Consider the following 144,179-nt stretch of genomic DNA (forward strand, 5'->3'; position numbering starts at 1 on the left):
CAAATTTGGTCTGCAATATGACCACATGTCACGAAATTATTGGCCACGAAATTCGCTATCAGTGGTAGCGAATTATGACACGTGGTAGTCGGATAAAAAATACTATTCGCGTGGCATTTAGGTAAAAAATTTGACAAAACGTGACATTTTGGTTACTGTTGGCGTGTCATCAACGTTAGCTTGGGAACCAAGAATTTAGGAACACATTTAGAAAGAAAATAAATAAATGAAATGGAATTATTTTGTGTATATATACGATGACTATCCTATCTTTGTCCTAAATCACTAAGTAACATAATTAGAAACCATGAATTTAGTAACGTATTTAGGAAAATAAATATAAATTAGAATTATTTTGTGTATATAGTCATATAGATTGATAGGCCTATCATGCATCATCACTAAGTACTATAAACTGCATCCTGATATTTATTACTTAACGATAGCTGCTGACTGTAATGGATGAAAGCAAAAGCATTGCCTTGTGTAGAAATAGGACAAGACTTATCCAAATATAGATAAGATTGAATGTCTTCGATCTCATCCTCCAATCTAATAGACCTATTGGTGGGGATAATTGTTTAAAACGTGTTATTAGCTTAATTAAAGTAATTTATGCATTTTGTGTAAAAAGAACTGAAAGAAGCCAAACTACACATAACTAGTATTTCCTACAAAATGCATGCTCTTTTCCTTTTCATAAAAAGTGGAACAAAGTGTTTAGTACTATTTGGAATTGGGAGGGTGCTCCAAGAACTTAAAAGTAACATGATCAGGGCCTCTTTCCCACCAAAAGAAGCATAAAATCTGTTGTTATAAACAGTGAAGCTCATTACTCAAACTCTATTTAACGCAATATTGCCTTTCATGTTCGGTTAGTTTGGTTAATTGGACACATGGTCCTTCGTGGCATTGTCTTTTGAATCAATGTAAAAAGACATTTAAACCAAAAAAAATAAAAATGCACAGCGTTTCAACTTTCACACAACAAAACAAAACAAGAGTTCCAGGTAATAAACAGGTCACTTGAGTTTGCTGTAAGCAAATAATTTAGCCTAGGAGCTTCAAAACTTAGATGACAAGCCTATTCAAAGCCATGTTAGTTGAACCAAAAGTGTACGCACCATGCCAATTGGGTCTAACCACTTTCACATCTTTTTTTTTTGTCTCAAACAACCTTAGCCAAAAGAGGACCAGCGGATTCTAGCCAAGTACATGATATGTTTACCTAACTACAGAAAAAAGAGGGATTATGGAGAAAAAAACTTCCAATGATGTTAAAGAATTAGGATATCTCACATATGGTATAGTGGAATTAATGACATCAGATTAGTACAATGATTAAAAAATTGATAAGCTAAGTAAGGTCATATAAGCATAGAGTAATGACAGATGCATCTTAACAAATTGCAATAAAATAATGGTACAATCAATAAATATATGATCACAAGAATATGAAATATAAATTTATTCTTAATGACAACGACTAAGGTTGCTTAGTTGTTTTTTTAAGGAGATTGATGGAAATGTATTTCTGCTTGAAAAGGGAGTGGGTGACTGGTGAGACATCACATTATGAGATATAGACCCTTGTCGCTCTTTATAACCCATAATTGATGATTCTGTTCATATTTTATGGCTAATACTAACTAATGAATGACGACAATTTCAAAGCTCCACCGTATTTTAAAATTGAAATAAGTTATTAATGTGTCTATCTTTTTTCGTGTATATTTTAATTATTTTTTTCTTATATTATTATATAAGAATTTTAAGAGGAGAAAAAAAATAAAAGTTAATTAAAATTCTAATCTAACGTATTATAGATGAGTAAGAACACAAAAAAAAAAGACATAATATCATATTATTTAAAATTAAAAAAAAATAAAAGTTTATGATGTGCATGCACACATTTTAGAGTGGAAGAAAACACATTATAAACACTTTTTTAACCACGAATCCCTGTTGACCCCCTTGAACAATACTGCCATTTAAAATAAATTCCCACCAATTTATTATGTATGACACCATGAATCTCTGATGCTTTCAATTTAATAACGTGGCAACTGGCAAACATCAATCATCATTATGTTCTCTACCTGATTGCCGTGTAGAACTGGATCTCCCAGATTTTTAGAATAATATTTAATAACTTACCTAAAGTATTTGGTAATAAATCTCAATAATATTTAACAACTTACTTCATTTGAGATTTTATAAGGCCCTTTAAGTCACACAAATATAGTAGGGAAATATTATTCTCTTTTTATATAAGTTAACTTCTCTCCTACTCTTTTATTTTGATTTTCACACCTCACTTTTTTTTTCTTTTTTTTTTCTAATAATGATGAAACTGAAGCTCATCTATTTTCTCTCTTTTACGTAAAATAATTATCTTATGTAAAAGGAGAATAATAAAACCCTACGTCTCAAACAAAAACTACTGTTATTGCAAATACAGACCACTTAATGAATTTTCTTTTGCAACAGTGTTATACAAAGTATATCAGAAAGAAACATTTTTTTAAAATGGTGGAACGATTGGAAATCAAGTTGAAATGAAACTGTCTCATAAATTGATAAAAATAACCCAAACCCACAATTGAGTATTAAATTAGATGAACTGGGTTAATTATAAATTTAATCCAATCCAAACTCACACTAAATTTGGTTTGCATTACACATTAAAAAGGCAATTATTGAGTTGATGATTGATGGATAAGAATTGGTATTAATTCTTCTTCATTTGCCCCACACATCCTGCACATTTTAGTGACCACTATTGTGTTGGTTACGAAATCCAATGACCAGTGATGGGGCAATGGCTAAGCTACAATGCCACAAAGTGTATGTGGCAAACTCATCCTTTACAAGCTTGTTTCCTGTGATTGTGAGATGTGCTTGCTATATTCTCAGCTAAAGCTTCCATCCATTTCGCTTTTCACCCCAAAATATTGGTTTGCCTAAAGCTCGAGTCCTTATTTGGTCATGTAACTCAAATTGGATATAAAATTTTATCCAGTCATATATTTTTTAATTATGTACTACGAGTAGTATATAATTATAATATTAAAATTATTTTTCTAACTATGTATTACGAGTAATAAATAATTATAATATTGAAGTTATTTTTTTAACTATGTACTGAATAATACATATTTATAATATTAGTATCGTTTTGTAATTTGTTCTTTAATATTATAACTATATATTATATGTAATATATAATTAAAAAATAAATTTTAATATTATAACTATGTATTACCCATAATATATAGTTAAAAAACAATTTTAATATTTTAACTATATTATTTATAATACAATAGTTAAAAAATATGTGAGTGAATAAAATCTCATATCAAGTGACATGTCATCCACTTAACCCTTTTAGTAAACGATTACTTCAAAGAAAGAAAAATTGTTTTAAAAGTTTTTTAAAAAAACTTATATTAAATTTTTTTTCTTGAATTTAAATTGATTCAAACGCATAATAAAATAGGAATTTTCCATGCTGGCATAAGGTCCACCTATCATTGCTTATGTGTCAATCTCATCTTGGAAGAATATTTTTAGTAGTTCTATCTATTTTACTTCTTTATTTTATGAGAAGGATTTTATTTACAAATTTTTTATTTATAATTATAGTGCATCTTGTCGATAAGATATTTTTGAGTGAAATCTTACAAGTAAAACATAATATAGTTTCTAAGTTTTTTTAAAAAAAGTTTGTCAATATAACACTCCTTTTCTTTTATTTATATTTCTAACTATATCTCTAAAAAAAATTCACATTTAGAAAATATTATCCTCCTAATTATGTTGGTGTGTATGCGAAATATATATATATTTTTTTTTGAAACTGTATGAGAAATATTTTGAATGGTACTGTCGCATCATTGATTGAGTGTGATGGTCCAATAAAAATGCTTCATTTTTTGTAATAGATGGACGAAATAGGAAGAAAAAAAACAAAGAAATCCATGTGTAAATTTTTAAATGAAAGTTGTGTGTACAAATGTTGTACAAAAAATGCTCTCGAAATAATATCCTCGTGATACGTCCCTCACTTTTTTTCTCAGTTGCTTTGCTGATGTGCTAGCCCTCTTTTCTGATTTTTGATAAGTACAGTCTGGTACTTTCATTCTCATCCTTTTTTATAATTATTCATTTCCAAGTTATCCCAAAAATATAAAGTGTCAACATGGCACTCACCTTCAATCATTACTTTCGCAGTATAATATGTAAGTGAACGATTCTTCGGAAAACAAATAAAAGGTGGAAGGACGAACATGGTCCACTCCTAGTTGTTTAATGTTTGGTTCTTTTATTTTATTTTATTTTATTTTCTTTTGGTTATCTTAAAAACTCTCTCTCTTTTTATTTTCTCTATAAACTTGCAATTTTTCAGACAGGACAAGATGCGAGATACTTGGGCGTTTGGTTCCAAGTTTTTCAACAGAAGCCTATGCAAATGAAGTATAGTTTTTAGAAACACATTTGTTTCAATAGATTTTTACCAAATTTCCATCCATGTTATTTGCATGGATTTTTTAACTTTTGACGAGAAAGAAAGCTTTTCGCACTATTTAGAAAGCGAATGTGAGGGTGGTTTTTTTTTTTGGAAAACTCGGGAAATGCACTGTTCACACACTTTTTGGACTCCCATTATACCCTCATCGATGATAAGATATTTTTTTCTTTCTACAGTCACTAGCTGGCATTGGGCGCTGCACTTTAGAATAAGGGTATACGGTCCACTGTTTGTTTGTTTAGGATGAAGGTATCGGGGATAAAATTGTGATTTTATATCATTTACCTATTTATATTTTTTCCAAAACCAAACATAGATTTTCAAAATTTTCATATATTTTCCCTGTGAAATTTTATCCAACTAAACAATTTTGTTTTACATTTTTCTATCTATCTCACTTTCTTACCATTTTCCTATCAATTCTATTTTCCTAGTATTCAAAAAATTTCTCCTTAACCAAACGTAATCTTTTATATCAAAATTAATTTGAAGGCTCTAGAGATTAGAACAGAGGGAAAATAGATAACGCTTATGTGGTAAGGGCCCATCAGAGGCATGTTCTTATCTAATAAATTATAGTGATTATTATTGAGAGTGAGATATTTTTTGAAGTATTTTTTCTGTTAGGTACATAACTTTTTTTGTTGACAATTGTTTTTTTTTATATTTTAACTTTTTAATGTCTATTCACCCTTGTTTTTATATATATATTTTTCTCGATAAATAAATATGTTTATACGATTCCCAAGTTTACTTTATTTACTTTATTTCGATTTTCTAATCAATTCCTTTGCATATTTTTTATTTACTTGCTTAGCTAACTAATATATTTTTATGAATAAGATCCTTTATATATTTTTATATATTAAATAAGAGTGTACTCTCTTAAAAGTAGTTTAATCTCTTAATTTAATCTCCCTTAAAAATGGTATATACCATTTTTAACTTCTCTTCTTTCAAATTCAAACTCAATATATTTTAAATAAATTATGCATATATTTTCTTTATAATTCTGAATATTATTTCTTTTAATCTACATTTTTATATTTAATTTTGATTCATTATACATTTCTTTCTTATTATTTTTTCTTTTTTCTTTTAATTTATATTTTAACTTAAATTAAAAAATACCAAAAAAAGTATGTTATACTTCTTAATATATATATGACATATTATTCTTACACCAGTATAAAAATAAAAAGTCTTAATTCGATTTTGACCATTTATTTGTTTACGTCTAATGATTTACATATTTAATATATCAAAATAGTTAGATATAAGTAAGATCAACGATCAAAATCAATGTAATTTATATTGATGTAAAATAATTCTAACCGTATATATAAATAAGTAGAAAATGAAGACATATATTCTTATAAGCAGTATATATGAATGCAAAAACAATATCAAAAAACAAAAACATGTAAAGCAAAGACCGAGAAGGGGAAAACAAGTGTATTAGATGAGAGCACTGTCTTTTTTGAAGGAAAAAAAATGGAAAAAAACCATTTTTCTGTTCATCGTAAAAAGAAAAGTAAAGAAAAATAAAGTTATTCATACAGTGAGTAATAGTATAATAAATAAATAAATTTTTCTCTTAAAAATTATGTTTATAACCTTTTTTTATAAAAAAAATTTACAAAATTTATCGATGAATCAAAATTGAATAGTAATTACAAAATGACATTCAACGAAAGCTATTAATTCAATTTTGATCTAACAAAAAAAATGATTGTAAGAGGTTGTAAGGAAAAAAAAATATAAGCATAACCTACCTCATTTTTTCAAATAGTTTTAAATTTTATAATTATAATTTATTTCTTTTTTATTTAAATTCAGTGGTTTCTATTTAAATATTTCTTGATTGAATTTAAATGAACCTATTATGCAGTTATTATTGCTGTGGAATTGGTATTATTCTAAATGCAAAAGTTCTATTACTTACCGAGAACTGTTACTTTCTGAGCTACCAATAATTGCTTTTGTTTTCTTTAACCATGCCAATGGAAATTTTATTGAATAAATTATGGAAAATAATTATCTCATTTATCTCATGCAACAGAGATAAAATAGTGGAGTTTACTATTTTTTTTTCTTTTTTTAAAAAAATTATGGACTCCACAATTTTATCTCTGTTGCAAAAAAAATAGTAGACCCTACAATTTTATCTCTGTTGCATGAAATAATTATTTCATGCAAGATAAGATTAAATTAATTGATCCCATGGACTATCAGCAATGGTCTATTAACAGGGAAAACAGGGGGATGGAATATAAAAAACAGGATATATTCTGGTGGAGATAAAGGACACGATAAACCACCAAAAAAAAGGACATGATATAGGGTCCAGTAATCTATTCCATTACTTCTCTTTGCATATTGTTCTTTCTTTTTGTTGTGTTTTTTTATTATTATTCTTAACATCCTTTTTTTCCTCTTTCTTTATTTAGAAGGAGAAGATGATGCCGAGTTGGGTTGTGCCAACTTGTAACCCAAATGGGGGCATCCAAGAAGGAGGAGATGATTCCTCGACTTCATGATTAATATTGGAAAATGCTCATGAGTATATTTTACCAAGTAGAAATCAGGTCTGTTCATATTAAATGTATCATTATATTGTAACATCATTCAAATTAGAAAACAGTCTGCTTTCAAGGCAACATTTTTTAGTCTAATTATCAATCCAAAATTAAAATTTTAAACAATATAAAAACAAATAAAATAAGAGAAGACAATGATCAAACAAGGTACTTGTTCAGAACTATTTATATTTGGGCTAATCATGTAATCTTCCTTTATACAAATAAGTTAGAGCAGTTTTAATTCATACATCTTTACTAAAACAAAATAGGGTATATTTGCAAGACACTCCGACGCTATAATCAAACAAGGTACTTGTTCCCAACTATTTATATTTGGACTAATCACGTGATTTTCCTCTACACAAATAAGTTAGAGCATCTTTAACCCGTACATCTTCACTAGAACAAAGTAGGGTATACTTGCAAGACACTCAAACGCTCAAGTCAAATTTGGTTCAAGCAGATTTATTCATGTAGAAGAAGCTGTGTACCTTGTGATTAACACAATGGCGGAGCTACGTCGGAGCTGGGTGATTTCTTGACCCTGACTTATTTTCGAAAACTAGCCACGTGACTAAATCACCGTAGCTAATTTATAGGATAGAATTTAGTGTTTGGCTCTGGCTAAGTTCGCTGGCTTTACCACTAGGTTAACACATATATATTCATAGTGAAGAGATCACCAGCTTCATACAAAAACGTGGAGAGACGAGCAGCTTTGTTATTTGCAAATGGTGAGGTAGTAAGATGTCTTCATTTGTTCTCGTGGATCGCTTGGGATAAAATTTTGCTATAGGTTCTTAGTGATGAAGAAATTTGCTATAACACCCTTTGTTGACTTGTGGTCTTCTCTTCCTGATTAAGATTTTGAATGTCGGCCTTGTATTTATTATATTATTATTTCGGAGAAGATTATATTTACAAATTTTTTTGTTTACAAATTCTTACAAACTACACTATCTTCTCCCGGGAGAACACTAGTTTCACTATGTTCTCCCGGGAAAAGATAGTGTAATTTGTAAAAATTTGTCAAAAAAATTTGTAAACAGATTCTTCTCCTATTATTTCAGGGCTAAAACCAAAAGTACTCATGGATAGAAGCCTACTATGCTTGAGATTACTTATAAAATGATACAATTGAAGAGAGTGAAAATGAGAGAATTAGAGGGAAAATAAGTGAAAGTGAAACTTACTATATTTCCTAAATTATGAATCTCAATCCAAAATAATAATTAAAAAAAAGGCTAAGTGCAATTCGGCCATTACATTGCTCTGAAAAATCCTTATTAATAATCTACTTCCCTTAACAGCCTTATTCGATCTGCAAAATCCCTTAAAATTATTCTCTGAAATGAGTTCTTTCAATGCAGAACCATAGATAGAATTCCGCAACTTTTCAAATTTATTATAATCACCCCCAATTCTCATTCTATTCAATCTTTTACATTTAATGTTGGATCCTATGGTTTTCAATTCTGGTTTACACACTCATCTCGTCCCTTTGACTTTGAAGACAATTACGAGCTCAGCTGTTTTCAAACTAATTGTAAACAGTTATTATAATATTTATTAGACTAATAGTTTATTCCTTCATCATTTTCAAAATTCAACAATGGAAATTATAAATAAAACACATACATCTTCTCAGAAAAAATGTCTAGATTACAAACACCCCATGTACCAAATTCCTGTTTTTGTAAGCATTGTTGGTGACAAAATTGGATGTCATCAATTAATGTACGACGTGCGTAGCATGTGCTGTCAAATTCGTAATTATGTTACCGCCAATTGACATATGGTACGGATATGTTACTTTCATTAATTAAGCTTACAAATTGAGTTTTTGTAGTGAACTATATTAAGGTCACTATCGTTGAGGGGAGAGATAAATGAGCTGGCTTTGTATTATGGTCAATAATATGGGAGCAAAAGGCTAAGTTAGGGTCCCCGTTTGGTAATAAGGAGCTAGAGTCCCAACTAATCATCAACTATATATATGTAGATGGCTATTGAGATAAAAAGTTAATAGGTTGAAGAAGTTTAGTTATTATTATCTTAAACTTGAAGAGAAAAACTTATAACGGTTCTAGTGTTACCATGAAAGGGATGCACCAACAAAAGACACCAACAAAAGAATAAGGATTAGTGGAGGACAGAGCATCTAATCAAATACTTTATTTTTATCAAGTTGCTTTGACTTTTGATACATATGCATGGTCCCATGCGATAAACTAATTAATTGATAGAGGGGGCTTATATTATATGTGTTGATTTTCTTTTTCAAGTTATTTTGTTTACCAATGCTTCACTTTCATAATTTGAAATTCAAGAAAAAGCATGAAGAACATGGAAATGTTTGGCGTTAGTCAAGTACATTTCATCGTTCGATTTCTGATTTAACTAAATCAGGTGGTTTTGTTCGCCTATCTTTCCTGCCTCTTATTGAGCTATAATGCTTAGACTTTATTGGAATTTCGTGACATTCAGTTATTGGGCATTCAGGGATTCACCAGTTTTGCAGTATTGGGAACTTTGTTATTTTCTTGCAGGATTGTGTATATGCGTTCCTGACTTGTTTTGTTATGAATTAAGTTTACCTTATACCTTATGATGGTCCATTTTATGCAATCACGCAAGGAATAAATTTATATCAATATAAGTTAAAATTATTCTTATATAATTAAATAGTTTTCTTTAAAAAGTTAAATAAAATGATTTTTTTTTTTCCATATATTTGGTTTCATATTTTTTTTATTTTTTTTTTGTATAAAATATTTGGTTTCAGATTTCATCGTTGGAATATATGTTAAACTTTTGTTATCATTTATACAACAAAAAATTAAGAGAATAATGTTTCTTGTGTTGACATAAAAATATTGGGGCTCATATTTTTATTTTTTTTATTTTTTCACATGATCCCACATGAACCTTACACACTTTAATATGTGTGCTGGATATAAAATTATCTTATATAAAAAATATTAGTCCCAAAATTTAATATTTGTTATGCGAGAAAGGTCAATTTTAAAGAAACACGTGAAAGGGATAAATGTGGTTTACTAACTTATAAGGCCACACTACCTAATATATTAGGCGAGTTATTAAGACTTAACCGTATGAAATTGCCTTCGAATGAGGGTGGTACGCTACGCAAGAAAGCGACATCGTTCACGGGCACTTATCCGTGACAATTGCATCATTTTCAATTAAGGACGTGATAATGATCAGTGCTCTTTAATTCTCGTCATTGTCAAAGTCCAAAGTTTTAATCTCCTTCACATTTTAGTATAAAATATGACTCGTACCTTCCCCAAAAATGGGACCTAGACAAAATAAAAATAAAAATAACGTTCTCCTAAAATAAAGCAGAAATATTTTTTTCTTAAAATATAAATGTTTCGTGCTTATTTTTTATTATCTTATTATACGAAGTATTTATGCATCATTATCACATTCTCCCACACGACTGTGAATTACAGATAAGGAACCGTATCCACTCTGTATTAAATAAGATAAGATAAATTAATATAATATATTATAATTTTATTCGTTATTTTATGTGAGTATTATATTGTATAAATTAGAATTCGTTATTTTATGTGAGTATTATATTGTATAAATTAGAGAATAAGTGTTGATCGAATTTCGATGTATAAAAATTTATACGAGTATTTTTTTTGTTATCATAAGTACCCCAATAGTCCTAACTAGAGGTGGCAAAGCAGACTGGTCCATCCCGTCCCGCCATTGAAGGTGGGCTAGATATCTTAGCCCGCCCTGTCCCGTTTGGGCGGGCGGGAGCGGACTGCCCGCCAAGCCCGTCACATTTTACACTAAAAATTTAAAAAGATAAAAAAAAATCAGCCCGGGCGGACTAACAGGCTTAGCGGCCAGCGAATTTAGAAAACTCAGCCCGTCCCGCCCCGTTTGACGGGCGGGACGAGCCGGCCCGACGGACTCGACCCATTTTGCCAGCTCTAGTCGTAACTGCCTTTGTACAACTGTACTTTTTCCATCACTCCTACTACCAATCAAAATGGTTACCAAAGCGGCAGGGCGTGGCCTCACAAAGACACAAACAACTCCATTCATTTTATTTTTCTCTTTAAAATAAGACATATTGTTATATTCTTATAACCGTTGCCCCATGTCATAAAGTATGAAATGGAAAGGATATAATAAAATTTAATATATTTAAATATTTTTCTTATTTTAAAAATAATTGTATAATAATTTTATTAATTCGTGCATGATATTTTTTTAGCATTATGAATTTATGGCAAATTGAATTAGAATAATTTTTTTAATACCTATATAAAAATATATACAATTCAAAAATTAAACTAAATTTTAATACTTATATATTAAACCATAGATAATAACAAGAATTAGTACATATGACATATATAAATATAAGTTTTAAACTACTGTGAGGTTCGAGGTTCATGCAGGACCCTCTAAGTTTATCTGGAACTATTAAACCTAAATGTTTATTATATTTTGTTAATATTTGTTTGTAAACTTATTTATTGAACATATATAGAAATCATGAGTTTTTATTTCTTATACTTACAAAAAAGAAAATTTTGGTAAACTATACTTACAAAATTTTACTTCTCTACAAATTAGTACAACATAAAAAATTAAGTAAATATTATTTTTATAAAAATAATAATTATGTTATCATATTTAATGTTTCAGTGTATAACTAAATGTAAGATAATATTATCTTCTATATACAATATTTCAAATAACATTATATGAAATATACATTATGTAATATTGAAATTTGTTCGTACCTTATAATACGATCAAATTTTCTAATATTAAACTTTACTCTCATTCCATGCATACAATCTAACAATTGGTACAACAATCTCAATGGAAATGTACCAAAAACATGGTTTCTAAATTACGTACTCAAAACTCCTTCAGAAAATTCACCTGACAAAACTATTTTATTTGGTCTTTCCAGGGCAGACATTTATTCTTTGGTTTCTCACGCTAAAAGCAACCGAACCTTATTATATGTTCCAATTTATTAGTAAAAGGATAGCTACCAATTTTTTAGTCAGAGTCCAACTTGCACATAAAATGGTGGTCCAATCATATCTTCATATTTTTCTTTTTCCTAGAAGATAGCTTGAGTTTAACTGTGCTCACGTTTTATTGCAGGAACTCAGAACTTTTTTGAAAAAGGGTAAATGTAATTTGAATGATCTTTCTTTCATTACTTCTCCTTAATTATATCTATAATCAATATACATGTTAATCCTCATTGAACTGAACTGAAAAATATGTTACTTCTTTCAGTTTTTTCTCACGATTTTTGCATTTAATAGATTAAAAATTTATTCTTCTAATTATGGTCAAGTATTAAAAGTAAGAACTCCTCTCAATATTTTTTGTTCACATACATAAATCTGAAAATTAAACCTAAAATTATATAAACAAATAATTTAAACTTTATTAACAAAAACACGAGGCCGTAAAGCATTTCATTTATGTTGGAAATATTTGTTATTGTTGGGTCCTTTGCTCAGGAATAACAGATATAATCATATTCTAAGGGTGTATTTGATACGCTGATTTTATTTGGATGTCAGGAAAATTAATATTGGAAAAAAAAAAAAGTTGTGTTTGGCATCAAAAAAATAACTAGTTTCCCGAGTAAAATATTATCTGATTTTTTGTTTTTACGTGACAAATCCTGTACGGCATGCAATCCATGTTGTCCATCGATAGTGTGGAATATGTTGTTGTCAGAGGAAGTAAAAAATGAAGCACGAAAAAATGGACCAAAATAACCTTCTTGGTTGTACCATTTTGAACAACTCTTTTTGAATGAAAACAGGAAACTGAGGTTATTTTTGTAAAATAACCGTATATTCCTACTATTATTTTACAATCAACTAAATAATAACTCAGAAAATTTAATCAAATAATTTCAAAAAAAAATTAGTCAACCAAACACTTTTTTATTACTTACCCGATAAAAAAAATTTCTCACGTACTTTGCAATAATATTTTCTTTCCAGTAAAAAAAAATTTATCATATACCAAACGGTCTTAAAAAATAAGAAAAGGGTGAGATTCGTCAAGTCTCTTTATTTAACTTGTTATTTTTTACGTAAATTAAATCATCAATCTATATAACCTTCCTACCTAAAAAAATGAGTTATTACAAATTAAAATAAGAATATTCTATCAGTCAATTAGAACTTAGAATTATTTAAAAAAAAAGAGCTTTTCTATTTTCATTATCAAATAAACAAAACAAAATCTGGTGTCACTGTAAGGAATGTGGGTATAAAATTAGGGAAAAGATTTTTACATAGGAGAATTCTTTTCTCTTACATTTTTGAGCAGTATTTTTATTATTATTTTATTTATTTAATAGATGCAAGCTCGATATAAAATATATCTATAATATGAAAAAAATTCTTCTACTCAACGATAAAATTGAAATCCATAAAATTATTAAACAATGTGGATATTAAAAAAAAAAAAATTAGAAAAGTGCAGTGGTGCGATTTTCAAAATGTGAAAATTTGGTGTCACTTCACCATAAGACTGTGGATGCGGTTCACGAATCCCGATGAATGTGTAATTTACAAAATCTGTCCCTATTAACACTATGGCGGGCAGCACCTTCAACTTTTAATTTTGGAAACATTTCAGTTGGATTGGTTTGCGATGGGTTTATCTTAGTCTTAAATATTTTTTTAAATTATAATTTAGATGGGGTTAAATACGGATATTTCACGAGGTTCAAAATAAGTCTTTCAATTTCTTTAAAAAAAATTAGGAGAAATTGCAATTCTCACGACCACAAAATTGCAATTTCTCAATATAAGTTAAAAAATTTAAATTTGAATTACCAATTTAAATTGTAACCTAAATCTAACCCAAGAATATAGAATCTATATTTTATAATTCCAGACGGCCTAATTAACTTCACATAAGGTTAGATCTAGAGCACTCATAAGATTAATATTACTAGAAAAATAGTATACTCTTATATTATTAATAATCTAAATTATGAAAATTTATTTTTTTTAATAGATATGTGATATTTTACAGGTATAAATCATAGTAGTAACTTATAAGCGTAGTTTGCTTAAAAGGTATAATGTAAATATGCTTTAGCTAGGTTTGGGAATTTGTCTACACTTTTTTTCTTTTTGAATCGCTAACTGACAATTCTCACATGCAATGCCAATAAGAATTTTAGGCTTAAGCTATATTTGTTTGTCTTTTACGTCATTCGAATATAAATTCAGAAAAAGTTTGCATGATATAGCAACATACTACAAGTTACAATTAAAACCAAAGAGAGTGAAGAAACATGACTATATTTGAGAATTTGACATAAACTATTTTAAATTTGTTAACATATTAGCTATGTTGAGTTTTAGCATTACAAGCCCCTTCAACTAGATAGGAAAGTTATCAAATAAGATACTTGGTTAGCTAGGTACATTTAAAACCTATGATGAATTTAAATGCTTTGATTGTTAAGCTGCTGGGCAGGTCTACAGGTGTCTCGTTCATGAAGAAAAATATCGAGGAGCTATGGGGAAGGAAAGGAAAAGTGAACGTCACAGATATTGGGAATGAGTTTTATGTGGTTCAATTTAGTGATGATGAAGACATGGAATTTGCTCTAAGTGGAGGCCCTTGGGTTGTCCTAGGTCCTTATCTGTCCTTACGTAAGTGTGAACCTGGCTTCAGGCCTAATGCTGAGGGCATATCAAAGATAGCAGCTTGGATCCGCCTTCCTAATATTCCATTGGAATTTTATGATGAAGTTTTCTTTCGTAGGGTGGGTAACTGGATAGGGAAGTTAATAAAGATTGATAGGACTACAAACCTTCATGCTAGGGGTCGCTTTGCAAGGATCTGTGTTGAACTAGATTTGGCTAAACCTTTAAAAGGAGAGTATGTTCTTGAGGGAGTTTTGAAGCATATATAATATGAAGGTCTAGGGCTCATTTGTTTCAACTGTGGAAAGTATGGCCATAGCAAGGATTGTTGTTCTGAGATTGTTCAAGAACAGATCGTGGTGAATGAATCTCATCCTTCTGGGGATGGTGAAGCTGATAAAGTTGAAGATAACCGGAACGGTCTTGGCCCTTGGATGGTGGTTAATCGCCAACGCCGCCCTAGAAGCCAAGCTGCTACCCAAGATGGCAGAACGCCGATGACTTCGAGAAGAATCACTCAACATGATTTCGGGGAGAATACTGCGCAATCAAAGCAGTTATCAGTGCAATCATATCAGCCTGTTTTAAATGCAGTAAATACAAAATCACGTTATGACAGTTTAATGGTGATTGGGGATTTGAATCAAGCTGAGCTGGAAGTGATTAATGAGGAGCCTAATCATGGGCATAATCCTAGCGTAATTAATGACCAAAAATCAAGGGGAATTGAGGGAGCCATCAGCGTAGAAAATAATGGCATCATTAATAGTGGTTTAAAAGGTTTTAATCGAAAAGATGCCTCGAGTCATTCTAGCATTGAATTGGAAGAACATGCAGATAGGTACATCCTTGTTGGGGGACCCTCAAATGATAGGGTAGCCTCTAAACATGTTCCTATGCCTTCAAAAAAGAGGATTTGGCCAATAATATAGGGCTACGTCAGAAAGCTATTGCTAAAATTCAGAACCAGCATTTGACTACCCCTATGTTACTTGTAGATAGGCAAGTTGTGTTGCCTCCTGTTCAAAATACAGCAATGGAAGTGGATCAGAACGTGGGGGACCAAAGTGGGAGTGATAATGGTTTAAAATATCCTAAAGCTCCGGATCCTAATAGGACTTTGGTCACTACCCATTCGGATGCGTCTATTTTATCGCATCACATGGAGGTTGATAAAGGAGGTATAAATGAAGATAGTGTTGAGATTGTTAAGGGGTCAGCAGGGTACCAGGAACCTGCAACCCTTATGGTTGATTGATGTCTTTGCTGGCTTGGAATTGTCGCGGGGCGGCAAAGAAAAGGTTTTTGGGAACCTTAACTAGTATGATCCGAAAACACAGAATAGATTTGACTGCTATTTTTGAACCTAGAATAACTGGTGCGAAAGCTCAAAAGATTATTAAAAGAACAGGGTATAACAACTGTATTGTGGAAGAAGCTCAAGGTTTCATGGGAGGGATCTGGGTTTTGTGGAACAAGGAGTTCTGTAATGTTACGATTTTGGAAAAGAACATGCAAATGGTTCATTTGAAAGTTTGTTTCTTCGATAATGTTGCGTTCTTATGCACATTTATTTACGCCAATCCTAGAGAAGAGGTGAGACGTAGCCTTTGTCAGGATCTTCGTCGGATTGTTGATTCTATGAATGAGCCCTGGCTTATCACCGGTGATTTTAATGAAATCGCTTCCCCTTTTGAGAAACGTGGAGGTGCCCCGGTAGATTTATATAAATGTAACAGATTTGCTTCCTTGCTTACGGATCTGAAGATGATTGATTTGAATAGTTCCGGTTCGAGATTTACTTGGCGTGGTCCTCGTTTCCTGAATATGGATAGAGTTTTCAAACGGTTAGATCGTGCTTGCAGTAACGATTTATGGAGGGTTACATTTGAGGAGGGTCATGTTAGAGCCCTTCCTAGGTTAAACAGTGACTATAACCCCCTTCTTATATCCTTGTCTTCTTCAAAAGATGAGTGGAAGGATCGTCCTTTCCGTTTCCATTCCTTTTGGCAGGACCAAATATCCTGTTCAATCAATTTTTAAAGGACAATTGGCACGTGCATGGGAACATTGCTGATTGTTTGAAGGTTCTTACCCTTTGCATTAAGGAGTGGAATGAGAAGGTGTTTGGGAATATTAAGCATAGGAAGAATAAGTTGATGAGAAGACTTGAAGGTATTCAAAGAGCCATTTCTGAGCACAATAAAGATTATCTGGAGAAAGTGGAGTGCAAGATCAAAGCTGAACTTGAGGAGGTCCTTGATCAAGAGGAGTTATTATGGTATGAAAAATCTCGAACTCAGTGGATTAATCAAGGTGACAGAAACACGAGATACTATCATACAAAGACTATTATCAGAAGGAAAAGAGGTAGAATCGTGGAACTCAAGGATGATAATGGAAGTTGGATTCGTGAAGAGGAAGGCCTGGTTAAGATGATCCGCGATTTTTATATTAATCTTTTCAAAGATGAAAGCTGTCATCGTGAGTGGATCAATACTAGATGGCCTATTGTTCCTGAGGAAGTCATGGATAAATTAAGGGTGAGTGTTACTAAGAAGGAAGTTAAAAAAGCTTTTTTCACAATGAAAGGCTCAAAAGCCCCAGGGGAGGATGGGTACATAGCTGCTTTTTATCAAAAGAACTGGAATCTGGTAGGTGATCAAGTCTGGAATTCTTTCCTAGCTTATTTGGAAAACCCGCAAACCATTGTTGATATTAATGGTACGATTATTACCCCTATCCCAAAGGTTAACAAGCCTACATTGGTTTCTCAATTCAGGCCAATTTCCTTGTGCAATGTGATTAACAAAGGCATGAGTAAAGTTATAGTGGGTAGATTGAAGGAAGTAATGGAAGCTTTGGTTTCTGATAACCAAACCAGCTTTGTCCCAAACAGAAACTTGCAGAATAACATTATTGCAGCTAAAGAGATTGTCCATTCGATGACAAAGTTTAAAGGTAAGATGGGTACTATGGCCATTAAAATTGATTTAGAGAAAGCCTATGATAAGCTGAATTGGTCGTTTATTCGTAAGGTTATCTCTGAAATACAGCTTCCGTCTTGGATGGTTGAATTCATTATGGCGTCTATCACAACTAACAGTTTCAAAGTGCTTGTGAATGGGGGCTTGTCTGAAACTATTATTCCTGAACGTAGAATTCGACAGGGTGATCCATTATCCCCATACATCTTTGTCTTATGTGTTGAAAAGTTATCTCATCTTATTGCTCAAAGGGTTAGCAGTGGTGTGTGGAAACCGATCAGAGTGTGTAGAGGTGGTCCAGCAGTCTCCCATCTCATGTTTGCAGATGATATTGTCCTTTTCTCTGAAGCTTCGGTGCAGCAAATGCAGGTAATAATGGAGTGTTTAGATCTTTTTTGTAGAATGTCTGGTCAAAGTATAAGTGTTCATAAGTCTACCATTTATTTCTCTTCCAATACATCTGATGCAACTGCAAATGCAATTTATGCGCTCTCTGGGTTCAAAAGAGTCAGTAGCATTGGTAAATATCTAGGCTCTTTTATCAGGCAAGGGCGAAATTTGAAATCAAATTATGCTGATCTAATGGATCGGGTTCGTAAGAAACTTGATGGATGGAAGCATCAAAGTTTATCTTTTGCGGGGAGAGTCACTTTGGCTAAATCAGCGATTGGTGCTATTTCCTCTTTTCATATGCAGAATGGTCTTCTTCCCACTTCTGTGTGTGATGAGATTGAACAGCTTCAACGGAACTTCATTTGGGGTATTAATAAAGCTCATTTAGTGGCTTGGGACACAATGTATAAGCCGAAGGAAATGGGAGGTCTTGGTATTATCAGATTGCGTACTCAAAATGAGGCTTATATTCATAAGTTGGCTTGGAAAATCTTAACTGACAAGGAGGAACTTTGGGTTAAGATTTTGAGAGCCAAGTATGGCAGAGGTAAAGATTTGAGGCGTGAGATAAGCTCTAAGCCTTATGATTCTAAACTTTGGCGGGACCTTTCTAAATGTTGGAACAGTTTTTTGGCCGGTCTTCGATGGGAGGTGGGTGATGGAGAGACTATTAAATTCTGGGCGGATAATTGGTTGAATCTGGATGATAATCTTTGTAATTTAGCTCCTAATCACATTCCTGATCTGGAATTGCATAGAACCATTGCTGAGATCTTTCAGCATGATACCTGGGATGTTCGATATTTGAAGCAATTCTTAAATGATGAGCTAATCTCTAAAGTGTTTTGCGTTCCTGTTGCTTTGGAAGATAATACTGAGGATAAGTTAGTCTGGTGTCAGAATCATGTGTCCTCTTCCTTAGTTAAGGTTGCCTACTTGAACTTGATGAATTTTCAACATGCTCAAAGGAATGTTCCCTGGAAGAAGATTTGGGACTGGAAGGGTCCAGAAAGAATCAAGACTATGATGTGGCTGGCTTTTCTTAATAAGCTTCCCGTTAGGAGTCGTACATGCAAATGGAATGAGGGTCCTAATTTTTGCATTAACTGTCCAAACAGTGAAGAAACTCTTATTCATGTCCTTAGAGATTGTTCTCAAGCCAAAAGATTGTGGATAGATTGGTTTGGTAGAAGGGTCCCCAACAATTTCTTCACATTAGACCTACAGCCTTGGCTCATCAAAAATGTGAGTAAGGGTTGGAATTATCAAATTCATGTTGATTGGAGAGATGTTTTCTATACTACTTGCTGGAATCTTTGGAATTGGCGTAATCATCAGATTCATGATGATAGTTTCCGAAGGCCAAGCAATGATAAGCGTGTCATTTCTGATTTTATTGCGCATTTAATTGAAGCTAGAGGTAAGAATAGAAGCATTCTTGGCAGGTTCCCTAATGCCCATCAGCCTACTAAATGGTGTCGTCCTGAACCTGGTCGGTTGAAGATTAACACAGATGGTGCTTCTTCCTTATCTAGGCAGCATGCTAGCTGTGGAGGCCTTGCTAGAGATCACAATGGTGCTTTTCTGGGTGGTTTCTCTTTCAGATTAGGTTTCTGTAATCCTCTTGATGCAGAACTCTGGGGTATCCTCAAAGGCTTAGAGCTGGCCTGGGGTACTGGTGCTAGGAGAGTGGAGTTGGAATGTGACTCAGAAATTGCTCTTAACACTATCCAAGAAGGGAGCAATAATCACAGAAACTCTCAGGTTGTTTCCCGTATTCACAAATGGCTTGCTGAAGATTGGGATGTTCGTTGGGTCCACACTTTTCGAGAAAATAACAGATGTGCTCACTGGTTTGCTTCTAGGCATTTTGAGGATGATAATAATCTTATTGTTTATCATTCTCCTCCTTCTCCTTTGTTAGAGCTCCTTCTTCAGGATGCTTCTGTAGATCTTTTAAGTTCTCGCGTCGTGTAATTTTTGTTTTGTTTGGAGCTTTTGCCCCTCTTTAAAAAAAAAAAAAAAAAAAAAAACCTATGATGAATTATTGGGCACTAAACGAAACAATTCCTTGCAAGATATGTATCCTTAGATCTCGTCACTTCAATGAGTTGTTTGTATGTACTTTACTCACCTCTTGTAGGTACTCCATATAATATTCGATTCCTTTTATCCTATTTTTCCTTTATAATATTTTCAACAATTTACATTTTTTATTTGTTTTTGTGGGGTAATTGATCAAATAGTTCCACAGCATCCGGATGTTTCATGTTGATCTGTATGGGAAGTTTCCCACACAAATTAAAAATACTTCAATAATTGCCAAGAATCAAGGTTTCTTGGATTTAGTCTGTAAAGTTTATGTATTCCTTTAGAAGAAGCAAATCTTATCCATTTTCATATGGCACCTTTTTTTTTATTATGAACAACAATAACATTATATTCTTAACATTTAGATTTTTTTTTTTTGAGTAATTTACACTCCCCTGCCTTCTATTTTGAGAGGCTTAAATTATGTTGCTCTCCTCACTACTTTACAAAATTACACTCTCCTTTTTTATAAATAAAATTGTTACACTTTAGTTCATTTTAATATAAATGAATCACTCAAGACTCAAGTGATATTGAAGAAGTATAAAATTTGATTTTTAGGAATATTTCCCCCCTTTTTATGACTTTTAGTGTCTCCAGCTAATTTTGAACACCTTGTCATTAATTTTAAGACTTTTGAATATGAAATGAAGACCTAAAACCATCATTTCATTTTCTAAAATTCAAAGATTATAGTCACTAATGATGTTGAAAGTGACATAGAGAGAAAAACTGTCTTTTATAAAAATTACATTAAAATAAATTAAAATGTAACATATATTATCTTTCTGAGAGAAAAATTTACTTTTTCAAAAATAAAAAAACGTGACATTATAATTTTAACATTTTCGAATGTAATTTACTTTTTTGTTTTCTAAAATGTGGGAGGATCCACCTACCACCAAAAAAGTTTATAACTTTTACAACTAATTTAATAACCGTTGATTTTCGTCAATCTAACGGTTATAAATTAATAACATTTATTGTGTCACATTTATTAATTCTCAACAAATTATAACCGTTAGATTGACGAAAATCAACGGTGATTAAATTAGTTGTAAGAGTTGTGAACTTTTTTGGTGGTAAGTGGATCCGTTCCCTCCTAAAATATCCTCACACTTTCTTGGTATAAATTGTAAGACCAATATTTATTTAGAGTATTAAGACTCGTTCTTTTCATAAATACTTTATACCAACATTCCTTAACCATTAAGCACAAGCCAACAACTATCACTTCTTGTGTGTCTTTGAAAAGTAAGTAATGGAAACCCACTCAAATATTGATGGAAGGTGAGACGTCAAAGACGCCTTATAATTTATGTCTAAATCTAAACATATGCATCAAATATGATATGCATGGCTTTAATTAACGTTAGGATTTTATTTGATACTTTGATTTTTAGTTAGTTGTTGACGAACATGAAAAAAAGAAGGGAAGTGAGGTTGCCACTTGCCAAGTTGGTGTTAGCAATCATGCATATGTAACCTTCTGGGTTTCTTTGCTTTGTAATTGGACTTGGAAGTTGTAACGGAAATCCATTCAGATAATGCTTTTACCTCACAAAGCATCTCAGTTGTTGTTTTCCTTTCTCTCTTTCTCTTTATCCTTCCGCAAAGTAAACCCATCAATCCCTTTTTGATTTCTGAAAATGAAAGGTTTCTTATAGGACTAAGGTTACCTTTGATAGAATATACTGATGTTTCTGGAAGTTTTAAGCAATAAGGATTTGAAAAATGATGTCATATACTTGAGATATAAAAAATTAAAAATTATTTTGCCAACAAAATGGACATAGTTGACTAAGAATTTGTTCCATATCCCATAAGGACATGAATTCAAATCTCATTATTCGATGTGAGGACTTTGTTAGTACGTGATATGTAATTTCTTCTGAAAATCTTCAAAGAGGTTGAATGGTTTTTCCTGATTCTAGTAAAAAATCGGTGTCTAACTTCACTTAAACTTTTTTATTTCAAAATAATAATAATAATAATAATTTTTAAAATTATTACTACTTATAATATGATTTATTTATTGCAATAATTAAGGATTTGTATAAATAATATATTCAGACAATTTGCAAACATGTTATAAAAGAATTTTATTATTATTATCGTGTATTCATTTGGGTTTAATGGTAAAATAAATTAAGTATGGCAGTTGAACTTAATATCGTGAAGAGTTATGAACGCCAACAATAAAAAAAGTGAAAACTTTAGATAAGAAATTAATATGTTTACTAACTCCCAACCAAATCTTGGGTGCAAATATGATATCACATAAATGTCCAATTCTGCCGTCATTGGCTTTAAAATACCGTAAGCAGTGAAATAAATGAGAAACCTATAAAAACTGTTTTAGCTTTAGCTTTAGCTTTGTTTAGATTAATTTATTTTAATAATTTTCAAAATAATGTTAACCGCAAATATTCTTTTATTCAATGAACTTTCATACTTTTCTTTTTTGGTGATTTGCTTCTTATGTGAATGAAACCAGCGAGTCAAAAAAATATTGAATAACTAACATATAGGTTTTTCATTTTCGTTGTGTCTTCAGTTTCAGCCACGCGCGTGGAAATAAAATTGCAATTTTATAAAGGGCAAGCCGACAACATCGGAATTGGGTGAAAAATCTTTTTGTCGTTTCTCGTTTTGTTTAAGAAATCACGAAAAACGCGTTTTCAGAAATCCGCCAATTTCCTATTTTTTTTAAGGAAAAATTATTTTTCTTTTAAAGTATAACTATTTAAATTAAATTAATTATTTCTTATTTAATATTTAAATTAAAAAAATTAATTTTCTTTCATCATAATTTTTATTGTCTAACTATTTTTTTAATTATAAATATTTTTTTTTTTGAGGTTACAAGAAATTGAACACAACACCCTACACTACACACACTCCTAACACACACACCCCACACCACTAGGCTAACCCTAGTGGTAATTATAAATATTATAAATTGACTAAAATAACACTTCTATATTATTTAAAATGATTAATAGTAACGTTTTTTTTATACCAGTTAAGTTAACTGAAATCCTTAATAAATTTTTTTGACATTAATAATAAATGATGACAGTAAATCTGTTTTTTTAATTCATATAATAAAAAAATATTTGTAATTTTAAATAACATAAAGTTATGTTATATTAACAGAGAAATATACGTAAAATAATATTTTTTATTTAAAAATTAAATTAAAAAAAACCATCCATCTTCTCTCTAATGATTTTCATTTTTTTTGTGTATCTCTCTTTTAAAATGGCATAATTTATATCATTTAAAATGACAAATATCAAACTCTTCATATAATTATAAACATTTAGTCGTAAATTATAATAAACGAGAATAAATTTAAAATAATCTAAAAATTTTCAAATAAAATTTTTAAAAAATGAGAAAAAAATAAAAAATGTTTTAATCAGTTAATAGGATAATCATTTATTAATAAATTATAAATACAAATAAATTTTAATTACACGATGAACGAAATATATGTGACTAAACTCAACAATTAAAAAAAATTAGTTTACCAAAAAAAAGAGAGTTTTTTTTTAGAATTTCTCTATTAATTCATTAATTATCCAATTAATCTGATTGGAGAGAAGGATACAAAAGCTTTCAACACATGTACATACCCAAAATTGAAACTTGATTGAATAATAATTTCTTTTATTAAATAATAGGGAATATTACTCTTATTTTATATAAGATATCTTCTCTCATGTTCTTTCACTTCGATTTTCATATCCCACCTTTTTCTTTTTTTCTTGTAATGATGGGACCTACCTATTTTTTCTCTATAACATAAGATAATTATCTTATGTTAAATGAGACTAATAAAACTCTGAAATAATATAGATAAAACAAAAAATAAAAAAGGCAAAAAAAAGTTAGATATGGATTTCTTTGTATGGAGCAAGGACAATGCGTGGGTCCCAAAGTCCCATGAAAATGGGACCCATTCTCTTTCCAAGACCATTCACTGCTCACTCCTCAGCGTTTATAAAAACAGCTGCAAAGCACCTTCATTTTGCAATAAGAACGAACCTTCATTCACATAAAGTAATCTCCAAAAAGAAGAAAAGAAGAAAAAAAACACTCTGTTTCATTCCAAGCTCTCATTTTTTATGTTTCCTTCTTTTTACACTGTTTTTCAATCCATCCATTCTGCAAAAAGAAAAAGATAACAAGGGAAAGGAAGAGTGTTGAGACACACAAAACAAAAGTGGGAGACAACCATAGCCCTCTCCTTGCATTTCTCTCTCTATACTTTGAAGCATAGAATAAAGTGTGCAAGGTCCACTTCTATACCAAGCTAAGGGAACAGAAGCTTTATTATTCATTGCTATAATGAGCTTCAAGCTCATAATGTGTAATGTGTTGCTGTTGGTGGTGTTTGCTTGTTCACTGATTGGTCATGCTGCAGCCTCTGTGTCCTATGACAGTAAGGCTATCACCATCAATGGACAAAGAAGGATACTACTTTCTGGATCCATTCATTACCCCAGAAGTACCCCTGAGGTATTTCCATGAAATGTGCTTCAGGGTTGTTTCCATTTGGCCTTTTTTGTCAAATGGGTACCTTAAAGTTTCTTCCTTTTTTTAAAAATGTTGTTTGCTTTCCTAAATTGTTGTTTCATTGGTTGTTGTTTCAGATGTGGCCAGATCTTATCCAAAAGGCCAAGGAAGGAGGTTTGGATGTGATTCAGACTTATGTTTTCTGGAATGGGCACGAACCTTCACCTGGCAAAGTAATGAACAATGCTTGCTAGTTTTGTTTTCAGTGTTTGAACAATGCATTTTTTTTTTTTTTTTTTTTTTTAGTTTAGTAGCGAGAAATAATGAATGTTCTTCTTTTTCTTGTTTAATGTAGTATTATTTTGAGGGGAACTATGATCTAGTGAAGTTCATAAAGCTGGTACAGCAAGCAGGCCTCCATGTTCACCTGAGAATTGGTCCTTATGTCTGTGCTGAGTGGAACTTTGGGTAATGAACGAGTTAAATTTCCTCTAAACGCAATCTTTGTTCTTTTCGGAACTTGAAATTTCTTAACAGCTTTACCTGATTCATTTTTCAGCGGTTTCCCAGTTTGGCTCAAGTACATTCCAGGTATCAACTTCAGAACAGACAATGGACCATTTAAGGTAAGATAACAGTCCTTTTTATACCTTTAAGAATCCCTAAGAAAAATCTCTCATATTTTTCATGTTTCTTTGATGTTATTACTTTACCTTCTATTAACTTTTGATTTTTGATTTTTTTAATGTTGCCGTAATGAAGTTTCAAATGCAAAAATTTACAACGAAGATAGTCAATATGATGAAAGCAGAAAGGTTATACGAGTCTCAGGGTGGTCCAATAATTCTATCTCAGGTAGATTAATCCAGTAACTTGCTTTATATTTTCTAGTAATTTTTTTTTTTTTTTGAAGAGTTATAACCCTGTTACTTATTGAGTAAAAATGGAGATATATACTGAAAGTATTGCCTTATTTCACCATTGTTTTTACTCAGATTGAAAATGAATATGGACCTATGGAGTATGAAATTGGTGCTCCTGGTAAGGCCTACACTCAGTGGGCAGCACATATGGCTGTAGGACTTGGTACTGGGGTTCCATGGGTCATGTGCAAACAAGATGATGCTCCTGATCCTGTTGTAAGTTCAGCTGATTTTGACCTTTTTAAGAAAAATCTTTTTACCTTTTGTAGACATGTTCTTTAATATTGATAGCTTTGTCCTTTGTGTTGGTGTCGGATACTATACGGCAAGTTATGTTCATATTTCTAATGGAAGAAATGAATAATTACTCCTTGTTTTGCATGGTTGAGATCTGCCTTGGTTCAGTCCTTTCAATACTATTCTCATTATCATGTCTAGCTATTGAGCATCATAACTGTAGTGAACTTACCCTGATTACTTGTGGGGAAAGTTCTAAAATCTGACTGTCTTGTCAGTTTCTGTTATAAGTGATGGAGAGAGAAATTGTTTTATATAGTCAAGAAGTATTGTATTTGCATGTAAATTCAACTTTTGCAGATTATGTTGTGTTGACTTTCAGTTAGGCTCATATTCCAGCTTCTAATTCCAATATAAAATTTTGCAGATTAACACTTGCAACGGCTTCTATTGTGATTATTTCTCTCCAAATAAGGCTTACAAACCAAAGATGTGGACAGAAGCTTGGACTGGCTGGTATAATAAATATGTAGCTTGTATTTGGTGCCTTGTTAATTCTTAGGTTTCCCTAGGAATGAGAAATATACAAGCTAAGAGTATTTCCTGAATGTTCATTGCTTGCGTTTGTTTTGTGAACTTAATAGGTTTACTGAGTTTGGAGGTCCAGTTCCTCATAGACCTGCTGAGGACATGGCATTTTCAGTTGCAAGGTTTATACAGAAAGGGGGATCATTTGTCAACTATTACATGGTAACTTCAGTGTTTGTTGATTTCAATGTGTGGATCCTTCCTTTCTTCATTCAACCAACTAAATCCCCTTTGTTTTGTTCATTCCAGTATCATGGGGGAACGAATTTTGGTCGAACTGCTGGTGGTCCATTCATTGCTACCAGCTACGATTATGATGCACCTATTGATGAATATGGTATGCACAAAGGATTCCAATACCGATGGTCCATATCTACTGATATTTTGATAATTTTTTTGTTTTTAAATTTGACATATCTATGGAGTAAAGCTCAAGTTTATTATAAGTTTTGTGCAACCTTACCGACTGCTGTGAAACATAGCACAGTTGAACATTGCTTCTGATACTTTTACATTAACCAAAAATCCTAGTCAATATTGCATCACTTTGTTATATTTCAGTGAATAACTATTATTGTCTGCAAATTCTATTATGATATTATTTCTTGCCCGACATTTGTTGTGTGGCAATGAAAAATTCATATATGCAGTACTGATGATCTAAAGATGACTGCTGCCAATCACTACTTGAGTTTGCCTGTTTCTATAACTCAGATTGTAAATATGACAAATCTGTGTATCCCGTGTCTTGCCTTGACTATGCTTCATTCATTTTCATATTATATGTAAAGAACTGAAAATTGTTCATATATATTTATATGCATGAATGAAATAAACTTCTTTTTTTAATTTCATAGATGATTAATATTATTTTATTCCTCTATACAGGGCTTCTCAGGCAGCCAAAGTGGGGTCATCTGAAGGATTTGCACAGAGCAATAAAACTTTGTGAACCTGCTTTGGTATCTGGAGATCCTACTGTAACACGGCTTGGAAACTATCAAGAGGTATAACTTAATTCAGTTATCAGAGAATTAACAATCCTATCTTAAATTCTTTGTAAGCAAACTAAATTTTAACATTCACCACTAATATGCAGGCTCATGTCTTCAAATCAAAATCTGGAGCTTGTGCTGCATTCCTTGCAAACTATAATCCACAATCTTATGCAACAGTGGCATTTGGAAATCTTCATTACAACTTGCCTCCTTGGTCTATAAGCATTCTTCCTGACTGCAAGCACACTGTTTATAACACTGCAAGGGTGAGAAAAAAATGAAACAAACCTTTATTTCAGATGACTTTACAATGGAGATTTTGTTACTGTTAAGCTTGATGAAGTACATGCAATTGATTTTGATTGAATAATTTTCTGTAATTGTTAATTTTACGCAGTTGTAGTTTTCTGAGTTATATGTTTCATGAAAGTAGACATATACAAAAGAGAAGGAATTATTTTTGTTTTGCGGTCTTATTTAAATTTACATGCTCTTATTTGGCTAAAGTTTCATTTACAGTGAAGAGAACAGTGTTCTTTTCAATAATTTTCCAGTGGCTGATTTTAGCAATAATGATAATTCCGAATCCCTGTACAGGTTGGTTCCCAGAGAGCACAGATGAAGATGACTCGTATTCCAATTCATGGAGGACTCTCTTGGGAAGCATTTAATGAAGAGACAACCTCTACTGATGATAGTTCCTTCACTGTGACTGGCCTGTTGGAGCAGATAAATACAACCAGAGATTTATCTGACTACTTGTGGTACTCTACAGAGTGAGTGACATATAACTCTGTAGAGAATCCTTGGTTATAACATTATTGATAAATTTTATTATTTATTTTGGTTTCTTCATGTTGAATACTTACCTTGCTCCTTTTCTTCACAGTGTTGTCATCAATCCCAATGAAGGATTCTTGAGGAATGGAAAGAATCCTGTTCTTACAGTATTATCTGCTGGGCATGCTATGCATGTTTTTATCAATAGTCAGCTGTCAGGTTAGTAGCATACCACTGGTTTCCACAATTTCAGTAACACTAGTTATTTCAACAACTAAGAACAATTTGCTACTGGAATCACTACAAATATTCAATTTCTACGATTGTATTTTTCTTGGTAACATTTAAAATCTATGTATGATTTTGTGAACTCAATGAATTAGACAATTGCATGTACTGAATATATCAAGACATGATAGAGTAGTTTATTCAATACTTGGTGTGGAACACCATAGATCATGTTGCCATTCTTTCTTAACCTTTCTTGTTATATTTAAAACAGTCCAAGCACACTATTTTATTTTGATGCTAATAATTATCCAATAGCTTCAGATTCATCTTTGATACATTGAGCCTATTGGTTATCTTCTTTTGGTCAGGAACTGTATATGGAAGCCAAGAATTCCCCAAACTAACCTTTAGTGAGAGTGTGAAGCTCAGAGCTGGTGTTAACAAAATCTCCCTTCTAAGTGTTGCAGTTGGGCTCCCGGTTTGTCTGATGCACCCCTGCACTTCCAAACCAATCTTATTTTAACATGAACTGTGGCTTAGGAACATGATTATATTACTCACTTGCTGCCTGTTATTGACATGCAGAATGTTGGTCCACATTTTGAAACATGGAATGCTGGTGTTCTTGGCCCAATTACATTATATGGTCTCGATGAGGGGAGAAGGGACTTAACTTGGCAGAAGTGGTCATACAAGGTTCTTCTTCAAACATTCACTGCTTTCTCTTTCTCATTTTCATTCTCATCATTGCTTCAGTTTACTTGAGATTCATTTGAATGCATGTTTCATTTAGGTTGGTCTTAAAGGTGAAGCCTTGAGTCTTCATTCTCTTAGTGGAAGTTCCACTGTTGAGTGGCTTCAGGGGTATTTAGTTTCCAGATGGCAGCCATTGACATGGTACAAAGTGAGTATCATAATATCACTGTAACATTCAAAACTTACAGAAACATATGTTTAGGCTTTGTTTTAAATTTGTTTATGCTTACCTATTCTTATTTTGCTACTCTTTAATTATTATTCTTATAAATAATACTATCACTAGAACTGGAGAGATTTTCATTGTGGAGAAAAAAAAAACACACTTATTTCTTTTTATTCCTCAACCCTTCATAACACCAACCTGCCCTTTTATGAATTACATCTAAGCATCTTCCACTAAACAGATTTTCTTCTTTCCATTGAATCTGGTGTTAGCCAGAGACTTCCTAAATGTAATTTTGGTTTTTGACAAAAATGAACTAGGAGAAATTAGTTAATGAGAATATACTGAAAAATGGTTACCATATACAAATAAGTTGATATATAACAGCCAAGAAAAGAGACCCTTTTGGCCTGCAATTGTTGTAAGGCTGAACTTGAAGTAACAACTTTGTTATATTATTACAGACTACCTTTGATGCCCCAGCTGGAAGTGCACCATTGGCTTTAGACATGGGCAGCATGGGCAAAGGTCAAGTGTGGATAAATGGGCAGAGTCTGGGCCGCTACTGGCCTGCTTATAAAGCATCTGGTTCTTGTGATTACTGTGACTATGCTGGAAGTTATAATGAGAAGAAATGCACAAGCAACTGCGGCGAGGCTTCTCAACGATGGTGAGAAATATCTAGCTTGCTCTGTAGTTTTGTTTAATGCTGGTGAGAAACTCTTGACAAACTAATAACTGGTTGATAATTTCAGGTATCATGTTCCTCATTCATGGTTGAAGCCAACTGGAAACTTATTGGTTTTGTTTGAGGAATTGGGTGGAGATCCCAATGGGATCTTTTTGGTTAGAAGGGATATAGATAGTGCATGTGCTGATATTTATGAATGGCAGCCAAATCTTGTAAGTTATCAGATGCAAGCTTCTGGCAAAGTCAGCAAACCTGTGAGACCAAAAGCACATTTGTCATGTGGTCCTGGACAAAAGATCTCATCAATCAAATTTGCTAGCTTTGGCACCCCAGTAGGGTCTTGTGGAAACTACCATGAAGGAAGCTGTCATGCCCACAAGTCATATGATGCTTTTGAAAGGGTATTACTTCTTGTTCTATGTTTGATGGGATGGTTTATTTAGCCAAATACATTTTTGACACCTGAGAAACATCATTTCTCCTCCAGTGATATAGCTTTAAGTTAAACTCTACAGGTCAAATGATCCATTTAAGTATATATGGCCCCTTTTACTCAGTTCATTATTCAATAATTACTTTATTGTTGCAGAATTGTGTTGGGCAGAACTGGTGTGCAGTGACAGTCTCACCTGAAATTTTTGGAGGAGATCCATGTCCAAAAGTCATGAAGAAACTCTCAGTGGAGGCCATTTGCACCTGATCATTTTCAAACTCAGAAAATAAATGGAATAAAAGGCTCCAGATTGAACTTTTCTGCTATTCAATATAGGCTTTTTGGGTGAACTAAGTTTTACACTTCTATATCATCACAAGCATTGGTTTGGCTTTACCAAGGTGAAGTTGCAGAAGAACACAACACACCATCTGGTTGAAAGCCTGTAAAGATTGTTGGGATGATTGTGGATATGTGTATATATATATATTGGTGTTCAGCTTGTTATACAGAGGTGAAGGATGAAAATTTGCTTGATGCACATTGAGATGACACCAATGGAGTCCATGTGCAAATTTGTGGGGAAGTCTCTTGCTTCCTATAGTGTTGTAATTTTCCATTGTAGCTGCATGGAGAGAGCAATTTAGTTACTTTCTTATAATCAACTTTTCAGTGTAATAAGATCAGGCATAATAAGCTCAGTTATGTTTTGCTTTTAACTCCTCTCTTTCTTGTTTCTTCATTTTATGCCATTGGTTTTCTACATAATCCTACTCTTGAGTTCTTAAATTAGACCATTGTTTTATGGGGAATACTTTTCTCCTTTAACAGTAGAGAAGAGTGGTCTCCTATTGAGACAAAAAAGTGGGACCAGCAATTTAAAAAAAAGTAAAAACAAAAACAAAAGCTTGACACGAAAGTCGATGTATGTGTAGGAATAAAATCTTGTCTCATGTGAAAGGAGAAAAGCATTTCCCTTGTTTTATATAAGGGCTTTATATTTCCCACTCAACCGAAGTGGGACCATTATGAGAGAGAAAAAAAACAAACCAAAAAAGTAGAAGTATGTGAATTGATGGGTGAGTAGGAATTTGTCCTCCTCTTATGCAACATGAGAACTTCATTACCCTTTATATAATGGGAAACAACCCTTATCCTTTTTTTCTCTGATGGAAGAACAAGATAATTTGATTCATGGCATGGTAACAACCAAAGAATAGAGTTTAAGCCAAAATCCATTTTATTATTATTTGCTGATATTGGTCTAAATTGAAATCTGTGTACCTTGGATTAATCATCCAGCTTAATTCAATGGTTAATCAAGTTTTCAATAATATTGGCAATAGGAAAGTAACTCCATTTTGTCATTTTATGGAGCGATTCTGTTTTCTCTATCGTATGCCCATACATAAATATATCATGAATTACTTACTAAATATTCTCTGCCATGAATGGACGATTTAAATTTAAGTAGAACTTAAAAAGTGTAATTCTAAAGAAGAAATATACGAGAAAAGTTTTTATAATTATAAAATATGTACGTATATAATTAATTTAGGATGAAATAAAAAAGATAAAATATCGTAAGAGAGAGAACGTAAAAAAAATAACAAATATGCATCAAAACACGTCATTTCATTAAAAATGACATAAAATTATTTTCTTTTAAATGACAAATATTTTTCCTATAAATATGAGAAAAATGTTTCTGTAAATGCTGCACAAATTTTTATCTGCCAAACAATTTACTTCCAGGAGTATATAGGCAATTTTTTTTTTAAAATAAACTCTATAACATGGGACCCAATTTTTTTTATTTTTTATGGAAGCTACTACTTTTTTTTTGTGAGAGTAGTAAATAAACTTTTCTGCAACCAACCGCAAAAAACTTAAACCCAATAAATATAGAGAAAAACTAATATTATGTAACATGATATAAAATTTTTTACCCACTCACACATTGGTTTTCGCACTAGCATTTTTTATTTTTATTATATGTATGGGACTCACATTCATCTTTGTTTGAGTAGGAAAAATTGATTAGGTTATGTTACATGATAGTAACTTTACCCATAAATATAATAGGAGTAACTCACGTACCTAGTGATACCAGATACCATATCACAGTGACACCTTAGCAGTTTCCTTGGGTGGCATAGCGAAATTAATTTTGCTATCCCACCCTAGCGACTAGCGAGGTTGTTAATGATATCATATGCACTATTTTGACGGTCCCAAATTTCATTTTCTCCTGTCAATATTTTTTTCACTCCACATAAATTTATATTATTATTTTAGTATTAAATTTATGAAGTCAAATAATAATTAATATCATAAATAATTCTTTTGGGTGATATTTTGAAATCCCCGCTATATTATTAGATCAAATAAATAAATGGGAATGACAGCATATTTGCAACAAGCTCTATTCCTTAGAATGTCATTTTTGGTCCATTAGACCCTCCTTTTAAACTCGTCAAGGTTTGTATAGGAATTAAACACAATTTTATAATATGGTCGTTGCCGTTGCCGTTGCCATGTGTTTTTGCAAAGGACAATCGCAACTACTCGTTCTGAACATTGGAACCTGTAATTTTTCTATTCAGTTCATCAGCAAAAATGAGGTCATGAGTACAGAACTTTGAGCTTGTTCACGAGTACATTATAAATTTTGAAACGAGTGGGTGGGGGTCATTGCACACCCTACCTCCGTTGCTCCACCACACCTTTTACAAAGCCAAAACATAAATATCTGAAATACAATTACTTGTAATAATTGTATTTGTTATGGATATGAATATCATATCCTAACCACTCACCTAAGAATCTATTAAGAGATAGATTCATGAGTTTCTCAACAACATCGATTAGTCAAAGTACACAAGATAAGGGTCACATCCCAACAGAAAGGGAGCTGAACCCTAATGCAATCTGGGGAGCTCAAAAGGCCCAGGCCTAGGAAGGTAATCCATATAAATAAGAGCCTAAGGACCCCAGGTACACACTTTTAACCTATTTACGAATACTGCCCACACTGCACACACACCCACCCCTTGGCTATAAGCCTATTGCTTGTGCGCAGTGATTGGGACCTCGGCTATAAGCCTAGTATACATCTGATTACACTATCTCTGAGCGCATACCTCACGGTATAGCAATACGGTCTATCCAGGACCTAACATTGGCGCCGTCAATGGGAACGATAAATTTTGATTCCCATTCCACGATGACGAACACCCGTTCGACGTCTAGCACTGCCCAAATGCCGTCACACCAATCTCAGCCTCGGCCTTATGGTATGCCGTCACACCAACCTGCATTGAAACAGCTCTAATCGGCTACGACCCCTGTGCTGGTAGAGGTCCAGGTCGGCGAGGTCGGCACTCAAGGACTGCCCTCCAGAACCCAGCTCAACACGATAGCGGCCTCAGTTCGCCCACCTCCACACAATGAGCCACCGCGAGATGTGACCACGGTGGTCATGAACGCAATCCTTCAAAGGTTACAGGAAATGGAGAACAGATTCCTGACTCAACAAAGGTTGGATGCCCAGAGGATGCAGGCATTTGAAGCCGTGCTACAAAACCGAAACGCTGAAGGCCGAGCTGGAAGGAATGGCGGACCCCAACATCAAAACGCTGAAGGCCGAGTTGGAGGGACCGGCCATGCTGGAGATGGCGGGCCGCAACGTCAGAACGCGGCTGCGGCAGAAGGAAACGTGCAGAATATGCAGAACCCCCACCTCGGCAATCATCAGGAGGGTGGAGGGTCAGGCAACAACTAAGGGGATAATTATCTCCTTGATGAGGAGGCTAACGATAGCCCATTCACTGAAAGGCTCATGAACTTGGCAATACCGCCGAGATTCAAGAGTACCAGGATACCTCCGTACGACGGAAGTCAGGACCCAGAGGCCCATTTAGAGGCTTTCAAGACCGAGATGCTGTTCAACGGGATCATTGGACCTATTAAGGCCAGAATCTTCGCGACGACTTTGACAGGTCAGGAAATGGCTCGGATAACCAGGCTTCCTAGGAACTCGATCGACTCGTTCGAGGACCTAGCCTGAACTTTGCAACAAGCAAGGCGCATCCAATGCCGGCCTACGCCTTGGGAAGAATCCTACAGAAGGAGAATGAGTCATTGAGGAAATACCTCGATAGGTTTAAAGATGCCGCCCTCAAAGTTCAGAACTTAACTGAGTCAGTACACCTCCATTTGATCATCTCGGGATTAGATGGCGACTCTCCGCTTGCGAAGTCAATCTATAAGAACCCGGTTAATGACCTGGAAGAATTTCGAAGAAGGTCGGACAAATACATTGACGTTGAGGACATGCAGAAAGCTTATGGGGATTCTAGAGGACGAAGCCTGAATCGTCGGAGCCCAAGCAAGAAAAACAAAGACCGGGATCAACGAGGGTCGAAAAAGGGAAAAGACACTCAGGACAAGAGGTCGGACGACCGATCCCCAAGGAGCAAATATGATGATTACACGCCTTTGAACATGTCCAGGTCTAGGATATGGAAAGAGGTGGCCCAGACTGAAATGCGCAACGTCGAGAGACCTCGACCCCTGAAAGCCAAGAGTGGATTGGATAGAAACAAATACTGCGCTTTCCATGACCAGAACAGTCACATCACGGATGATTGCTGGGACCTCTGAGATGCCATCGAAAAACACATCAGACAGGGGAAATTGAAACAATACATCATCCGAACTCAGGGCAAGAAGAATAGTAAGCGAAGGCAGAGAAGCCGGAGCCGAAGTCGAAGCCCGGAGAGAAAGGATAGAAAGGATCAGAGACAAGACCGCCTTACGAAGGGCAAAGAGGTCGAAGATAAAGATGAGGCTTTCCAGGAAGCCGAATTTGAGTGCAACGTGATAAGCGGAGCTCTGGGTGGAGGAGGAGACACAACCAACGCAAGAAGAAAGTACCTGAAGGAGTTCATGTCAGTAAGAGACAGGCCGACCTTTAAAGGGAAAGCCAGCAATCCTTACCCCAAGACTGTTCTTCACTCAGGAGGAACTAGAAATGGTTGTACCCGCACACACTGACGGCTTGGTGATCACTGGAGTGCTAGTCAACTGCCGGGTTAAGAGAATCTTTATTGATCACGGGAGCTCGGCAAACATACTTCTCTGGGACGTTTTTCAGAGGATGAACCTGGACGAGAAGGACTTGAAACCATGCATCACCGAGCTGGTCGGGTTCAATTGAGCATCATCTCCCCCCCAAAGGGCTACATTGATTTGAAGCTGACCTTAGGGACGAAGGACTCATTCCGTGCTGGAAGGGTTCGTTTCGTCGAGGTAGACACCGCGTCGTCTTACAACGTGATCATTGGTCGACCTACAATACACGACTGGGACATGTTGATCTCCACCAAGCATCAAGCCCTGAAGATGCCGAGGGCAAACATTGACAAATCCCTACACCCATGTGGAAACGAAGTAAACTTGGTGGAACTGGACAATTCGTCCAGAACCCCAAGGAGAGCTGGAAGATTGGGAAGGAAAGAAAAGGGCACACTAAGGTTGAAAAGCCTTGAGGACAAGTTCAAAAGGGATCTTTCTAAGTGAAAACTCCGACGTGTTCGCATGGAAGGCTTCGGAGATCCCGGGAATAGACCCAGCTTTCTGCTGTCATAAGCTCTCTATGTACCCGGGATCGAAGCCAGTGTCCTAAAAGAAGAGGAAGATAGGATCTGACCGACGTCAGGCTTTGAACGAACACGTGGACGAGCTGTTGGAGGCCGGCTTCATCAGGGAAATACAATACACCACCTGGTTGTCCAACGTGGTGATGGTGAAGAAACCGAGTGGGAAGTGGAGAATTTGCGTGGACTACACCGACCTCAATAAGGTCTACCCGAAAGATTCGTACCCGATGCCAAACATTGACCAGCTAGTTGACAATTCGTCAGGATTTCAGCTATTATCTTTCATGGACGCATACTCTGGGTATAACCAAATCCCGCTACACCTTGATGACCACGAGAAGACCTCGTTCATCTCAGAAAAGGGAAACTTTTGCTACAACGTCATGCCTTTTGGCCTCAAGAATGCAGGGGCAACCTACCAAAGGATGATGAACCGTGTTTTCCAAGATCAAATTGGAAGAAACCTAGAGGTGTACATCGACGACATGATCGTCAAGTCAGCGCATATAACTACACATATAGCCGACCTCAGGGAAACATTTGAGCAACTGAGAGCTCGAAAGATAGATTGAACCCGGCCAAATGCACCTTCGGAGTACCAGCTGGAAAATTCTTGGCCTTCAAGCTCACCAACCGGGGAATTGAGGCCAACCCCGACAAATGCAAGGCCGTCCTTGAGATGAAGCAACCAGAAAACAAGAAAGAAATCCAACAACTCACGGGTCGCCTTGCGGCCTTAACAAGGTTTCTGCCCAAGTCGGCAGAAAAGGCTTTGCCTTTCTTTAAGCTCCTTAATTTAAGGCAGAGTTCGGATTGGGGGAAGAATGCAAAACGGCATTTGAAAATATAAAGAGTTGTCTGGCCACCCCTCCCGTACTGTCCAAGCCAGAGCTCGGAGAAACATTGATCTTATACCTTGCTATCGGCGAAGAGGCCATCAGCGCCACTCTGGTAAGGGAGACCGACAAATCACAACAGCCGATCTACTTCGTAGGCCGGACACTGCAAGGACCTGAACTCCGTTACCAGAAGCTCGAGAAGGTGGCGTTTGCTCTCCTTACCACGGCAAGGAGGCTCCGACCTTATTTCCAAGGTCATCGAGTGATTGTGAGAACCAACCAGCTCATCAGGCAAGTATTACACAAGCCCGATCTAGCTGGGAGGATGATTAACTGGGCTGTCGAGCTCTCCTAGTTCGACATATCCTATGAGCTCCGGCAGGCAATCAAGTCACAGGCGTTGACCGATTTCATCCTGGAGCTGACCCCGTCCAAAGAAAAAGGAGAAGGGAATGAAGATCTCTGGACAATATACGTCGACGGATCCTCAAACTCTAAGGGGAGCGAAGCCGGAGTGATAATTGAAAGCTCCGAGGGAGTGTCCATTGAACACTCACTTCACCTAGCATTTTCGACCTCAAATAACCAAGCTGAATATGAGGCGTTCATCGCCGGGATCGTGCAAGCAAAAGAACACGGAGCAAGAAGGATAAAAATCCTGAGCGATTCGCAGCTGGTAACTTCACAAGTTGAAGGAAAATATCAAGCCAAGGGGCCTCTCATGATGAAATATCTCCAACAAGTCAAGGAACTATTGGCCGAGTTCGACGAGGTGGTAATCCAGTACATACCTCGAAATGAAAATAGCAAGGCGGACATCCTGTCAAAACTCGCCAACTCGAAGGGTTCAGGAAATCATCGTACTGTGATAAAGCAGAGCATCCCGGAGCCGACCTGCGTCATGGTAATAATCGAGACTGAGGATTGGAGGAGGCCAATAGTGACCTACTTGGAAAAAGGAGTCCTGCCAGACGAGACACAAGAGGTCAGAAAACTCGTGAGGAACTCGGCCTGCTTCACCATAGTAGAAGGGCAACTATACAAAAAGGGTTTTTACACACCCATGCTAAAATGCCTAAACAAGAATGAAGCTGAATATACGCTGGCCGAGATCTATGAAGGCATAAATGTACATCACATGGGAGGAAAAGCTCTAGCCAAGAAGGCACTGAGGGTTGGATACTACTGGCTTACTATGGAGGCGGACGCGAAGGAGCACGTCAAAAGGTGCGAACAATGTCAGAAGCACGCGTTATCCTTCGTGCACCTCCTGAAGAGCTGCAAACTATCACGGCACCATGGCCATTCTTCAAATGGGGGATGGACCTGTTGGGACCTTTCACCGCGGCTGAAGGACAACTCAAGTGGTTGATAGTGGCAGTCGACTACTTCACCAAATGGATCGAGGCCGAACCCCTCACCACCATTACCTCGGCCAGGATTCAGAGATTCTTTGAAAGAAACCTGATTAGCCGATTCGGAATTCCCGCCGAGATCATCACAGACAATGGGACACAGTTTGCTGATAAAAAGTTCCAGGAGTTAATGACCGACTTCAAGATCACACATCGGTTTGCATCAGTGAAACATCCTCAGACCAACGGACAAGTCGAGTCTGCTAACAAGGTGATTATCAACGGGCTCAAGAAAAGGTTGTTCGATGCTAAAGGAAATTGGGTGCAACAACTACACCTCGTCTAATACAGGACAAGCACCCAATCCGCCACAGAAGAAACCCCGTTCAAGCTGACATATGGGTGCGAGGCCATGATTCCGGTAGAAATCGGCGAACCATCCTGGAGGAGGGTACAGAGATTACAAGGAACTGAAGGTCAAAACAGGGAGGCACTCACTGTAGAACTCGACCTATTGGATGAATGCAGGGAGAACGCCAGATATAAGAATATGATGGTGAAGCGCCTAGTAACTGCTAGATTCAATAAGAAGGTCAGACCTCGATCATTTCAGAGCGGCGACCTGGTGCTAAGGAGAGCCGACATCGGCAACAAGAATGTCAGAGATGGAAAGCTCGCCGCGAACTAGGAAGGCCCCTACAAAATCAAAGAAAATTTGGGAAAGGGAGCCAACACCTTGGAAACTATCTCCAAGAAGCCAGTAAAGAGAACTTGGAACGCGGACAAGCTGAAGGTCTACTATAGTTAGGCCTGAAATACGAGATAATAAGACGAGCTATCAAGCTCAGTCAATAGATAGATTTATTTCTACAAAAATAAGACAAGCTATTAAGCTCAGTCAGTAGGTAGATTTATTTCGAAGCAAATAAAACGAGCTCTTAAGCTCGGCCTTGTAAATAGATTTCATTTGAAATGCAAATAAAATGAGCAGTGACCTCAATCGGGTTATCAATGCATATCGATTTCTATTCAAGTAATTGAAGCCTCAAGAGCTTCACGATCAAACAAAGGAATGAAAATTTTGTTGACGAACAAAAAATAATCCTAGATCGATTAACGAAACCTCGGCAAATCGCAAGTCGAGTATCACGAGATCGAAATTGAACCTCGAACATATAAGTAAAAGGGAAGTAAAGCAACGATCTCGGAAAAATAAAACCGAAGCATAAGTTTTAAAGCCGACCCAAAGCGGCAAATATGTTAAGATAAAATAAAAAAGGGGCTCAAAGGCCCCATGGCAGAAATACATAATGAAAGTCAGCATTCCGACCCCTTCATTCAGCAACACGTGGAGAGATGGCCTCACGAGTTTCGGAACCGGCCTTCTCCTCGCCATCAGAGTCAAAACCCGGAGTTCCGGGGACAATGGCGCCATCCTTCACGTCATACGCAACATCCATGCCATCAGTAATAAGGCCAGGGTTCAGAACCTGGGCTTGTGCAATTGCGTTCTCGAAGGCTTGGGTCGCGGCATTCGCGACCACGACCTTAGCCTCCTCAAAGTCGGCTTGCAGTTTCTCAATTTGAGCATCTTTATTAGCCATAGACTTTGTGAAGATCTCCTTCTCAACGGCGGCCGACTTCAAAGCTTTCTTTGCCTCGTCAAGCTCGACAGACAGCTCTTGGACCCTCTTCTCCAACCCGGACTTAGATTTGGTGAGCTCATCTTGTACTTTCGAAATTTCCTCCACCTTGATGGTAAGGGATGAGTAGAAGCAGCAGACAGATCGAGCCGTTGATGGAGGTCCTGGAAGGACTGGAGCAAAGATGACGCCTTCAGTGAATCCTCCTCCAAGCGAGTAAGGAGGGACCTAAGCTCGGAAGTTAAAGAAGAGTTGCCCATGAGCTGCGGAGGAGGCCTTAGAGCGGCCCGAAGCCGATCTGTAACCTCAACCTTCCATAATTCTCCGGGTTCCAGAATTATCATATCCCCGCGAGCAACCACCGAAGGCGGAGGGAGTGGAGAAGAGGGAGGAGCTGGGATATCAACCATGACTACCTCAGCACTCGCCGAGCTGCCGCCGAGTATAGAATCAAGCCGCCTTTTCTTCGAGGCCTCCGACTCGAGGGAGGAAGCATCTTTCGACTTCCCCTTCCCTTTCTTAAGCTTGGGTAGAAACTTCTTGTACTCCGCACTGGTCATACTGACTGCAAAAGAAGAACAAGGATCAGGATATAGGTTATAAACTATGAGAAAGGTTAAACCATACAAACGAACTACATACCGAGCTCACAAAGGGCATCTTCCCCAAACTTATCTACGATCCGACTTAGATCGATAATGCCGAATTCATCGACATATTCGATTAGAACTTGGACCGCCAAAATTTCCGAGCTAGAAAGAGCCGCTAAGGGCGTAGCATAATCCTTGGGACGCCTCCGATAATGTTTTTGCGTCCAGTACAATTCAAACCGAGATGATATATCCCCATCATCCAGCCATTTGTCGGCGAACCAGGGAAGGGAGTCAGAACGAGATGCCACCTTAAAATAGGCATCCTTGAAGCCATTGAAGGATTGAGAGTAAGAAACAAAAATACCCCTACCTGGAGTACCTCGTAGGGTTACCCACCATTTCCTCTCTTTAGCCTCGGCACCAGTCCGGGAGGTATATACATCAAACAAGAAGAAGAGAGAAACTGTACAAGGCAGGCAAAGGTAGGCACACACTTGCTCAAAACCCTGAATAAAAGCCCACGAGTTCGGGTGGAGCTGCGAGGGTGCAACCCTAAGTCGGCGGATCACAGCCGTTTAAAAGTCGGTAAAAGGAAACCGGATCCCTAACTTTGTGATGAGGTCCCGATAGAAATAAAAGAAATGAGGCTCGTCCAATATAGGACCCGAGCACACAGGATAATCACCTGGTGGAAGAAGATCAACCCCGCTGGGGTCTCCAACTGAAAGTTGGGCTACGTCGGCGGGAGACATCGTAGACCGCATTTGTAGGACTTCGAGAAGAACCCAACCTTGAACGTCAGATCCCTCTATGATTACGACCCTGGAATACGAAGGATGAGGATCAGTGCACAAATCGACCAAATCTGACCTCGGGCTTCCGAAGTCGGAGGGTAACGAACATGAACTCCAAGAAAAAGGAATAGAGCTATCAGAACTACTGACAAGGTCAACGAACGGCACCCGGCTTGAAGCCGAATCATCAAGGCAAGAAGGGATAACCGATTCGGGAAAACCAAGCTCGGTTGAAGAAAGGCTGGAAGAACTATCGCTCAAACCAAGAGGAGGGATCCGATCCAGAACGGACCTCGGACCCGGAACTACCTGGGAGGGCGGTAAAATATAGGACAGAGGGACCAGGTCGGGAGAGGAACTCAACCCAGGAGTTGAAGGGTTCACCAAAGGAGGGCTGCTTACACCAAAATTGAGTTGAGTTTGACGACCCCTTCTTAACCAACCTACCCCTCTCCTATTTCGTCCACCACGGGAACCGCGGCGACCTCCTCGAAGACCGCGGAGAAGCTGATGAAGCTTCTCCTCCTCGGTATACTCCTTGCCATAGAACCAGTATTGAACGCCTCGAGGCAACTGTTTCACTACTTCGTCATCCTCCTCACCACCTCGGCTAGAAGACGGACCCGAAGATTTGCCGGAAATATCCATATCCGGCTCAAAAGTCACAACAGAAAACTCCCCCCCCCCCCCCAAACAAAAAAGACTAGACAGGGAGACCAAAGTCTCTCCCCCACTCAAATTAAGAACAAATTTCAAATCCAAACTCAAAGGGAAACGCAAATGACAACTGAATCAAAGTCTAGCATAAACAGCAGAATGGAACAAAATGACTGCGAAATAACTAGAGAAGATGCGAACCCCCAACAAGAACCTCCACAACCAACAAAGTACAGAGGAAATCTGGGCAAAGATATGGCCGGGAAGAAAACTCAGAGGAAAACGAAAGTCCTACACCATTTTGAAAACTGGTATTTAAAGGACGAAAAGCCTCAGGCGCGAAGATGAAAGGGTTGCAAACGGTTGGCAATCGAGGGCAAAGGGGTAAAATCACCTTGGAGCACATTTAATGAATGCACTCATGACCTGCTAATGTTCAGAACGACGCCCGTTCCACGATGCACGAACCGCCAACGAAAGAAGGACACGTGGGAGTTCATAACCGTCATAGCAGGCTTGAAATGAAAAGTCAGGTTGATGCGATAAGATCAAACCCCAATCTCCAAGCTCCAAGTTCATCTTAATATCCCAGGTCAGACAAAAGCTCAGCCAGGAGGTCGCAGTCGAAAGTAAATGTAAAGAACCTTGAGGTTACCACCCCAAAAGCTAGCTCATAGGGTGGGAGTGCCCAAGGCCTTATAAACTCCACATTAGTTGCATATACAGCCAATGTGGGACTATATATCTCAATACGCCCCCTCATACGAGAGCCCTTTGGGCTTGAAGCGTGGACAATGCAACAGGTCCAGCCTACCTGTGCCTAGAAACTCCACAAGAGAAAGTGGGGGACGGCGAGGCTCTGATACCATATTAAGAACCTTGAGGTCACCACCCCAAAAGCTAGCTCTAAGGGTGGGAGTGCCCAAGGCCTTATAAACTTCACATTAGTTGCACATACAACCAATGTGGAACTATATATCTCAACAAGCCCCCTCACACAAGAGCTCATTGGACTTGAAGAGTGGACAATGCAACAGGCCCAGTCTACCTGTGCTAAGAAACACCACAAGAGTGTGTGAGAGGCGGTGAGGCTCTGATACCATGTAAAGAACCTTGAGGTCACCACCCCAAAAGCTGGCTCATAGGGTGGGAGTGCCCAAGGCCTTATAAACTCCACATTAGTTGCACATACAACCAATGTGGGACTATATATCTCAACAGTAAAACACGGCCAAGAACTTCAACTCGGCCCGACACGACGAAGTCGAAACTCGGACCAAACAATACCTAAGGGCACAAATCGAACTCATGGCAAAACCAACGTATTAAATACCGACTTCAACATGCAACCCCAAGGAAAATCAAACAACTTTACGCGAACGACCTCGACAAAAACGATTCCGAGTAATGTCGCGGGCGCCGACTTTTCAAAAGCTCGACTCCGAAACCAATGAACTCGGATGAATCGAATCCGGGTGATATAACGACACCTCGGCATTCCGAGCTTCGGAATACCAAGCTGGGGGGTAACTGTTATGGATATGAATATCATATCCCAACCACTCACCTAAGAATCTATTAAGAGATAGATTCATGAGTATTTCAACAACATCGATTAGTCAAAGTACACAAGATAAGGGTCACATCCCAACAGAAAGGGAGCTGAACCCTAATGCAATCTGGGGAGCTCAAAAGGCCTAGGCCTAGGAAGGTAATCCTTATAAATAAGAGCCTAAGGACCCCAGGTACACACTTTTAACCTATTTACGAATACTGCCCACACTGTGAACACACCCACCCCTTGGCTATAAGCCTATTGCTTGTGCACAGTGATTGGGACTTCGGCTATAAGCCTACTATACATCTGATTATACACTATCTCTGAGCGCATACCTCACGGTATAACAATACGGTCTATCCAGGACCTAACAAATACCATATAAAAGATCATATTAACCCAAAAACTTAAGCTGTTAGATGAATATCATATTAATGATTTTATATTATGTTTCTCTAACACCCCATCACATGAGAGCCCATTGAGCTTGAAGGGTGCACAATGCACAGGTCCACCAACTTGTGCTGAGAAACTCCATAATTTTTTTTTATTATTTATTAATAGAATGGGGGCGGTGAGGATCGAACTAGTGACTACTAAGTCACTAAGGCTCGATACCATATAAAGGGTCATATCAACTCAAAAGTTTAAGTTGTTCGGTGAAAGCCACATTAGTGGTTTTATATTATATTTCTCTAACATTTACACTTACATTTTTGCAAATATTCTACATGCATGACTGTTTGACAATTTAGCAAGGATTCAACTATCCGAGTTTGAGAATAGAATATAAAAATTATTGCCAAAATTTAGATTAAAGTATAGGAAATCAAGACACGGTTAAATCTCAAGGGGATAGCAATTATAAAGAATTTTTTTGGTACATATACAAAGGAATTTTTTAATAATTAAAGTATTGCAAACATTTTGATTAAATAGAATAGTGTAACTAGGTCATATGTTGATATTTACATTAGGGGAATCCTCTTCTGGAATTTTACACAGTATCAACTGTAGACATGAGATTTTATGCTCTCATGGACAGACACCATATTCAGCTTACAAAATACAAAAATACAACTCATAGTACCATGTGTGCAGGGTTAAATAAACTAGTGTCAATGAAGGTTAGTAGATATATTGATTAGTTGATCCAAAATTAGACGGTTAAGGAAAAATTTGTTGCTGATTTTGTAAGTAAATTTGAAAGCTAACCAGACAATTTCGTGTCTGCCAAAATAATATTCCCAGACACGCCAAAAAAATGGCAGCTACCATATGATACACATATATGCATACGATATAGGTAAGTTTCAATTTCAAGTATAGTTGCATCTAGGATTCTGGTGTAGCATCTTATTGGAGAATACAATTAAACGATATTTAGAAGAGCACATACTTGATGGATATTGGTAGAAAGGGGTCTGGCTGATGGTGGCTGGCGGCAGTGAGGTGCCTCACTCTGGCCATCACAAGCATCCTTGGCCGAAAGAGCTAGGCTTGAGCAGAAGTTCTGTGAAAAAAAGAGAGGTAAGCCAAAGGTCTACGAAGATGAGGATAGGAGTTATCATCATCAAAATTAGTCACGGATATTTTTGTCCAAAAGAAACTCTGAACAGGTTCATCATGTTTTGAAAAAGGTCTTTTTTCATAAGTACAAAATTCTGGCTAGGGAAAAAAGAGAGAACAATCTCAGCTTTTTAAGTACCTCATTTTCTCCCCCAAAGAACTCATTCAATCACAAAAGACACATCCAAATGTGCTCTAAGGAAAGCAATTAACTCAATAATTAGATGAGTTGATAAGTTTCAAACCTTATCATCACTAGCAGAGCCATTTGAGTAATATTGCATAGAGGGATTGTTTTTTTCTTTATCTTTACCAACTTGTATAGTATTGCCAATATCCTGGCGTTTTCTCTTATTTTGATATGGAAGAATTGAAGATTCATTGACGTTCATTTCACAGGGCCCCTTGAAAGAATCAGATAGTCTCAGCGTACAGCTTCCATTGTTCCCTTTCTGCTTTGGTGATTCAAAATTATCACTGCTTGGCTTACTATCAGGACCAGTAGACATGTCCTTATTTACATGCGATTCTATCACTTCAGGGCTGTTCACCATTATATTTTTCTGTCTTACTCTTGAATCATGCAAACCATTTGAGAATGCTTCTCTGCATAAATAGATATATTACACAAATAGTCAGCCCCATCTTATGGAGATAGTCTCCAAAGTAAACATAAACTGGAAATGAATGATAACTAGAGGAACATCATGTTAAGGCTTTGAGACTGCCAATATACAGATGAGCTTGGAACCTATTTTTGTAAACCATCCAACCATGCAAGTGCGACTCTATGAGCAACAGGGTTTGTCAGTATTTAGAACTCTCATATATTAACCTTACTTTATTGCTTGTTGTACTTACAGTTGGCCCATTGTACATGGCCCAACTATTGATTCAAGAAGCTCGAAGTCGACTAGAGTTGTGGCCCAATAAGAATGACCCAATTGTTGAAAAAGGCAATGATTTGAAATATAACAAATTACATTTGAATCCAAGTCTCAATAAAGCAGCAGATGTGATTGTGATTTGTTTGGGAAGAAAAGGAAAGCAACACATTTGGCGTGATTTGAAATCGAAGATTTGGGATGTATTTTGAATTATTTATTTGTAATTATTTATTTATTTTTAAAAGTTAATTACTGTTATATTTATTTTAGGAAGTTTTATTATTTTTAGGATTTTTGATTTTTGAATTTTGAAGCAATTTGTAATTAGTCTATAAAAGGGTGCTTATGACCCTTATTCTAGGAGTTGAATTTTGTTAATAGAAATTGAGAACCGGAGGGTTACTCTCCTATGAAATCTTAACTTTCTGTTTAGCCACCTTTTCTATGCGCTTTCGGCATCATTGCTTATGGCGGATGGTAATTCTAAGTATTAACACTAACGAATATCTTTAAATTTTGTATGAATCAGGGTATGAGAATGCAAGAACCAAAAAGCTTTTTGAATAATTCAGGTCAGCAAATTCCACTATATGTATTTAAGATTGTAAAAGCACCAAAATAGACTCATTCCAAAGGTGCTACTGAAATCGGTATGTTAAATGTGTTTATGGTTTAGGCCCAATCATGTTTACTAAAATTGGTTTTGAAGAGCACACATTAGTTATACATTTTTTTTTCATAGGTTGCCAAAGTTAAGAAGTATAAGTGCTGAAGCATAAACTAAAATAGCATCGCTTATGGAATATGGGATGCAAAACACTACTAAATCAAGTTTTTTAAGAAGGAGAACCACGTCAACCTAGAAATCCACTGAGACTATTTCAGAATAAGGAAGCACGTGGAAGTAATTGACAACTGGAGTTATCATCCAACTGCTAGAACTCCTTTTGACCAAAGGACCTTGCAAGCTACACAAAAAGAAGATACAAATGTTAGTCAGAAGCATCTGAGGCGTTCATTAACAATTAGTTTTACTTCTTTGTGACGATAATTTGAATGTCTAAGGACAAATATCTAAGAATTGATCCAGAACACAACTACAACTTCAAGGGAAATAGAATGCGCTTCTCTACTTACTGTAGACATAATTCTAAGATGCCCTATTACATACACCCTTAAGATAAGATTGTAAGTTTGTAACATTCTGGCTAACAAAAACATCAGTGAAAAAATATTTAAAAAAAAAATCAAAATGGAAGGTTAATATACCAGTTAATTCTCAAAGATTTATAAACTAGTTCATAACTTGATTCAGTAGTAAGTGACATTGACGTGTAGTATGAATACAGGTGTATTTAACTTCACAGCAAAAAGGAACAGATGACTCCACCTCAATGCCTGAAAGAAAAGGGCACCACTTTCCTATCAATGAAAAAGACCCTTGAGACTCAAGTCATCAGCCAATAGCAAAACAATAGCAACTAGAACGAACGTTTCAATTACATCTTTCAGAGGAACTTGAATAATCTCCTGATCGATCAACTGGGAGCACTGCATTATATAAAAGCGAGAAGCTTCCTTTTCTTTGCTCTGAGAATAGACAGTGTAGCTTTCCAAGAGCATAATATCAGTGTTATTGATACCTGTACCATAGCACAAGATACATATTCTGTAGAAAATCAGAATCCAAACATGTTTCCATTTTTATTTCCTATTAATTAGGATTGATTATGATTGATTGTGATTGATTAGAATTGATTGTGATTAGGATTGATTAGTCATCGCTTAGTCATCGCTTAGTCATTCTTAGCGATTCTTTCTTGTATAAATACTCACTCATGTAAATTATTCAAAATCAATATACAGAAACTTCTTATCAATATGGTATCAGAGCGGGTTCGTTCCTACCCTAATTCAAATCTGAAATAACCATCCAAACACTTCCATCACCGTCAAACACCTCCTTGAATCTGTCCAACACAGAAACCTAGTCTACTGACCTCCGATCAAGAAAGTGAGGTGACCATTCGACTCAGAAGGATCCGACGAGTCGACCACCGCTGGACCCATCGCCGTCAACCGCCGCACGCGCCGCCACGCGCCGTCACACGCGCGGCCAGTTTCCGGCGCGTGAGCTCCACGCGCCGCCTTCCCAACATCTTTTTCCGCCGCGACTTGCACAAACCTTCTCACCGGCTTCTCCCCTTCCTGTTCCAGAGGTCAGATCAAAAATTTACAAAACTTGATTTTTCATCAACGGTCAACCCTTCTCTTTCTATTCATGGCTTCCTCAAAACACTCTTCCTCTTACTCTGATGGTGTCTTTCTTAGCAAGACTAAGTTTGAACAACTTCAGAGACTTTTGACTCAACCTCCTAAGGCCACTAGTCATGTGGTCCAGCAAGGTACAACTTTCCATGTTGATAGTCAAAATCATTGGATCCTTGATTCTGGAGCCTCTGATCATATGACACGTAATCTTGGCTTGTTTTGTTCATACACTCCATATTCTGAACCTTCTCGGGTCAAGATCGCCGATGGCAGTTTTTCCCAGATTGCGGGACACGGAACCATTAAACTTTCTGAGCTGATTACTTTGACATCAGTTCTTTATGTTCCTTCTCTGACTTGTAATCTCATTTCTATTAGCAAGCTCACCTCTGAGTTGCATTGCTTTGCTAAATTCTTTCCATATGGTTGTGTTTTTCAGGAACAGGACTCGGAGAGGATGATTGGCAGTGCTAGAGAGGATGGTGGACTTTACTACTTTGAGGAGGATGTGACTCATGAAGCTGTTTTCGTTGAAAAAACTCTATGTTTCCTTTTGATTCATGTAATGATGTTATGATGTGGCATCGTAGGCTAGGCCATCCAAATTTTATTTATCTTCAGAAGTTGTTGCCAAACTTATTTATTCATAAAAGTCCAAGTTTGTTTTCTTGTGATATTTGTCAACTGGCCAAGCATACTCGTGCTCATTATCCTTCTAAAGTTCACCATGACTCTTCCCCATTTTCCTTAATTCATAGTGACATATGGGGTCCAGCCCGTGTTAAAAATATTTCAGGTACTCGATGGTTCATTACCTTCATTGATGACCATTCTCGAGTCTGTTGGGTGTATCTTCTAAAGGATAAGTCCGATGCTGCATCCGTGTTTAAAAAATTTCATGCCATGGTTCAAACCCAATTCCAAGTTGCTATACAAATTCTTCGTACAGATAATGGCAAAGAGTATTTTAACTCTATTCTTGGAGAATATCTTTCCCAACATGGCATCCTTCACCAAAGCTCGTGTCCTGACACACCCCAACAAAACGGAGTTGCGGAAAGAAAAAACCGACATCTCCTTGAAGTTGCTCGGGCTCTTATGTTTACCACGAGTGTTCCTAAATATCTTTGGGGAGAGGCAGTTCTCACTGCCTCGTATCTGATAAATCGAATGCCATCTCGCATTCTGAAATTTCAGTCTCCTCTTTCTAGTCTTGTTCGTATCTTCCCTTCCTTCCGAGGTGTCTCCTCCTTACCTCTCAAGTTATTTGGTTACGTTGCATTTGTCCATATTCCCTCCCATCAACGGTCTAAGCTTGATCCTAAGTCTCTCCAGTGTGTCTTTATTGGTTATTCTCCTACTCAACGTGGCTATAAATGTTATTCACCTTCTCTTCGTAAGGTCTTTGTCTCTATGGATGTCACTTTTTCTGAAAATGACCCTTTCTTCCCCTCGACTTCTCTTCAGGGGGAGATAGGAGTAGATGAAGATCAGTCATGGGAACCTACTGATGCCACGGTATTACCTCTAATTTTGGAAACAGGGGGAGCTACAGAATCCTCACCATCAGGAGCCTCCTCAAAATGGGGACAAGTTTATAGCAGGCGAAAGCCTCCTCAAAGTGTGAATAACCCAGAGCCTCTACACTGCCAGGATTCTGAACCATGTTCTAGTTCCAGCACCCCAATACTTGAGTGTCATGGTGAAAATGATCTACACTTGCCCATTGCTCTCAGAAAAGGTACTCGATCTTGTACTACTCATCCTATTTCTAATCATATTTCATATGGAAAGTTGTCCCCAGGGTTTCGTGCTTTCAATACTATGTTGGATAGTACAAAGATACCGAGAAATATACATGAGGCTCTCAATGATCAAAAATGGAGGGATGCTGTCTTTGAAGAAATGAATGCTTTAAAAAGAAATGGAACTTGGGAGATAGTGACCCTACCCAAAGGAAAACAGACAGTAGGATGCAAATGGGTGTTTACAATAAAATTCAATGCAGATAATAGCATCAACAGATACAAGGCAAGATTGGTTGCAAAGGGTTTCACTCAGACTCATGGGATAGATTATCATGAGACTTTTGCTCCGGTTGCTAAAGTCAATACCATCTGAGTTCTCTTATCTCTTGCTGCCAATCTAGATTGGCCTCTGCAACAGTTAGATGTGAAGAATGCATTCCTAAATGGTGACTTACATGAAGAAGTCTATATGGATCCTCCACCTGGTTTTGAAAAGGGAAATGGATCAGTGTGTAAACTAAAAAAGTCTCTATATGGATTGAAACAGTCTCCCAGAGAATGGTTCGACAAATTCACACAAGCAGTCAAAAGAAGAGGCTTCATTCAAGCACAGACTGATCATACTCTCTTCCACAAACACTCTAAGGATGGTAAAATTGCTATTCTTATTGTATACGTAGATGATATAATTCTTACAGGTGATGATATTGAGGAATTGAACACCTTGAAGAAATTTCTAGCAGCTCAATTTGAACTCAAAGACCTTGGCACTCTCAAATATTTCCTTGGTATGGAAGTTGCTAGGAGCAAAACAGGCATCACTCTAACACAAAAAAAATATGTTCTAGATCTTTTGTTGGAAACAGGAATGTTAGGGTGTAAACCTGCTGAGACACCTGTGGAACCTAATACCAAGTTAGGTATTGAAGATGGGAATGAGGTGGATAAAGAACAATATCAGCGATTGGTTGGTAAACTAATCTACTTATCTCATACGCGTCCTGACATTGCCTTTGCGGTGAGTATGATTAGTCAATTCATGCACTCACCCAAGGAGAAGCATCTTAGTGCAGTCTATAGGGTGCTTAGATACCTCAAGAATACTCCAGGAAGAGGATTATTCTTTAAAAAGGGGTATAAAAGGACAATTGAAATCTACACTGATGCAGATTGGGCAGGCTCATCAGTAGACAGGAGATCTACCTCAGGCTATTGCACCTATGTGTGGGGAAATCTTGTTACTTGGAGAAGCAAAAAGCAAACAGTGGTTGCAAGAAGTAGTGCTGAAGCAGAATTTCGAGCTTTATCTCATGGAGTTTGTGAAGGAATCTGGTTGAGAAGACTTCTTCAAGAGTTGAAGATTTCATGTTCCCTACCAATAAAACTATATTGTGACAACAAGGCAGCTGTTAGCATTGCTCAAAATCCTGTGCATCATGATCGAACAAAGCACGTGGAAGTTGATCGTCACTTCATCAAAGAAAAATTAGATGATGGAAGTGTGCGTTTGATATATGTTCCAACCAAAGAGCAAACGACAGATATCCTTACCAAGGGCCTACACCGTCCAGCATTCGAAGACTTGATTGGCAAGTTGGGAATGATCAATATTTACCTCCCAACTTGGGGGAGTGTAGAAAATCAGAATCCAAACATGTTTCCGTTTTTATTTCCTATTAATTAGGATTGATTATGATTGATTATGATTGATTGTGATTGATTAGAATTGATTGTGATTAGGATTGATTAGTCATCGCTTAGTCATCGCTTAGTCATTCTTAGCGATTCTTTCTTGTATAAATACTCACTCATGTAAATTATTCAAAATCAATATACAGAAACTTCTTATCAATATATTCAATTATTTATGTATCAGAAAGCACCTGTTAAAACTAAAATAAAGAGATAATGATACATTAACTAACGGGTGCAAATATTTGATGTAATGATATTTTTAGTATAGAAAATAAAATTTCTTTAGGGAGAGAAGAAGGAAAGAACAAAGTTTTGACACAATAATAATCTTAAATAGATAGAAAGAGTAACCCTAGGTATACAGCGTGATGCATGTACAATTGCATCCTTGTCATATTAACATCATCACTTGGTTAAATAAATTGGAAAGTGAAAAATCCTTAAAAATAAGAATGTCGCTTGACCTGAGATGCCAATTTATGCATAAAGACGTAAAGCCAAAACTGAACTATAACAGTTACCTGTGGCTTCCTTTACAGCAGAATACCCAACTTGCAGCAATCCAGCTTCATCAACATTCAATTCATCTATCACAGGCTTTCTAATGACTCTATTCTTTTTGTACGTGTATTTCGTTCTTGATGTAACTTCAGAACTTTGGCTGGAGGTATCCAGACCTTTTTCAACCACAGACCATACTCCCCTAGTTATGGAACCAAACAGCAAAAAGCAGAACTCCTTCTTACTGTCGATTAAAAGGATAGCAACTTTCGAAATGGGCCATCCTTCTATATTAGGAACATTCTTTGATGCATCTAAACATTTACACACATCACATGCATCCATAATCATTTTTTCTGTTAATGATAGCTGCTTCTCCACATCAATGAGCTCTGCTTCATTGAACTTTTGCATGAATTGCATATATGCTAATAAAGGTGGCCTCAGAACCACAGCCAACTTGCAAAATTCATTAAATGGCAAATATGCTAGTTCTGGATGATGTTTTCGGTGGTAGTAGTTGTGCAGTAAGACAACAGAATGCATCTAACACCAACAACCTCAAAAACAGAAAAATCAGTAACTAGAGCAGATAATACCCTCCACGTGTATTCCTATAAATCTATAAGCATATATTTGCAGTACTTATAATTTGTAAATCATAATGGAATTGGAACTTGGATTTTATTTTTATTTTTTTTCATTTTTAATGACTTGCATGGGGAAAAACCTAAATGCACAGGAAAAGTACACAGAGGAGCCCTCTATGGAGAAATACAAGAACATTGTAGTTTTTAATGCACAAGATACATTCTACTAAAGAAAGTTTTAAAAATATAAAATGGTAAATCAGTTCAGTTTATTTATTTGGGATTAATATTTCTCATGTTGTAGAAGATTATCTCCTACACACACATAAAAGTGTGTGGGGCCCATGTTTTCTTTTTCTCTTTTTTTTCTCACATGCGCCTCACACACTTTTATGTGTGTGTAGCCGATAAAATTATCTCCTACAACATGAGAAATACTAATCCCTATTAGTTTATTTGAATTATTTTGGCCAAGTCCAAAATCAAAGATATCGCATCACAAGTGGTTATTGTATAATCTGAAATGCAAGTAAAATGCCCTATTATTTAAAAATGCACTGTAAAGACTTGGATGGGATGTGTGATCTAGTCATCACAGCATTTCAAAAGGTCATTCCTAATATCTTGAGTATAAAGAAAGAATACCAAATAGAAAGATATTTATTACTTAGAATACCGAGTTTTAATTAAATGGTGGTCTCTGTCAACTAAATTAAATTTTGTTTAAACATACCCCTCTGGAGTTAAGCAGATCAAATCTCATTAGCTATACATTGCAAGTCATTTAAAACTAATTGATTTCATTTCACAATGGGAAACTATTGCTCTATGCTTTCTATGTTCCAAGCAGCCAAAACATAGTAGTAGTGTAACTAAAAACTGTACAGTAAGGAAACCATAAAGGTGAAAATAAAATCTCTGATATGCTGTATAATTCTTTAAATCAGCATCTCCAATACTCCTTCAAAAAAGGAACAAAACAAACCAAAAAGAGAAACAGCATAACTTAAACCAGCTTCCAAATAAATCACAGTGTTTAATATTTGGATTGCTACAAAAGATTAAAAGGCGCGAAAAAAGAAGACACCTGTTTTGCAACTGATTCCTGTTGAGAAGGTGTGGGATTATCTCGGACAGATGATTTTGCTGGCAGCAATGGATCAACCAAGTGTTCTAGGAATACCTGAACTGCGTCCTCAGTTGGACACACATCCAATAGAGCCATTTCTATCCAGTGATTTTCAGGGTTGTGCTGTCAAGTTGCCACATACATAGGGTAACCAATAAAAACACCAATTACTCTTGAGTCTTGACAGAAGAAGCTTGAAAAACAAGTGCACGAGTCCCTTTGTTTCCTTGCACAAGTGAGTGCAAAGAGGAAAAAACAAATTATCAACATTTCTCAAAACCATTTTTTTTTTAAAAAAAAAATGATACACAAAGAAAAAGGGGCACAAATTCTACCCGATTGAAATTTGAATTGTCAGGAAAAGAGACATTTTTTAAGCGCACACGAACACACACCAAAAAAAAAAAAAACTTGGATTGGATATGCATAATGTATGATCCCCAAAAACCAAACTTTACCATGCATGCATTTCAGAAATGTTTCTTCATTCTTAACAATGACCTTCTTTCCTCAAAAAACAAAATGACATGAATATAAAATAAAATGTTTCTTCTTACCTGGCAATTTTGGAGCTGAAGAAATGCTACACAGTCTTGTTTGAGTGGAAAGGCACCAACTTTTTGGTTTGCATGAATGGAACCTGTAAAACCCAAATGCATTTTCTGTTAAACATTAGAATCTGAAAGCAAATAAACAACAAATATATAAAAAAAAAAAAAAAATTGTTCCGTTTCAAAAACTTGGAACGCATAAAGAAAATCGACAGAGAGCAAAGTGGAGCTGCGTGCTCACTGCTGGAGAAAGGGTCAAAATGGTAAAGACAAATGACTCTAATCGTCACTACTCTTTCGTTCATATAGCAATTGATGAAGGCATTTGCATTTTAGGTAAAACGTAAGTAACACGCAAACTACTAAGTACTATCAGAACAGAAGTAACCTTGACAAAACTTTCAGTTCTCTCTTTAAAAATATATAAAATTAGTTGGAGGATCTTTGATACCGGTGTCAATTTTGACACCTTATTTGAGAGTCGTTAGATCAAAAAAGATCAATGACTCTGATTTGTAAGCATGTGACGTCATTGATCTTTTTTTATCCAACGGCTCTCAGATGAGGTGTCAAATTTCAAATTTGACGCGTCAAAAGATCCTACCTTATAAAATTATGTTATTTTAGTCCAAATCAATGTTATTAAAATCAGTCCAGAGCTGGATTATTGGTTCAATCAGTGTGTTATTAGTTGAATCACATAATCATCCGGTAATTATATATAATTCTATAATTTATATTAAAAAATTATAAATATATTTTAATATTTTAATATAAAAATTAATAAATCACACATTATTATGCAATAATGGGTTAGGATCATTTTACACCAGTGTAAGTTACACTCTTAATCTTGTCCGTTAATCCCACTTATATCTGAGGGCTCAAATTTTTTAGTAATGTGAGCCATTGGATACAAGTGGATCAATGGTCAAGATTGAGTGTAAGACTCCTAACTCTTACACCGGTGTAAGAATATCTTGCCCCTTCAATAATAGATCAAACAAAAATATAATAATCTGATATGGGGTTTCAAGTTCAGTAAATAACATCTTTGACTATAAATCAAATCAAAATTTTCTTGGGATAATATTAATGTTGTAGGTACATAATCTATATAAGTCAATAAGCAAAAAATATCCAAATATGTCCATTTTTATGATTTTTTTATTAAAAAAAAATTTGAAATTTTTTTGGGACCCGACCTGGTCACCAGATTATCAGTTTTCATAAAAATCAGCCGAGTCATACCAATTCTGATGCATGGCAGATCCGTTGCTTCATCCAGACCGATTCCAGATCGATTATAACCGATTTACTTATTTCCGGATCGACCCGGCTGGTCCGATTTTGATAATATTGGTCAAAATTATCAAATAGTAAGAGAAAATTACCATGGGAGAAAGTAAGAATTTTAATTTTAAATATTAAATAAAAATATTAATTTTAACTAAAATGAAAAGCTAGCAAATATTTTTCTCAATTATTTTTTTATACACATTTTTCTCAACTTTTATTGTTTTGAAACTTTCCGGTTTCCTAGACTGATTATTTGGACTGTTAAATTATACATATAAAATAGGGTTTAATATTTTTCAAGGTGTGATAATTTTATTTTCTATACATACATAAAAATATGTGGACTCATATGAAGAAAAGAGAAAGAAAGAAAAAAAGATATGGACACCATATATTTTTATTTATGTAGGAGATAATATCTCTCACAAAAAATATTAAACCCTTTAAAATATGTTAAAAAGTTAATTTAAAAATAATAATATTAATATGATATTATTTTATTCCGTTAAAACCCTTAAATTCTATTAAATTTGGGTTTTTTTTTCCTGCATACGATATCATGCATTGATTAAAGAGCTCATTTAATCTCATGCGATAGGAAACAATATTTCTCATGTTGCATACATATATGTGATGGTACCCGTCAATTTCAAAAAAAAGTATCATAATTTTTTATGAATCTATTGAAGATAAAAATACTCCCATATTGCGTGAGAGTAGGTTTTCCCTTCAAATTAAGGAAATGTGTATACTTTTTTATTTTTTGATAGCCAAAAATGTGTATACTTTAAAGCTGCAGAGAGGTGATTCGTTGCATTTTATCCAAATATTTTGAATAGTCTAATGAAATTGGTTCAGTTGTTGATCTTCTGCTTATTACAATTGAATGGAGTCTCTTGTAAAAAAAGAGTCTTTTGAAATGGCAAAAGTTGTTTGTTGAGCAGTAACACCCTTCTTAAATTCAAGAACAAACGCATTAACCACAGTTTCGTCATTATTATTGCAGGAAACGGATTGGGAGCTTGTAAAAAAAAATATAAAAGAAAATGTTAATATCAAAAGGTCAAAAATATTGACATGTGATAGGAGAATATCCAGCATTCGATACATTATTATTAAATATGATAAAAAATAATTTATTTATATTACTTCATTTTTATAATTATTTTCATTTATATAATTTTTTTTTATATTTTTAATAAGGGAGTACATATTTTTGTGCATGTCAAGATATGTCAAAAGATGTCACCGATTAAACGAATGTATCGAATCAGCTCTCATAATTTATTACCACCACTAGAAAATTTAGTCTATAGGCAAAAATAATCTGAAAAATAAATGCACTTAAAATGAAATTCACAAAGGCCATTTAAATGAATTTTTAAAAAATGAATTTTTTTATGAATTTTATTTTTTAAAATTAAAGTTATTTTATGTTTAGATATAATATTTAGAAGTATTTTTAAGTAAAAATGTTATTTTGATATTAAAATAAAAAACACTTTTTAAATATAAACCATTTCTCTTCCTGTTTGGTGAACTCCTTTGAGCCATTACAATGGGGAATAACGATTCTGATTCTTTTGAGATTATAATTTCACCTAAATCTTGTGCGTAAAGATCTGGTTTGTTGAAACATCAAAGAAGCGCTCTGAAGAAGATGCAAACGAAGGAGTATTGAAAGATGTCGAACGAAGTGAGAGTACAAATATTCGGAAAGTTGGTTTTTCTTTTTTTTTTTTCAAAAGAAAAAATATTTGTTAACTGGTTGTGTCATTTTATTTTTATAAAAAGATGAGACTTGCATATTTATTTTTTTGTTTTCCGCTCTTTCTAATGATTTATTTATTTCTATCATTTAAAATAATATATTTTATATTTTTTAAGATGACACATATTTTTCTATTTTTCAAAAGTCAAAATTTGTAACTTTTACAAAAAGCATGATTTTAATTTTTTTATTAGCTTTTGTTTTTTTTTTAAAGCTGTTATCCAAATACCATAAAAATTTGAGAAGTACTTATCGACACCAAGGAATAAAAGTTGTTTAGGTAAACCGCAAGGTGTAGTTTAATTGATAAGTCATAAAATTATGAGTTTGATTTTTGCGAAAAATATTTTTTGAATAATGATTAAAACCTTCTCATTCCAAATCATAAAATGATTAGTCTTATTTTACGAGACGAGGATATCATCAGTTAACTAAAAAAAATAAGTTGTTTAGGTATGAATTCCTTCTTACAATTCAATATTCCCACATATTTGGTTCAGTTCAATTCTTTTAGCCGACTGAATTAAACTATAAAAGATAATTAAGTTTGGGAATCTAAACACGAAAAACCAATATAATTTGAAGAAATGAACAGATTTATTTTTTTAAATCAGTTATGAATTGATACAACAACCATATATAAATATTAGACTGAAAAATTATAGTTCAATAAATTAGATCAGACGTAGTAATTGTCCAAATTTCATAGGTTTTGTTAATATTACAGCTTGTATAATGATTTTGTACATGATTGAATATGAAAGTGAAGCATTGTGTATGGTAAAAAAACAAGCGAAATAATATTAAAAAGAGTAAACATCATTTTTGGTCCCTGACAATATCTACAAAATCCTTTTTAGTTCTTGGCAATAAAAAAGGACCAAATTGGTCCCTAAAATTATGAAAAAAAGGGTCACGTTAGTCCTTATGTCAACTCCTCCGTCACTAACGTGGTCCTTTTTCATACTTTTAGGGACCAATTTAGTCCTTTTTTATTGTCAGGGACTAAAAAAGATTTCGTGGATATTGCCAGGGACCAAAAAAGGTGTTTACTCTATTAAAAAAATAAGTTTGGTTCATTATCAGCATATTCATCCGTGCCAAGCCACCAAAGACACAATTGTACCCGAGAACGATGAACATCCTAGACCTATCACGTGTCAATCGGGTTAAATATTACTTATAAGTTATAACTCAACACTTCTACATAACATAACACTTAGCTAGGAGCAGTTGTTCTCCGCTAATATTGTAACACCCTCAAATTTCTAACAATTTATGAAACACTATTATAATAAAGAAATTGTCAAAATTCACATTTTATTTATTTATGATCATAGAAAATATTGCGAAAGCTAATCTAAATCTAATTTGAGGAAATGCTACCGCCGCACCTTTGCATGGACAAGTGCAAGCCTAACTCTATTACATTCGTAAATATTAAAATAAAATCAGAGACTTTGTTTTATACATAAAATTTTGAACTGGCTGAAAATTCTCTAAGTCATTATCCTCACTGCCCACTGCTAGCCCCATTTTTTTTGCAACCTGTATCACTGAAAATATGCTCCCCATTAGGATCATTGCAGCAAAACAATCACAAACACAAACAGTCAGCAAAGCTGGTAATCATAATCAAAAACACAATTTATACAACTCAAATATAGTAATCAAATTAAATATATAACTTCATAATAATTGAATCAAATATCAACTTCATCATATATATAAAATATTCTCATCATAATCAGATCAAATATCAACTTCAATATTCATCATATATATTCTCATCATAATCACATCAAATTATGAGCTTCAATATGTATTCACATCAAATCAAATATCATTCATAATCTTTATTAAGTTTATTTAGTGTAGTAGTGGGAAGAGAACCATGGTAGACCCGGACCCGGAAAACCCTGTTGCCAGTCTACCCTGTGACTCGGAAAACCCTGTTGCCAGCCACGTATAATCAAAATTGGCCATCAACAAAATATCAAATCCTAGTGTGCACATCTATTCCCAAAGTTGCTACTAGTACCCCGGGAAACCCTATTGCCAGATACCACTTTGGGAAGAACAGAAACATCATTGTCACATCAAATTGGGAAGAACGGAAACATCATTGTCACATCAAATAAATATCAAAGGCATAAAGCCCAAAGGTTGTCCCAAAAGCTATCTTCCCACTATTATTTATTACAATCATACACAATCAATAAAATTCAATCTTGTCACAATCTTTATAATTGGAAAGTTTTCTCAAATATTTTTCATAATTTCCACATCAATTTAATCTTGGTGCATATGACCTATACGCTCCAGCTTGAGGGAGAGTGTTAGAAATATATTGTAATTAGTATTTTTCTTATTTCATTAAGGTTTTGTATTAGGTCTGATTGTATTAGGTTTGGGCTTAGCCCATTAGTATGTCTATATATTGTACATTCTTATTCATATCAATACACACAGTTTTATTTCAAATGTTCTTTTCTTCTCTCTCGTTATTCAACAAATATATTGGCTCCCAATCAGACCCATCTAGGCAACCCAATTGTTAATCCACGAAATACACAATGATATTTGATTTAAACTCTTACTGATTGACCCCAACATTGCACTACATTGACACAAACCCCCGCCCCCCTCTCGACAACTTACACAAATTGAGTGTATGTCGTATCGCTTGCGTGTGAATTTGGATTTTTTTACGTGAAAAAATGATTATGTATTCATTTCATATAAAGGCATGAATTTTTAGATACACAATATTATTCCATTCTATATATTCCACCTCACGCCTCATTCAATTACTAACTTAAACATCTTATCGTATCACAATTTACTGTCCACCCGAGTATAATGAAGAGGAACCATCAACAATCCTTAACCACTTGGACACAATAATTAATGAGAGAATTATTTTAACCAAAAAAAATAAATGAGAGAATTATAATTTTATTACAAATATTTACTAAATTTGTAGTTTATTTTGTTAACATTCCCTCGTATCAATATATATGATGTTTGGTTCGGAGTTTTTTAAAATTTGGCTATGCAAATGAAATTGGGAAAGTTAGACACCCATATTTGGTAGACCGTTTCTTTCAATTTTCCCATCTATTATATTTGCATAGCAATCAACATTTGGTCGAAGAAAGCAAGCAATGAGCACTGTTAGGAAAGACAAGTTGGAGGCGGTGTTCCATATTTAGCCAACTAAATGAAGCCGAGTGCAATCCAAATGAGACCATAATATCCTCATGTATTAATGTTAGGATAGTATTTGTAATTATATCTCATTTATCCATCAATATTTTGTCTTCGATCAAACATAGATTTCAAAAACTTTAATCAATTTACTTGGTAATATTTGGCTCAACCAAACAACTTTTTTTTAACTTTCCTATCTAACTCACTTTTTCTGTAAATCCCTGGTAATTACATTTTCTCGGCGAACATAAATTTTAACTTCAACCAAACACCACGTAGTATTTAGTTTTTGATTCAGGGAAAGGTTGACATCATGCTGGTAAAGGAAACTTCAATAAGGGAGCATATCTTCTATGCTATAGGAGTATTTACCCTTTTATTAAAAATAGAAAAAAATAAAATTTGGGTGTAAATAACCATAGAGGGGTGAGAGAATATATATATATATATATATGGGTATGATATTTTTTTATAAAAAAAAAAATTATCTTTTACACATACTTTTATATATATATATAATAGATAATTTTATCTACTATAATATAAAAAAAAATATTACTCTTCTTTCATATAAGATAACTTCTCTTATACTCTCTTACTTTTATTTTTGCACCTCCCATCTTTCTTTTTTTCCTATAACAACGGAATCCACCCATTTTTTTTTTATAACACGTTAAATTAAATTAATAAAGCCTTAATATAACACACCTTAAATTAAACCCTTATACAAAATGCAAAAGTCATTATTATTTTGAAATAGAAAGAATATAATTAATTAGGTGCATTGTAATTGTAATCAATAAACACCAAGCCTCAAATGTTGGTCGTTTCCGTTGCTCCTCCTTGGTTTGGTTTGGGGCGAATCAAAGTCTTCATGTCTGAGACAACTCGAAGCTTTTACAAAGCCACTTCCTCAAATACCAACACACCCACTTCGGTTTTTGAAGGCTCCTCCGACTCCACGTGCGGCGCTTCAGCGTCCCAAGTTCGTGTTTTTATGAGGAGAAATAAGAGAGCCAGAATGACGGTGGAACTTCAACCAAAGGAGCATCTACCCCCAACCCAGCACCACAAAGTATGAACCTTTTCATCATTGGTTTCTCGTTTTCGCATAAATGGATCAATGGGTGATGGGTGTCTCAATGAATATTCCACGATTTGCACATCACAGTTTTTTTTTTTATCATTTTTTTTTATAGGAATGTCAAATCAAATTTGTGAATCCTTAGCATTCGCATTTCCGTGGTGTTATAATAAAGTTTTCGACTTGCAATGAAAGTTTATTAGTTGTGATCTGCAATGAGTAACTTTTGATGCTTTATCAGTTTACGCTTAAAAAGGAGTTTGGCCTTCCTGAAATTGAAGATTTTGCATTCGGAGGAGCAAATGAGTCAACTCAGTGTGGTAAGTACCACTTTCCTAAAGTTTGCTGTGTTGGTATGGTATGCCCTATTTCCACTGATGACATGTTGAACTCCTTATATAGGAATGTTTTATCTTCTAGAATATTTAAATTCACAACAGCTGGCACGGTCCCTCGTTAGGACTCTAATGAATTGTTCTATAAATTACTATGTTGATTTGAGAATAAATGAATCCCACTTATGGTGAATATATAAAGCCGAAGAAGAAGGGTATTGCCAAATACAAAGAAGGAATAGGAACAGAAGAATGAGTTTGGAAAGGTATAATTAGCTACCAACAATGCTAGTGCCTGTTTTATTAGCTGCTTTGTAGAAATTAGTAAATAATTAAGAAATATTGATGTGCTCTTGGTGGAGAAGGTAATTGCTAGCTATTGTTATTTGTTGGTCTTACCCAAACAGGTGTAGAAGTAGAAGTGTGCATGAATGTGTCTGAGACATGCCCGCCTAGTCACTCACTGCACATACCAAACATTCTCATGTTCACCTATTCGGATTATAGGATTGAGTTCTCATTAAAATAGCTTTCTTATCCAGGGAAATCAGAAATGGGCTCAGATGTGACTCCGGGGGAAAGCAAAGTTGCTTCTCCAATCCCCAGAGGTATGAACTAAGAAGTGATACAGTGTATAGTTGCAATTGTTTTAGGTGTTTGCATATGAAGGAAAAGAATCCACCCAACATATATGTAGTCTAGGAAGCTTAAATTTTTTAGTTCATACATGATATAGGTGAATATCCTCCTCACTGGGAAAAGATACTTGAGGGGATTCGCAAAATGAGGTGTTCTGCAGATGCTCCAGTAGACACTATGGGATGTGGGAAAGCTGGTGAAACTCTACCTCCTAAGGTCTGACTCTGTATTCTACTGCTATTAATTTTATCTATGTGGAGAAAATATAAGCATTTATATGTTGGTTTCTGTCTTGATGCTTTGAAGAAAAAGTGTCTACAATATATGCATTTGAGTAGAGCATGGCTTGCCACACAACCTTTTGGGGCACAAAAAGGACAGCACCAGGAATGCTGTTGATTTGGTAAACCAATAGTCATCCTCGACCAGTATAGCCATTACTCATTCAATTAGTAGATGACGATGACCAGACTGGTCTATCGTCACTCTATGTATATATTATCTTGTACTGAATTGACTGGTTGACTTCTCATAGGGTCTTTAGTCAGGTAAATTTCTTTTATATATAATCAATCAATTGTTGTAATTAATGGGGCATTGTAATTCCTTTAACTTCTATATTTTGTACGAAGCATGATATAAATAAATTTTCCCTTATCTAAATTCTTATGTGTATAATTAGGAAAGAAGATTTTCTGTCCTGGTATCTTCTCTTCTATCAAGCCAAACCAAGGATCATGTTAATCACGGTGAGTACACATACCTTCTGAAGTTTATAGTAAAAAAATTGTTAAGTTTCCTGGCTTTACATAGTGATGCATTCTTATATAGTAGTGCTGTTTTCTTTTTTAGATCGAAAACCCAGAGGCACACTCTTGCCTCATGGAAGTATGAGACTTAAGCAGCGTTAACCTGCAATAAGATTATTAGTAATTCTCTTATCTTATATTAAGAAAGCAAATGGAGAGAAACTGAAAACATTGTCGGTCATACGAGATTATTAATGTCTAGATAGTGATGATTTATTGTGGCTTGTCTCGATTTTAATTGGGTAGTCTTGGATTTGGGCAATAATGCTTAAGCATAATAAGATAATATGCTAGTCTTTAAGTTTTGAAAAAACTTGAAAGACTGGTAGGTTTACCAGTGTGAGAAAACCTATTTACCAACATCTTTAGGTTGTTGAAAGTGGATTTATAGGTTATTTTCAAACAAGGGATTTTTACATCGGAAGTAATTTAAATAAACATTAACCAAGAATGCTCCTTGTGACGGTAGAAGGATGTTATCCACCACCTAAAAGATAGCAAAGCGTTAGAAGAAGAAAAAGGGAAAAGAATGCAGGAAATTGGAACACCAAACATATTTTTTAGAAAACATGACATAACAAGAAAAAGAAGTAGAAGGAAGTTATGGATAGTTGCTATATTTCTTGATATGGATGACTGAATTCTGAAAATGAATATAATGCAAGTTAATTGCTAATTTAATAAGCAAATATGCAGCCATTGTACTTTTTGCCCCAAGATTTTGTTTACCATCTATCTTGATGTATGCGATTCATATGTGGCAGTTGCTAAAAAACGTTGGTCTTTGTCATATTTTCAACTTATTTATGAAACGGTTCTAGTTACAAGTGTGCTTTAAGAATAGGAGCAATCCAACGTCTTCTTCAAAATGGTCTGCTTACTGCTGATGCAATCAACAATGCTGATGAAGAAACCATCAAGAAATTGATTTACCCTGTATGTTCCTTGTTTCTTTTAAAGATATTGCCTCCCCTGTGATTCAAATAGTTTGGATTTAGTGTCAAGTTAAGGAATCTTATGAAGATTCCTGTATTTCCTTAGCTTGCACTTTATGGTGTCAATTTCTTTTAAGTTTATGCTTGTTTTGTGATTGTATTAATTGAATCTGTGATTGAACCTATGGATATTCTTTTTTCCAGGTTGGGTTTTATACAAGAAAAGCCACTAACTTGAAAAAAATTGCAAATATTTGTCTCATGAAGTATGATGGAGACATACCTAGCTCAATTGAGCAACTACTCTTACTTCCAGGCATAGGTCCTAAGATGGCTTATTTGGTATGTGTAATAGCTTTTATAATTCAAACAGTATGTTTTATTACTTTTCTGAAGTAAATTTTGTTAGTGGCACAATAGGTTATGAATTGTGGATGGAACAATGTCCAAGGTATATGTGTAGATACTCATGTCCACCGCATTTGCAATCGGCTTGGTTGGGTGTCAAGATTGGGCACAAAACAGGTTTCTTTTAAGTTTTGTGGCATCACATTTTATGTATGGGGTATTATTACCTAATTTATTTGTTCTGACTAATCCTCTTCAATTTGCTAGAAAACTTCGACACCTGAAGAGACAAGAGAGGCACTGCAACGGTGGCTTCCAAGGGAAGAATGGGATCCAATAAATCCTCTATTGGTATGTATGTCCAAATCCTACTTATAAACAATTTTGCTATGAATGTTTTGGTTCAATAGTTAATTGGGAAAAGTTCACCAATGCCACTGTGGTTTGCTTTAGAATCATTTATGCTCCGGTGGTTTTTATTTTTATCACATATGTCCCTGTGATTTGCAAAAGGGTATGTTTTTTATCACATATGCCCCTGTGGTTTTTTTTTTTTATCACATATGCCCCTGTGGTTTGCAAAAGGGTATGTTTTTTTATCACATATGCCTTTTTTTTGTTATCACATATGCCCCTGTAATTTGCAAAAGGGTATGTTTTTTTATCACATATGCCCCTGTGGTTTTTTATTTTTTACAAAGCACAAGGATATATATGATAAAAAAAAAATCACAGGACATAGATGATTCTGAAGCAAACCACAGGGGCATCGATGAACTTTTTCCTAGTTAATTTATATGGCAAATTAGTGTAAGATAGGATTCACTTCAGACACAGATTGTGAGTGTGCCCACTCAACAAATTTTTCATTTTGGCTTCTTATTTCTTACAACATTGTAGCATATTAATGACATACTCTTTTGTGGCACAGGTAGGGTTTGGACAGACAATTTGTACACCTCTACGACCTCGTTGTGGAGAATGTACTATAAATGAGTTATGCCCATCAGCGTTCAAGGAGACCTCAAACTCAACCCCATCTTCCAAGTCCAAAAAGTCCACACTCAACAAGAAGCTTTAACCTAATTAGTTCTTTTGGATTTGGGTTACTTTTTTTTTTGGGTCTCAATCAGCCCCACATCTAGAGATGTACATTTTGTAGAAATATTCGTACTTAACATTGGAGGGCAAGAGGATCTGAAACCTGGTTTTATTTATGGAGACTTGATCTTTTTACTTTCTCATCTTTATTTATTTATTTTTTTGGCAGATTCAACGTTCAGGGATTATTATAGGGATTCTAGAAGTAAAAGAAATATGCACATTTTCATTTTTCATTTGTAGATCTTACGACGATGTGAGCCTGAGGCATTGAGCTGTCCTTGTTAATTATGATCTATTTACTGACATAATTAATCGCTTGATTGATAAGTTGTTTTTAATTTGAAAATATATTTAGCAAAAATTTAAACTTTTTTTTTCCCGGATACATGATAATATAAGGTTTGAATTTATAACATCATGCAAAATTTTTCAAATCCCTCACCATTAACATGTTCACTTTTTAAATATTATAACTAACTATCTCAAAATTTATACGATTTTAAAAGAAGATATATGAATAGTTTTATATTATAAGGCATGTGAAATAAAACTCAATTCAAGCAGGTGAATAATAATAGGGAAAATTTCAAAAATTCCCTTTATAAGTTTCTTCAGAATCACTTACCCCCTCCCCAAAAATTTTAATCATTTACACCCTTACTTAAAACTTTTTTTATCATTTATCCCCCTAACTTGATTTTCCATCCAAGTTAAACTTAATAGTGTTAATTTTTTAAAAAAATACCAAAACTACCTTTAAAGAAAAATAACACACAACACTAGACCTTACTATTGGTAAGAGATAGTCATTGAGGAGTGGAACCCTAATCATTCTGACGTTCCACCGCCCCTGCTTCTGATTAGCCGGTAGCTACTTATATAATTCGGGTTCTGAAAGAAACACACAGCACTCAAAGATTTGGGCTGGTAAATCTCTATTCTATTCGATTGGATTTGATTGTTTTGTATTCTCTCTATAACAAAGATTAAAACGAAGTTTCATATCACAAATCCTATATGAAATCGTATTCAAATGCGACCAATGTAATATATATATATAAGACAATAACCGACCCCAATCAACAATTCAAATGAAGTGTATTGCAAACACGTAAATTGAGACGCAAATGATAAATGGTATCTACTCTTTGCAACTCTTGTGACCCACAGTTGAAGCTGTGGTAAGATAACTCAGAGATTTTACTAGTTCAACATCTTCTGTAATCCTTACAACTATGGTTGAAGGTTCAAGAATGTATTCCAGTCGAAGATCTATTGGCATTAGCAGAATGCCAAAATCCATTTCAATCGTAGTAGTCGCTGTAGTAAATGGGAGCCTAGTATCCTACCATTGTCCGTTGGAGTAATCAGTAAATGCCTTTTGGATTAATGCAAGGTAGAACCACTATTTATCTCTTGCTAGCAATAAGGTGTCGAATTAGTGTAGGATTTAATTTTTTTTTTAAGGATAGTTTTGATATTTTTTTAAAAAATTAACACCGTTAAGTTTAACTTTGATGGAAAATCAAGTTAGGGGGGTAAATGATAAAAAAAATTTAAGTAAGGATGTAAACAATTAAAATTTTTGAGGAGGGGGTAAGTGATTCTAAAGAAATTTATAGGGATTTTTTGAAGTTTTCCCCTAATAATATTATAAACTAATTATTTTTAAGTGAACGCTCCATCGTGCCATAGTTAAAAAAGCATGAAAATGGTATTTGTATTGAAATTTAACTTTCTATTAAAACAGAAGCAACAGTAAAATTTGAAGTCGAGAACACCAAAGAAGCTCTAATACATGGAATTTTTTAATATGGTTTAGGACCACTATGATCTTTTCACTAAAAAATTGACACTTCGATCAATTTTTTTTTCTTCCTTCTTTCTCCTTTCTCCTCTCTCCTCGACCTTTTCTCTCTTTTTCTCATCTCAGTCCCACTAAATATTTTTTGCTCCCGGATCACACTAACTTCGCTCCTAATACATGTCGTGAGTCAACTCCTCGCAATCTTTTTTTTTTCTTTCCCGAAATTATGATTTCCAAGAATATAATGGAAAAATTATTTTTTCAAAAATATTATCAAGAAGCCGTTTGATAGGCGAAAATATTATCGAAATTTTATTACAAAAAAAGTATAAATTTTTTCCAACTAATGGGATTCTAAGAATACGTGGTATTCTTAGATGACATTTTGGAAAAAAAAATTATATACAAAATAAAATTCTGAAAAAATCAGATTTTTGAGAATATTTTAAAAAATCTGATGGCAAACACAGATAAATAAGATTACGACCATCACTTTACCGAAAATCTCAAAAAAATTCTCCTACCAAACATCCCCTGAAAATTAAATTTCACATCACGTAAATGAAGGAGGACACTTGTTTTTGCACTTTACGTAGCTAGGATTTGGGCTTTTATGTTCTTCAAATAGCCCAACCAACTGAATGAAGTTCAATTTCTTCGGCCCAATAAAGTTGCATTAACCGACCCGGGACCACGATTCGGATCCGAAGATCCATGACTTGGTGTTCATGTTTTTGTCTGAAGTCTGAACTAAGCAGAGAACGAGTTTTGAAGTGTTTGGTTACTTTGTCAGTTCTTATATTCACTCTCAGATTCGAGAGAGAGAGAGAGAGAGAGATGACGGTAGCAGCAGGAATCGGGTACGCTCTGATAGCGTTAGGACCGTCTCTCTCCCTCTTCATTTCCGTAATTTCCAAAAAGCCCTTCTTGATTCTCACCGTTCTCTCCAGGTACGTAACCTTACGCGCCTTTTAGTAGTTTACACCTCACTCACCCACACTACATAACATGACTAGCTCTTCTATTTATTTCATTAATTACTTTTGCAATGCTTAATTAGGGTTTTCTAATTACTATAATAATGGCTTTCAAATGAAACTTTCTGCTCCATTTGATGTGTGTTAGGTTCATAATGATTTTTTTTGATGATTCAATTTCGTTGATGCAGCACGCTTTTGTGGCTAATAAGTTTGATTGTGCTGTCTGGAATATGGAGGGGTTTTTTGCCCCTGCATAGTACAGCATGGTGGCCTTACGGAATACTTATACTCTCATCTGTTGCTTTTCAAGAAGGGCTCAGGCTTTTCTTTTGGAAAATATATAAGTAAGCTTCTACTATAAATTGATTTATTATTATTATATGCTTATAGAAATTATTTTACAATATGATGAGGAAATTTCTGACCAATGTTTTGCAATGTTATGGTATACTGAAGCTGGTTTTGTGTTTTTGTTACTGTTGGTATTGTGTAGGAGGTTGGAAGATATGTTAGATGCTTTTGCCGACAGAGTATCAAAACCACATCTTTTCTTAACAGATAAGATGCTGATTGCTCTGGGTAAGAAAATGGAGGTCTTTCAGGCCTATTTTCCAATCCTTAAGATTGCTTTTGTTTCTCAAGTATTTGTTTGACCAACTTTTAATAAGTCTATTAACTATTTGCTGGCTGGAACAATCTTGCTGATACTGCTTACTCTTTTTGTCCCGATTATTTATTTATTTTTTTGGCATTTAACTAGATTCTTGATTGAATTTAATTGTATGATATATTGATATACCAAAAAAAATGAATCATTTGTTAAGATGCTAGGTGTTGCTTATTGGAATAAGATCTATATCATAAATAGTAAACTGTTTTTGTTAATAAAATATCTTTTGCATATTTTTCACAGCTGGTGGTTTAGGTCATGGTGCGGCCCATGCCGTGTTCTTCTGCATCAGCCTTTTGACTCCTTCATTTGGTCCTGCTACATATTTCATTGACAGGTGTTCACAGGTTCCATTTTTCCTTCTTTCTGGTGAGATTTTCCCTGCTGCTGGTTATAATATTCATGTATATAAATGGCATGACTTCAAAATTTTGGAAATTTTTGTACCCGAGGCTTAACTGCATGTTTATTTCATTAATGTGAATCTATAGAGATGGATTAGAGTTGGGTTTAGAGAAAATGAAGTGGACTTTCGTATTAAGCCTGAGTTCTTGTTCATAAAAAACAGTAGCTGGGATTTTTGAATTTATATAGACATATTTTGTTTTTAGTATTTCATTTCTTTCATCCAATTACTTCACCCTTTTTTTATACATTGCAGCAATTATTGCTCTTGCATTTGTCACAATCCACACTTTCTCAATGGTCATTGCATTTAATGGGTACGCTGAGGGGAACAAAGTGGACCAATATTTTGTTCCCATTGTTCACGTTGTTGCAGGAATGGTGGTAAAATCTCGCTCTTTGCAAACATAATTTTATGCACTATAATTTACAACGGTAACTCGTAAGTAGCCTGAGTAATAACGCAAAGGTATACGGTATACCATAGCCTTTGTTGTCCAACTAATGAACTTGAGTCCAAATAATTTAATGGAAAAATCGACGGTCTTCAATTTATTTTATGACATAGTTTAAATTAAATCTTTTTGGAGCTTGTTTTTTAGATTACCTGGAGATTTAGAACCTAATTCATCCCTTCAATATTAAAAAACACATGACTATGATTAGAAACACTCAGAACAGTGATGTGGAATGAGTCTTTCTAGTACTGCAGCAAGGTGAATACCTTAAAATATCTTAAACTCCAATTCATATATAAAACAATTTTTTTTTAAATGCTTTATAGCTCAACTAGTGATACAGTGATACTGCAACTAAACTACTGCTATGTTGCTTTTGTTTTAGTTTGTTGGGTTCGACAGTTTTCCTGACTTTGCTTTAACTTGGTGCGGCCATATACTTTTTGGTATCAGATGGTGTTATAGTTTGTTGGGCAATAGTGCAGTTCTCTTATACATTAAGAATGCAACTGGCAAACTAAAAGCATATATTGATCTGATAAAAACATTAAAATAGAAAAATCAGCTCACTGATCTCAGTGTAGTTTAGTTAGTAAAACTTTTGTTGTTTAGTAGATTTTTGAAGTTGGCAAGAGAATTAACACAATTATTGTAGGATGTATGACTGAGATATAAATAAATTACTCACTGCCTTAATGAAGCCATGCATTGACCATAGAAAAAGCCGTTCATCTACGTCATTGTAGTTATAAAATGAGCATGGTGAATGCCTTTCTTATTTGATAACTAATCAAGCGAAACAGAGTATAGTGAGTGAAGCTTGAATAGCTCACAAATGACTTTGACTTCCGTACAGCGCAATTTTGTTACTGATAATGTATCATCCAGTGGTACTTACTTATCTGCTTAAATTTGGATAAGTTCCAGAAAACAATGAAACTACAATAGAAAAGGTCCCCTGGATATACTTTGAATTACTTTTATTAATTAGAAATGTAATTATGATTTCCTTATGATATTTTATTTTTTCCTTCAATTAATACTCAAAACTATATTGATTTAATTGACTTGCTGTTTCCTTACTCAGACTTTGGTAAATTTGGCACCTGGGGGTTGCAATGTTGGCATTCCTCTCCTTTATTTCATTGCAATTTTGACTTTGATTCATTGTGGGAGGATGGTTTGGAGAAGATTGACAGAAAACCATATCAGGCCGGGCCACTCATAGTGTTAATCTTTGTAAAATGTCTTGTCTGTATAGTTGCTTCAGTCCTCACCATTCCAATTGGAATACGGAAAGATACCAGTTGTTATATTGCATGACAAGTGTTTCCTTGACGTCATGCTTCCATTTTCTTGCAATGGGTTACTATGTGGGGCCTCAAGTCAACTTCATTTTGTATTTTCTAGTTTCATTTTCTTACATAAATTGGGCATATTACGCCCCACTTGTTGAAATTTCGTTTTATGTCGCATGATCGTCTTTGAATTTTAAAATGAATAGTCTGATATGTTACATTGTACTCCATTGAGTGAAGAATCACACTAGGTGCTAAGAGGAGTATAAGGGCTCTCAGATGAACATCCATAAGGCTTTGAAGAATAATCACAGTAAAAGTCACACTTGATGCAAAGATGAGTGGAGTTGTTCTTAGATATGAACATCTATATATATAATAAGACCCTGACCCTGTGCTCTCACTCACAGAGAAGCCAAACATAGAATTTGCGAGCAGTTGCATCATTCCCAGTTCCAATCAAACTCATTCTTGTAGCTCTTTCTCTTAATTAATATCACTGACACACTGTTAAACTGGATTGACGAGAGAGAGAGATGACAAGGACAAATATAACAATTTGAGGGGACACAAATTTGATCTAAACTTAATATAAAGTTTTTATATACTTCAAGTCAACTAAAGGACTATAGTAATTAACTTGCCCTTCCTTTTTATTCATATTTGTTATTGGTAAAACGAATATCCAAATAAACTAAGGCTTTAATGTTTCTAAAGTGAATGTAGATAAGTTATCTACATTCGCTCTCAAAATGGCGTCGTTTTGGGTTGAAAAATTAAAAATTATAATGAAAAAAATTATTATAACCCTGAAATAAATTATAATTACAAAAACATCTTAATTTCTGTCTCAAAATGACGTCGTTTTGAACTCTGTAGATAAGTTATTTACATTGACCGTAGAAAAAGTGAACCCATAAACTAAAACGAATTTTGTGCATCAAATATAACAACCTAGAGAGAATATTATTTGTGATTTGAGTTGCATGCCTTTAAAAAGTGTTAGTATTTTGACCAAAAACACCACATATAAGTTAATCGTGAAAAAATAAAAAAGTAACAATAACGGAAGCTTTAATAACAGTCCTAAGAAAATGGCGGGACCAACTAAGTATTTGCAAATGTTCCAGCTCCGAAACCAAATATAGTACCTTCCTCATTCTCATTTTCATTCTCTCTCTGTCTGTTCCTCTCTCTTCACAATTTAGAGTTTCCCCATTCTCCAAAAGGTTGTTCCTCCGTAAGTTCCTTTTTCTTTCTCTTCCCATGGAGTTTAGGTTATTAACACCAACAACGTTGACGTAACTTAAAAACATTATTTAATATTAATTAAAAGTGAATTGATCGATCCACATAACATATATAACATAACGTCCATGGGAAGCTGCATATCAACGCAAGGGAAAACGGTTACACGAAAGAGGAAGGATCTAAACAAACCAAAGAGCTATCATAGTTATGAGGTCGTAACAACACCGACGGCGGCGGCGCGTAGGTCGAGCGTGACGGCGCGTATTCCCGTGAACGTGGTTTCGAACCCGAGTGCTGGGAACATATTTGACAAGTACCAGTTGGGGAAGGAGCTTGGGCGAGGTGAGTTCGGGGTGACGCATCGGTGTGTGGAGATTGGAACGGGTGAGGCATTTGCGTGTAAGAAGATAGCGAAGACGAAGCTGAGAACGGAGATAGATGTACAAGATGTGAAGAGAGAGGTGCAGATCATGAGGCATTTGCCTAAACACCCAAACATTGTTTCCTTCAGAGAGGCATATGAGGATAGAGACGCTGTTTACCTTGTCATGGAGCTTTGCGAAGGTGGCGAACTCTTTGATAGGATCGTAGCCAAAGGCCATTACACCGAGCGTGCCGCTGCTAATGTTATCAAGACCATTCTTGAAGTTTGCAAGGTACCTACCTACCTTTTTCCTTTGCTCATTTATTATTTTACTTTTATTTTATAGGGATTAATTTCTGACTTTATATCTTATCTGCATAAAAGTAACGTAAAAGTGCGTGAGATCCATATAAGATCATACGAAGAAAGAAGAGAGTAAAAAATAAAATATGAACCTCACACACTTATATGTGGGTTGTAGGAGATAACACATGACAGATAATAAATCTTTTTTAATATTATCCATAATTCGACTAGTTCAATTCAAGCTGAGTAGAATTATTTGAGCTGCAAAACTCTCGTACCAAGTTTTATCACACATGCATTCCTAGGGAATTTCTTTATATATATATATAGATCCATGGATTGATTATCTGACTAATTTGGTGGGAACACTATCGGACCTATTATAAAGACTGGACACCACACAGTGATAGTGACGGAGCTGGGAAATAATTTTTGCCAATACTACGGTAGTACCATTTTTGAAAACTCATCCAGTGTCAAGGCTGTAAATAATATTTAAAGAAAATCTATATTATTGTTGAAAACCAGCCAATGTCAAGGCCTAACTGATCTCCAAATGGCTTCGCCGCCACTGCTAGACAATTTTCTCCGTTCATATGTCTTGAAGATATCTTATTAGGAGAGCAGGCTCTTTACTACTTTTTTATTTTTGGAAAGCAGCTCTTTACTACTTTAATATAAATAGTTATTTTACCGAACTGTTTTTTTAATAAAAAAATTTAGAATCTCCTAACAAAGAGAGTAGTAGTGCATGTATATTGTGCAACCTTCAAGTTTATAGGGCTTTCTAAGTAGGGATTTTTTTTAGGCGTGACTTTATTCTATTCGACTATATGTAATAGGTCGGATTTGACCTGATGTAGGCCTCTGTTAGACTGGCTAACCCATTTACTACTAACAACAGAGAACTAAGGACTTCGCCTGAATAATCAGATTTTATATATTTTTCTAGAGACAATTACAAACTGATAACAGTAAATCAGATACAATTACAAAGAAGAAAGGGAAAATACACTAACAGTAAAGGAAACAACAGTGTATTGTGCGCCCTTCAAGTTTATAGGACTGTGGGAGGGAACTTGTTAGACATATAATAATTGTTATATATTCTCACACAGCTTAAATATTATTAGTCACATATTTTTTCTATTTTTCTCTCATTTGTGCGAACGATTTTTGTTGTTGTTGTTGTACATTTTGCAGGTGTGCCATGAGCATGGCGTGATACATAGGGACTTAAAACCTGAGAATTTCTTATTTGCTGATGGAACGGAGGGTTCTTCATTAAAGGCAATTGATTTTGGGCTTTCCACCTTCTATGTGCCTGGTAAAGTTTTATTATGATTTTACTTAAAGGACTATAGTATTGTTTTGTATGGAAGTTTTCACTGCTAAAAAGTATTAAAAAAATAAATAAATAAATAACGACTTTACAATGTGGTTACAGGAGAAAGATTCAATGAAATTGTTGGAAGTCCCTATTACATGGCTCCTGAGGTTTTAAGACGTAACTACGGAACTGAAATTGATATTTGGAGCACAGGCGTAATTCTTTATATTTTACTTTGTGGAGTTCCACCCTTTTGGGCAGGTAGGTCCCATTTTTGCTTAATATATAATGTATTTGAAGAAAACTCGAAAAAACAAGTAAAAAGTCCCTTTACCGAAAGTTTTTTTGTTTCATGGAGTTGTTTCTAATAATGGGATCATAACTAGTACAGAAACTGAGGAAGGGATTGCCCAGGCTATCATCCGGGGTAATATAGATTTCACAAGAGATCCTTGGCCTAAAGTTTCAGACGAAGCCATAGACCTTGTTAAGCGTATGCTTGATCCAAATCCATACACCCGGATAACAGTTCAAGAAGTCCTTGGTATGTATCCGAATGATTGATTTTTTAAGTATATTCTTTAGTGGTACTTAAGTATACGTTTACGTGTTATTTAACGTGACCATGTCATGTGAAATTATCATAATCATTTATAAACGAATTAATGAGTGACGAGAGAAAAATAACATTGGTATAGGAAGTGATAGAATTATCACTGTATGGACATGATTGACATGCCACACTAAAATATTATGTTTAGAATTGAAGTAAATTGTTACATATGTTGGAGTAATTTGGCTTGGCAAAAAGAATTACTTAAGTTGTCCCTAAAAGTTGATGTGTTGAAGATTGATAAATTGAATTTTGATTACAAGGAAAACCTGTAATGATAATTATTTTCTTGTGTGTGAAGAACATTCCTGGATACAACATAGGGAGCATGGTCGAAATATTTCTCTTGGAGACCAAGTGAGAATGAGGATCAAGCAATTCTCCTTGATGAACAGATTCAAAAAGAAAGTTCTTCAAGTAAGTTTCAGAATCTCTTTTGATATGTCAGAGATTGCTTCCTTAAAAGTAGCCTACACTTAAATTTGATCTCTCTTCAGGTGGTGGCCGATAACCTGCCAGATGAGCAAGTAGATGGGTTTAAGCAAATGTTTGATATGATGGACAAGGACAAAAACGGAAACTTGTCATTTGACGAGCTCAAAGATGGCCTTTCAATGATTGGACATGCTATTCCTGATCCTGATGTCCAGATGTTAATGGATGCTGTAAGTTCTTTACAATGTTAAAAGTCATGCAAATGTGGGATAAGAGATCACTATATTTGATGGGTTCGCTTTGTCATGTGAGATGACTAGAGCACTTTCTTGCACCCACAAATCAAATGTGGGTCCCATGCTTAAAAAAAAAAAGTTAGACCAAAATCAAGATACGACGCCGTATCCTTAAGATACGGACGCAGATCCTTGTTGCAGGAATGACGCCATTCCTGTAACATGATTTTTATATTTCCCATATTTGATTGCAATAATATAATAACTAAACGATTATAACTCAATGGAAAGGAAGCTTTGGCTGATTTCCTTTATCCAAAACAAAATTTTGAGACTTTCAAAGTTCATAATATTAACCAATTTATGATGAATGAGTAAATCTCAATTCACAAGACTTCCTAACTTTGCGAAGATAAAGAGTAAGTGTTGATCGTACACAATCTTATCTTTACATACTATTTCTCGTATTGGAATTTGTGACCTTATGGTCACAAAATAGTAAGTTAAAGGCTACTCTAAGACTTACCTGCAACCAATTTATGATTGCAAAAAGATCACTCTCCGTTAAACCCGACTAGCGAGTATGGAGTGGAGGTAATCCTTGTACACAGCCTTACTTTTGTATAATTTCAAAGAGACTGTTTCTTGAATTCGAAATCATGACCTTTCAGTCATGAAAGAACAACTTTACCATTGCTTCGGTTTGAACCAATTTATGATCGCAATAACCAAAAAATAAAAATTCTTTTTAGATTTCTCTCTATTATGATAATTATTATAATAAAAACTAAACTTCCTTGTTGATGACAACAGGCAGATATTGATGGAAACGGCACCCTTAATTGTGAAGAGTTCATCACAATGAGTGTTCATCTGAGAAAGATAGGAAGTGATGAGCATCTCTCTAAAGCATTCAGTTACTTCGACAAGAATCAGAGCGGATATGTTGAGTTTGAGGAGTTGAAAGATGCCTTATCTAATGATGACCCAGGAGCCAGTATTAATGACCAAGTGATCAAAGACATTATCAATGATGTCGACTTAGATAAGGTAACAAAACTTTGTCCAACTTAATACCTTTGTAACCAAATACTGTGTTCTTCTTCAGTTTTTACATTCAATTATTGTTTTGCTTTTGTTTTGTTAAAGGATGGTCGAATCAGTTTTGAGGAGTTCAAGGCAATGATGAAGACAGGAGGGGATTGGAAAATGGCTTCTCGGCAGTATTCAAGAGCATTACTAAATGCATTAAGCTTCAGGATGTTTAAAGACAAATCTGATAAGGGTAACTAATTAAATTTCATGAGGGGGTAGACCAAGTTCTCAGTTTTCGTGCCTCTTGATAAATGGTCAGAAACTCTGCAAAGCAATGTACAATTAAGCTGCATGCTCTCTAATATTTTGACCTATGAACATTTGGTGACTAGTGAGTATAATGGAAAACAGGCCTCATCTGGAGAAAATGAAGAGCTCTATGTCATATAGCAATCTCTGTTCACTTTAATTTCTTTCATTTTTCTTATTTCATTTCTTTTTAGACGAGGATCCATATGAGGTGAAAATCTCATATACAGTTATATAGAGTGACGGTAATAGTGACTTTTTTATCAACTTTTTCATTATCACTCTCAAAAAAGCAAACTTTGTCTTACATAAAGTTGTCAGCGCAAGCTTAATCTTTAAATTTGAGATCACTACTTATATATTCCGTATTGAACATAATTTACAAAAACATTCTATAATCCTAGTAAGAGGGGGAAGGGTTAAAGATTTACACGGAGAATTTAAAAAAATTCTATTTTTAATGTTAAATTGAAGTCACTTAATGTGTAAAAACAAAATCAATATTTTTTTATTATATTCATACAACTAAATATTGTTACAAATAAATAAAACAAAATCTAGTCATATAATTATAAATATTAAATATTAGCGCCTTTATCAATTTTGTAAGATAATAAATATACTTCATTTATTTTATTTTGTAATCAACAATACCTTTTACGCAGTGGCGGAGCCACGCGAAATAATCAGGTAGTGCCAATTTTTTTTTTTAATAACCAAATTTTTATTATTTTTCTTGTTCGGCCAAGTAATCAATTAAATACTAGAAAGAAGAAAGAATATTATAATATAAAAAGAGAAAAAAAATTCAATTCTTAAAATAAGTAAAAAAAGAAATTATTAGACATAATTTGGTATCATTATCTTGATTTCTTAATAATTCTTTTACAAACTACAATTTACAATATTAAAAAATTCTTATTACCGACAAAGTGGTAGATAAGCTCATAGAAAATCTAAAGTTTCTTAAATTTTAATTTTTTGATGAAAAGTGGGGGCCTAGCCCAGAAACAAACAGAAAAATAAGGAACCCAACACACAACAATATACTCACATGAATGCCACGTGTTCCATGAAATTGTCCATCTTCTCCTTCTTCATCTTCTCCTACCATCTACCCCAACAAACCCCACCACTCTTTCTCTTAGCTAACTACTCAAATTTTCTCAAAACTTATTATATCCCTTTTTATGACTCTCTGTAAAGTTCGAATCTTTAGCAAAAGAAGAACAAGACTTGAAAATCTTTTTCACAATCTTTTTTGAAACCAAGCCAGTGCCCAAGAAATTTCTTGTGTTTATCCCTACCAAGATTACAATGGACAGTGAATCATTTCTGAAAACCAAGCCAGTGCCAAGGCACTGGCTGGTCTCAACATGGCTACGTTGTTGCTTTTACGTAAATGTAATTACATTTTGTAATTAAATTTTTTTATTATTATAATATGTAAATTATGTAAATATTATTAAATTTTGAATATATATATCTAAATTATAAATAAATAAGCCAATATATATATATAAGCTAAATGAGTTTTGTTAGAAGTATAAACCTTTACTTTAGGTTTCATTCTGCACTTAATATAGATAAGTTATTTACGAGTCTAAAACGATGTCGTTATGAGACGAAAATTAAAGTATTTTTGTAATTATAATTTATTTCAGGATTATAATAATTTTATTCAATATAATTTTTTAATTTTTTAACTCAAAACAACGTCGTTTTGGAAGTGAATATAGATAATTTTAATATTAAAACCTAACTTTAATAATTAAATATATATTTCAAAAAGCTGAAGTCTTACTTAGGCTTAAATCAAATCCAGAAGTTCAAATTTAGTTAAATTAATCTTCTAAAATATATTGGCTGATTCATATTAATTAAAAATGTTGGATCAATTCCTACCGAACCTGTTGGACTTAGTGACTACCAGTGTTTTAAATCCCGGCTCGGACCGGCTGGGTCGACCCGGGACTCGGTGACCCGATGGGTTTTCCGGTCCGAGCGCGTAGTTAGACCGGTTATGCAATCAGCTCGGATTGGACCGGTTGACCCGGCCGAAACCTGGCGACCCGATTGACTCGGGTTAAACCGTTTTTTCCTTCTTCTTTTTTTGGTAATTTTTTTTTTTTTGTAGATAAGAACTCTTGAATTAAATCATATTTATATTTTATGATGAATATGATTAAAAATAAGGTGAAAATAATAAGGTATTTTAGATTAGTGTAGTTCGTTTATGTAATTTGGTTGCAACTTATAATGATCTCATGAAGTTAAGTGGTGATAAACACTGATGGTCTCATGATCTCATCTCAACGGTCTAGAGCTAGAAGCTTAGAAGTATATAATATTTGCTATCTTTGAAAACCAATTCATTTTTTGAAGCTCATAGATAGTTTTCTTCTGTAATTTTTATTAATATAAGTAATATTTTTATATTTTTAATATGTGAACAGTAAAATCGGTTGAACCCGATTAAATCAGTAACCCAATATCAACTGGTCTAAGTTTTAAAACACTGATTACAACCGTTGAAATGTTATGCCATGTCAGCTGAACCGTTGGTTCAGGGGTCTGAAATTTATTTTATTTCCGATTGGGCCATCAGAAAAATCAGGTTTTGGTGGCATTACTGCGCTGTTTGAAAAATTTCCAAAACTTGAGGGGAGAACATGTAATTAATACGATCCATGGACTACCTGTTCAACAGGTTCCCAGTTACTCTCTTTCTAGCCGTCGATGGCAAGTCTGGACTCTGGCGCGTAGTGGCAGATTTGACATTTGCATAGGCACATTGCTCGCAACACCATCGATTTTCATGGAAATGCTGCTTCGAAAAGTTCCCTTTGCTCTTCCACATCAATTACCACACCATTCAACTATGCAAATAACGTAAATCAATTCATACTATTTTTTTTGTGTGTAAGTAAAGTTATTTATTTGATCTGTTTTATTATAAGCAATACTCATATTTTATCTGTCCTAAGGAATGGGTTCTTGCTACTCCGTTTCAGGAAAAATATTTGAGTAAGTTTAGTGTATTAGATTAATTTCGTAATTAATAAGATTATAACAATTAATTGAAAAATTTAGATCGATGTTGATTCTCGCGCCAGGTCACTTCCAATTTTGATGATTCTCTCTGTTGCTTTTTCTCGTTTCACTCTTCAGATCTATCACTGTATAATATATCTGATTTTTGGTCTGTATTGTTGTTAATTGTTCAATTTTCGGCTCTGCCTTTGCTTGGTGGTGTATTCCATCGATTTGTTGAAAATGTATTGTATTTTTCTTCTTCGCTTTGATTTCCATTTCTTATGAGGGATTTTATGATGTATGGATCAGGCTTTGGCAACCTATGACAGAGAAGAAATAGAAACTGAGAAAGTCATTCTCACTATATGCAAATGCCTTCATTTTGCAGTAAGCTATGGTTTGACATGTGTATAATTGACATGCAAAAATCTATAAATTCTTTATTGTTTGCATTGGATTTGAAAATATTCAATCTGGGGAACCTGAAGCCTAGATGTTAATCGATCTTATTATCGAGTAAACTACACTTTCGGTCTTTGGAAGTAGTATTTCTTCATTCGATTCCTCTATTTCCGATTTTCTCAATTGAATCCTTGAATGTTTTGGACTCTTAAAATCGTCACATTACTTTTATTTGATACTCCTACTTATAGGTAAGGTCGTAATCTGTTACTAAGTGATTGTTATAATAGATGATGTGTAACCCATGAGTTGGATCTAGCACCGGACCTGTAACGCCCGGCCGCTTCAAGAATTAATGACTATTCTCACATACTAATAGGAAACTTTTCAGTATGTTTTTTTCTCTCGCACACTTTCCGGAAAAACTTCCCAAGAGGTCACTCATCCCAGAATTACTGCAAGTCAAGCACGCTTAATTATGGAGTTTTTTCATTCCGGGCTACCGAAAAGTAGATGCATCTTGTTAGTATAGATAGTACCAATTAATTCTTTTAAGCTATCCCCAACTGTACTGTCCTATATGTCGATTCGATTCATTCGTGTATCCTGCCGCTGGAAGCCTGCCAGGACCGCTCCTTGTCTGTGCTCTTGTGCACCGGCGATCACTCCTCGCCCTCGTCAGGCGTATTGGAAGAGAGGCCCTGCTCTGATACCACTTGTAACGCCTAACCGCTTTAAGAATCAATGATTATCCCCACATACTAACACGAGACTTTTCAGTGTGCTTTTTTCTCACTCGCACATTTCTCGGAAAAACTTTCCAGGAGGTCACTCATACCAGAATTACTGCAAGTCAAGCACGCTTAACTATGGAGTTCTTCTGTTCCGGGCTATCGAAAAGTATATGCATCTTGTTAGTATAGGTAGTACCAATTAATTCTTTTAAGCTATCCTCATCTGTACTGTCCTATACCAGCACAGTCTCTAGAAGGCAAAAAAATTTATTTATTGCATTTTAATTAAAAAATTACGCATTTATTGCTATTTGGGGAATAATTACAGATCTATTGCACACTGTGACGCCTCTTTTGGGCGTCACATGTGACGCCCCAGTGAGGCGTCTCTCATGAAGGAGAAGACGCCCCAAAGAGGCGTCATATGTGAGGCCCAAAAGGGGCGTCTCATGGTGCATCTATATAATTCCCCATTTCACCATTTCACTCCTCACTCATTCACCTCTCTCTACCTCTCTCTAACCACGGTTCGTAGCGAAGCTCTGCCAACTTAGGTAAGGTCGTAATACCTCCTATGTATACGTTTAAATTACAGTGGTAGTTAGTAATACATGTTAGGATTGATCGTATATTAGAGACTTAGAACATTAGGATAGTCACTTAGAAATGAATATGCCATGCTATGAATGTTGTAATGATACTTCCCTTTTTTTGTTACGTAGTTATTATTATTAATATTTAATTATGCATTAGGGTTTAGCGTATTAATTAGTGATTTAGAAAATAGTGATAGCGACTTCGTAAATTTTGTATGTATGATGTTATTAATGCAGGAGTGTATTCATAATTTTGTAGTCAGTTAGGTGTGATTATTAGTATATATTTATGAAGTTATTAGTGACCTAGGGTTAAGTATTCTGTAAGTATTATATTATTTTTGTCCAATGTTTTTTTATTATTTAATTACAAATAAATGACTGTTAATAGTATTAACATTATTTCATTAATTTCGATTCTAGTAAAATAAATGACGCATATGCTTAAATATTTGATAATAAATTATGGCATTGCTTAATTAATTTGTAAATTAAATGAGGCATTACATGTGATTAATTTAAATGTTGTTTTATATGATATAGTTGAGGGTAATGGTTGATTCATCATCTTCATCGGGTTCTGCATCGGATGTAGAGCCTACCGATCCCAGCATGTACATCTTACCCAGGCCGTACAGATGGGACGTCCTTCGTAAGAGGACGCAGCGTGCTCATATTTCACAGCGAGTGTGGAATACGGAGCATGTCAAGAAAATAAAGACCAGGCATGGGAAGCCGACGGGGGGGCCATCTACCGGCGCTATCCCAGAGGTTGTCGCAGACTACCTGACATAGGCTGGATTTATACATGTTGCCCGGATGCGACATATCCAGGTATGCAATTTACGTTGTTTTGTATTTATGTAATTATTCAATACCATTCGTTAACACGCTGAAATGTATTAATTTATCACAGATCGATGCCCCTTTAATTAGTGCTCTGGTCGAGAGGTGGAGACCAGAGACACCTACTTTCCACATGACCCAAGGTGAGATGACTATCACCTTGCAAGATGTGGCAGGCATATTGAGCTTGCCTACTGACGGGGCTGTCGTCACCGGCTCTACCTCTAAGGATTGGCCCGCTGCTTGTGGGGCTGTATTTGGCGCAGTTCCACAGCCAAATGAGTTCCATCATTCAGGCGACCTGCGTATCTCATACTTAGATCGGTTATATACCCGGTGGACCGATCATGCCGGGGATCATGATGCCGAGATCTACTTCACAAAGGCACACATTGCCAGGATGCTGGGTTCTTGGTTGCTGGCGGACAAGTCTGGAGGCAGCAATTTCGGTTGTCGGCTAGTCCCGTTGCTTGGGGGAGGATTTGATGACATTGGCCGATTCAGCTGGGGATCTGCGGTTCTGTCACACTTGTTCAGGAATTTGTGTGAATTGACAGATGCCGGTCAATCTGACATGGGTGGTTGCCATATTCTCCTTTAGATCTGGGTGGGGATTATATAGGGTGTACAAATGTGACGCCACTTTTGAGCGTCACATGTGACGCCCAAAAGTGGCGTCACATTGTGCAGTACATTTGTATTTTTTTCCCGAACTGTCATAAATGCGTAATTATTTAATTAAAATGCAATAAATAAATTTTTTTGCCGTCTCTGGAATCCTTCTCTTTCGGGTGTCGATTCGATTCATTCATGTACCCTCCGCCGCTGGAAGCCTGCCAGGAGCCACTCCTTGTTTGTGCCCTTACGCACCGACGATCACTCCCCGCCCTCGTCAGCGCTTGGGATGTTAATGGACCTAATGAGCATTTTGTCTTATTTGAGCTTTTGATTGTATGGTCACTCAAGAAGATGGATATTTGACATGATTGAAGACTGGGAAAAGAAGTTTGCTTATTTTCTCTGCCCTTGTCACCCTGCACAGGAAACATTTTGATATAGTGCTTTAAATGTTAATTTATTAATTGGATGTAAGCATTTTTGGTATTACATATTGAAATATATTCCCTCCGTTTTCAGGTTGATGCCAGAAATTATAAATTGTGCTCTAAACATGGTAGTCAAATTAAGCAAAAGTACCAGTATAAGATATTGTCCTTATTTTTTGTACTTAATAACCGGTTTGCAATAGTTATATATGCTTGCTGTTTCGTGTTCTTTGACTGCCAAAATTCTAATCTACTCATGAATACACTTCCTTAAACTGTTGTCAGCATAGCATTTTATTTATTAACCACCTAAATTCTTTTCCATATTGCTTCCAAATCTTCTTTTATCTATAACTTGATTCTGGTGTAACCTTGTTTTTTATTCTTACATTTCCTCATTTTTTGGGCATTTCAATATTTGAAGTCACTTTCCTTTTTGACTTATGATCATTTACAGTCTATTAATAGATATTTACAATAATATGCAAGTCATTATGCATTATGAAATTCTGCTAGTAAAAAAAATAAAAACATTCCCCCATTCTTTTCATGCGACCAAAATACCTAGCATTACTGTGATATACTAAATGTGTTGTTGTTGCTGCTGCACGACCAAAACAGATGAATTGCATTCAAGATCCGCGGAAGCAAGAAAATCTCCAATTAGACCCAATTCTGAAAACTCACTCCATTCTTGAAGCCCTCTTGTTTGAAGAGAGTCAATGCCATGTCTTCTCCCAACTATAATAAAGTCGTGCACATTCACAATTTGACGTAGCATTGAAACTGTTTGGATACCACCCTCCACTTGTATTTCTCTATAATTCACATTTCCCATACGTTCGTTCTTAGCATCTTTCAACATTCCTATATCAATCATAGTATCCAAGTCTGGTATTCCGTCGTTGTTCTCTGCTACAATGTGATACACCACAAGGTTAACGGTAGGGTCCCTTGCTGCTCTATAGGCTAAACACAAAGCCTCTCTATCATCATTCCCACCCAAAAATATCATTGCTAACTCAAGAGATGAATCTCTTTCTTCATGATGAATTACAGCACGACTCACTAAGATTCCAACTGAACATGGAGCCCTTTCAAGTACCATACAGTTTAGAGCCCTCACATTCTTGTCATCATATTTAATGTTGCCATCATTGGTCAATTTTCTATGAAAGGGAAGAATAATAAAAGATGCAACTTTGTCCAATGCAAGGTTGCAAACATCTTCATGCATGAAGTTACGTGGGGATATGGCTGTGTAAGGGTTTGCTGATACTGCACCTGGTTTATCACCTTCGTAGAGTTTGAAAGCAAGAATGACATTCTCAGAGTAAGAGCTACGCACTTCACCATTCTTCAGCTTGTGAGAAATGAAAATGGGTGAGGAAAGACCAACTAGTTCGATTAGATGCAATGCTTCCACGACTATAGGATCTTCTTCTGTTGGATAACATAGATCAAGGGTTCTGATAATAGGAATTGTTTGGTGCTGTTTGTGAATGCAAACTAGTATCCGAAAATATGAGTTGGGCTTTACACTTAGAATGTTTCTATTCTGGTAGCCAGCATATTTCCTGGAAGGATCATAGAAACGTTTCACCAACACGTATAAAATGCTGCTTATTACCATGACTATCGTAATCATTGTTGTATAAGTTTGGCTGTGGAGATCCTGCACAAGTATTTGATCAAGAGCGAAAAATAAAATCAAAAATTTAAGAATTCCAAAAGCATACACATATATATATATATATATATATATATATATATATATATATATATATATATATATATATATATATTTGTGTATGCTTTTGGAATTCTTAAATTTTTGATTTTATTTTTCGCTCTTGATCAAATACTTGTGCAGGATCTCCACCTGCTTATTACCATGACTATCGTAATCATTGTTGTATAAGTTTGGCTGTGGAGATCCTGCACAAGTATTTGATCAAGAGCGAAAAATAAAATCAAAAATTTAAGAATTCCAAAAGCATACACAAATATATATATATATATATATATATAGACAGAGTGACATAAATATTTAGCTTAATTTTGTCTTTGGTGTCAAATTTCAAATTTGACATCTCATTTGAGAGCCGTTAGATCAAAAAAGATCAAGGACTCTGATTTGTAAGTATGTGATATCATTGATCTTTTTTGATCTAACGACTATCAAATGAGGTGTCAAAGGATCCTACCCCTCTCTCTCTCTATATATATATATTGATGAGTCAGGATTATTTTACACTATGTATAAGTTACACTCTTAATTTTTATCATTGATATAACTTATATCTAACAGTTCTAATATATTTTAGTTATATGAATCATTGCATATAAGTGAATAAATACCAATGGTGGAGTCACCTTGAGACCAGCTGAGGTCTTGGCATAGGCTGTTTTTAAAAAATGACACATGTTTTCTTTAAATATTATGGTCATTGGCTGAATTTTCAAAAATGATACAACCTTGACACTAACTAACTAAATTCTTTTGACACGGGTTAAAATTATTTTGTGACTCCGTCATGATTCAATACCAAAATAGTATAAAACTTTTTTTTTCTTACATTGCTGTAAGAATAATCTGCCATTGTATATAAATTTATATAAAGAGAAAGAGAGAGGGAGGAGGAATTGTAGTACATTTTTATCAAGTGCAGCGTTGTACATGCTAATTTCCTGAACACCTTTGTAGTTCATAAGAAGGCTCAGACAGAGAGCATCATTAAAAGGCACCATGAAATAGAGTGCAGATGCCATGCATGTTCCCATTTTGATTAGATGACCCAGAAGAACAATCGGGGCAACAGTTGGAAGAAACGAAACAAAATCAGAAAGATCTACCTTAATTCCACAGATAGTAAAGTAGATTGGCAAAAACAATTCTGAGCCAAAGAGTTGAATCCTTTTAACCAATGTAGATCCTAATGGAGGTCCTTCTGGTGTAGCCAATCCAAAAAGAAAAGGTAGAAAGAAAAATTCAAGATTCATGAGCATTGAAAAGGCACCTAAAGTAAAGAGAATCCCAATGATAATATTAATGTAAATATCATCCACTTCTTTGCCTTCTGGTGTGTGTTCAATCACCCAATACATTGCAGGACGGTAGACAAAGAAAATGACTATAATCAAGGCAATTGTAGCTCCCAAACTTATGCCAACTACCTTACTGTTGGGTGATTTATCAACGATTGAGCCAATACCCAAAATAATGTTACTTAATAAGTCACCCACCAATGAACTAGATAATGTGAGTCTCCCAAGTTCAGAGTTTAGTATTTGAAGTTCATTCAGCACCGAAGCAATCACTGCAAATGAAGTTATACTCTGTGTTATCAATACAACACCGAATGCATTTTTTTTGGATCCAAAAGTTGCCCCCACATTTTTTGTCACGAAGTTGTAAGATGCATAACCAACTATCAGAGGTGTTGCCAACCCTAAAAAACCAATGACCCATCCCTTCTTTCCTGTCCTGAATATCATGCCAATATCCATTTTCACACCATTCTCAAACATGAACAGTACATAACCAAGTGATGTTATTGTTGCTAGTGTATCCTGACTTCCAAAAGGAAACAGCATCATCTTGTATTGCTCAAATACATTCAACGATGGTCCTATAAGTATCCCAGCCTTCAAACAAACACAATTCAAAACTTTTTTAGTCTTATCACAATCATATTTCAGTCTAACTTAATTATAGCATGGATGGATTAATAATGAATGCTATTAGTAAAAAAAAAACTACTCCCCATTAAACCCGACTAGTGAATGTGGGGTGGAGATAATCCTGGTACGCAGTCTTACCCTTGTATAATTGTAAAGAGACTATTTCCTGATTTCGAACCCATGACTTTTCAGTCATGAAAGAACATCTTTACTACTGCTCAGGTTCACCACGCCTTATTATAATGAATGCTATTAGTAAGGAACCGAAAACACAACACCAGAAATCCTAGGACTAAGCACCTATTTTTACAATCATTTTCATTATCTTTGGATTAAAATCAAATCAACTGCTCTCACTTGATGTCATTTTATAACTGTTAATTTGATTTTGATCCAACGATAACAGAAAATGTTGTAAATTATATAACCTACCTCTATTAGTAATATTATTTGATCGATCTATGTTAATTTTCCTACTTACAATATATGACATATATAAGATTCTTACATCTTGGAAATTGTTGAATGAGAAATTGAAACAATGGAAACAAAGAAAATAACCAATTAATGTTGCAGTTAGGCTTACTTACCATCATTTGAGAAATGAACACAGGTAAACCAAACTTCTTAAGAAGGAAATGGATAGGCTGTGTAACAGCATAGATTACAATGATTTGAAGCATGAATACTGGAAAAGAAGACTTTAATGGTGACCCTTCTGTTTGGTGTCCTCCCCAAAAACCATCTGAGACAATATGGGGCGGAATATCAATGCAAACATTATATGCTGCAGAATGGTTTGATTCGATTGGAGTAGCGAATGCAAATAGAGTCTGATTTACAAACATCGGCATTTTGCTTAAACTCAATTAACTCCTAAGAAGAAAATGCAATAATTAAAAGAGAATAAAATTGAATGGACACAGAAGGTGAAAAAAAAAGAAGCAAATGCATTGAGATATTATAATAATTAACACTAGTGAAATTAAACAGGTTGTTAAAAACAGCAACAAACATAATTTACAAGCTTAGTGTTTCGTTGTGAGTGTGATCAAGTTTGTTGTCACAATGTTGTGCTTCCCCGTGACAAATAAGCTAATTTGAGTATTATAATTCAAATAAAGGTGACCCAATATTAGAAAAGACACAACAGAAACAAATATATAGGAGAGAAACGGTTAATGACAGAAGGAATTGAAGAAACGGTTTACATGTATTCATGGAGTGAAACGACATATGGTTAACAATCACTAAAAATATCAAAATCAGCTTTTAAAAATTGTTGAAGTTTACTAAATTAGCTAAACAATCCCCCACTAACTACTAATTTACCATATCAATATAGTTATATTCGTTAACTTTTTTGTTTTTTTGGGTACACTATTATATATTCGTTAATTTAAAACATTTGTAAACGCTACATTACTCAGAAAGAAAAATTAAGATTCATTACCAATGGGGTAATTGAAAGAATGTGAACATTCAAATAGTCTTAAACGAGCAAAAGAATAAATTAGACGAATAAACAAGATAGACACATATTAACATAAATACCCATTTAAAATTTACATGAGATTTATTGAATATAGTAAACGGGACTAAAGCAAACATTCAAAAAGTCCAAATATTTCTTTGAGGTTCGTTTTTTCTGCAGTTATTGTAGATAAGTTATCTGCAGTAAGTTCAATACGACGTCGTTTTGGGCGAAAATTATGGTATTTTTGTAGTTTTAATTTATTTCAGGGTTATAATAATCTTTATATTTATAATTTTTTAAGATTTCAATACCAAAACGACATCGTTTTGAAAATAAATGCAGATAACTTATCTGCATTAACTGCAGAAACATTTTTCCCTTCCTTTAATTACTTACTTAAATATGTATTTCAAAAAGTCTCAACCTCACCTATTTGTTAACTACTAATTAGTTTAGGTAGAAGTAAGCCAAAAATGGAGTTTAGCATATTCTCATTAACTCACGGGTATCATAATTTTTTATTTTTTTTTATACATGACTCACGGTTATCATAACTAGTATTCTATGTCTTTTAGTACTCATTTCCCGGAGGTCGCCTTACAAAAACTACATTCGTGCTGTTGATTAAGTCGAGAATTTTTCAATTAATTATTAGGTGTTATATCAATCTAAACAAAAAATACTTTATAGTCTTAATTTTTTTATACATTTAATGCAAATTCCCCCCCACCAAAAAAAAAAAAAAAAGGTTCTTACTTCAGATGTTTAATAGTAAAATCCAGAAGTTCTAATTTAGTAAAATTCGTCTTGTAAAATACATTGATTGATTCATATTGCTTAAATATGTTGGATTTCTACCGAACATGTTAGAAGTAATGGTATGTCGGCTGGTCCGCATATTTCCCCATTGGGCCATCTATATATTTGTGCAAAACTGCTACTTTAAAAATTGAAAAAAATATTTGTCCTTTTAAATAACACAACTTATATCATTTCATTCTCACAAAGAAGTGAAACCTATACTATATTTTTTTATCCACTCTTTCTCCTCTTTTATCCATCTCTTTCTCCGACTTCAAATGACACAATTTTACATCATTTAAAATGATACACATTTTTTCCTTAAAAATTTCCCAAAAATTGAGGAAAAATATGCAATCAATACGTTTGATAGACTACCTGCTCAACAGGTTCCCGGTTACTCCTAGTCATTGATATACATATTTCGTTAATGAAAGGTTAGATTAGGTATTCCCGGTTATTCTTCTTAGCCATTGATTTACATGTTTCACTAATTGACGGTTAGATGAGTATATACATTGTTAATGAGGTATCAATGGGAAAAATTCAGTAATAGAATAAAGATGGCCTAGGATCAAGGTTTCAAAATAATTTGGAAAGCCTAACCACGAATCGCCCAACTAATGCTACAATCTTGTTTATGAGAAGCTATACTTACTGAATTTCAGGTAGTGACTTGGAAATTTTATTGGAGAATAGCGTCCTGGAATTCACTAGATGCACGTTAATACACGAAAAAGACCCGCAAGGGAAGAGAAGTTCTATGTCAAAAAAAGCATAAATAAGCAGTATCAGCGCTTCTACCTTGTTAGGTTAGCAGGCACAAAGTTTACAAAGGTGCTAAAAATTTCAAGTGATATGGCATAGAATTTATTTGAGTCCCTTATCATGATTTCTTAAAAAGTAACCAAACCCCGAGCTCATACAAGACTAACTCTAGGTATCTCAAAGAAGCTGCCAAGAGAGACTAACTGAACTGAAAGAAATTAAGGGACACAGATAAGCATATCTGTGCTCATCTTCAGCATCTGTTGTGTTATGATATTCAGTTACAAAAGCCTGTAGCAGAACCCCCACACGTAAGTATTAAGACAGAACACTATATACAACAAATTGGGTTGTGTATTGAATAGGACTGCGAGGAGGGCAACCTTTCTTCCAAGCCTTGCTCCCTTATCTTGTTGACATGTTTAATAGCCTCACAAAATGGAGCCCAGCATATAACTAGACATAAAAAGAGTAAAAACTCCAACTCAGCTTTTGGTGCGAAGGCCTTGGGGGGGCAGGAGACAAGTGTTGCTAATGGATAACCCAAATTTTCATCGCGGCTGTTGATTGCAAATCTGGCATATGGTAGCAGATTTGACATTTGCATAGGTACAATGCTCACAAAACCAATGATTATCATCAGACATTCTTCCGCGAAAAGTTCCCTTTCCTCTTCCAGCTCTCCCCTTGCTGCTCCCTGGAGAATTTTTTGAGCTTGTTGCTTTGCTGAAGGCAGCTCCATTACTATCCACATCAGATAGACCATTCTCTAATGCCCTAACTAAATTCTCAAAGTAGTTTCTAGTCACACTGCCAAAGCATATATATCAGAAAATCAATTCAAAGCCAAATTCCAATCAGAACCGACCAAAATATTCATGAATGAAAAAAGAAAAACAAGGGCACAAGACAAATGCTTAACAAAATAGGAGCAATATATACCTAGTCAATCCAGCTAGCTTTGTCCGAAAGTCGTTGAATTCTTTGGATGGGCCATCAGCACTGAGGAATGGCTGTAGTTCCTTTTCGGCACATTGATGAAGTCTCTCCAGGCCAGATTCTGCTTCACCTGAAAACAAATTATAGTTGTGTATTACTTCTAAGGAACCACCACAAACAAGACTCATTTCTAATTAAATTCAAGTTGAAAAATAAACCTTGTAAGTACTCAAAGAACTGTTTTTTTGCATGCTCATGCTCAGGTAAATAGAACCCATACGCATACGTCCATTTCAGCACTCGCCTACACTCAACTATCTGCAAAAATGAAACACTGATTAGGAAGCCGTCTATTTCACCCTGAAATGAACTTCTGCTGTCACTTAATTCCCTACAGCTATAGTAATGAAAACCATCATAAAGATTATAAACACTTAAAATTTCTCATGAAATGACCAGCTTCAGGAAATAGTTCAATTAAAAGTAAGATCATTAGCAATTCTCCCCCAGGGGTAAGAAGAACTGGTCTTCATTTTCAGTCAAAAAACACATGTTAAAGCTTCATAATTCTTCACAAAGTAATCTGAATAAATCCATTACATATATATATATGGGTTAATTTCTTCTCCTGGTACAGGAGAAGTAATTAGCTTTCCTGCTGAAACATACATGTGTGGGTCCATACAATAAAAAAAGAAAAGAAAAGAAAATTAAAAGCCAGCAGGATTTAAGATGTCTCCGCAGGAAGTTTAGTGTTTCTCCAGCAAGAGAAAAACTAAACCATATATATATCATTTACCTGTAGCCAGGCCTCAGTTATGAACTTAAGCTGTGACTCAGGCTGGCACTGCGTGTCACTAAGCTGCTCAATCTGGCCCCCAAAAAAAAAAAAACAAAAAAAAACAAGAGGAGGATTAGTGAGCAATTATATGATCACTATTCACCAGGAGAATAAACAAAAAACCACACAAGAAGCAAAAGTAGAAAAAAATTAATATTTGCTTATTTATTACTAGAAAAGATAAGCTACAATATTCGAAATTGCATATTCATGAACATTGCAAAACAAGCTTAAAAAAAATATATTACAAGTACAGAAAAGAAAATGTTTTTTCATTTGTCAAAAGTTACGTATAAGCCACATTATAGATATATATATATGAGGAGGAATCTTTCAACTCCGGTGTAGAATTAAAAAGTCTTATTCCACATCTCAGTCGTTGAGTTCGGTCTATCTAACGGCTATAATTTATTTGGAATTGATAATTAATTAACTGATATAACTCAAAAAATCATATTCATTAGATAGATGAAAATCAACGGCTGAGATAGAGAATAAAACTTCTTAGTATTATACCGGAGTCAAAAGATCCCTCCTATATATATATATATATATATATATATATAAATTTAAAAAAAAAAAAGAGATGTATGAACATGACAAATGTATATGTAACATACATGAACAGTTTGCATCTGATGTAGATCTGCAAGAGCTTTTTGCCTTGACTGTGAGACAAGAAAAAGTACATTGAACATATTATATCAATAAAGAATATAACCAAATAATAATAACACAGAACAATGTAAAATAGAGAATCAAGAACAAATCATCATCCATCAAGAAAGAAATTACAAAAAATTAGCCAGATAACCTTCCAAACAGTAGGCACCGAAAAAAAAAACGAAAATATAAAGCATATTAAAATGTTCTTCATTAGTTCAGGCATTCAACATTGCCAAAGATCAACTTTCCTAAAAGTTTAAGCTGATAGATGAAAGTACATGAATGGTTTTGTCCCCTCACACAAGAGCTTTAGGCTTGAAGCAACCGCTTATCTTGTGCTTAAATTCCATTTTTAATTAGGAAAATGAGAGCCATAAGAGTTGAACTTTAGACCACTTCGTCATAAAGGCTTTGATACACAAACTCTCATAACAGCTTAAATTATTATGTCAAGACACATGAACAGTTTTTTATATTAGATTTCCAACAAATATGAAGCAAATACGCATGAAGATTAAAAACCACTCCCCATTAAACCCCGACTAGCGAGGGTGAGGTGAAGACAATCCTTGTACACAGCCTTACCTTTGCATATTTACAAAGAGACTATTTCCTGGATTCGAAACCGTGACCTTTTGGTCACAAAATACGCATGAAGATTATGGATGAAAATATCATGTAACAATTTAATATACTTAAAATTAGTCATTTAGCTCTTGAAATGATAGAAATGCTAGCAAAAGTTAAATTATTGAAGAACAATCCAGAAATTGTAACAAAGACAAATTACTAAGACATGACTACTGAACAGAATAAGTGTGGAATGGTGCATACGGATTGATTGCTGGCCCACCGCTCATAATAATGTGTGTACCTCTCCAACGAATTCTTTGCCATTTCTCTTCTTCTTTCAGTATCATCATACTACATGCAACAAAATTTAGTTATTAAGAAAATGCCATTATCCAGATAGATGTGGACCGAACAGTAAGCTAATTGTAGCTTGAAGCCTGAATCAAGTTGAGTATTTCTATGTCCCTTACCACTCCCTCTTGTTTAGCTGCTTCATAACGATTGCAAGCATAGAAACCACCAGTTCTTTCACCATGGTCTGACCATGCACCAACGCATAGCCTATGTAGATAAAATGTATCAAATTCAATTAAAACTCATATAAGCTCAAACTCTTGGGGCCAAAAAGGTTCATATTTCATCCCCATGAAAAAAAAAGCCCACTATTTGCATGATCCAACCATCGAAAAGTATGATAATGGAAAAGAAGAAGAGGGATCATGCAACATCGTATTATTAAAAATTATGAGGGAAAAAGAAAAGAAAATGCATACCAGCAAAATTCAAATTTACACGGTGGAGTGCATGTCATGTGCATGCACCCTTGATTTTTTTCAATCGGTCGCTTGCACTTGGGACATGGCTTTGAGTTAGCAAGTATCCTGAAAGTTATTTAAATTAACAGTAAGCTCAGGCTCTCAAGTCTCAACTATCCAAAAAGCCACAGTTTATACTTGACTTCTTAGAGAAATGCAACACATGGAGGCAATTCAAGGATCACGAAAGAGGTAAAGAGAATGTAGAATCCTAATATTCCAGGGATTAAGAATTGATCTAGTAAAATTGTAAAGAAAATCCAAACATTAAGTACATCATGGCTCTATGTGTTTTATTTCTTTCATTCCTTCAAATGAAGTAAGGTCTCACCCCTTTAGCTAACATTTAACCTGATTCAAGCATAAAAATATGAATAATTTTCCAACCCTCAAATAATCTCCAGTTAAATTAAGTGTCCCTTTTAAATATTAGATATCTGCAATTCTTGAGAACACCGCATTATTTCAACTATTAAAAGGAATTTGTATGAGTAAAAATCTTCCAGAAATATGTACCAGTTCATGTTTTCAGACTCTGCACTGTTCTTCAAAATCCACTTTCCCACAGTGCCACAGTCTACTGGACGGTGAGCCTCCTCAGTGCACTGTAGATCCAAAGACACATCTTATCAGTCCTCAGAACAAACAGTAATATTATAAAATGCAAGACTGTAGCAATCTGAAACAATCGATACACAACTTACATTCCAACAAAAGCTATATGAACAGAGGCAACTGACATCATAATTTCCACTACCAGCATCAAAAGTAACTGCATATTCACAACCAGGAGCGGGACACCACTTGGACTAGACAAAATAAAGGAAGTCGAAGAAATAAGATAATTATGACAGTCAGACAGTGAAACATAAAAATATTAATAAAGATTTAGAAACATGAGTAGGTTATTATTAAATGTGATAACTATTGAACCATTATGGTAGGCAATTAAAAGATTATTTCCATAAATTAAGAGATTTTATCAAATCCCTAATTTATGGGATTCAATCAATTTAGATCATTTATTATTTCCTTTTTAATTAGAAGTAATTGGTTTCCTTTTTCAATCACATGTAGTGTGTGTATATGTTGTAACCTATCACTATTGGAATGCAATTCACAATTCATATTCCTTTTTACTCTTTAAAATGGTGTCAATAGCAGATTCAATTTCCTTGTTACTTAGCCATTATCAAGGTTCTCATTGTCAAGGTTGAAAAATCAAAGCCCTCCACCATACCCAAACATCTCCAACCACTACCAACCCCAAAAACTAACGTTCCTAAAGTTCAACCAACAAAATAACGGCACCAAACAACCCAGAAAGAGATTCCAAGTCGACCCACAAAATTTCAGCAATGGAGCTGCAGCCACGCACTGCCTTCCAGCCGTCATTTCGTCTTGCCACTGATACCATCCTACAGATCGGTGCCTCCTCTTCCTGTTTCAGGCCTTGAATCTGAAACGGAGGTACTTCACTTATGGGTTACTATTCCAAGACCTTGTCTTTCCTATGGCTTCATCCACCAGCTCTTCTGGCATGTCTCCCAGCCCTAATATGTCGTCCGCAGGCGAAAACTTGGCAATGTAGATCACCAATCACCGGTTGAACGGAAAAAACTTCCTACAATGGTCACAATTGGTCAAGATGCTCATCCAGGCTAAGGACAAGATGGGTTATCTCAATGAGAATGTGAAGAAACCCGCTAGGAAAGATCCTAGATATGAAGATTGGGAGACTAATAATTCCTTAGTGATGGCTTGGCAAACCAATTCCATGGAACTACAAATCAGTTCGACGTATCTGTTTCTGAATACCACCAAGGAAAATTAGATGATGGAAGTGTATGTATGACGTACACTCCTACCAGAGAGCAATCAATAGACATCCATAATAAAGGTCTACGTAGACCACCATTTGAAGACCGAATTTGTAAGTTGGGAATGATCAACATATACCTCCCAACTTGAGAGGGAGTGTAAGAAATCAGAAGATTATTTCCATATATTAAGAGATTTTGTCAAATCCCTAATTTATGGGATTCAATCAATTAGGATTAATTATTATTTCCTTTTTAATTAGGATTGATTTGTTTCCTTTTTCAATCACACGTGGTGCGTATATATATTGGAACCTATCACTATTAGAATACTATTCACAATGCATGTTCCTTTTTACTCTTTAACAGTTATAATCACATAATTTAGAAATTTACATCCTGGTTTAGCCAGGATATTATAAATGCCTAACACTTGACTCAACATGCAAAGAATTATGAATGCATAATGAAAAAGAAACATGGCCACCATTCAGTCACATTGATTTCAATTGGCAGTATAAAGAAAATTAAATATTCCCTTTAATATTTAGTACATACCTTCTTATTGTCTTCAATATAAGATCTAAGAAGATACCGGGCATACTTATGTTTATCTTCTTTGGATGCTAATAGATTAATCATATCCTGACCAACAGCAGCACCACAAGTGGGATCAGGACATCTCAGCATCAAACATCCAGGACCATCATTAATGGACGTGCCAATATATCCTAGCATGTAGAAAAGGATAGAAGAACATGATATGACAGAAAAAGAAAAAAACTGCATATAACATCTGAAGGATTAAATGAAAAAAATTGACAAACACCTAAGCTATAGCTACCTAAAAAAAATTAAAGATAACCAAAACCAAAATGCATATTCCATCAACGAAAAAGAAATGCATATATTCTGCTCAATGTCCAGATTATATCTGAGGTCACAAAAGAACAGAGAGAGATAGCACACAAGACAAACCTTCCCAGCATGAGACACAGTAGGGATGACCACAAGAAGCCATTTCAATCCTAGCACGAGGATAATTTTCAAAACAGATGCCACAAGTAAGCTGGCCACAGAAGAAACGAAGAATAAAAGTGAAATACAAACAGAGCCCAAGTAGCAGGAAAAAATAAAATCCAACTACATTATTGACCAGTTTGAAAACCCAACCATCCATATCTCACCTCTCTAGCATTAGAATGCTGGACAACTGGCGTCTCCAACAAGCCAACTGCTTTTCGGACTCCATCTTCATCAGCAAACCATGCATCATGGACTTTACTGACGCTCCTGCAACACCATTACATCTCTAACATGAGTTTATAATAAGCAGCGAAAACTTTACATATCATAAAAATGCAGCATTAAAAAGAATGTTTTAAAACAGCCAACATGGTATGATCAGTATCATACAAAGACACGAAAATGATATAAAACGTAACCAATATAGGGTTTAAAAAAATTGAATTCACCAATTGTAGTGACGAAGTAGTATGCTGGCAGAAACTCTTGAAATGGAAAGAACCGTTGCTACTCTTGTGATGTCTTCTTCTTGTCTTAATCGGATATCGGATTCCTTCAAGATGGTGAAATTTTGCTGAAATCCAAACCCGTATCCGTAAATTAGAAGGAAATTGGCATAAGATTGCAGAAGGAAATGGAGCAACACGCATCAGCACAGGTCTCAAAGTTAAAATTATAGGACACACATCCAATCCATGCAAAACCAAGAAGGAAAAAAAATTGTATTTTCATGAATACGAGTAAAAAGAAATCATTTAATCATTGAACCCACCCTCCACTCTCAAACGAAGCTCAGTGAGGCATAAATTTCTGCCACACCACCACTAAACACTACAGAAATTAAAAAAAAAATCAAATTTTTGTAGCATCCAAGTGATTCCCAAGAACCATTTCCACAGAGGCAACATTACCCAAATTGAATCAAAAGATTCTTAGAATCGGAAAAGGAACAAAATTGAGAATAGAAGTGAGAGAGAGAGAGAGGGACCTCCGGGCGACGAGACTCAACCCTATCGGCATCTTCGAAGTAATCATCGGCGTCGTCATCGTAGTCGCTGTAGTAATCAATGGGAGCATCCTCGGTCTCGCCACTGTAGAAATCGTCGTCAAGGGACTCGATGTCGTTGGCGTCGTGCATATCATCCTCGGAGTCCATCGAAAGAACGAAGGAACCCTAAGAGGAAGAGCAATTCAGGAATCAATGATCGGAAAGGCGGTGATATGAGAGAGGGGAGAAAATCTAGGGCAAAGAAATAGGGAATCTGATGATGAAGAAGAATAGAATGCGAGTTGCTTTGACGTTTCCTTTGAATTCTTTTCTTTTCTTTTCTTGTTCGGAGAAAGAGGTTTGGGAATTTGAAGAAAACTTACGCAGATATTGATAACTATATATAGAGAGAGGTATTGAAGGAGGAATTATTAATGCGCAAAGAGTGGAAGAAGGGAAAGGAAGGATAAATAAAGAGAGAGAAGGGCAAAAGGAAAAAAAGAAGAAATTGAAGTGGATAGAGAAGTACCAAAATACGAGCTAAGAGTGGAAAGTCAGCGACACAGGAAGAGATTTTTTTATTTACTTAACCCAACCATAATTATTTCTTTGAGTCAAGTTAACTTTCCTCGTATTCCTATAAGTTTCGATTCTTTAAGTCAGCTATGAAATTAATTCGAAATGCGAGACGAGTTAGGAATGGAGATATTTAAATCTCTCCCAAAGATAAAATGTGTTGGGTTCATGGGTCCCAACAATCTCTTTCTCCGACATCATGTCACAATCCAAAATCTTAAGACATTTGATTTATGAATCATTTCACTTATATGCAATTCACTTAACCCATTATCCACCAATGTGGGACTCATCATACTATAATATCCTAACAAATTGTTCCTCAAGTGTGAAACTCACCATTGGTATGTTCACTCTCAATCGTATACCCAGACCCAAAATACTCCACCCGCCTCTAGCCTAACATCATGCTAGCTCGAACTAAACCCGACTCTAATACCATTGTCAGGCGAGTCCACGGGGAGCTTGTGGCGGAGGACCACCACTAATAGGTGAAGACTATACCAATGTCAAGCGGGTCCAGGGAAAAGCCCGTGGCGGGAACCACCACCAATGGGTTAAGCTACATCAACCACACCAAGTGGATCTGACATCATATCTCAACCCAAAACCTTAAGGCCATATGCAGCTGCCACATATAAAATGAGTCTTATGGAATGCAACTTCGCAACAGGTGAAAACATCTCACCATAATCAACTCCTTCTGTTTGTGAGTATCCCTACACAACCAAACGAGCCTTGCATCGCTCAATTTCTATATTGGCACCAACTTTTTTCTTGAACACCCACTTGCAACCAATTGCCTTTCGGTCAGCAGGTAGTTTCTCTAAACTCCAAGTTTGATTTTTCATCAGAGACTTCATTTCATCTTTCATGCCTTTCTTCCATTGTTTGGCATCCTTCAAGCTCCTAACTTGTTTTACAGTGCTCGGATCATCATTTGTAATAGGGCACAACTATCATCACTAGCATATAGGCTAATCTTCATGTGTTTACCTCTCAGATGATCTTCTTTCCCTTGTGAACCTCGTCAGCACTGGTGCTTCAACTTCAGCCTCAGTTCAGAATCTTCTTCTTTAACCACGTTTTGCAACTTCAGAATTTGAACTTTCCACTCCAACCTATGAGTTTACTGCATCCTCTTTCAAACCCACATCTAACTCCACAGTATGTGACTTTCAGGAGATTTTGGAAAAATGTATTCGGCTTAGATTCCCTGAACACAACGTCTCTGCTGTAAGTTACACTTTGAGTATCAAGATTCCACAACTTGTACCTTTTGACGCCATCCTTGTACCCAATAAAGATACACCTTTCTGATTTACTGTCAAGCTTGCTTTTTTTCTCCTTGGGTACGTGCACATATGCCTCACAACCGAACACTCTGATATGAGATGGGTCTCACCTCTTCCTAAACAGTGTTTCATATGGAGTCTTCTCCTTCAAGGTCGATGTAGGAGATATGTTTTCAAATAACAAGCAGTAGCCACTGCCTCCGCCCAAAACTCAGCTACCAATCCAGCACCGCTCAACATACTTGGTGCTTTCTCCACGAGAGACTGGTTAAATCTCTCTACCACCCTATTTTGTGGAGATGAGTAGGGCGTAGTCTTCTGCCTTGCAATCTCATTGCTCGCATAAAATTGATTGAACTTCATTGAACATAACTCTCCTCCATTATCAGTTTTCAGCACCTTGACTTTTTGGTCAAACTGATTTTTCACCAAAGCCTTGAACTCGCAGAATTTATTGAACATTTCTTCGTTATTGCGCAAGAAATATAACCACACATATCTAGAAAAATCATCAGTAAAAGAAACATAATACCTTGATTTTTCATGTGATGCAACAGGTGTGGGGTCAAACACATCGCTGTGTATCAGGTCTATAATCCCTTAAGCTCTTACTCTTATGGAATCAAAAGATACCCGATTTTGCTTCCCTTGCTGGCATTGCTGGCAATGCTCGCAAAATTCAAACCCCATAGAGCAGCTCAGAATTGCACCCGCCAGCTTCTTTGATGTTAGAGTCTCCAGACCTTTTCCTCCAATATGCCTCAGCCTCTTATGCCATAACATAGCAGTGTCCTCTTTCGCCTGTTCAGTTCTGTAGCTTTCACCACTGAACACTATGTTGTCCAACAGTTTCCACAATTTACCATGGCGCTTTCCTCTTGCAATAACTAAAGCTCCATGAGTCAGCTTGCAAGAATACTTTCACTGCTGAAATTAATACCCGTATTTGACATACTACCAACGGAGATCATATTTCTGGTAAGCCCCGGAATATGCATCACGTCGAGTAGATTCTTGATTATTCTGTCATTCATATTCAGCTTTACCTTTCCATGCCCTACAATAGTATGAGTCGTGTCATCTCCCATTATTACTGTTCCGCCCGAATATGATTCATAGGTGCAGAACCACTCCTTACGAGGTCTCATATGAAACGATGCTCCAGTGTCAATGATCTAGTCTTTTCAGTCGCTATAATTATCGAACGCCATGTATAGGTCCCTGCACTATCTCCATTATCCTTTTTTGTACCAGAACCAGAAGGTGGTGGATCATCCTGCTTCTCAAGAGGACCTACGCTTTTATTTCGACAATTCCTCCTCAAGTGTCCAACCTGTTTGCACCTCTAACACCTTATTTCATATTTATCATGGGATTTTGATCGTCCCCTCGATCTTCCTTTCTGACTAGACTTCGATCTGTCACCACTCTTTTCTCTAACGACCAGAACCTCATTATTGGTACCTTTAGAACCTACCCTTCTCATCTCCTGAGAAAATAGGGAAGCAACAACCGTCTTGAACGACAGTTTACTAACGCCAGTACCAATTGAAACAATAATGTGCACCCAAGAGTTTGGCAGTGAACACAACAAGGTGCAAGTTTTATCTTCCTCATCCAGATTTATATCTATAGATGAAAGTTGCACACAAACAGTGTTAAATTCATTTAAATGAGCAGAGAAAGAATCACCTTCGCTCATCTGCAAATTATACAGCTTCCTATGCAGGAACAACTTGTTCACGAGTGACTTGCTTTGATAAAGGCTTTCTAGCTTTGTCTAGAGATCCTTCGCGGTCTTCTCAGAAGTTACGTTCACCATAACGTTATCTGCCAGGCATAATCAGATTAGGCTTCGCACCTTTCGATCGTCTTTGGTCCACGCCTTCAACTAGTTTGACTCGCCTTCCTCCGACGTTCTCTCACCGACAGTTTTGTTGGTACCTATGGCTTCTCATCTTCGATCACGTACCACACGTCTTTGTCAACGAGCAAATCTTGCACATTCAATTTCCATAAGTCGAACCCCTTTCCTTTGAACTTTTCAACATCGATATGTGATTAGCCAGTGGACATCCTTTCCAGATCAATTTTGCAGTTTTCTTTACGCCAAGAAAAAACCCTATATCGCAAAACCCCAATTTGCCACAGGAACCCCAGTTTTAAAACCAAAACTCTTGATATCACTGTCAGGCGGGTCCAGGAAAAGCCCGTGACGGGGGACTACCACCAATGAACTAAGGCTACATCATATCAAGTGGGTTCGACACCATGTCACAACCCAAAGCTTTACGGTTTTGGGTTGAGATATGGTGTCGGACCCACTTGGTGTGGTTAGCCTAGCTTAAGCCATTTGTGGTAGTCTCCCGCCCGGATTCGCCTGACAGTGGTATCAAAGTCAGGTTCGACTCGAACTAGCTTCGTGTTAAGCTTAAGGCAGGTGGAGTACTTTGGGCTTAGGTACTCTGTTGACAGGGAGCAAACCAATGGTGGGTTTTACACTTAAAAGACATATTGTTAGGATATTCAAGTGTGATGAATCTCATATTGGTCGATAATAAGTTAGGTGAACTGCATATAAGTGGGAGGACCCATGAACCCAATGCCTTAAGGTTTTGGGTTGTGATACGATGTCGAACCCACTTGATGTTGTTGGTATAGCTTAGCCCATTGGTGGTGGTACCCCGCCACGAGCTCTCCCATGAACCCCCTGACATTGGTATAGTCTTAGCCCTTTGGTGGTGGTCCCCCGCCACGGCCTCTCTCTGGACCCGCCTGACTGTGGTATTAGAGCCAGTGTAGGACTTATCACATTTGAATATTCCAACAATCTCCCCCTCAAGTGTGAAATCCAACATCGGGATGCTCCCCCTCAACCAAGTACCCTCCGAGCTTAACCCGACTCTGATACCACTGTCAGGCGGGTCCGGAGGAGCCTGTGGCGGGGGACCACCCACTAATGGGCTAAGCGAGGCTAACGCTGGCAAGTGGATTCGACATCATCTCTCAACCCAAAACCTTAAGGCATTGAGTTCATGGGTCCTTTCACATATATACACTTCACTTAGCCCATTATCAACCAATATGAGACTCATCACACTTGAATATTCCAACAGAATGTTAGACTACAAGTTTGTTATCCTCACCATAAATCAACCTAAAATACAATTAAGATGCATATAAGCCATGTGTACATATAATAGGGAAAAACTTAATACATGCACTTTTGAATTCCCTTTGAATCACTTATTCTCTTTATTTTTTTTATCACTTATTTCTTATAATTTTTTATAAGCAACTCCATCCATGGAAATTTAATTAATTTGTCTACTTTACTTTTCTTTTCAAAAAATACTTCAGGTCTCCAGCTATCTTGTGTATCATCTTATTCCCCTAAGTTTTTTCTCGAGCGTTTAATTTCATTTTACATCCCACATTATTTAATTTAATTTATACTTTACAGTTTGAAATTTATATCTTAAAATTTTAGGTCTTTTATCTTAATCTATGAGTGATATTATTTTTTCATTATTGAAGGTTAGTATTGATTTTTTTAATATTTTGTATATATAAAAACTATAAAGTATTATGCCTGCAAAAATAAAAATAAAAAATATTTTCACAAGCTGGCTTGGAGATTACTTACTAATCAAAATGCTCTCAGTGCACAAGCTTTTATATCAAAATATGGCCAAGGAAGAGATCTTCGTCGTGATGTATCTGTCAAAGGATATGATTCACCATTTTGGAAAGGCTTAGGTAAATGTTTGAATAATTTATTGCAAGGTATAAATGGGATGTTGGGGATGGCAAAAGTATTGTGGGAGGATACTTGGCTTTATATGGATAATAACTTACTCTCTTTAGCATCTCAACCTTCTCCACCAGAAACCTTAAACTCTTCCATTGCTAGTTATGCGTTGCTGAAAAACTGTGATTAGAATACTACTTATATGCAACAATATTTTAACCATGAATTGGTATAGTATATTGCAAGTCTCCCTCCTCCATCAATTGAAGCAGGAGAAGATAAGTTGAAATGGAAACATAATCATTGCTCACAATCACTGGTCAAGATTGCTTATTGCAATCTAATGGAATTCCACAACGAGGAACCTACCCTGAATTGGAAGAGACTTTGAGGCTAGAAAGGACCTGAACGCACCAAAACATTTATGTGGAAAGTGCTACTTGAACATCTTCCAATTCACAGTCTTACGAGTAATTGGAATTCTGCTCCCTCTTCATGTCAATTTTGTCCAAGTCACTTTGAAACATTGTTACATGTACTTCGAGATTGCACATGTGCTAGAAACATATGGACCAAATGGCTAAACAGCCACCATATTAGAAATTTCTTCAGCATGGATACTTTGTGTTAGTTGCAGTATAATATTGATGCTACCATGTATATGGGTGCACATTCGAATTGGAGAGACATCTTCTTCGTTACTTGTCGGTTCTTGTGATATTGGCGCAATAAATGTTTGCATGAAGAGAATTTTCGAAGATCGGATAATGGTTATCGATGCATTGCCTCTTATATTAAATAAGTTAGAACAATAAGAATCTATAATCATTCTGCAACATCCCAAGTAAGGAACCTCATGTTGGGCAAGTGGCTTCTTACACAGGACGTTTACGGAACATCTAGAAGGGCGTGAATAGGTGTTCTAAATTTTTTCAAAGACTTTTTAAATTCATTAAACAATTACACAATTTTTCTTCAGTCCCTATATGTCCAAAATAATTTTTCACAATACTAAAAACAATGTAGTAACATAATGCGTACCTTAGCAATATATAGAGTATAAACACATCAATATAATTTTCTTAAGCAAAACAGAAAAATATTAATTTCCAAATACCAGAAAAAATTAGTTCAAGTGCTACAACAATTATATCAAAACCTATAAGGTGCTACAACACTTTCAAACCAGAATCAGTGTAACTGTCAGTCTCTAAACAAAATATTCAGAAATTAAATCAGAGAGACAAGAGACACACGATATGTCCTGGTTCACACCCACTAAGCCTAAGTAGGGTGCTACGTCCAGACTGAAGTAGCTGCAGACTATGATGCACGGACACGGGACACGACACGACACGACACGCCGACACGTAAATTCTAAAAAATGTCATATTTGGACACGTTGGGACACGTTTTGATATTAAATAAATTTTTTAATATATATAATATAATTTATATTTAATACATATAAGAGTCCATAATAAGTCATATAACCAATCAAATATTTAAATTTCATAACATAAATATAAATATAAATAAATTTTCGTACTTTGTTAATTTTTCATGTCAAATTTCATAACAGAAAAAAATTAATTTATAAATTATTTCTTTTATATTTAGTTAATAAAATAAAAATAATTTTTTTTAAAAAAAAAAAACGTGTCCGAGCGTTGACTGCGTGTCTAAAAAAGTTGACCGCGTGTTCGAAAAAACGTGTCGGAGAGTTGACCACATGTCCCCAAATGTTGACCGCGTGTCGTACGCGTGTCCGAGCGTGTCGGATACGTGTCCGACACGCAAATTTTTTCTCATGGAGCGTGTCCGTGCTTTGTAGGCTGCAGATATTTTATTTATCACAAGTGTACCTGTTTTACAAACACGCGTCGCACATGCAATCAAACAAGATATCAAAAATCTTCCTAGTGCCTACACTGCTCCAAGCTCTGAGAATACTCTCAAGCCGAACCTACGGAGTTCACCAACTCCTCTCACACAAGACCTCCACTCTCCCTAGTGGATTCTTGAGGCTCCAGGCCTTGAGACACACTCTCAAGCCAAGCACAAGGTCGTCAACCCACACGGTTGCACCCACACACCTAGGACAGATTTACGGCACGCAACTACTCCACTTTAACAATCAATACATAATTTTTCAGAACTGTAACAAGTGAAATAATTCAAAAATACAGTGTCCTATCACACCAAATATATCAGAGTAATATCAAACTAAGCTCCACAAACTTATGCCATATGCAGAAAATTAAACCAATGACATATGTATCAAGATCTCTAAAATTAATGCACCAAGAAGCTTGAATATTACACAATTAATTTTCTAATCAATAAGTACCAAGAAATCTGATTTAAACAAAAAATATCACAATGAAAATACAAAAATCAGATTCCAAATTTTAACAGTAAATCTTTATACCAATGAACAACTCAAGAATTTAATATTCAGATTAAACAACTCAAAATCCCTAAAACATATAAAATAACAGATCTGGAATTTTCAGATTAAATGCTTTAAATCAAAGATTCACAAAGGATTTGAGTTTCTTAAGTATACCGTACATCCCCAAATATCTCAGTTAAAGAATATGGAAATTTTCATTGAGAAGAGATGTACCAAAAGCTCCAAAGTTTGATTCAGTTTGCAGCAAGAAAGAACCGAGAAAGAACACATTTTGCGAAGACACAGTGATCGCGTTTCAACCGATTACAATTTGCAAATATATGAGCGCTATTAACTTTTGTGAAGATTGCAGAGAGAAAGAGTACGAGAACTTTTCTTTATGATTCAGCTTTTTCTTTTTTGATCTAATCACTTGTATCTTCAAACTCCATCTTCAATTTGAGATTTTTTGTAAACCCTTTATCATCATCAAAATATGTATTCCATTATGCTTAAGAGGTCTTCACCTCATCCTCAACACTGCATGGGTAGCGCCTTCACATGGATGGATAAAACTTAATTTTGATGGTGCAACACAATGTGCAGTTTGTGGAGGTTTATTTTGAGACTATACGGTACTTGGAGAGGAGGATATTCTACACTTCTGTTTATTGTAATCCTCTCGAAGCATAATTACAAGATATTTTAAAAGGATTGGAGATAGCATGGCACCTAGGCTTTTGACATTTAATAGTTGAAGGAGATTCCATTATGGTTCTTTCTGTTCTTCATCAATCTACAACTGATGTTCATGAATCTCAAACGACGAGACGGATCAGAGAGCTTATGTCATTGGATTGGGAAATTACTTTTAATCATCTTAGTAGAGTAGATAACTAATGTGCACATTGGTTGGCAAAAGATGGTCTCAGTAATATGTTAGGTTTATGTATTTTAAATAAGGGAAATAATTATCTCATGTTGTATGAGATAATTATCTCATGCAACAGAAATAAAATAGTGGGATCATTATCTTTTTTTTTTGAATAGATCCCTTTAAATAATGCTCCTATGGGTATCAGAAATTTTATTTCTGGAATCAGCGGTGGTATAGTTTTTATTGTGTAATATGTACTTAGACTTTATGCCCTCTTTAAATACAAAAAAAACGCATGACATATTCGCTTCCATATAACCCTTTCTGTAATTGGATTATTTGTTGAATGAGTGCTGCACTTTTTGTAATATAGTGTTGATTGGACTAGAATTTTCAATGAACTATAAAACTTGTTTTAGCTACACCAAATCACCAATAAAAGCTAAAAACAATCCATTGAAGACCATTTTTTTTAAAAAAATAAATCAATAACCAGTAATCACATTGATTTAATTTTCAATTTGTTATACACATATTAGATTTTGTTGTAAATTTTTTTCGTTCTTTTTATAAAATTATAAAGTTTTTAAAAAGGTCATTGTGATTGGCACTCAGATATCAAGTTTTTCTGTGTATTCTTGAGCTTACTATGTGTAATGTTTTATTAGTTGAAATTAATTTTATGAATTTGTTTAAATTTTCTAATATAGTTTAGAAATAGTTTGTCATAGTGTGAGCTGTGATATTCTTAATTTCATTAAATATACCAAACATTGGCTCGACAGAAGTACTAAATTAATTATTTTTAAAAGAGAATGTATTAGGAATTATTACAAAAGGTATATCCTTATATCAAATTCATAACAATTGGAGGCTAAGAAGTTTCTAAAAATAATAAAATAGACATATATTAATTAAGTTTCTAATAGTGTTAAGGATGAATTTGAATAGATGAAAAAAATAAGAAATAAATGATAAAAAATAGAAAATAAGTGATTCTAAAGAAAATCATATGAATTTTTTTGAATTTGTCCCTATATAACATACAGACACAATGCATAAAGTTATTTTAGGTTCCCTTCCATGGAGATTAGCTAGAGCGCGAATTGAACCGCGTATGAAAAGTGGTTGAATTATAGAATCATCTGTTTTGTTGTTAATTGTTTAACAAATACCGCACAAAATTAAAAGTTTTGTAATATTTATAGTTAGAACAAAATAAAATATGTTATAATATATTTGTGTTATATACTATTTTTCGTGCAATAAATTGATATAATGAAGGGTATAAGGTCTTAACTGAGGTCTTTTTATTTTATTGGCGGTGGGTGAGATTTTATAATTTAGTTTAAGGGGAAAAAGTATTTAATGTTACTTTAAACAATTTTATCTGATGTTCATCGAAACGACGTCGTTCTTAGGGTTGAAAAATTAAAAAATTAGAATGATAAAGACTACTATAACCCTGAAATAAATTAAAATTACAAAAACAGTATGATTTCTACCTCAAAACGACGTCGTTTTGATGAACATTAGATAAAGTTATCTAAAGTAACTTTAGAAAAACAAACCCTTAGTTTAATGGATAATAGAAAATTTAGAGTTTTATATTGTCTATTGAGTTAATTTTGTCTAATATTTACATTATTTGAACAATCAAATAAGATAATCTTTTTATGCGTTGACCCTTTGTTTTTAACAAATCCATATTGGATTGTATTTATTTTAAATTTAAAATCAAGTTATTTTAAAATAGTTTTATTTATATCAAATCTATCTATATTTTTACTCTTGTAAACATATATATTTTATTACTTTATAGTAAATTAACAGAACAAAATTAGGAACATTATTAGGTATAACTTCACTCTCATTCGTCATATTCTTTGAACATACATCTTATCATTACACTCCACCTCTCTAGTATATACCTTCAACCACCCCCTCTTGCTCACTAAAGCACACAAAGAGTCATCATCAACCATTGATTTATATAAATAAAAATTCGAACACAATCTTATAAATTGTCCAATTAATGAATTTGAATATTTTTATTTTTTTTCCTAAGTATGGTGTCATATCATCAAGTGTTTTGTTAACTATAAGTAATTTAAAAAATAAATAAATATTTATTCTAAATTGAGCGTTCAATAAATGCATAACTCATTCATTCGAAGTATCATATTTATCAAACTACTATAATAATTTCTCAAAATTATGTACCACGCAATCGATCCCCTAAAAAGTTTAAGTTATTAGAGGAGCACATGAGTGATTTTATTATATCTCTTAATACGTCCCCTTGCTTGAGATCTTTTTTTTCTTTTATGGGTTCAAAGCGTTTATAATGCACATACACATTCTTTATTTTTGGTTATACTCATTCAAATTTTTCATTTGATAAATAGGACAACAAAAATCGAACTTTAAATCACTTGATGATAGGCTTGGTATCATCTACATTAACGAATTCAGTCCAAAAGATTAAACTATTAAATAAAATGTTAGGTTTTGTATATTATATTTCTTAATAAATGTTCAAAATAATGGAATTCATTTTTTTTATATTTAGTAAAAGAGGTTTGCATTTATCATTTAATATGACACAACAAAATTTTCTACACACACAACATTTTGTGGGGCCTACACTTTTTGAACAAAAAAAAAAACCTACGACACACAAAATGAATCTCTATAACATTACACAATCATTTTTCCTACAACATAACTCTTATCAAACCCTTAGTAAAAAACCTCTTATGGTAAGTCATGAATTTAAAAAGCTTATGATTAAGAAATAGGAGATTTTATCATTACATTTTCTAATATACTCTTGGGTACATGAAAATAAAACTAATATCATCTGGACTATCTTACATGTTTTCTTAAATTGGCTTTGTAATATACCAAATTATCCTTAGAAACTTTACTAGCAATTTAGAATTTTAATTTTTTATTTAACATGTTGAGAAGGACTTTGCTTAATCATTGTTCCCGATCCAAGAAATTAATCTTATAGTTATGTTTATTGAAATAACCGGTCAAATATATATATATATATATGGTTTGGTGTTTGTCATTTTAAATGACATAAATTATGTCATTTTAAGAGAGAGATAGACATAGAAAAATGAAAATCATGGGAGAGAGAAAGTGGGTGGTTTTTTATAATTTAAAATTTAAATAAAAAAAATTTATTTCTGTTCTTAAAATGACATAACTTTATGTCATTTAAAATGAGAAATACTTTTCTCATATATATATATATATATATTATTAGAGTAGCATTAATTTGTTAGGATCCTGATTGTAACTATCACGGTTTGTTACCTTGTATATTAAAATAGATTAGCTTGATTTATGCTTTCTGTTCCTTAGTTTTAGCTGATTTCCTGATGTAAATAGATTAGCTTGATTTATGCTTTCTGTTCCTTAAGTTTAGCTGATTTCCTGATGTAAATAGATTAGCTTGATTTATGCTTTCTGTTCCTTAAGTTTAGCTGATTTCCTGATGTAACCAATTGTAAATCTTGGTCTATATAATAGACCCAATTTGATATATCATCAAGCTGCGAATGACAGCAACTTCTGTTATGGTATCAAGAGCTTGACGATCAACAAGCCTTCATTTTTTTTTTTTTTTTTTTCATCATGACTTCCGCACCTAAAACCTTCAAGGTTTCTGATTCTAAGTCACCCTTTTACCTGCACCCATCCGACAATCCTGGTGCTGTTCTCACCACGGTCATCCTCCGTGGACAATCCAATTATGAAAATTGGGCTGCTCATACTTCTCTGCCTTCGGTTCCTTCTGAGCCGTCATCAGCATCCATCTCCATGGCAGATTTTACACCAGAAGTTCTACAACATCTCATGTCCTTGGCTGTCTCTTCTGCCCCTCCAGTTGATAAACTTACGGGTAAGATTTTACACCCATCTTGGATCATCGACAGTGGTGCATCCCAACACATGACGGGCACACTCTCCTATCTATCCAATGTGCATTCTATTTCTCCTTGTTCTGTGGGACTGCCGAATGGAGTTCATGATATTGCTACGCAATGTGGCAGCATTACTTTGGGCTCTTCTCTTCATCTCTCCAATGTTCTTTATGTCCCTTCGTTGGCTTGTAATTTGATTTCTGTATCTCAGCTTCTGCGCCAGTCTTGCTTGGCATTGTTTGTTAATTCTGTTTGTTTGATACAGGACCTAAAGCAGAAGAGGACGATTGGAACGGGTGTTGAACGAGAAGGGGTGTATATATTGTGTGCATCATCAGCTTCTGCTCATGTTACCAGTACGTCAGATTCTGCAGCACTATGGCATCGTCGTCTAGGACATCCATCTTCCCGTTATTTATCTTTGTTACCTTTTATTTCCAATGCAAACAATTTGGCTCCTTGTGACGTTTGTTGTAAAGCCAAACAACCACGAAGTCCTTTTCCTATTAATAATAAACGTTGTTTACATCCTTTTGATTTACTTCACTGTGATATATGGGGGCCATATCATATGGCATCTACAACTGGTGCCCGCTATTTTTTAACTGTAGTCGATGATTTTAGTAGACATGTTTGGATTTTTTTGATGCGCAATAAAACTGAAACTTCCACATGTTTACTTCGGTTTCTCCACTTGGTTCGCACCCAATATGATGCATCTGTTAAGCGAATTCAGAGTGATAATGGGACTGAATTTTTGTCATCTGTAGTCCAAGAGGCTCTCTCATCCTACGGTATTCATCATCAATTATCATGCACTTACACCCCACAGCAAAATGGACGCGTTGAACGTCGTCATCGTCACATCCTCAACGTGGCTCGTGCTTTGCGTTTTGATGGTCACTTACCTATATCTCTTTGGGGAGAATGCATCTTGACCGCTGCTCACCTCATCAACAGGACACCGACTCCACTCCTTGGTGGTCAGTGTCCCTATGAAGTTTTGCATGGCACTCCACCAAAGTATGATCACTTACGGGTCTTTGGGAGTTTATGTTACACTACTGTTTTACCCAAACCACATGACAAGTTCGCTCCTCGCTCCCGTAAGTGTGTGTTTGTTGGCTACCCTTTCAACAAAAAAGGATGGAAGGTCATGGATATCTCCACTCATGAAATATTTGTTTCTCGTGATGTTTTATTTCATGAAACTATTTTTCCATTGGCTGCAACTTCATCTGCACCTTCTGTCCATGTACCGTCACCACAAGCTGTCTTCACCGATTATGATGTGGCACCTGTTACTGCTATTGATACTCCCACAGCGGAGCTTGATGACAGGGGGAGTTCGTCCTCCCCAGTTCCGGGTTCTATTACTTCATCCACGGATGTCCCTGGTTCACCGGTTCCGTTGACAGAACCCAACACTGCATCTGTGGCAGATATTCGTGAACAGCGTGCCAGACGTCCCCCATCTCATTTAAAGGATTATGTATGCAACACAATGACTACACCCTTTCCTCGTCTCTCCACTTCTCCAATCGACTCAGGTATTCAATATTCCATTGATCATTATGTTTCTAATGCATTATTTTCTTCGCACCATCAGATTTTTCTTGCCGCCGTGGATAGTAACCTGGAACCCAAATCATTTAAAGAGGCTATGCAATATCCTCATTGGCAGAAAGCCATGCAAGCCGAAATTGATGCATTGGAAGCCAATCATACTTGGCAAATTCAACCTCTCCCTTCTGGTAAGAAAGCTATTCCATGTAAGTGGGTGTACCGCATCAAGTACAATTCTGATGGAACCATTGAACGCTATAAAGCGCGTCTGGTTATTGCTGGGAACAATCAGATCGAAGGAGAAGATTACACTGAGACTTTTGCACCGGTGGCTAAAATGACAAGTGTGCGTACATTTTTATCTGTAGCTGTAGCTCGAAAATGGAGCATTTTTCAGCTGGATGTTCAAAATGCCTTTCTCCATGGCGATTTGGATGAAGAAGTCTTTATGCGTTTTCCTCCCGGTTTCTCCCAAACCAAGTCTGGTCACGCCTGTAAGCTTCAACGTTCACTTTATGGTCTCAAGCAATCCCCACGAAATTGGTTTGCTAAGCTTCGTAGTTCTCTCCTCAGTTTCGGCTTTGTTCAGTCTCGTGCTGATTATACGTTGTTCACTTACTCGACTGGTTCCCATTATGTTGCTATACTTGTCTATGTAGATGATATTTTGTTGGCAGGTAGTGATCCTTCTCTCTGTGACCGTGTCAAAGCTCATTTACAAACCTGGTTTAAAATCAAAGATCTTGGTCCCCTCAAGTATTTTCTTGGCATTGAATTTGCTCGAAGCAAGACCGGTTTGTTTCTTACTCAACGCAAATTTGCTTTGGATATTCTTAAGGAATGTGGACTTCAAAGTTGTAAACCGGTTGCTTATCCTATGGATCCCAATCACAAGCTTGCTCTTGCTGAAGGACCTCCGTTTGATGATCCTAAACGTTATAGACGTATTGTTGGCCGTCTTGTATATCTCACGATTACACGACCAGAACTTAGTTATGCAGTTCACACACTTTCTCAGTTTTTGCAGCATCCTATGCAGATACATTACGATGCGGCTATTCGTGTTCTTCGGTACATTAAGTCCAATCCTGGCCAAGGACTCCTTCTTCGATCTGACAGTGATCTTCTTCTTCGTGCCTATTGTGATTCGGATTGGGCTAGTTGTCCCTTGACTCGAAAATCAGTCACTGGTTATTTTGTTACTCTTGGACATTCTCCTATTTCTTGGAAAACCAAGAAGCAAAACACAATATCCCGCTCCTCTGCTGAAGCTGAATACCGTGCCATGGCAGCTGCGACTTCTGAGCTTATTTGGTTAAAGTCTTTTCTCAGCTCTCTTGATATTCCTCATGCAGCCCCTATGCAACTGTTTTGTGACAGTCAGTCTGCTATTCATATTGCTTCTAATCCAGTGTTCCATGAGCGTACCAAGCATATCGAGTTAGATTGCCATTTTGTTCGGGACTATCTTCTCAGCAAGACTATTTCTACTCAACATATCCCCACTAGTTCTCAACCCGCAGATATTATGACCAAAGCACTTGGATCCAAACAATTCGATTTTTTGACTTCCAAGTTGGGCATCTCCTCCCTCCATGCTCCACCTTGAGGGGGAGTATTAGAGTAGCATTAATTTGTTAGGATCCTGATTGTAACTATCACGGTTTGTTACCTTGTATATTAAAATAGATTAGCTTGATTTATGCTTTCTGTTCCTTAGTTTTAGCTGATTTCCTGATGTAAATAGATTAGCTTGATTTATGCTTTCTGTTCCTTAAGTTTAGCTGATTTCCTGATGTAAATAGATTAGCTTGATTTATGCTTTCTGTTCCTTAAGTTTAGCTGATTTCCTGATGTAACCAATTGTAAATCTTGGTCTATATAATAGACCCAATTTGATATATCATCAAGCTGCGAATGACAGCAACTTCTGTTATATATAATCACTAGAAATCCTTCTAATTAATTAACTTGATGAAGTGATGCGATATTGCTAAATGAAAAATGCTTCTCCGGTGCATGAGATTTTATATCTTTCATGTATATTGGTTAATGACGAGGGAATTAATGATTAGCAAATATATATAGATAGATTATCAAACTAATCGAGTACGTAATAACAAAAATGATTGCCATAAAATCCATTTGCATTAATAAAAGGCATAGTAATAATAAATAAGGGGAATGCAAGTCTCATGTTGTAGAAGACTTGTTATTTCATGTCATAGACACAAAGCATGTAAGGTTCACTCTTTTAAAAAAAAGTAAAAAAATAAATAAATAAATGTTAGTATAACTTTTGATGTATAAGTAGGAGAGATATGTTATCTCATGTAATATAAGAAAAACATACCCCAATAAAAAAATCAATGGGCAATATTTATAGGTTTGTTCCTCTCAAGGTCTTGAGTTTCTAGGACTCACAGACTAATTGGTTTCAAGATGACCAATAACATTATTCCCTTCTGCGCCTATTCTCTACTCGGTTCTGCTGGTTGTGGTCGAAACATTGAACCCGTAACATTATAACACGTGATATTGGACTAATAGATGCAATGTTTGAAGAAAGTCTTAAAAAAAGTGAGTCATTTGAAAATTTGTCATAGAAAAAGAGGTTCTTTGTACCCAGGCTGGAAGGCGGTAACCGTCATTATCAGCCTTTGTGTGTATGTTAGCTTTCATCCACAAAATAAGTCGCGTTAAAACTAGTTATTCATTTATTTGCCAAGTGATTCATCCCATTAATTTGTCATTACGTTATAAAATCATATATATTTTTATATTAGTTCCTTTAATAGAATCCGTCCATCACGCGGGTTCAATCACGAGTTTAGTAAATGATCGAGTAAATATATTGGTTTACTAAATTTTTTTATAATAAAATCATAATTAAAAAATTATTTCAGTGGTAATTGTCAAGAAAGCACTGACACCCTTTTTGAAAAACAATTTGAATGTCGGACACGTGTCAGACACTGACACGCTCCGACACAAGTAAGTTTGACATGTGGTTAATGTTTTAGGACATATGGTCAACGCTCCGACATGTTTTGATACATATTTTCGATAAGCGATCAACTTTTTTTGACCGTAATCAACACGCATCCGATAAGTTTTTTTTTAAGTCTAAATTTTATTTTATTAACTAAAAATAAAAAATTAATTTATAAGTCTATTTTTCTTATATTATGAAATTTGACATAAAAAATTAACAAGATATGAAAAATTACTTTTGCTTTATATTTATGTTATGAAATTTGAATATTTGAACGACTATATAATTTATTATGGACTGTTATATGTACTAAATATAAATCATAATATATATATATAAATATTATTTAATATCAGAACATGTCCTAACGTTCGAAATATGAACATTTTTTAAAGTTAACGTGTCGGCGTGTCGTGTCATATCTCGTGTCCCGTGTCGGTGCAACACAGGTGATTGTAGTGCACAAAGTTTTAAAAACATGGTACTATATTCAAAATTCTCGATTTCTATAAAAAAAAAAAAAAAAAATCTCGATGAAATTAAAGATTATAAAAAAAAAACATTATAATTTCGATTAAGATTAAAAATAAAGAAGTCACGTAACCTCAAATATTCGTGTGTTTTAAGCAAAAGAATTCTGAATCGTACTCTACACATAATACTAATAGTGTGAAGAACCTTGGGATACACCATCCCAAAAGCTAGCTCAAAGGGTGAGAGTGTTCAAGGCCTTATAAAGGCCATATTAGTTGCTCATCCAATCAATGTGGGACTATATATCTCAACACGTCCCCTCACGCAAGAGCCCTTTAGGCTAGAAGCGTGAAAATTGCACAGGCCCATTTTTGGTTTACCTTTTTGTGCTTTTTTTATATTTTAATTCCACTTTTTAAAGCGGGGGACGGTGAGGCTCTGATACCATGTAAAGAACCTTGGAATACACCACCCTAAAAGCTAGCTCAAGAGGTGGGAGTGCCCAAGGCCTTATAGAGACCATATTAGTTGCCCATCCAATCAATGTGAGACTATATATCTCAACAATTCTTGAATCGATTGGAATGAAAATGGAGCGATGAATCTATTTATTCGCCTCTTTGACAATATATCCGAACATCAATCAAAATCAAATTTCATTTTTTATTATTCCTTTTTTTGGTAACGTATAAAAAAAAAAATAGTAATACATTGCAATGAACTTTGTCCCCTAATGGCTCGCCTCATAGCTTAATGAAGAGAATGTCTCATTTTTCAACCATCAAGGTTTAGGTCTGGTCATTGGGAGACATGCCATGCACTCTGCATTTTGGAGTTTGACATTTATTCAGCTTTACAAGATCCACCCTAGCATAAGTTGTACACAAACACGCCTCTCACTCGAAATACCAAACTGGACAGACGCGCACACACGGTATAATACACTAAATTATATATTAATCTGTTTCTGTCTGAATTGTCATAATATATTTAAAATTTAATTTTGATATTATGAAAGAACACTTCGATGTGTATTAATATTATATGGCTTTTTAATAGTAATTAACGTAATTAAATTCCCATTAAGTTAATGATACTGATCATGTAATTTTCTAATTTTTAATTAGGATATTTTGCTTTTTATGATTTTGCAGTCTTGTGATTCTTTTTTAACGATATTTAACCTTTTTCCTAGCATAATTGCTATTGAACAATTAATATTAAATACTAGTCTAATTATGTTAGTAATTGAATAAATGTATAGGAACAAGATGGAGATTTTATACATTAAAAATCATAAAAGGATCTTCTTGATTGTGTTCTATTTTTTTTGTTCTTAAAAATATTTTGTAGAATAGTTATAAAAATATGTGTTTTTTTTTTATTGTTTTGAAAGTTAAAAGTCAAAGCGTAAAACAAAAACAACCAAAACATGTTGTTTAAATTTGATTCTAAAAATAAAAAAACAGTTATAATTTTTAAAATATTTTTCTATAAAACAGACTTATCAAATGAATTTTTTGTTCTGAAAATTAAAAAACTATTTTTAAAAACAGTATTCAAACAAGGCATTATAGACATGTTAATTATATAAAGGGTTTTAAGTTTTTTAAGTAGTAAGGGATAATTTTATTTTTTAAACACATATAAAAATATAAAAGGTTAATTTCTCTCTTTTCTCCTCACCTCACCTCACATGGGTCTTATGCATTTTTATGGGTAGGGTGTATGAGAATTATCTTTAGATGCATGAGAAAGTAAGGGTGAATTTCCTAAAATCCTATGTTTTGATAGCATATTGAATTTTTTTTTTCTGAGGAAAGTTATTTTCCCATGATTTCATTTTGTGTATATTGTACATTTTCTAAACTAAAATACCATCCAGAGGATGATATTTCAGGAATATAGATGATGAGAAAATATGGATTAATTTTTTAGATAAAAATAACTAAACATAATATTAAAAAAATTAATCCAATATTTCTGAAAATATTTTGACTTACTAGATAATTTTTTCATCATATTCCAATATGATTCCGGAATAAAGAAAAAAAAATTCTCCGCGACCCCGTAATAGAAACTTTAAACCCTTAAATAAATAAAAAAACCATTATATATATATATATATATATATATATATATATATATATATATATATATAATTAGACTAGAGAAACAGGCAATGGACAAATCCTTCTCTTTCTCTCTTCCTCTGTTTCATTTGGCTGGTTGTTCTTAGAAGACATACTGTTACTGTGGAATCTCTTCGTCATAACCCCAATAATACTCCATCACACTCAATGTTTCATCATCGAGGTATTTCTCATTCTTTCCCAATAACATAGTTCTTTCCTTTTCAAATCTCCTGTTTTTTACGGTTCGAATCTCATTGCTTGTGGAATATAACTATGAGCCTTTTGCTTCTTTCTCTAGTTCTTCTCAGCACTTTAGCAGATTCCATTTATTGAATGTCATGCCAGAGTGATGCAAAACGACCTGTGGTAAGTATCTTTTTTCCATTAGAATAAGCGTTTTATTTGTGTTAGCTTTTCCGTTTATGGCTTTTAAAGCTTAAATTGACTTCAATGGTTTTGATTATTATCAATTCTGCAAACGCAGTACTTTTTTTTCACTTTCTCTTTATTTTAGATCTTATAAAGAAACTCTCTTTTGAATTGGAAGCCTAGCTTATTGATGTTTTATTGATTGATTTACTTTTCCTTAGAATAATCAATTCCTCTATGCCCTAAAGTAATTTTCCCAAGTTAAGGAATTCCAATCTTGCCTTCGGCTATTTTTAAAACTAACCTAAGCTTCGATTGAGCTATAAATCTTTTTGTCTTTCCATGTAAACAATAATTTTTTTTCCCCATTAGAAACAATGTTTTTCTTAATTTTATAGGATAAGTATATTTTGTTTTTAGTTTTTGGTGAGAATAAAATGAATAAATTTCAAAAGCATAGTTTGTAAGGATATTCTTACTACCAAAATTTTCTACTACTAACTTACTACCTATCTAATCACCATTGAATCAAAGAGAGAGAATGCTAAAAAGTTTTTGAAAAAAGAGAAAATGTTGATCCAATGGTGATTAGATAGGTAATGAGTTGATAATAGAAGATTTTAGTAGTAAGAATATCCTTCCTCTAGTTTGTAAATGTCAAATAATGTGAAAAAAAATTTGACTCTATATTTTATATTTTGTTATTTGTTTTATTTTTTTCTAGCAGAAATACTAGTTTGCATGGTCATATTTTTTTGGAATGGGTAGAGGCAGAGGAAAAATTAAAAAGTTAACTGTTACCAATGATGAGGATCCTTTGAATGGTAAGGATGAAAAAGGTCCTATGCAGAAGAGAAGAGGAAGACCACAAAAACTGTTGAAGGATGACTTTGATGAAGAAGTTGTTATAAAGATAGAAGATGACGGTGACAAAGTTGAAAATGGAGTCTCTAGTCATGAGATGAAAAGTCCCAATACAACAAAACATGGAAGAAAAAGAAAAGGAAATTCACAAGTGAAAGAGAAATTAGAGTCAGCTGAAGAGAAAAATGGTGTAAACATTCATGAGGTGACAAAGTCTGATAATGGATTTCGGCACAATAGAAGCAGGCGCAAAAGCAAACCTCATCGAGCTGCTGAAGTTGGTGTGCAATGCATGTAAGACCATGATAGGCTGTGAAATAATATAATATGAAGTGAGTTTTAGCAATCTTTGATTTCTTTCATTTTATTTTTGTTTACTTTCCTTTCGCAGTGGCGGAGCCAGAAAATTTATTTAGTCCGTGTCTTCTCATTATATGCTATCCCTTCAAATTTTAGTCCGTATCTTCTCATTATATGCTATTATTTCTCATGATTTTTTCAGGTGATGCAGCCTCATATAAGTGTTCGAAAATTCGAAAATATGCCAAGGCATACACTGGTCTCAACGTGGCTCCGTCGTTTCCCCTATGTTTGAGGGGTCATTTAGTGATTTCCTGTCATTATTTTCTCTTATTATTTCAAGGATGATTTTGAGAATTTAATTATACAATTTTGATATTAATTCATTGAGCTCCCACCATTCATAAGCTTTGAAGCAAGTTAAATTTGAGTTAAAAATAAGCTCGATTTCTTTGTAAGCATAAGTCAAACTTGATTTGGTTTATGTAATAATAATCCTAACTAATTATATACAAAGAGTTTATCAAGGATATCCCACTAAGAGAAGAAAGTTATACATACCGATTCTAAATTCTTCAATCAAGAAGATAGTTCACAGGATTGTAAATATCCAGATTCTTTCATGCGCATAAGAGGACCTACATTTCTATTCACATATAAGATAATCACCGGAAACTTTTTCTTGACCAAATTTATATTTTCGAAGTTAAGAAAGTATTATATAATAAAAAGAAAATAAGTGGATGATGGCACAATAGTATATCACAAGATAAGATTTTTACAATTCAAGAAAAGATCCCATGTGATACAAACATAAATTTCAATTGGAGCTGCTGCTAATCAAACCAAAAAATTGTACTGGCCCAATCAATCATTCTAAAAGAAACAACTAAACCCAAACATATTCATTGGATAAGAATCTGTTGCCTGTTGATGAAACAATCAAGATTACATTTTTATGAGCAGCAAGAGATACAAAAGAAAATTTGAAAAGAAAAGAAAAATAAGATAATAGAAATAAAAAGTGTTTTGGATTTCCACTTAGCAGTTTCTAATCCACCCAAAAAAATTGGTTGTTGAATCAAGTTGGTATTATAACCAAAATGTTTGGATGGCTTTTTTTCTCTCCAAAAACTGTTTTTTTTAAGAAAAAAAAAAGCACTTCTCACTTTAAGTTCGTTTGGATGTTTGTTTAAAAAAAAACAGAAATCACAAAAAAGTCAAAAAATCTACTTTTTTTATAAGTTAAAAATTTTAACTTCTAAAAAAAACAGAAGTCAAAAGTCAGATATTTTTTCCAAAAACTAAATATTTTTATAAAAATATAAATAACTCTGATTTTTGTAAAAAGAACTTCTAAAATAAAGAAGAAATAAAAGCTATTTTTTTAAAGGGGAAACAAACGGGCTCTAAGTTAAGCATGGAATGAATGTTTCAAACTTAGGTATGTTTGGTGTGATGTATAAGGTTTGATAGTATAAACTTATACTATACATTATGATATTTTCAGTTATTTGGTGTGACCATCGTATAATATAAAATTATACAGCAGAACCCCTTAATACATCAAAATTACGTAAGGTTTTGACGGCTTTATCAGAATTTACAATATTAAAAACAAAACAAAAAAGACTAGGGATAGTAATTAGCCATATGCACAGAATGACGTAATTATTTAATTTTTCATAATTATTTGACAAGCGGACATCAGATTTCTCTTTTAAGGTCACACGGTGTATTAGCATTAGCTAAAGAGTTGTAGGCCCAAAAAATAAAACATAAGATGAGTTAGGCCCAAGTGTTGTTGATATATAGAAAGAGAAATAATCCTGCGATCTAGCCCCAATCTTCTTCAAAATGGATCTAGGCTCCTATAATAGAAGATGAACTTTAAAACACAAAACTAGTAACCATTAACGAAAAAATCAACAATTTAAGATATGACAATTTACTTTTCTTATTTTTCGTAAACGGTAATCGCTTGCACTCTACGAACTTGTTTGTGAGCCACTTTTAGGAAAGGAAAGAAAAAAAAAAGGGTTTTATTTATACATCTCCTTATTTCTAAGTTTAAAAAAATGGAGAAAGAGAATTGGAAATTTTTGTAAAATCCTCCAAAATCCTTCTCACCCTTAAAATTAAAATTTTCTCCAATTTGAGGGTTTGAGGGGAAAAATATTAGAAATTAATTATCTACTCTTAGCATTAAAATATGAAAACTACATAAACGTGAATCATTTTTAAAATGTGACATTACTTGAAAAGTCCCGATTGCTAACGGAATTTATCGACGAAAAATATTTCATCAAAAATAATGATGGCATTTTTGACGAAAATCATATTTTGTCGAAAATAGATATGAAAAATTTCCATCGAAACTAAAGACGAAATTAGATACGGAACAAGATTTAGTCATAATCACTGACATAAATTTTCAACAACAACAAAAATCTGTCAAAATTCTTGACATAAACTAAATTACGTCGAAATTTCGACGAAAAAATTTTTGTCCAAATTTTTGACGGAAAATATTTTTGTCAAAAATTTTGACAAAATTCTTTTTTCTGTCAAAAATATTTAGGATCATTTTTCTCAAATTTCTTGACAAAAACTAAATTCAGTTGAAAATTTCAAAAAAAAAAAGCATGTCATCAATCCATGTGAAACCTTACCCTATGTCATCAATCTGCATGGAATTTTTTGACAGAATTTATTTTACGTCGAAAATCATTACAACAGTTTTCGACGAAATTTTATTGGTTTTTCGTCAAACATTTAAGACAATACTTATTTTGTTGAAAATCTTTACAATGGCTTCTATCAAATTTCATTGATTTTTCGTCGAAAATTTCAACGAAACTTTTTGACGAAAATATATTTTGTCAAAATTTTCAATAGAATTCATTAACTATATAGTATTTTTGGCTATCTTTTTTCAACGGAATCAACAAACTTTTGACAGAAATAATTCCGTCAAAAATTTTTGGTCGAAAATATCCTATTGAAAGTTTTTGACATAAATTAATTTCGTCGAAAAATTTTGACGAAAAAAATTCCATAAAATAATTTTTAGAGAGAGAATATTTTTTAAATATGAAAATTATATAATTAATTTTTTTATAAATTATAAATTATATTTTATTTGTAAAGTATAATAATTATATTAAATTTTTAAAAAGGTAAAATTGTAAAAATATCTCATTAACTCCATTTTTCTTCCTCACCATATTTTTAACTCTCAAACAAGAAAAGAGAATACTCTTCATTTCATTTTCTCTCTCTCTTCTTTGGATCCTCCTTCCTTACCTTTCCCTCCAAACTCCCAAACAAAGCTTAAGGAATGTTTGGTAGGAGGTGAAATTTTTTTTTTTCAAAAAAATGGGGTAGGGACACTTGCCCTTGTTTGGCGGGAGGAAGAGTAAAAATAAGGCTGGGAAATTGTTTTTCCCATCATTTACTTTTGCACATAGAATTTTCATGGAAGATTGCCATTGATGAGGTGAAATTTTTTTTCCATGCAGTGGAAAAATTATCTCCTAGCATCAGTAAAATTAATCTAATATTTTCAAAAAGAATTTGCCCTACCAAACATCTTTTAGTAATTTATTTGAGAAAAAAATTTCTCATCATATTTCCCTAAGTTATTATTTTTCAGTAAAAAAAAAGCTTCTCCTCTATCAAATGCTCCTTAAGAGATATGAAAAACTATCTGCACTACAGTTCAAGAATATTCTCAAGAAAGAAAATAAACATTATACTTTCAGCAAATAGTGTATCGTCAAATTTATAAACAATTGTATAGACAATTTTTTTTTTAGGAAATAAAAATTGGAGATGTAGTTTTATTGATCCTATCGTTGTTACTATAAGAATGGCCAAAAGGAAAAGGTTACATTTATAATTTTTTTTTGTTTACAATTATTACAACCTTAATTATGTATTGCGGGGAGTACATTCTCAAGTATATGTACTCCCTCAAGTGCATAGTTGAGATTGTAAGAGTTGTAAACAAAAAAATTTTAAACGTAACTGACCCATGGCGAAAATTAATAATTATAATCAAATATATCAGTTATGATTGATTATATTTGTTGATTTGTTGTGTCTTGCAATTTTTTTTTTCAATTTCGTGAAAACACTAATAAAAAATTAAACAAAGTTATTCATAAATTATAAATGAAGTTTAATGTTTCTTATGTTGTAGGAGATAAATTTATCTCCTATACATATATAAAAGTATGTGGAATTTATAAAAAAAATTTAAACTGGGTCTATTTCTTCATCTTTTTAGTTCAGTTCAATTCTATTTAACAGTTTGATTCAATTTATCTATTTACTTACCAATAGTTCTGGCTATGGCATGCTAGAACACTAGCTGCCTGCTAGCATTTGTTTTTTAAAGATAGTTAAATGTATTGTTTATACAAGGACGATGTTAAGGCCTGTTGTAGCGGGTCTTGAAGCTCAACACGGGTCCGTTCCCTCTAGTCCATACCCAATCAATTAAAACTGGCAGTATCTGGCGGCCCAAACGAAAGGCATAAAAAGCCCAAGTATCTGGCGGATTATCGTTGCTGTTTTTTTTTACCGCTTTCTCTTAATTTTGTCATCGGAGTATTAAGTAGTATATATATTGATTAAAAGGAATGTTACACGGTTGGAACTTCATTCACATATCAATAGCCTAAGCAATAATATAAAAAAAATGAGTTTGATACTTATATCCTATGTTGCACGGACACTGATACGGAATACGGAACACGACACGATATGACACACCGACACGTTAATTCTAAAAAAAAGCATATTTCGACACGTTTGGACACGTTTTGATATTAAATAATGTTTTTAATATATATAATATAATTTATATTTAATACATATAATAGTCCATAACAAATTATATAACCAATCAAATATTCAAATTTCATAACATAAATATAAAAAAAAAATCCGTACCTTCTTAATTTTTCATGTCAACCTTCATAATTGAAAAAAATTGAATTTATAAATATTTTTTTATTTTTAATTAATAAAATAAAATTAAGACTTAAAAAAAAAACGTGTCGGAGCGTTGACCACATGTCGAAAAAAGTTGACTACGTGTCTCTAAAACGTGTCGAAAAGTTGACCACGTGTCCCAAAATATTGATTGTTTGTCGGAACGTGTCGGACACACGCATATTTTTCAAAAAAAAGCGTGTCGGGATATTGTAGCTAATATCTCAATTCAAAATTTTAAAATATTGGTTTATGAATCCTTTCGTTTATGTCTTTATTAATTAACACATTCTTACTCAATATAAAATTTTGTCAATTACATTGAATTTCTAATAAAAAGAAAATTAGAATTAGGAAAATTTTCTCCATCTCTAAACTTTTCATTAACCTCCTTCCAACAACACATATTAGTTGAAGGAGGAAGTTTCGAACTCTCAAATTTTTAAGTAATAAATATACATATACATATTTTTTTGGTATACACAAATTTATACGAGAGAATCTGGTTTCAAAGCTAGATATAGATCACGTATTAAAAAAAATAAAACTCTTAAATTTGAATCAAAATTAAGTAATTATCTTATATAAAAAATTAATCATATATATACATAAAATATATCAAATTGTGCAATCTCGGTCCAAATGGGAAAATATGAAGCATATTCTTCCTCGTGCCATCAGCAAGAGATCCAAAACTCGTAATTTTATTCTCCAAATGGGATAATATGAAGCATATTCTTCCTCGTGCTAATCTTTTAATATATTTAAATCTATTAAATATAAATTAAAAAATATTTAACAATTCGTTTTGAATACTGATACTTAAAATATAAATTAAATTTGATTTTGGAGGATACAATAGAGGATGGACTTTCTTTAATAGACACGCTAGAAACGCTTGTATCTATAATAGGATTGGTTTGCTTTTTTTATTTTTATTTTTTAATAGTTCATCCTTTATTATAGCCTCCAAAATCAAATTTATATTGTTCTTAATTTCGTAGATGACCACATTGTGGGAATAAACATTTGATTATTACTAGCGTGGACTTCGCTAACTGTGTACGTATCATTAAAATTGTCGTTTAGCCTTCAAATTTAAGCAAGTATAATATAATTTACTTTTTAAATTAATATAGGGGGTTTGGCCATCGTGCGCACGTGCTGTCTTAATCAAGACGAGATACAAGAGAATGAGAGATATACAGAACATGAGACTTGCTTTAAGATGAGAATCCTAAGAAATCTAAAAATTAATTATAGTAATACCATGTTGTAATTCCAAAATAAAATAATAAGCTTTCCTCGTTCTGGCGACCAAAATTTAAAAAATAAAATATCATTTAAGGGAGTCTTCACTCATCAATTAAATCATGAAAATTTGTAAGACTGATTTTTTTCTTTAAAAAAAAAAGGAAAAAAAAGTTGAAAACTGGTTTGCAAAAAGTAAAATCACAACACAACCATCTTTTTTAACTCACATCAGAAAAGGACAAATAAATGACTTTCCGTGACAGCATAACAAAGACCAAAGATAAAAGACCACGAAATTAGATAATCTCATATAAATACGATATATTTTTCATTTCTCTTTACAATTTTTTTTTTTTGGATGAGTATATCTCTTTACATTTAGTTAAAGGGTTTGATGTTTGTCCTTTTAAAGAATATAAGTTATATTATTTTAAGAAAGTGATATACTCAAAAAATAGAAATTATGGAGAGAAAGTGAGTGATTTTTTTAATTTAAATTTTAAATAAAAAATATTATTTTATATCCATCTCTATATTAAAATGACATAAATTTATGTCATTTAAAATAATAAACACTCTTCTCTTAGTTAAAATATTAAAACTTTTATTTTATTTAAAAAAAAGATAAAACTAAAAGATAATTAAACTCTTTTAAGTTTTTTAATGTGAGAATTCATTTTGTAAAGGAAAGGATGAAGATTGAACTCCACGATACTTTGACGATGCATCTCATAAACAAAAATAAAAAAGTAAATAAATCATAATATTAAAGAAATTAATGTTTCTTATATTATAAAAAAATAATTTTATTTCTTACACATACATAAAAATGTAAGGGGTTTATATTTTCTCTTTCTCTCTCTTATGTAATATTATTAAAACCGGCCCGGTCATTGATCCGATCAAGGTATTGGGTCACTGGTTCAACCAGTGGATCATTGGTTGAACCACATGACCTGATGATTATATGTAAATCTATAATTTATATTAAAAAATAATATAAATTCTAAACATTTTAATATAAAATAATAAATTATACATTATTGTCCAATAAATGATCAAATAAACATATAATGCTTGTATACTGGTATTTCAGATTTAGTAAACAACATCTCTAACTATAAATCAAATCAAAATTTCCTGCATAGTGCATAACTGAGATAATATTAGTATTGTAGGTACATAATCTGTGTAAGTCAATATGTAATAGATCACTCAAATATGTCAATTATGAAATTTTTTTTTGGAATTTTTATTTTTTGGAAATATGTTTTTTAAATAAATCAGGCCGGGTCACTGGTTTTCACCAAAACCGGCCGGGTCACACCGGGTTTGGTACTTGGCCGATCCAATGTGATAACCGATTTATCGGGTTCTGGGTCGACCCGGCCGGTCCGATTTTTACAACATTGCTCTTCTGCTCATATGGTTCCACATGGCTTCCATACACTTTTATGTGTAAGAGATATTTTTATCTCCTACAATATGAGAAACTTTAAACCCATATTAAAATATGCAACACAAAGATGAATTAAATGTTTACAAGCAAATTCAAATGATAAAACAGTAATTAAATACTTACTAATGAAGAAATATTAAAACATTTAAAAAATATTTAAGTATCAATTAATAAATATCAAATAGATAAATAAATAATTAAAAAATCATCAATATTTAGTGAATAATGATTAGTTACTATAATGAAAATAGATAAACAACGATTAAACCTTTATAAGTCAATGAATAAATATTAAAGACTAATTTATTAATTAAATATTAATTTGTCACGAAATAGACAAAAAAAATTTAAACATCAAAGACTAATTTATAAAACTTTCAAGTTTGTCATATGTAAGATAAATATTATGCCCTATATATTACAGTTAGGGTTTAAAGCCACGTATTTCTTACATAATAATTATGTGCTGGTCAATTTTAATTAAAAAATAAAAGTCATAAAAAATTTGTTAATGAAAATTATTGTTCATTTATGGGGATGATAACTAGAATGCCATATTTTGGCCATCATGATTGAGAAAATATGTTCCTCTCTGTCATGACCAAAGTCCCACTATTAGGCTCGGTGAGAAACTTTTTCCCATGTGGCATAACTTTCAAGTCCTGCTATCAGACACAATAAGACTTGTCTTGTTGTTGTGGCCTGTTGCATAATCGGCAAGTGTATCGATCGTTTCAAGTAATAAATGATGAGTAGACTATCATCTTCACGAGGATTGAGGCACCAAATTTATTATAACTATTCCTCTCTTGTTGGATTAATAAAAATAGTTTAAGGACAATTGTGGTTTGTGAAAAAATGAGAACAATTCAAGAAAATGTAAATAATCCGAAGGTTCTTTTAGAAATTAAAGAACAAAAGGTTAGAGGTTGAGAAAATATTGCGGTAAAGAGACGCCAACACCTTTATGATCCCCACCTCGTAACCTAAATTAACGTTTACATTTAATTATGCAATTGACCAAACGATTCACTATCTTCTATTTGATTGGTTAAGCCATAATCCCTTAATGACTTTAATAACATTGTTAACTCTATTAGAATCCTAATCCCTTTTCAAGTTAAGCCTTTAAATCAGTGAATCTTTCATGTGTGCGATTCAGGTAGCCTATCCCTAGTGCATACATGACCCGTTATTTTACCCTTTTTAGGAACTAGAATCTCAATATCCCTATGAAAAACCCTAACCCTCGCAATCCTAATAGAGTGATCGGTTCTATAAGAATTATGAGATGAAGAACAAAATAAAATAAATGCAATTGGAATAATTAAATATAAAAATTAACCAAACTACAAGGGATTCACATCAAGGGTTATGACCCTTACCACAATAATAAAAACTAGCCAGACATATTCATGTCTGAAAAAATCAATATAAAAGAAAATAAATTTTAGAACTTAAAGAAGAGAAAGAAGATGAAGATCTTCAGTTTTGATCGTTCGAATCTCTGAAACTCCAAGAAGCTCCCAAGAATTCTCACTCTCTTTGTTATCTTTCTTTTCCTTGTCGTCAAAAGTGCCTCCTTCCTCTGTTTTCTGATCCTTTTATTAGGTTTTGGAAAAACCTACTTTCAATTGCTCTTCAATTGGGCCATTCTTTTGTGTAATTCGCATCAGATTAAAAATAATAAGTATTGCCCACGCAATTTGCACCAGCAGCCACGCAATTCGAACGGAGATACAAAAGCATATTAGTCAAAATGGCGCGGTTTGCGCCATGATTCGCGCAAAACGCGCTGGCTGGAGAAACTTCAGCTTCTCTCCTTCACTTCATTTTGGTGTTTCCTGCTATTAAAATGCATAAATTGAGTGAGAGAATGATTGAGAAGGAATAATTAATATTTCTTGCATTTATGACTTATTTTCACACATTTATGATTAATTCATTACTTCTTTTAACTTAGAAAGCATCATATGCTGGACGCATATTAAAAAATAAAAGTCATAAAAAATTTGTTAATGAAAACTATTGTTCATTTATGGGGATGATAACTAGAATGACATATTTTGGCCACCATGATTGAGAAATTATGTTCCGCTCTGTCATGACCAAAGTTCCACTATTAGGCTCGGTGAGAAACTTTTTCCCATGTGGCATAACTTTCAAGTCCTGCTATCAGACACAATAAGACTTGTCTTGTTGTTGAGCCCGATAGGTACAGTTCCTGTTGTGTGTGACCATGAGACTTGGTTGCTATGTCAAGTGACAAACTCATGATCGTCCCTTCTATCTAACAACCTAAATTTGCTATCTCACCTAGCTGGACTCATAGGATGTTTCCATGTGGTACAATCCTATCCATTTGTATAACTTACCTCCTACCTGCATCCCCTATGTAAACCCCTTCCTCCAACACAGTCGATAACTCACTAAATTTCATCTGTATAATTCTACCCTTATAATATAATTTTCTTACAATCGTAGTCATTTTAACCACACATTCCAAAAATGAGTTCCAATCATGAATCATTGACGGTGGTTGTGTACCACAGAAGTATAAAATATCATGGTTCCAAAGGTTATTGAAGAATGGTGTGCATTAGTCTTCGTTGTAGCTATAATGTTTTAAAGAAAATAATCCACAAGAAATTAGGGCTAAGATAACCAAATTATTTCTCATTCACAGCCAAATTAGGGCTATCAAAATGTGTTGTTTTAATTTTCTTTTTTAAAATTTGAATATTAACAATGAACTAAATTGTTTGAATATATGTGTTTGTAGGAATCTCAAAAGGGTTTGATAGGCATAACCTTGACAGATAGCTAACTGGTTCCTACCACTCTCAAATATCAAATATGATTAAAAGGTTGCTAAAAGATCTATTGACCATTTCCTTGGTTTAAGTTTTTTTAAATGTTGCAGTCAAGGCTATGATGGTGCTAGTAATATGTGGGGTGAATTCAATGCGCTTAAGAGTTTGATTTTTGTAGACAACGAATCGGAATTGTACATTCATTATTTTGCGAGGAAGGTTATACTTACAACCTTTTTTTTACAACCTCTTACAACCATATCTTAACACCGTTGATTTCCGCCAATCAACGGTTATCATTTATTGTGAATTAATAATTAATTAATGAGTTTAATTTGCGAAAATCATAACCGTTGATTGGCGGAAATCAACGGTGTTAAGATATGATTGTAAGAGGCTGTAAAAAGAAAGGTTGTAAGTATAACCTTCCTCTTATTTTGCTCATCAATTATAATTGGCACTTGTGAAAGTTGCAAAACATCACAAAAAGATTCACGAATTTTTTGACATGCTTCAAAAAATGGCTACCGTTGTTGGGGGGGGGGGGGGGTTCATGCAAGCGGAAGGAAGTTCTTCAAATGAATTAATATGAGCAAATAGTTGAAAGAATTGCTCGTGGTGAAGTACCAAATGGGAAAGGTTTAAATCAAGAGATAACCTTATGAGTGTTACCATTTTGGTACAGTTACAAGTGTTATCTCATTGTTTTCTCCAATAATTTCCTTGATGAAAATTATTGAATACGAGCCTAAGAATTAAGCTACTAGAACTGATGCAGTTGCATTTTGTATGCCATAGAGGATTTTGAGTTTGAATTCTTGTTGCATCTTATGCAACTTATCTTGGGGATTTCTTATGAGTTGTCACAAGCACTACAAAGAAAAGATCAAGACCTTTTAAATGCAATTGGTTTAGTAAGGGTAGTTAAGTCTCACTTACAAGAGGTGAGAGATAACGGTTTTGATGAATTGCTTCAAGAAACGAATATTTTTGCCAATAAATACGATATTGACATTCCAAATACAGAGGATATTTATTGTCCTAAAGGGAGATCAAGACGGAGATTGGAATCATTCACATTCTTGTACTACTTCAAGGTGAAGTTATTTAATAGAGTGATAGATACTCAGGTTCAAGAGTTGGGCAAGTGATTTGATAATGTCAATACCAAGTTGCTTGAGTTGTCTTGATCCTCGTGATTATTTGTTACTTTTAACAAAGAAAAGTTGTTTGAGTTTGCTAGATTTTATCCTTTTGGAGTTTAATGAGCTTGTAGATATTTCTTTTCTTTCTTCAAGTTTTGATAATTTTAGTGCTGATGTAAGAGGTGATTTTGATTTTGTCAATTTGAAAGAAGTTTTTGACCTTGCTTTGAAGATGGTTGAGAATAGAAAGGATATTGTTTATCCATTCATCTATTTGTTGATAAAGTTAGCATTCATTCCACTGGTAGCAACTGCTAGTGTTGAGCGAATTTTTTCTGGAATGACTTTTGTTAAGGATAAGTTGCGCAATCAAATAAGTGATGATTGGTTTAACGCATGCATGCTAACTTATGTCGAAGGTGATATATTTGATAAGATTGATGATGAAGATATAATGCAATATTTTCAAGGAATGAAGAATTGAAAAAATGCTTTTGTAATTGTTATATTGTAATAGCTTAGTTGACTCTTGATTAATATTCTTTTTATGTTAAGTTGAAGTTTTCTTTTCTTTTCTTGTTTATATTTAGATTTTTTTAATGTATTTAAAACTTTCTTTTAAAAGAAATTTTTGGGTTATATATATATATATATATATATATATATATATATATATATATATATATTGGTATTAGCATAGTGGCCTTAGATTTCTCTAGTGATGGCCTAACTTCAAAATGATGGTGGCTAGAGAAGAAGATTTGGTTTGAAACCACAGTGAATCTAGGATTTAAGTTTGTGATTTTTTGAATCACAAGTTGAGAATTTAATTGTTATTTTATAATCCGATTCAGTTTAGTACAACGTCGATAGCTCTTTGACCTAAAAGGTTTTTTTATCCCTTTAATGTACCAATTTTGTATTTGATTCCCGATATTTACATATAGGGATCGTTTAGTGTCGTGGGGGCCCCCAGCAGCACTGAGTGTCGCCCTCTCCCGCCACAACACTCATACGATATTGTCAAGTAGCATAATCTCGTTAGTCTTGCTACCGTAGAACTTTGAAAGATCGTAATTTTTGACTCAGGTATCCAAATTAGATATTTTTTTTATATAACTTTTCGTGATCTACGCAATGACATCTTATTTAGCATATTTTATCTTCCATAAATATAACTCAAATTTACAACAATAATTCCACAATCACAAGAGTGTTTAAGTTCGAATTTTGGCGGGAAGAGGTAGAAACCTTGATTTGTTTAACTTACTCGATTTTCAAATCAGTTTTGTTGAGATTTTAATTAATTGAATTTCTATATGTTAGAGTTGCAGCAGCACCTGTTCGAGACAATAATTAATTTCAAATTTTGTTTTTGTGAAGAAAACAAAATGAAGAAAAAGTGGGAGCAAAAATGGAGATCTCGCAAAATTATGTGAAATAAAATAAAAAATCATCTGATTTGGGGAAATATCTATGGTATTACTTCTGTACCATTCACTAAGTACATCTATCCAATAAAAAGTGGGTACATGTTCTTCTTTTAAGGCTGAGCTATGGGGAGTTTTGTGGGGTCTAGAGATGGCATGGAATGCTGGGTTTCGCAAGGTTGTGATTGAGAGTGATTCATCTAGTGTGGTCACTGTGCTCACCAGAAGTGATGTAGCAGTCCGTGAAAATCAGTTGATTTCTCGTATACGGACTTGGTTGGATAGAAGTTGGTCTGTTATTGTTCAGCACACTTTAAGGGAAACAAATACCTGTGCAGATTGGTTGGCAAATTTTATTATTGATCATGGTAACCAGGAAGATCGTTCGGTGTGGGGGGAGCCTCCTCCTGGACTAATCACGCTTCTTCATGCTGATATGGCGAGTGTGGGAAGATCTCGTGTCTTAGTTTGTAATTCGTAGCTTTTTTCTGTTTCTATTTTTGTTTTTTTTGGGGCTTAGTCCTCCTTTTCTTTACCAAAAAAAAGGAGAGAAAAATATTTTTTAATCCAAATGTCACTTGTTGAATGACAGATATACCTACTACACATGTACAAAAAATGTTCTCATGATTTGTACACCTGAGTCAAAAATTACGACTTTTCGAAGTTTTTTTTTTTTTTTTTTGATAACAGACTTTTCGAAGTTTTACATTAGCGAGATTAACGAGTTTGTGTCATTTGACACAATCGTGTAAGTGCCGCAGGGAGAATGGGCGACACTCAGTGCTGCTGGGCCTCCCACGAGTCCATGACACTAAAGAATCTCTATTGATAAAATCAGAAATCAAATATCAAATTGATATATTAAAATTAAAAAAAAAAACCGTTGGTTAAAGAGCCCAATGTCGACAGCATTTTATTTTGAATCCACTCCAATCTCTTTCTGTTTGTTTAAACCGGTCTAATACTTCATCTTTTTTAGTTCAGTTCAATTCTATTTATCAATTTTTTTCTATATATTTATAGATTTAAAGTTTCTAAAATTATTTTAAATAATTTTTATTTAATATTTACTAAAATATATACACAAAAATGTGTCGGTGCATATGGATCTATTTGAAGAAAAAAAAGAGACAAAAAAATGACTCATACACTTTTATACGTGTATTTTGATCAACAATAATAATTTTTATTAGCATGAGAATCGCGTGAGTTATTGAAAACTTAAAGTCAAAAGCCTTCATCCGGTAACGATGGTGAACTGATCCTATATAGGGGACAACACGTGACAGTCCAGCATAAAGGTGTACGGGATTAATTCTACATTAATGGATGCGAGACTTACTTCATTAAATTAGGATTATGTTTGAAGATGCATTGTTAAGGAAATTTAAAAACAAAAAATACATTAAAAATGTGATTTAGCCTTCAAACTTTATAAATTAATTTATGGGGTTTGGTCATCGTGCTCAACATAAAGAACGTGAGACTTTCTTTAAGATGAGAATCCTAATTAGATATCTAAAAATTATATTATATATACCACGTTGTAATTATAAAATAATAAGTTTTCCTCATTCTGGCAACCAAAATATAAAATATAAAATATAAAATATCATTTGAGGAGTCATCACTCGTCAATTTAATCATTGGAATTTGTAAGACTGATTTTTTTATTTTTTTTTAAAAAGAGAAAAAAAAGAAGAAGTTAAAGGACTCGTTTGAATGAGCTTTTTCTCTCACCAAAAATTGTTTTTTCAAAAAAATAAGCTCTTATAAGAAAAAGTCTGTTTGGGTGCTTGCTTAAAAAAAAAAAAAACTGAAAATCTAATTTTTTAAGCTAAAGTTTTTAGTTTTTTAAAAAAGCAGAAGCTAAAAATCAAATATTTTCTAAAAAATCTAAATAACCTTAACTTTAAAAAAAATCACTTATAAAATAAAGAATACATAAAAAGTAAAATCACAACCAGGGGTGAAACTGGACTGGGCCGGTCTACAGGTTTTTATGGCTCGGCCTATATTAGACCAGACCTGAACTTGTATATTTCATAAATTAAGGCCGGACATGGGCCTTGAAAAAGTTTGTTTAATAAAAAGGTCGTAGGCTCCTTTTAACAAGGCCTGGCCTATAAGCTTACAGGCCGGCATATATTGTACTATTTATTTTAAACAAAATAAAATAGAATAAGTATGTCTTGAAGAAAAAATAAAAGATATAAATTTAATCAATTGCAATTATTTACAACTTAGTTATATTAGATTATATTTTAATAGAAATCTGACTTTATTTCTTATGTAAGAGGAACCAATATCTCAGCATGTTAGATTGTGCATATGAATATATTAAAAGATTTTTGGAAGAGGTTATACTTACTACAAGCATCATGATGTTAGGGGTGTCAATATAGGTTTTGACACGCAGGTCGACCCGCGACACGACACGAAAATTCGTGTTCGGATTGACCCGCAAAAAAATTCGTGTCGTGTTCGTGTTGGGAAAAATGACACGTAAAAAATTCGTGTCGTGTTCCTGTTGATGTATTCGTGTTCGTGTCGACCAGTATTTTTTTAAATTATTTTATTTTTAATTTTTTAATTTTTTTTTAATATCGATCCATTTTTTTAATTTTTTTTTGTCAATTACCTTTTTGACCCTTATTTTGCGTGTTATTCGTGTCGTGTCAACCCGCAAAAAATTCGTGTCGTGTCAGTGTTGAAGATTTTGACACGAATAAAAATTCGTGTCGTGTTAGTGTTGATGTATTCGTGTCATGTCGAATTCGTGTCATGTCGACCCGTTTTGACACCCCTACATGATGTGTTTGTTAGATTCATGTAGTTATTTTAACTTACATAGTATGAATTTATTTGTTGATCGGATGAAATATATGTTATTTAGTTTGAGCATTTTGCTTTTGAAAGTGACTTAAATGCAGATTGTATGAGTTTTGTTGTGATTCATGATTCTGTTTGGACGTTGAAATTATGATTTTTGGTTTAACAACAAAATTTGAGTATTTTATGATGTTGATTCATGATTCTGTTTGGAAGTAAAAAATTAATAGGCTAACGGGTTAGACCAGACCATTTGTTTTTTTATAAATGGGTCAAACCAGGCTAACAGTTAGACTCGTATTAGGTTTGTGTCAGGCCAAATTAAAATTTTTTGACATAATCTTAAACTTTTCGGACCAAAGCTTCACCTAGCCCGCCCAACCCACGTTCACCCCTAATCACAACATAACCATATTCTCTAACTCAATTAAGATAAGGACAAATAAATGACTTTCTGTGACAGGACTGACAGCATAATAAAGAACAAAGATAAAGACGCGTGGAATTTAAAATCTCATATATGGATACTATATATTTGTCATTTCTCTTTACATTTAGTTGAAAAGCAAATTTTTTATTTTATTTACAAAAATGAAGATAAACGATTTTAAATTCTTTTTAAGTTTTTTAAAGTGAGAATTTATTTTGTAAAGGAAAGGATGAAGATTGAACTCCACAATACTTTCACGATGCATTTCATAAACAAAAATAAATAAAAAATTAAATCGTAATATTAAAATATGCAAAACAATGATGAATTAAATGTTTACAAGCAAATTAAAAAGATAAACTTTAATTAAATACTTACTAATCAAGAAATATTAAAATATTTAAAAAATATTTAAATATCAATTAATAAATATTAAAATAGATAAATAGTTAATTAATAAGCAAAATTATCAATATTTAATCAATAATGATTAATTACTATAATGAAAATAGATGAATTAAAACTTTACAAGTCAATAAATAAATATGAAAGACTAATTTATTAATTAAATATTAATTTGTCACGAAAGTAGATTTTTTTTTTGGAACATCAAAGGCTAATTATTAAAACTTTTAAATTTGTCAAGATAAACATTATGCCCTATGTTTACAAAAAATTAAATAAAAATATTATGCCCTATATATTACAATTAGGGTTTATAGCCACATATTTCTTACATAATAATTATGTGTTGGTTAATTTGAATTAAAAAATAAAAGGTATTAAAAAATTGCGAATGAAAAATATTGTTCATTTATAGGGATGACAACTAGAATGACACATTTTGGCAAATTTTTTACTCAAATACTATGATTGAGAAAGTATTTTTCGCTCTATCATGGTCAAAGTCTCGCTATTGGACTCACCAAGAAACTTTTTGCATAGCTTTCAAGTCCTGCTGTCAGATATAGTATGACTTGTCCCGTTGTTGAGCCCAACGGGTACAGGTCTGTTGTGTGTCATCATGGAACTTGGTTGCTACACCACATGGCGAATTCGTGATCGTCCCTTCTACATAACAACCTAACTCCGATACCCCACCCATTTGGATTCACAAGTAAGAGTGTTCATCAACCGATCCAAACCGATTTAAACCGCAGTGACCGAACCGAAAAATCGATAACCGAAAAAACCGAAAAACCGAAAAACCGAAAATCGAATAAAAATCATAAATTTTAATTGGATTGGATCGGTTTTCGGATTGGTAGATGAAAACTGATCCAATCCAAACCGATCTAATATATTAATCTTCCTCTTCCTACTTGAGTCTTTCCTCAATCATAACTCAAAAATTTCTAAACTCAATACCCATTAACCCATCAACTAAACCCAAGAAAAAACCTAGTCACATCTCATCAATAAAATTTTATCTATGTAGAGCTTCATATCTCATAGTCCAAAAAAAAAAACTATATTATCTGATGCTTTTGTATTTAAAAAAATATATTACAAAGCCAATATACACAAAAGATGTTATTTGCACAATAATCATGAAATAAATTTTAGGATTTTCAAAAAACCGAAAATCGATCCAATCCAAATCGAAAAAAATTGGATTGGATCGGATCGGATTTGAAAAAAAATCCAAACCGAATGGATGATTACATGATCAAACCGAAGAGATTGGATCAAATGATTTTTGCTTCCAAAACCGATCCAATCCAGACCGCGAAAACCCTACTCACAAGATGTTCCCTTGTGGTACAATCTTGTTCGTCCGTATAATCTAACCCCTACCTTCATCCCCCATATAAGGCCCTTCCCCCAATGTAGTCGATAACTCACTAAATTTCACTTGTATCATCTACCCTCATAGTATAATTTTTTTACAATCATAGTTATTTCACCCACACCAAAAATGAGTTCCAATCATGAATCGTTAACGGTGCTTGTGTACCACAGAGGTATAAAATATCATGGTTCAAAAGGTTATTGAAGAATGATGTGCATCAGTCCTCATTGAAGCTATATTGTTCCAAAGAAAATAATTCACATGAAATTAGGGCTACAAGACAACCAAATTGTTTCTTACTTGACGGCTAAACATCACGTTGGTGATGAAGTTGTTAACGAGATGAGGTGTGCATGGTGATGTATTATTTAGCCTGTCATGGAGAAGATTCATTGATTCGTCTGCAAAACTAGATTCTGGTGAACACTCTTTGCTTGAGCTTTCATTGCCTCTATCAATACCAATGTAACAACATCAGCTTAGAACGTCTATCGCAAGCATTAAATCAACAAAAAAATAACAAAATTAAACACACTAACGATAAACAATTTTAGAATCATACCAAAACAATATCCGTACTATCTCCATAGATTTACTTGGGATCTAAGACAATTAGGGGCCTGAGTGAAATCATTGGGAATCAAGTCTGCGTCCACAATTAAAGGAACATACCACAGCCTCCCAAATCAACATGGTTAATATCTTAGTCTAGACATCTCTCTACAAGTTGGCAAGCACTATAGACCCTCAACTATGTTAGCCTTTGTGACTAATACAGTATCGAAAAGCATGAGGAATTTCACTGGGACAAAAATAATTAATATATTCAAGATGATAATTATGTATTTACAAAATACCGTTAATTAGATGATGTCTTAAAAAATAACAGTCTCCACAGTATGCATAGGCATGATCAATGCATGAGTGTACCGAATGAGCCCTGCTGCAATCTCAGCGTGATCCTAATATCGATCGAAGTGCTCGTGCAAGTAGGCCAGGGTGAGGAGTGAACTCTCCAACTGTTTGTCAGATGGGTCGATCCTGAGATGCTCCTAAATCAAAGCCTGTCAATTAATTAATATCACTAGTCTTGCATATGACTAATTCACCATATGTGGGAGGACCCAACAAATAGTGCACACCCTCTAACGTAATAACCTACCCCTGTGGCATTTAAAATGTTTATGTGTCTCAACGCCAGCACTCGATTCATTGATTCGTCTGCAAAACTAGATTCTAGTGAACACTCTTTGCTTGAGCTTTCATTGCCTCTATTGATACCAATGTAACAACATCCGCTTAGAACGTCTATCCAAAGCATTAAATCAACAATAAAACAACAAAATTAAACACACTAACGATAAAAAAATTTAGAATGATACCAAAACAATATCCGTACTATGTCCATAGATCTACTTGGGATCTAAGACAATTAGGGGCCTGAGTGAAATCATTGGGAATCAAGTCCGCGTCCACAATTGAAGGAGCATACCACAACCTCCCAAATCAACATGGTTAATATCTTAGTCTAGACATCTCTCTACAAGTTGGCAAGCACTATAGACCCTCAACTATGTTAGCCTTTGTGACTAATACGTTATCCAAAAGCATGAGGAATTTCACGGGGACAAAAATAATTAATATATTCAAGATGATAATTATGTATTTACAAAATACCGTTAATTAGATTATGTCTTAAAAAATAACAGTCTCCATAGTATGCATAGGCATGATCAATGCATGAGTGTACCGAATGAGCCCCGCTACAGTCTCAGCGTGATCCTAATATCGATCGAAGTGCTCGTGCAAGTAGGCCAGGGTGAGGAGTGAACTCTCCAACTGTTTGTCAGATAGGTCGATCCCGAGATGCTCCTAAATCAAAGCCTGTCAATTAATTAATATCACTAGTCTTGCATGTGACTAATTCACCATATGTGGGAAGACCCAACAAATAGTGCACACCCTCTAACATAATAACCTACCCCTGTGGCATTTGAAATGTTTATGTCTCTCAACGCTAGCACTCGACAAAGGCAATGACCAACACATGATCAATATGATACCCAATATAAAGCATGCTTTAAACATATTAAAGTAGTGATAAAATAAAAATATCAGTCAATTATACACATATGGTTTCAAAGATAGGCCACATACAAGAAATCAATTTGCCTCAACTAATTTTGCATATCATTTGATATGTGGCCATAATCGTGGGATGCAACTCGTTCGACATTGATCATGCTCCACACTTAGGTGGAAATATGTTTGTCTTCTAATGTCGAGACAATGGTCTCATTATTAGTATAGTTAATCCAACTCCATGGGGACTATATATGGAGGTGACTAGTGAGTAGACACAATAGAAGGATATGAGGAGACCTAAGAGGGGATGTATTGTCCCTAATTCATAATTGTTAATAAATTAATCACAATTGTGATTAATAAATTACATACAAATTAAATTATTAAATCGATTCCTACACAACTTACCAAAAAAAATTCAATTCCTACATTAATTATCTATATAAAATAGTAATTGCGTGCATTAATTAATTATTATATTACTAATTAATTATCAAATTAAAATTAATTAAAATTAATTAAACTTAACACATACCTAAATTAATTAATTTAAACACTAATTAATTATTATTATTATAATAATTAATTTCTTACTTAATTATTCATCATTTATTATAAACTACTAATTGTTACACTAATTAATTATTATTTTAATAATTAACTCTACACTTAAAACCTAGTTAATTAAATTAGTATGCTGTACTATTGTACCCTACCCACTACTAAAAAAATAGGTATTAGGGACAGAAAGATTTTGTCCCTATTAGGCATAAATCTGTCCCTGAATAAATTAGGGACGAAATTTGAGACAGAAAATTTTTTGTCCCTAAATAGCTCCTCGCTAATGTTTTGGGACGAAATTGTAGTTCCGTCCCTATTAGGAGCGAAAAAAATCTGTCTCTAATATGTATTTTCTGTCCCTAATGTTATCAACAATTTTGTTCTATAAAATGCTAGAATCTGTCCTTATTAGGGATAAAATTAAGGACAGATTTTTTCGTACCTAACAGGGACGGACAAATTTCGTCCCTAATAGGGACGAAGAAATTGAATGTGTTTGTCTCTAATAGAAATGGACAAATTGTGTTCTTAATTTCAGTTTTTCCCAAATTATTCAATAAAAATATTTTAAATTTTTATAAAAAAACAATTTACACCTTATGGTCAACATCCAATATAAACAATCAAAGTCACATAATCAATGTAAGCTAGTTTGAACCTTATATTAATTATAATCATATAAATCATCATAGTCATAACCATAGTCTTATTGATCAAAAGTATTACAAAAAAAAAAGATAACAAATGTATCAAGCAAGAGTATCAACTAACAAGTCCTATTCACAAAGTGTATAAAAAAAAACACAAAATTTCTATCAACTAGCACTTCTCTCATGAGTTGTACTTAAATCTTTGTGATTGGCAAATTCTATAGAAAGAAGCATGATCAAATATTGCGAGGAGTAGCTGCTTCAGATGAACTGCTTGAGGAGTCACCTGCTTCTGGATTTAATGGTGAAATACTTGCTAGAGAACCATTGCCATCTTCTTCATTCCCAGACACCACTTAACAGCGGCTGCTTTTTCCATCTCTTTCTCAAGTTCTTCTTCTCTACACAATGCAGTGAAATGGGTATCAAAAGACTGCTGCTGATAACCACACAAGAACAATAAGGTCTCTATAATTAAAATCAAACAATTTATTTGTAGATTTAGACATGATTATAGACAAGTAATCATACATAAAAATTTGTCCAAACAAAAATCATAATCAGTACCTTTTCCATGATAGCGTTCTTTACTTCATTATAATCAATACCAAGTCATACCTAGTTCATACAAAATCATAGAGGTCATGCAAACAAGAAAAAAGACACGCCCACATATCTTTTCCAAGATAGCCTTTTTGGAAAACATTTTTAATCACAATTCCCATATCTTTTGGTTATATTTAGATTAATTCATTGCTTAATTTGACTCTTAATGCATAAAAAGTAGGTAGCTCATCATACACACACACACCCACAACCATACACAAACACCCATAAGCGCACACACATACCTACACACGGTTAATGTTTCCTAGCCAAATAACCCAGAGTTTTCATCTTAAGGATTCATTTGAGAGTTAGTTATTATGATTTTAGTCGTATAAAATATGATAAACTATGAGTTTATCAATCTCCCCTATTGACGAGTGATTGAGATTTCATATATAAATCCATCCCCATTAGAAAAAAAATTTCCCGTGTCTAACCCATAATTTTATAGTATTCACTAGCGAGTTGGATTAACCACCCTTCAATTATTTCTCACCACAACACGTAATGTTACTTTTTTCTAACCACATCTTTGCAAAAAGTTCATGTTTTTGCAATTTTATAAACAATAACACTTAAATACAAAATTCAGTCTCTAAATTTGTCCCAATTAGGGACATATTATTTTTTGTCCATGTTAGGGTCAAAATTTTTCCATCCCTAAATTCGTCTTTATTAGGGGCGGATTTTTTTCATCCCTAATAGAGACAGATTATTTTCTGTCCCTATTAGAGACGGATTTAGGGACGAATTTTAGAAAAGATATCTTAATTTTATCCCAAATTGGGACGAACAATATTCCGTCCCTATTAGGAACGAAATTTGGGATGGTTTGCAGAAATTGAAAATATTCCGTCCCTAAGTTCTTCTCAAATAGGGACGAAATATTTTTTCATCTCAAAATCTGTCCCTACTAGAGACATAATTTATTTCATCGCTAATTCCGTCCCAAATAGAGACAAATTGATTTTCCGTCTCTAAATCCGTCCCAATTAGAAACGAAAAATATTTCATCTCTAAAATCCGTTCCTAATTCATACTTTTTTAGTAGTGACTTACAATTAATACATTGTACAAAAAAAATTAAATAGGAATAATTAGAAACTTACTTAATACATTCTAGAGAGACGAGAGTATTATATAAATGAATGGAAAAATTATAAAGGAATAGAGAATTATATAGTGGTCGGGGATGGATGACCACTGTTTTATCATGTGGTGAAGTATGATGAGTCCCTCTACTAGATACAACAAGTCGTGTACCGAGGCACAAGACAAGTCTTACTGTGCTTAATAAAGGGGTTTTCACGCTACGCCACATGGCAAAATATACTCTGCTCGGCCCAATATTAGGACTTTATCTTGGCCAAATTAAGAAATTATTTCTAAACTATGGTATTTGAATAAAATGTTTGTCAAAATATGTCATTATGGTCGTTGTCCATTATGATAAGACAAAATCTATGAAAATAACATTATATAATTATATCATTTTCTAGTAAGCCAAAATAATTATAAATTAAATTTAAAAGTGTCTCGATTATATATGGTATATGAAAGCAGTGCCATCATTTTTTTCCCGAAATCGAAGAGAAAAAATTAAATTAAAAATTAACAAATTAGAGAAGAAAGATGACTAGCTAGAAGGAAGCAGGGTCATATTTAAAACAAGAAAAATATTTTTGTTCGTTATTTTTGTTAGTGAAGACAGTGGGTGATATTAAATCACTAGAGGTTTGAACCCATGTAAAGAACAGAAGGGAGTAGATGATCAGAATTGTCACTGTGCAATTAAAATATTTAAAAATAGACTTACTTGATATGT

At 34.2% G+C, this 144,179-nt stretch overlaps 8 protein-coding genes across 10 annotated transcripts; 6 read left to right on the forward strand and 2 right to left on the reverse strand.

Annotated features, from left to right (window-relative positions):
* The first annotated feature begins 24,620 nt into the window (after nucleotides 1-24,620).
* On the forward strand, nucleotides 24,621-31,245 carry LOC133316841 (beta-galactosidase 1). 2 transcript variants are annotated; one of them, XM_061518626.1, is made up of 19 exons: nucleotides 24,621-24,817; nucleotides 24,952-25,047; nucleotides 25,170-25,282; nucleotides 25,374-25,440; nucleotides 25,577-25,669; nucleotides 25,810-25,953; nucleotides 26,402-26,490; nucleotides 26,619-26,724; nucleotides 26,812-26,899; nucleotides 27,451-27,569; nucleotides 27,662-27,826; nucleotides 28,158-28,336; nucleotides 28,450-28,559; nucleotides 28,940-29,049; nucleotides 29,157-29,267; nucleotides 29,365-29,475; nucleotides 29,958-30,163; nucleotides 30,249-30,587; nucleotides 30,761-31,245. In XM_061518626.1, exons 1-19 carry the CDS (start codon nucleotides 24,647-24,649, stop codon nucleotides 30,882-30,884), a joined length of 2,541 nt encoding a protein of 846 aa, XP_061374610.1. In that variant the 5' UTR covers nucleotides 24,621-24,646; the 3' UTR covers nucleotides 30,885-31,245. The 2 variants fall into 2 exon arrangements, with proteins under 2 accessions (XP_061374610.1, XP_061374609.1); XM_061518625.1 differs by having other exon boundaries at nucleotides 30,249-30,585; nucleotides 30,774-31,245.
* A 30,512-nt stretch (nucleotides 31,246-61,757) lies between these two features.
* Nucleotides 61,758-66,294, forward strand: LOC133316853 (endonuclease III homolog 1, chloroplastic-like). The gene is made up of 10 exons (XM_061518642.1): nucleotides 61,758-62,018; nucleotides 62,269-62,347; nucleotides 62,905-62,970; nucleotides 63,099-63,217; nucleotides 63,684-63,750; nucleotides 64,655-64,746; nucleotides 64,950-65,087; nucleotides 65,166-65,270; nucleotides 65,361-65,444; nucleotides 66,025-66,294. The coding sequence occupies exons 1-10, from the start codon at nucleotides 61,761-61,763 to the stop codon at nucleotides 66,172-66,174; spliced, it is 1,158 nt and encodes a 385-aa protein (XP_061374626.1). The 5' UTR covers nucleotides 61,758-61,760; the 3' UTR covers nucleotides 66,175-66,294.
* Nucleotides 66,295-68,775: 2,481 nt separating this feature from the next.
* Nucleotides 68,776-72,216, forward strand: LOC133316847 (gamma-secretase subunit APH1-like). Its single transcript, XM_061518636.1, has 6 exons — nucleotides 68,776-68,954; nucleotides 69,173-69,328; nucleotides 69,478-69,563; nucleotides 69,898-70,023; nucleotides 70,316-70,443; nucleotides 71,605-72,216. Exons 1-6 carry the CDS (start codon nucleotides 68,842-68,844, stop codon nucleotides 71,743-71,745), a joined length of 750 nt encoding a protein of 249 aa, XP_061374620.1. The 5' UTR covers nucleotides 68,776-68,841; the 3' UTR covers nucleotides 71,746-72,216.
* Nucleotides 72,217-73,191: 975 nt separating this feature from the next.
* On the forward strand, nucleotides 73,192-77,771 carry LOC133316844 (calcium-dependent protein kinase 24-like). Its single transcript, XM_061518628.1, has 8 exons — nucleotides 73,192-73,722; nucleotides 74,940-75,063; nucleotides 75,184-75,327; nucleotides 75,458-75,610; nucleotides 75,981-76,096; nucleotides 76,177-76,344; nucleotides 77,164-77,400; nucleotides 77,500-77,771. The coding sequence occupies exons 1-8, from the start codon at nucleotides 73,192-73,194 to the stop codon at nucleotides 77,641-77,643; spliced, it is 1,617 nt and encodes a 538-aa protein (XP_061374612.1). The 3' UTR covers nucleotides 77,644-77,771.
* A 5,243-nt stretch (nucleotides 77,772-83,014) lies between these two features.
* Nucleotides 83,015-83,909, forward strand: LOC133316839 (protein MAIN-LIKE 2-like). The gene is made up of 2 exons (XM_061518623.1): nucleotides 83,015-83,233; nucleotides 83,379-83,909. Exons 1-2 carry the CDS (start codon nucleotides 83,015-83,017, stop codon nucleotides 83,907-83,909), a joined length of 750 nt encoding a protein of 249 aa, XP_061374607.1.
* Nucleotides 83,910-84,937: 1,028 nt separating this feature from the next.
* LOC133316840 (cation/H(+) antiporter 4-like) lies at nucleotides 84,938-88,892 on the reverse strand. The gene is made up of 3 exons (XM_061518624.1): nucleotides 88,629-88,892; nucleotides 87,010-88,002; nucleotides 84,938-86,029 (listed from the first exon to the last, which is right to left on the reverse strand). The coding sequence occupies exons 1-3, from the start codon at nucleotides 88,890-88,892 to the stop codon at nucleotides 84,938-84,940; spliced, it is 2,349 nt and encodes a 782-aa protein (XP_061374608.1).
* A 2,234-nt stretch (nucleotides 88,893-91,126) lies between these two features.
* On the reverse strand, nucleotides 91,127-99,165 carry LOC133316857 (probable E3 ubiquitin-protein ligase ARI7). Of its 2 annotated transcripts, none has more exons than XM_061518647.1 (15): nucleotides 98,774-99,165; nucleotides 98,214-98,338; nucleotides 97,926-98,031; nucleotides 97,717-97,807; nucleotides 97,297-97,469; nucleotides 95,623-95,727; nucleotides 95,435-95,523; nucleotides 94,877-94,984; nucleotides 94,574-94,664; nucleotides 94,365-94,454; nucleotides 93,485-93,532; nucleotides 92,823-92,894; nucleotides 92,242-92,341; nucleotides 92,027-92,153; nucleotides 91,127-91,894 (listed from the first exon to the last, which is right to left on the reverse strand). In XM_061518647.1, exons 1-15 carry the CDS (start codon nucleotides 98,918-98,920, stop codon nucleotides 91,636-91,638), a joined length of 1,731 nt encoding a protein of 576 aa, XP_061374631.1. In that variant the 5' UTR covers nucleotides 98,921-99,165; the 3' UTR covers nucleotides 91,127-91,635. The 2 variants fall into 2 exon arrangements, with proteins under 2 accessions (XP_061374631.1, XP_061374632.1); XM_061518648.1 differs by having other exon boundaries at nucleotides 91,128-91,894; nucleotides 98,753-99,165.
* Nucleotides 99,166-118,803: 19,638 nt separating this feature from the next.
* LOC133316858 (uncharacterized) lies at nucleotides 118,804-120,640 on the forward strand. Its single transcript, XM_061518649.1, has 4 exons — nucleotides 118,804-118,938; nucleotides 119,056-119,123; nucleotides 119,854-120,284; nucleotides 120,493-120,640. Exons 3-4 carry the CDS (start codon nucleotides 119,887-119,889, stop codon nucleotides 120,494-120,496), a joined length of 402 nt encoding a protein of 133 aa, XP_061374633.1. The 5' UTR covers nucleotides 118,804-118,938; nucleotides 119,056-119,123; nucleotides 119,854-119,886; the 3' UTR covers nucleotides 120,497-120,640.
* Nucleotides 120,641-144,179: the final 23,539 nt, after the last annotated feature.

Source organism: Gastrolobium bilobum, unplaced genomic scaffold (genome assembly GCF_033153095.1).
Source record: "Gastrolobium bilobum isolate Gb01-03AN ecotype WA unplaced genomic scaffold, APGP_CSIRO_Gbil_v1 utg9213, whole genome shotgun sequence".
Lineage (NCBI taxonomy): Eukaryota > Viridiplantae > Streptophyta > Magnoliopsida > Fabales > Fabaceae > Gastrolobium > Gastrolobium bilobum.

Coding starts and splice junctions, on each gene's coding strand:
- LOC133316841 (XM_061518626.1), top strand. CDS start 24,647: ATGAGCTTCAAGCTCATAATGTGTAATGTGTTGCTGTTGGTGGTGTTT. Junction 24,818..24,951: donor ACCCCAGAAGTACCCCTGAG/GTATTTCCATGA, acceptor TTGTTGTTTCAG/ATGTGGCCAGATCTTATCCA. Junction 29,050..29,156: donor GTGTTGCAGTTGGGCTCCCG/GTTTGTCTGATG, acceptor ATTGACATGCAG/AATGTTGGTCCACATTTTGA.
- LOC133316853 (XM_061518642.1), top strand. CDS start 61,761: ATGTTGGTCGTTTCCGTTGCTCCTCCTTGGTTTGGTTTGGGGCGAATC. Junction 62,971..63,098: donor TGCTTCTCCAATCCCCAGAG/GTATGAACTAAG, acceptor TACATGATATAG/GTGAATATCCTCCTCACTGG. Junction 65,088..65,165: donor GTCCTAAGATGGCTTATTTG/GTATGTGTAATA, acceptor GTGGCACAATAG/GTTATGAATTGTGGATGGAA.
- LOC133316847 (XM_061518636.1), top strand. CDS start 68,842: ATGACGGTAGCAGCAGGAATCGGGTACGCTCTGATAGCGTTAGGACCG. Junction 68,955..69,172: donor ATTCTCACCGTTCTCTCCAG/GTACGTAACCTT, acceptor TCGTTGATGCAG/CACGCTTTTGTGGCTAATAA. Junction 70,024..70,315: donor TCCATTTTTCCTTCTTTCTG/GTGAGATTTTCC, acceptor TATACATTGCAG/CAATTATTGCTCTTGCATTT.
- LOC133316844 (XM_061518628.1), top strand. CDS start 73,192: ATGGGAAGCTGCATATCAACGCAAGGGAAAACGGTTACACGAAAGAGG. Junction 73,723..74,939: donor CCATTCTTGAAGTTTGCAAG/GTACCTACCTAC, acceptor TACATTTTGCAG/GTGTGCCATGAGCATGGCGT. Junction 75,611..75,980: donor AACAGTTCAAGAAGTCCTTG/GTATGTATCCGA, acceptor TTGTGTGTGAAG/AACATTCCTGGATACAACAT.
- LOC133316839 (XM_061518623.1), top strand. CDS start 83,015: ATGGTTGATTCATCATCTTCATCGGGTTCTGCATCGGATGTAGAGCCT. Junction 83,234..83,378: donor CTACCGGCGCTATCCCAGAG/GTTGTCGCAGAC, acceptor AATTTATCACAG/ATCGATGCCCCTTTAATTAG.
- LOC133316840 (XM_061518624.1), bottom strand. CDS start 88,892: ATGCCGATGTTTGTAAATCAGACTCTATTTGCATTCGCTACTCCAATC. Junction 88,003..88,628: donor TGTTCATTTCTCAAATGATG/GTAAGTAAGCCT, acceptor GTTTGTTTGAAG/GCTGGGATACTTATAGGACC. Junction 86,030..87,009: donor ACGCTGCACTTGATAAAAAT/GTACTACAATTC, acceptor ATACTTGTGCAG/GATCTCCACAGCCAAACTTA.
- LOC133316857 (XM_061518648.1), bottom strand. CDS start 98,920: ATGGACTCCGAGGATGATATGCACGACGCCAACGACATCGAGTCCCTT. Junction 95,728..97,296: donor ATATTGAAGACAATAAGAAG/GTATGTACTAAA, acceptor TATTTTGTCTAG/TCCAAGTGGTGTCCCGCTCC. Junction 94,665..94,876: donor TGTAAATTTGAATTTTGCTG/GTATGCATTTTC, acceptor TTATCTACATAG/GCTATGCGTTGGTGCATGGT.
- LOC133316858 (XM_061518649.1), top strand. CDS start 119,887: ATGGGTAGAGGCAGAGGAAAAATTAAAAAGTTAACTGTTACCAATGAT.